The following is a 143,411-nucleotide window of genomic DNA, read 5'->3' as shown; positions in this document are numbered from 1 at the left end:
TAGGATGACTATAATAAAGAAGATGATTAAACGAGTGTTGATGAAAATGTAGAGACACTGAAGCCTTCATATGTGGCTGGAGAATGTAAAGTGGGGAGCTGTTGTGGAAAACAGTATAGCAGTTTCTCAAAAGTGAAAAGCAGCATATGGCTCGGCAATCCCCTTCCAAGAGACTTGAACATACCTCTCCACACAAAACCTTGCACACAGATGTTCCTAGCCACATTGTTTATAAAAGCCAAAATATAGAAACAGTCCGCCTGTCCATCAACATGAATGAGGAATGCACAAACAACATGTAGCTTATCTACACAATGGGATCTTATTGGGTCGTAGAAAGGAATGAAATACCAATACATGCTGCAACATGGATGAACCGTGAAGAGATTACGCCAAATGAAAGAAGCCAGTCAGAAAGGCTGCATATTGTACAGCTCTATTTATATAAAATGTCCAGAACAGGCAAATCCGCAGAGATAGAAAGTATATTAGTGATTGCCAGAGAAGGGTGGGGGAGGAGGGAATGGACAGTGACTGCTAATAGGTACAGAGTTTCTTTCTGAGGTGAGGAAAACGTTCTGAAATTAGATAATAGTAATAGTTGCACGACTCTAGGAATACAATGAATTTTGCACTTTAAAAGGGTAAATTTCATGCTGTGTGAATTATATCTCAATTTTAAAATATGCTAAGGAAGTTCCCTGGCAGTCCAGTGGTTAAGACTCTACTCTCCAATGCAGGGGGTGCAAGTTCAATCCCTGGTCAGGGAACTAAGATCCCACGTGCACAGGGTGTGGTCAAAAAGTTAAAATAAATAAATAAATATGTTAAAGAAGTATGAGGAAATAAAGTATATCCCAGGAAGGCAAGGTTGGCTTAACACTGAAAAAATCAATTAATGTAAATATTATAAAATGAAATAATGGGGACAGATCATGGAATCATACCAATAGATTAAGAAATAGAAAAATTCAAGAAACACATTCAAGATGAAGGTTCTCAACAGACTAGAAATAGAAGAGAATTTCCTCAACCAGATAAAAGAAAATCTATAAAATATAAAACCCTATAGCTTACTTTCTACTTGATGATAATACATTGAATGTTTATCTCTTTCAGATTAGAAACAAGGCAAGAATGTCAACTCTCAATACTTTTATTTTACACAAAGACACATGCAATAAGGCAAAAAAAAAAAAAAAAAGCAAATGGGTTGGAAAGGAAAATGTAAAACTGTATCACAAAAATCATAATCATCTAAGAAAAGCCTAAGAAATCTACATAAAATCTACTTGAATGAATAAGTGACTATAGCAAGGTTTCAAGTATCCTCATCTATGTAGTCACCCAAGAAAAATGAAAGTATACACCCACCATTCATAGGTATATTAATATGCAGAGACATTTTACTCATAATAGTCAAAACTTGAAGACAGCTCAAATGTTCAACAGCAGGTGAATAAATAACAAACTGCCCATGGAGGAGATATCTTTGTTCAGGGGCCAGTGGCTACGGAACCTTTGCCCTATGGATCCAGGAGAGAGTGGAGAGGAAGACAATGGGGCAAAAAGGTAAGTGATACTGACCTGGCTTGGAGATGTCTAGTCCAGGATCAAAGAACAATTGGTTGAGAGGTAGAGAGGAGAGTTGCTTAGCAAGAGAAGAGTGAAGGTCACAGAAAGTATGTGAGATTTGAGCAGAAACCTCAGAAAAGAAAGGTGAGCCTGGCACAATAGCTTTGAGGAGGGTGACTTTGGGGAGAAACTGTGTCAAGAAGACTTCAGAAAGCTGATACGTGATGTGCTTTCCTCTTCTTAATACTTCTTTTGGATGAGACTGTTCCAAAATAAGACCAGATCTACTGAGGGCTATGTAAAATGAGTATAACAACAGTAATAGCCCAAAATGCTTACGAGGCACAATCACTGTGCTAAGTTATTTAATATGTTCACTAAAATGTGAAAGTCATTCAGTCATGTCCAACTGTTTATAGGCCATGGAATTCTCTGGGCCAGAATACTGGAGAGGGTAGCTGTTTCCTTCTCCAGGGGATCTTCCCACCCAGAAAATGAGCCCTGGTCTCCTGCATTGCAGGCAGATTCTTTACTATTTAAGCCACCAGGGAAGCCCATTAAGAGGTGGGTACTGTAATTCCCATTACGTAGATGAGGAAACTGAGGCACAGAGTTTTAAGTGCTCTGCCCAAGATCGCATGGTTACTAAGCAACAGAGTCAGAGCATTTGGTTGTATATTCAAATTCAAAGCTAAGTAGCGTTTCCCTTTTCTCATCTTCTTCCAAGGAACTCTCTCCACATCCTTTCAGGATTCAGTGGATGGAGGGGGCGGTGCTGAAAACTGATTTGATAGATCTCACGTTCTCAAAGCACCTTATGTCCAACTGAACTCATATATCCAGACAGAAAGACTCAGCCAGGCCAGAGAACAAGGGATCCACCACCCGTCGTTGAAGTTACTTCCCACTGTTTGTCAGTACCACCTCTAGGGAGCCACGAACTAATAGTGTATAAGCCCCATAATTAACTGATTTTAGTGCAAACATGTTGCTTTAAAAATACAGCATTATTGGGACTTCCCTGGTGGCTAAGAGTCTGCCTTGCAGTGCATTGGGTACAGGTTTGATCCCTGCTCAGGGAACTATGGGCTTCCCTGGTGGCTCAGACAGTAAAGCATCTGCCTGCAATGCAAGAGACCTGGGTTCAATCCCTGGGTTGGGAAGATCCCCTGGAAAAGGAAATGGCAACCCACTCCAGTATTCTTGTCTGGAAAATCCCATGGACGGAGGAGCCTAGCAGGCTACAGTCCATGGGCTCACAAAGAGTCGGACACAACTGAGTGACTTCATTTTCTTTCTTTCTTTCAGGGAACTAAGATCCCACATGCCACAGAGCAACTAAGCTTGTGCACTCTGGAGTCCACGTGCCACAGCTGGAGAGTCCGTGGGTCACACTGAAAGGTTTTGCAGCCAAACAAATACTTCAAAAAAAAAAAAAGCAGCACCATTTTTGTTATCTTTTCCTGATATAGCTGTATTTTTAAATCTAGTCACCAACTGAAAAATGGAGTGGCCTCTCTCTTGATCTTGAGAGGCCATGCTCCTTTTTTACTAGTCTGCAAGGGGCAGGAAAGTGGGGAGCCTGCCTGGAGCAGCTCTGATGCTCAGCTCCCCAAGGCTCTGAAGTCAGTATGGCTACACCCACTGGCTGAAGGAGGTCCAAAACCTAGGGACTGAGAAGCTGCATGGAACAGAGCGCATCTGTCTAGAGGTTTCCTGAACTTTGAAGGGTGTGTAAGGAGGTCTTCAGGTCCAGACTGATGGGGGGAATCATTGCCACATTAAGGTGCATGGTCTTTAATTCAATGGTTCTTATCTGGGGCAGTTTTGATCCTCCTCCCAGGGGACATCTGGCAAGGTCTGGAAACTTTTTAAAAAGTTTTATTTTATTGAGGGAATTCCCTGGCACTTCAGAGATTAGGATTCTGAACTCTCACACCCAGGTTTAATCCCTGCTGGGGAACTAAAAATCCCATAAGTTAATTAGCAAGGCCAAAAAACATTGTTTTAAAATTTTATTTTATTGAAGTATAGTTGATTTACAATGTGTTAATTTCTGCTGTATAGCAAAGTGATTCAGTTATACATTTATATACATACTTTTTCATATTCTTTTCTGTTGTGGTTTTCACAAAAAATTGAATATAGTTCCCTGTGCTATTCAGTAGGATCTTGTTATATATCCATTCTGTTTATGCTGTTAATAAAGCTAGAGGATGCAATGGAATTCCAGTAGAGCTATTCAAAACCCTGAAGGATGATGCTATCAAAGTGTTGCACTCTATAGGTCAGCAAATCTGGAAGACACCAGCAGTGGCCACAGGACTAGAAAAGGTCAATCCTCATCCCAATTCCCAAGAATGGTAGTGCTAAAGAATGTTCTAACCATTAGGCAATTGCACTCATCTCCCATGCTAGTAAGAGCATGCTTAAAATCTTATATGATAGGTTTCAGCATTATACAAACCAAGAACATCCAGAAATCCAAGCTGGGTTTAGAAAGGGCAGAGGAACCAGAGATCAAATTGCCAACATTCGTTGGATTATAGAGAAGGCAAGGGAATTCCAGAAAAACATCTATCTCTGTTTCATCGGCTACGCTAAAGCCTTTGACTGTATGGATCATAACAAACTGTGGAAAGCTCTTAAAGAGACAGGAATACCAGACCATCTTACCTGTCCCCTGAGAAACCTGTAGGTGGGCCAACAAACAACAGTTAGAATAAGAACAGTTAGAACAGTATGGAACAACTGATTGATTCAGGACTGAGAAAGGAGGATGACAGAGCTGTCTGCTGTCACCCTGTTTATTTAACCTATACGCTGAGCACATCATGAAAAATGCAGGACTGGATGAGTTACAAGCTGGAATTAAGATAGGCAGGAGAAACATCAACAATCTCAGATATGTGGATGTGAAGTGAGGTGAAGTGAAAGTTGCTCAGTCGTGCCTGTACTCTTTTCTATCCCATGAACTGTATATAGTCCAAGGGATTCTCCAGGCCAGAATACTGGAGTGGGTAGCCTTTCCCTTCTCCAGGGGATCTTCCCAACCCAGGGATCGAACCCAGGTCCCCTTTATTGCAGGCAGATTCTTTACCAGCTGAGCCACAAGGGAAGCCCTAGATATGCCAATGATACCACTCTAATGGCAGAAAGTGAAGAGGAACTAAAGTCTCTTGATGAGGGTGAAAGAGGAGAGTGAAAGAGCCAGCTTAAAACTAAATATAAAAAAATCTAAGATCATGGCGTCCAGTCCCATTACTTCATGATAAATAAAAGGAGAAAAGGTGGAAGTAGTGACAGATTTCCTCTTCTTGAGCTCTGAAATCACTGCAGACGGTGACTACAGTGAAATCAGAAGATGACTGCTTCTTGGCAGGAAAGTTGTAGCAAACATAGACACTGTGTTGAAAAGCAAAGACATTACTCTGCCAACAAAGGTCCGTATAGTCAAGGCTATGGTCTTCCCAGTGGTCACATACGGTTGTGAGACCTGGACCATAATGAAGGCAGAGCACCAAAAAATTGATGCCTTCGAACTGTGCTGGAGAAGACTCCTGAGAGTCCCTTGGATAGCAAGGAGATCAAACAAGTCAATCTTTAGGGAAATCAACCCTGAATACTCATTGGAATGACTGATGCTGAAGCTCCAGTATTTTGGTTACCTGATGCAAACAGCTGACTCATTGGAAAAGTCCGTGATGCTGGGAAAGATAGAGGGCAGAAGGAGAAGAGGGTGTCAAAGGATGAGATGGCTGGATGGAATCACCAATGCAACGGACATGAACTTGGGCAAACTTCAGGAGATGGTGAGGGACAGGGAGGCCTAGCATGCTGCAGTCCATGGGGTCGCAAAGAGTCAGACATGACTGGACGACTGAACATATGATAGTTTACATCTGCTTAGCAAGATCTGCCAGCAAATTTGGAAAACTCAGCAGTAGCCACAGGACTGGAAAATATCAGTTTTCATTCCAATCCCCAAAAAAGGCAATGCCAAAGAATGCTCAAGCTACCGCACAATTGCACTCATCTCACATGCTAGTAAAGTAATGCTCAAAATTCTCCAAGCCAGCCTTCAGCAATATGTGAACCGTGAACTTCCAGATGTTCAAGCTGGTTTTAGAAAAGGCAGAGGAACCAGAGGTCAAATTGCCAACATCCGCTGGATCATCGAAAAAGCAAGAGAGTTCCAAAAAAAACATCTAGTTTTGCTTTATTGACTTTGCCAAAGCCTTTGAGTGTGTGGATCACAATAAACTGTGGAAAATTCTGAAAGAGATGGGAATACCAGACCACCTGACCTGCCTCTTGAGAAGCCTGTATGCAGGTCAGGAAGCAATAGTTAGAACTGGGCATGGAACAACAGACTGGTTCCAAATAGGAAAAGGAGTACGTCAAGGCTGTATATTGTCACCCTGCTTATTTAACTTATGTGCAGAGTATATCATGAGAAATGCTGGGCTGGAAGAAGCACAAGCTGGAATCAAGATTGTCAGGAGAAATATCAATAACCTCAGATATGCAGATGATACCACCCTTATGGCGGAAAGTGAAGAAGAACTAACGAGCCTCTTGATGAAAGTGAAAGAGGAGAGTGACAAAGTTGGCTTAAAGCTCAACATTCAGAAAACTAAGATCATAGCATCCGGTCCCATCACTGCATGGCAAATATATGGGGAAACAGTGGAAACAATGGCTGACTTTATTTTTCGGGGCTCCAAAATCACTGCAGATAGTGATTACAGCCATGAAATTAAAAGACACTTGCTCCTTGGAAGAAAAGTTATGACCAACCTAGATAGCATATTAAAAAGCAGAGACATTACTTTGCCAACAAAGGTCTGTCTAGTCAAGGCTATGGTTTTTCCAGTAGTCATTTATGGATGTGAGAGTTGGACTATAAAGAAGCTGAGTGCAGAAGAATTGATGCTTTTGAACTGTGGTGTTGGAGAAGACTTGAGAGTCCCTTGGACTGCAAGGAGATCCAACCAGTCCATCCTAAAGGAGATCAGTTCTGGGTGTTCTTTGGAGGGATTGATGTTGAAGCTGAAAATCAAATACTTTGGCCACCTGATGGGGGGAGCTGACTCATTTGAAAAGACCCTGATGCTGGGAAAGATTGAGGGCAGGAGGAGAAGGGGACGACAGAGGATGAGATGGCTGGATGGCATCACCGACTCAATGGACATGGGTTTGCGTGGACTCCGGGAGTTGATGATGGGTAGGGAGGCCTGGTGTGCTGTGGTTCATGGGGTTGCAGAGAGTCAGACATGACTGAGTGACTGAACTGAACTGAACTTAAGCAAGATCTGGAAACATTTTCGGTTTTCATAACTGGGGAATTTTATTGGCATCTAATGCATAGGGATCAGAGATGCAGCTAAACAGCCTACAATAGCCCCCTACAGAAAAGATTAATCTGTCCAAATGTCAAAATGTAAGAGTTAAGAAATTCGATTTAACCCTTTGGGGCTGACACATTCAGGGCAGCCACTGCCTCCTAAGAGGCTTCCTACAAAGCCCAGATAAGAAGAGGGTTGGACTACAGCCCCTGCCCATGCCTTCAGGGGGAATTTCCCTACCATCACCTGGCCACCCACTCTGGCCCCTTTGTTGGAGTGCTCTGCCTTCAGGTAAATATTTTCCCTGCTTGTTTGGGAAACTTTGAGAAAAATCCCCTTTAGCCATCTTGTGAGCATTGAAGGTGCACCATACTGTGCTTTGTGCTTCACCATTAAAAAAAAAATTTTTTTTAAATAAGGCAGCTAGGGGATTTTTATTATTTTTACTCAAATAGCTAACAAGCAGCCGTCAGCTCTTATGATTTCAAAGGTGGTACATCCAGCAAGGTGCTCAGAGAGAGCTCGGAAAAAAAGAGTGGGTTTTTGGTGTCAGTGTGTTCATGGTCTAGATGGGAGGGGTGATAACCCAGGAATTCCGACCTGGGTTGGGGCGGCCTGCAAGGGTGGGCAGCAGCTGACGAGAAGGCCTCCCGCCTAACTGCCACCAGTGAGGAGCCCTTGGGGACCTGGGGGACATTTGCCTGCCCTCGCAGAAGAGTCTTCTCTCCTCTTCCTGGGTTTCGTCTTTACTAACTAGACAGGGGGCTATCAGGGAACGTGAGGCAGAGAGCTCTAGGAATGTGAAACTCCTCTCAAAGGAAAAGGCACAGGGGCCTGAAAGTGCAGCCAGTAGCCCCAGGTGCTCACTGATGCCTCTTGAGCACCTGCTTTCTCCTAACCATTCCTGACTTTCATCCCCCTCTAGGGCCAATGACGCCCGCCCCCACAACCCTTCTGCCTAACCTGCTTCGGTGGACCGGACCCTGGGGCTCACACATACAGGCCCTGTGTCAGCTCAAATCAGGTGAGGAAAGTAGATTTGGAGCCGATTAACCCCAGGGCGTGGAGGCCTTTGTGTCCAGGGCAGGTGAGAGAGGATGAATAGAGATGAAAGAACTGGGCGGAGAAGCTTAACTGGACTCAGAGGCCATGATGGAACCCCTCCTGGAGAAATGGGCTCCACAATTTCCCCTGCATCCAGTGGCTTCATGTTAGAACCACCTGGGGAGCTTTTTAAAAATTACCCAAGCTCAGACCAGTTATATCAGAATAACCGAGGGGGGTCCCAAGCAAGTATTTCCTTCCTTTTTTTCGACTTTGGGAGATTTTGTACCTCCTCTCAGGTAGGGAAGCTTGATTTCTGAAATGACTATCCTGAAGGAAAAGTACCTAGTTCTTTGTTCAGCCCCCGACTCCCACCTCCAACCCCTGGGGGCACACCACCGACACTCAGGAAGTTTCTGCTTTGCTAGGTTCCGCAGTTTCAACCCATTTTCTCAACAATTTGGTCAGAGCATCTCAGCTTTCGTAAAACAGGGGTCTTGGAAATGAACTAATTCAGTAGGAGTTGAACTGAAGTCTATATTTGTGCTGGCACTGAAAACAGCAAAGGAATAGGAGAAGTAGATTGGTGTGAATATAGCAAGCTTATGGCACTTAAAAAATATCGATTTTCAGTTACCGTAAGAAGCCCATTTGCTTACAACATATCCTGCTAATTTTAAACAAGGCTCATCCGATAGGCACATGCGTTATGATTATAGTTATTTACACACTGAAATAAATACATATTGGCAAATGGCTGCTGCCCTAAATTCTCAGAGTTACCTCTTTTCTTGCTTCTCCCATCCCCTCCCTCAGCACCACCCCCTCTCCCACCTCTGTGATCCCACTACTCAAAAGTTATTTGCTTTAAAAAATTATACTACTTTATATTATCCAGTACTCTTGCCTGGAAAATCCCATGGACGGAGGAGCCCGGTGGGCTGCAGTCCATGGGTTTGCTAGGAGTCGGACACAACTGAGCGACTTCACTTTCACTTTTCACTTTCATGCATTGGAGAAGGAAACGACAACCCACTCCAGTATTCTTGCCTGGAGAGTCCCAGGGACAGGGGAGCCTGGTGGGCTGCCATCCATGGGGTCCCACAGAGTCGGACACAACTGCTGGAGAAGTGGCCAATCAGCCTATCAACATAGGTTTAAAAAAGTAACAATGTCTCTCATACTGCGTTATAAATATAACTGTAATACAGTATATCTTAAAAATTTTGTAACAATTCACTCACTCATTAGAGTATAAGCTGCTGCTATAAGCTAGGCTACCATAAAACAGTCATATTGCTTGTTTGTTCGTAATCTGTGCATGAATCATTATACCTGTAATAGATATGAATTTCTTTTTCACATGGTCTTTGCATTTTTGATGTCCAGTATTAGTTACATGTATAACATCTTTGTATCACATAAAGCAATATTGAAGTAGGTACTGACAGACGATTCATCTTATAAACAGATGATGTAAACTTACAGTATTGATAAATGAAATATAGTCCTATAAATGAATTTTCTCTTCCTTATGATTTTTTTAATAACATTTTCTTTCTTCTAGCTTACTTTATTATAAGAATACAGTATATAACACATATTACATACAAAATATGTGTTAATCATCTGTTTAGATTATCAGTAAGTTTTCCAGTCAACAGTAGGCTATTAAGTCAAAGATTTGGGAGAGTTGAAAGTTATATGTGGATTTTTGACTATGTAGGGGTCAGCAACCCTAACCCCTGACGTGTTCAAAGGTCACCTCTACTTAGCTTCTGTGTCTGTTGTGAGGATTAAATGAGTCATTTTATGTGCCCAACACATAGGAAGTGAGACACAGCAAGGGTATGGACTGTTTACTGCTCAAGAGCCCTGACAGTAAGTCAAACAGGGGTTCACCAGTCCACGCCTTTTGGCCCAGGATTGCCTACCAAGAGGTGGCACTGTTTTCTAATTTGTACCAGGACCATAAAAGAACCAGCAAAAGTTCTGACTGACAGATGTTAGTTGTCAGCATAAGGGATTTAAGTGCCTTGCAAATGCTTTGTTGCTGTTCAGTCACTAAGTCATGTCCAACTCTTTTGTGACCCCATGGACTGTAGCCTGCCAGGTCTCTCTGTCCATAGGATTTCTCAGGCAAAATACTAGAGTGGGGTGCCATTTCCTTCTTCAGTGGGTCATCCCAACCCAGGGATTGAGCCTGCGTCTCCTGCATTGCAGGCAGATTCTTTACCACTGAGCCAGCAAGAAAGCTACCTTTTAGCATTATCCTTAGGCTCTGGGCTGATGTTGACTGAGTTGATCAGTCACTTGGTGGCTTTGTAGTGTTCTCCAGAATAATCTCAGTGGGAATGCCAATATTCCAAGTCTTGCTGTGACCATTCAGATACTGTGTAATAAAAACTAGAAATTAAATGTAAAAATACTGACAATGTAAGAAGTTAAAAATAATGCATGGCAGCACTATGTATTACTTAGGTATACATATAGATATGGTTCAAATAAAGAGAAACATGTAAGAATGATAAGAACAACATTCTGGATAACCGTTACCTGGGTGGAGAGGGAACAGGATTAGGGAAGGATTTATAGGGGCCTTCAGTTCTATTCATCTTATTTATTATTAAGCTTAATGGTGGATATCAAGTGTTTCTTATTCCTTAATCTTAAATATTTAAAAATAATTAATAATCATTACTATTGAAGGAGATCATCTTTCTACATGAGAGCTAATTTTTCATTTCTGTCCTCATTAATCTCTGTTGAATATCAAAGCAGTATATTGATTTGGAACCGCAGAATAAAGCAGTCATTTATATAACAAGTGTTTACTGTTGAATGGTAGAAAATTTAAAGAGTTAAGAACTTCACCTGAACATTATTACAGTTATTACATTATTATTACACCTCTGATAGCCTTTTTGGTTATTGACTTCTTTCCCTTCTTACTGTGGGGCTGGGGGTCTCTGCCTTACTCAGACTTCCTATTTCTGCCATATAATAGGCACTGTGTGTGTGCGCTTAGTCGTTCAGTCATGTCTGACTCTGTGACCCCATGGACTGTAGTCCACCAGGCTGCTCCATCAATGGGGATTCTCCATTCAAGAATACTGCAGTGGGTTGCTGTGCCTTCTTCCAGGGCATCTTCTAAACCCAGGGATAGAACCCTGGTCTCCTGCATTGCAGGCGGAGTCTTTACCATCTGAGTCACCAGGAAAGCCCCATACGCGGCATTAATCAATGTTAAATTAAACTGAATGAAACACAAACATGACAGCTTTTATCCTTACAGAGCTTTCAGTACACTAACGGTGAGAAAAGAAACAGGACAAGGTGGTCATGATAAGAGTCAGAAGTTATAGGCAAAGTTCTCTGGGAATTTATTCAGACATTAAATTCATTGACAGCTATTTCTTAGGCATCTACTACGCCCTGGGTATGGGCTTCCCAGTTAGCACAATGGTAAAGAATCCATTTGCCAATGCAGGAGATGTGGGTTCAATCCCTGAGTCGGGAAGATCCCCTGGAGAAGGAAATGGCAACCCACTCCTGTATTCTTGCTGGGAAATCCCAAGGACAGAGGAGCCTGGTGGGCTACAGTCCGTGGGGTCACGAAAGAGTTGGACAAGACTGACCCAGTGGTACCCTGGGTATATAATTGTCAATAAGAGAGATGCAGTCCTCAGTTATTACTTGGCCCACTTCTCACCACCTTCATCACTACTTCACTGGTCACTTTACCAATATTTCTTATTTGGATTCTTGCACTAATCCAATGCTGGCATCCTACTTGGCCTCCCTACTTCCGTTTGTTCCTCTACACTAAATCTCGACTGCTTCCAGAGAAATCCTGTTAAAACTCAAATTAGGGACTTCCCTGGTGGTTCAGTGGTTAAGAATCCATCTGCTAATGCAGGGGTCACGGGTTCAATCCCTGGTCTGGGAAGATCCCACATGCTTCGGGGCAACTAATCCCGTGTGTCACAACTACTGAGCCTGCACTCTACAGCCCCTGAGCTACAACCAGAGGAAGCCCGTGCGTAGCAACGAAGACCCAATGCAGCCAGAACTAAATAAATAAATTAAAAAAAACCTAAAAACCCTAAATTAGAACTCATCACTCTACTCTAAAACCTCATCTGTGGGAGACCACAGACATGGCCACAATTCTTTAAATTCTTCCCATCAAGAGACGAAGTCTCTTTCTCAACCCAGAGCATCTGACCTGGCCTTGTAACTGTCTTTGTCCAATAGAATGTGGCAGAAGGACCATGGTGGGAAATCTGGGCCCCGGGAGGCTTTGAATGCTTTTAGCCTTCCTCTTGGAATCTGAACGGCTGTGTTAACAAGCCTGGGATAGCCTGTTGAGGGATGAGAAGCCATGTGGAGGAGAACTGTCCTGATCAGCCGATGATGAGCCAACCTACTGGGTATATGAGGGCACAGGATGTGGAACTGTCCTGGGCAAGATGGTCCTAGACCAGCCAATGATCAACCAACCTACAGGTATATGAGGACGCATGACGAGGTCCTGCTGAGACCCCCCAGCTCCCGGGGGGAATATTCCAGATGATCCTCTCACTCGAAAGCTGACTAAATGGCTGTTGTTTTAAGCCACTGAGATTTCTTTCTTTCTTTCTTTCTTTTTTTTTTTGTGGTTTATCATGCAGCAAAACAAACGGATTCATCACCTCATTCAGAGAAACAGTCAAAATACTGACTATATCCTTACTTAGAACTGGGGACAACATAGGTGCTCAGTAAACACTTGCTGAATAAAACTCACAAATAGCGCTCACCTTCCAAAGAGGGAACACCCGGAGAAACAAAGTAAATAATTACTAAGTTAGATGAGTGCTGGGAACAGACAGTGGCTGAGGTAGAGAATCACAGCATCCAAGCGGGAGGGCAGGTCCTCTGGGAACTCCCCATCTCTTTCAGAACAAAACCCAAAATCCTTACAGTGGCCTCCGAGGCTGATGTAAACGCCTGGTACCTCACTGACTTCACCTCCTGCCACTCACAGCTTTTCACTCCAGCTCCCCTGGCCTCCCTGCTGTTCCTCTCCCACCTCAGGTCCTTGCTGGAATGTTCTTCCCCTAGACACCCACACCATTCACTCCGTCCTTCCCTTCAGGGCTCTGCTTACTTGTCTCCCTTTCGGGAAGGCCTTTTCCAACCACCCTGCAAAAACAGCAACCCACTGACCCCCAGAATTCCCCACCCCTTGCCCACTTTATTTTCTTCCATGCCCCTTGTCACCTTCTGCTGTGTTAAATATTAACTCTTGATTACTGTCTGCTTCTCCCACTGAAATACAGCTTCCATGGGGGAAGGGGTTTTGTTTTGCTCAAATTACCTCTAGGACAGTATTGTCTTAGGGCAGAAGTTCAGCCAGTGGACAAAACATCCCTCAGGCGCCATACTTCCTTTCAGTGAGGACTAAGCAAGGCAAATATTTAGCTTGGAGCCAAATGGGGAATAAGACAAGACATTTCTTGAAAGCCCAAATGCCTAGGTGTGTGGGGGATTGCTTACTGAGAACTTATCAAACATGCATGTAACAGGACAAGTGGCACTACAGCTAGCGATTGTCTTCATGGCATAGTTTACAGTCTGCTGGGGCTTTGTAATCCACTTTTATTTGCTTCTTGAAACAGCCCTGAGAGGTAGGCAGAGAAGATTTTATCACCCTTCATTTACAGATAAATGAGTGAGCTATCCAAGGCCACAGACATACTAAGGGATAGAGGGAGATTTCAAATCCTGATTATTTCAACTCCAAGTACAGTGCTCATTTCTGTGTCTGTGCGTGTTCAACTGTTCCTACACTCTGGGCTCTGACCTTGGGACCTTCATGAATCATTAAGATTCCAGGCTGACCCGAATCCCCTGAAAGATCTTCAACACAGGAAGCATCTTTCCTCTAGAGAGAGCACTTGCCAAGAGGCATAGGCTAGTCCCTGTGGCTTTCAGACCTACCACCACCCCTTCTGTCTGTCTGGAAAGGTCTGAGCCCTTGGGTCCCTTCACCCTAGCCCACCCCAAGGCAGGAGAGACAGAGAAGCCCCCCCTGCAAGACAGGACAGGCAGCCGCTTTGGTGAAAAACCAGAAAGAAATCCCAGCCTGTTGCTTTCATTTCGGTTTAAAAATCAAGTCGGGTGACAATGGAAACTCTTTCCTTGCTGTCCTCTTCTTTCTGCCCGTGTTGACAGAAGATGGACTTGCTAATTCTGGCTGGGGTTTTTCCCTCCCTGGGCTGTTTTTCTCTTTTTATCTTCATCAATTGAAGTGAGCTGTTCTGCCTTTCAAACTGTCGGAAGGCCTCTGGGGTTTTGTGTATCTTTTTTTTTTTTTTTCTTTTCTTTCTTTCACATAATTCGGTGAGTCTTTTCCCAGATATGTATTTTCTCTCAATTTAACTTCTAACTTAAATTTCCGCCCATGTGACTTCCAGCGCGAGTTACCAGAAACCACAAGAGAGAGAGAGGGCGCGAGCCCCAAGGCAAGCGACATGTCCCTGTGGGGAGCAGAGCCTCTGCACCCCGGAGCGAGGAGGACGCAGGGGTCAGGGGCGGCGGCAAGGCGGGCAGAGGAGGGCCCTGCGGAGGGGGGTGGGCTGCTGGCCCAGGGGGAGCAGTCAGGAAGGGAGGCCGGCTGGTGACAGGGGAGCCCGGAGGCGCCTGGGGCTGCGTGGAGAGCCCGGAAGACCGTGGCCATGCCTCACAGCTCCGACAGCAGCGACTCCAGCTTCAGCCGCTCTCCACCCCCTGGCAAACAGGTAGGGTCCGGCCTTTCCCTCCTCCTCCCTCCTGATTCTCCGGGGCAGCAGGAAGAGGGCCAGGCTTCCTGGGCCTCTGCCCAGGGACGCTGAGGGGCCAGGAGATGGCAGGAGCATCCTGTTAGACTCAAGGGCGGCAGGGAAGCCGTGCATCTCGGGCGGAGACCCTCATCCTTCCGCCCCTCCTGCCAGAGGATGCTCTCCGCGTCCCCTGATGGTACCCATCGCCTTCACCTCACCTGGGGTCCCATCCCAGGAAGCTTTCTAGGAAGCCGAGAGGGGAATGGGCACCAAATAACTCTGGTCTCTCAGAAGAGAGAGTCTACCTCTCTCCAAGGCGGTAGCAGAGTGAGTGGGGAGGAGCGTTGATGCGGGCTGAGGGCACGCACGCCCTGAAAGCTACATGGTTGCCCAGGAGACAGCCGGCCGAAGAGGAGAGGAAAGGGGTGGGGTGGGGGGAGGCAAGTTAGAAGGAGGAGGACCCCAGTCCAGCTCGGAAGGATCTATCTTACCTCCTAGCACAGAACCTGTTGCTGGCACAGGAGGGGGCGAGGGGGGGCTGGAGGAGGAAGGAAATGAATCAGGAGATGGTTCTGGGCACTTGAAATTATTCCCTTGTAGCTCAGCTCTGGGGAAACTAGAGAGGTGAGGGTGGAGATTCTGGGTGTCTAAGATTGTAACTTCCAACTCAAAATTTTTCAGCTTGAGGGTTGCTAAAAGAAAAAAAGAAAAAAAAACAAAACACCACCAGGAGCCTACTGACTGCTTCCCATCTCCTGGGGCTTTCTCCTCATCGCATTCCTTGACAGCCCTCTCCACAGGAAGCCCTCTCCCTGCTCCTCGAGTACAATGGTGGAGGACAAAGTCTTCTCCAACTCGGGGTTTAAAAACTGCCTTCTTTCCTTCGCACGGGTGTCCGAGAGGGTCTTGAAAACGCTGCCGCCCGAATAAAAGCATACAAACATATACTACAGCTTCTGTCATCAATGCCAGACAGCAGAGGGGCAGGTAGGAAGGGGTCCTAGTGGAGGCCTCTAGAGGACAGACACTGCAGCCCTGGCTCGACCGCCTGGACGTCTGCGCTCTTCTTAGGAAGGAAATTACTCACGGCTTTTGTGCTGACCCGGCTCCCCAGCCTCCTGAGAGGAAGAGCACTTCCTTCCTATCTAACCCACTGCCCTCTGACTGCAGTGGCCTGGAAGTACTGAGCCCGTTGGTGAGACGTACGCTTGGGAGGGCAGACTCTTGTCCTGGGAACTGTGTCCCTCCAGCCTGCAGGGATGTGAGATGGCACACAGCTGGGGGTGTAGGAGGGTTTCGGTCAAGCTTCTACACTTGCCCTGTAGCGTCTGGGCAAAGCCAGAGCTAACCTAGCACACACCCATCTGTGGGAGGCACTCAGATGACACCAAAGGTCCCCAGGTCCTCCTAAGCACCCGTCTCCTACCTGCCAGGGCCAGGTCATCTCCGTCGTTAAAACTGTTCCTGGTCTCCACTTTGTGCTAGGCCTTGTGCTCAGGGTGCCCTGGGGGATGTCAGGGTCACTGAGTGTAAGGAAGGGAATGCAGGGGACAAAGAGGCAGATCTGGGATGGGGACCTCAGACTGGGGCGGGGCGGGGCGGGGGTGTAGGCAACAGAAGCCCCAAGGGGTCACACCAGGGAAGAAGTAGTTGGTAGTGGATGAGGGAGTGGCTTGGAGAGGCATCAGACTCAGCACTGGAGGATGCAACTTGCCAGAGTACTGTGAGCCCCTGGGCAAGCTCTTTGAGCCTTTGTTCCCCCATGTAAGATGCAAATACTCACATCAACTTCATCAAACCAGGGGGTTCAACAAGAGCACCTCAGGGAAAAACACTTGCACAGAAGCAAGCACATAGTGAGTGCTCAACAACATTTTAGAAAAAAAAAAAAAACACGAAGGTTCTAGGCCAGAAGTAACAGGGTAAGGGTGGAGCAGCCCTGAACAGGAGAGGTGATGAAACATACTTCATCGCCTTAACCATCTTTTTCCAAATTCAGCCCTCCTGAGGCCTCAAGCTCTTTTGCAGTCTTCCTGTATCTTCTGGCCAAAGCTACAGAGACACAAGAGAGTTTCACAGAGTGTGGAGAAGGGTTCCCTTTTGGGTTCAGCCTTTTGGTCACCAGGGCGTGGACAGGCAAATAACGATGAAGAAATGGAAGGGTGGATGGCAGGATACCAAACACCATGAGCGGCGGCTTCAGCTCAGACGAGAGGAGTAGACTCCCCTAATTCTCATCATCTCTGCTCCCCAGGACTCATCTGATGATGTGAGAAAGGTTCAGAGAAGGGAGAAAAATCGCATCGCCGCCCAGAAGAGCCGGCAGAGGCAGACACAGAAAGCCGACACCCTCCACCTGGTGAGTGTTCAGACCTCTCTTCATCCTCTTGGACCGTAGGCTTTACTCCCCACCAACCTGTGGACGCCGGGACGGAGCCTTGAGCCTGCCTGTGTGGAGATGTGTGTGGGGGGTGTCAGTGGAGGGTGAGGGATGCAGGTGGAGTGGGTGCATGGAGAAGATTCTGTCGCAGGAAATGGGCCAGGAGGCTGAAAGAGAAATGAGCCCCAGGATGGCATGTGGAGGAAAGGAGCTGAGTGTGGGCAGCCCAGAGTCTGGTGGAAGGGATCCACCTGCTCAGGGATGGGACAGCCTCAGCTCCATCCCGCGTGGACCCAAACAGCAGAAGTCACGACTGCCTTTGGGAGCAATTCAGAAGGTGTTATGTGCTTTGGGGGAGTCTGTCATCTCACAGTGCTAGGAGCACATATATATAGTCCCATCCCCTGGGAGGCCAGCGGGGCGGCCACTCCCAGCCCTGCATTTGGGACAATGAGGTCCACAGGGTGCTGCACCCCACAACTTCTTTTCTGAAGATTATTAAGGTTTGATTTCAAAATTTCTACTTTGATGATATCCCGAGATGGTCTGTGAATGATACAGTTGCAAGCGCACGTATCTGGCACAGTCATCATCCTGACTGAGTTGCCTCCAGTCTTACACTTTCCAGGGAAGCCCTGACCCCTGGCTTGAGCAAGGGTCTTGGGCGATCAGAACTGCATTTCCTCCAGCGGCGCAAGATCCTGGTCAGTGTTCACAAATCATGGCTGTGTGCTTGTTACAGAAAAGTCTTCTCCTCATCTCCCTCACCTTACCACCTTACTCTCTTCACCCTGCCCTTTAATTTGCTCCTTTTCAATCAACCCTTATTCCACTAGCTCCTTTCTCTTCTATCCCTTCAGCCCTTCCTCTTGCAACACTGTCCTTTCTCATCCTTCCCCACACTGCCCCCCACCCCGAACCATTCCCAGACCCCTAGCACCCCAGGAATTCATTCCAATGATAAAAAGGGGAATTGGCATAAAAAATGAATATACTTATGTCTACTTGAAAGATTAGCCTGGTAACTGGTCAGTTAAAGAATGACTGTGTTAATCCCATCAAGGAAAAGTAAGATGCAGTTTTAGGTAAAAAGATACCATTTTTAACTTTGTAAGGAAGCAGAGAGCAGATAGTGTGAAGATCTCTGATTGGTTGCTCATGTTTTATTTGAAATGTATTCAACATGTCTTCCAATGCACACTAATGTAGTTTCATACTCATGAATATTTGTTGAAAGAAAGAATGGATGAACACTAAGTCTGTTCTCTTTGGTAATTGTGATCAGTAGCGTAAACGTTAAGCTGGTGGTGGCCCTGCTGCTCATAAGTTTTCCATGATTTCACCATGGCTTAGGGGCTCACGACACTCCAATTTACTCTTTTAGGCTTGAAAAATCTATGATTGCTCACTTTGCCTCCATCAGCATCTGATTCTTATTCACTATCCTTTAGAACAAGCAAATAAATAAAATTAGTAAGGATAAAGTCTATCTTTTGGTATAAGTAGACAATGTTCTGAAACTAGAAATCTGCTATAGGCTTTATAAGTTTGCAATACTTTTAAAAAAGGAAATTATGTATTGCTCAGCCGTGCCACCATCATAAGGACATGGTGTGAGTCCCAGTTCTGCCATTCACTGTCTGTATGACCCACCTTAGACTGTAGAGATCTTCTTTACCTCCCTTAGTTGTAGTTCCCTTATCAGGAAAATGGGACAATAAGTACCTCATAGATAGAGTGCATATGAACAGCTCAAGCTCAGTCCTCCTAGGCATAGCATAACTATTCAAAAATTTTAAGTATAATAAGAGTAATATTAAAGATAGTTATCATTATAAGAAATAAGATGACTACAACTAAGGTTTTATGCATCTGAATTTATATTTATCTCAGGGCTGAAAGATTTCTTAAAGGCTGGAAAGTTCAGACACACTTTTGATGCTCAAGAATCTCTACAACACTCTCTGGACATGATCCCCAAAGTATGCCTATCACGCCTAGTGATGGAGAGCCCCCTGCCTCCCAGTAGGAGCAGAGGAGTCTTCCCTAACTTGAGCTGTGCCTCTGTCTCCCTGGGAACTCCACCCCCTGGTCTTTCTTCAACTCGTGGGGACATATCAGTGAGGGTGACATGCATGCTTCCTTGCTAAGGCAAGGTTTTCAACACTGACTCTGCTGCCTCTCTTTGCAAAAAAAGAGTTTGAGCCAGAAGATGTAGCCCATCTGATTATACTAGTCAAGACTATACCAAGACACGCTCTGGGGTTTGGGAGGTCCATGAGTCACTATGTCCACACTCAAACCCCTGGTCTCTAGAGTGTTCTCATCGATGCCATACCTGGACAGACTCCTCCCCACTCCTTTCTTCTGAGCACCATAGCATTCACCTTCACTTTTTGACCAGTGAGTAGAACACCTCAGAGTTTATACAGCAAGCCTGTGTGTTGCAACCAATGTGACTTATGTTTCTTGACTTTGGGTAGAAACTTTTGGTAGCAACATATAAATCTGCCACCATTAAGCAGAGGGTTTGGCTGTGATCTGAAATTTGGCAGCAACATACAAATCTGCCACCATCAAACAGAGAGCTTGATTGTGATCTGAAATGTTCATTTCCTCTCAGACAATAATCACCTATCTTCTGTATCCATTATCCTCTTAATCATGTTTGTGATTCAGGTAGAAGGCCTTCTATTTACCACCAGCATTCTTAGGGTTGGGTGCTTGGTGTGCCCCTGATTCCTTTCCATGCTTGTCTCCACATGTTGAGGCTCTGGAACCATTCTCTGGCCCAACGACACAGCCATAGGACTCACCTAATAAGATGTAAAAGACCAGGGTTTAGAAAGTACTGTGGTCCTAAATAAGGACCACCTTTGTATTAGTATGCTAGCCCCTTAGATGCTGGGGTGACAACTGATTTCTCGGTTTCAACTTTGTCACTATTATTTCTCTTAAAATAGGAAAAAAATTATTCTGTTTCTCTAGTGAGAGAGAGGAATACCTATTATTTAGCATTTTCAGTATCTATCCTATAAGTGATTTGCATCAACACTCTGTATGTAGATTGCTTTTAAAAGAGCAGAGTAGGGAAGCTGGTGCTTTCAACAAGCGGTTTAACCTCATGCCAATGTGATAACATCTCTGGCCTTGACTACCACTCACATTAACCAAATCAGGAGGAGCTCCTTTTCATAATCGTAATATCAACAGTGTCCACATTCTGTCTGTTTTGCTGCACCTCGTGGCATGTGGGATTCTAGTTCCCTGATCAGGGATCGAACCTGTGCCCCCTGCAGTGGAAGCTCAGAGTTCTAACCCCTGGACCACCAAGGAATTTCCCCACATTCTGTTTTTTAATTCTCATTTGATTGGTGTCTCACACAGCACTCAGCACACTCAGTTCATTTTCTCTCGCGGTCAAGTGTAGAGTCCGTTAGGTATAGTAAAGGTATTGATTAAAAAGGAGAAAGTCATATTTTGAGCCATTCACTTTCAAAAGGTATTAGTCACTAATAAGTGAATCCAAGATAATCAGCTAAAAACTATTAAAAATAATAAGAACCCAGTCAGCTTTCAAAGTTAACACAAAAAGTAATAACTTTTCTTATGCAAACTAGATTTAAAAATTTAATGGGAAGAAAGATTCTATTTACAATACCAAGAACAGCAAATGGAAAGAAGGAATAAATTTAACAAAAAGAATACAGGGTTTAATTGTTTTAAGCTTCAAAATTATTCTAGGTGATTTTTAAATTTTCAAATAATTGAAAAAATATGTCTTATATAAAGATAGCAATTTTCCTTAAATTAATTTAGAAATTTATCTAATTTAATGTGATCTCAATAAAATAGGATTTTCTGGGTATTGGAGGAAATTAAATTAGATATTCTAAATACCTTGTGAAAAATAACCATGTGAGAATTTCTAGGAAAATTCTAAAAAAAGAGGGTAATTAGAGACAATTCGCTGAATAAGATATTAAAGTGAATTATAAATATAGAAATCAAAGCAATGTAGAAAAGATAGAATATTGGACAGAATAGAACATAGAAGTAGACCTCCAAACAAACTCAAACAAATAGACTCAAAAACAAATAGACTCAAATTTGTGTTAGTTCCTAAGACACAAGTAAAAATGCAAAATGTCTAAGATGGCATTTGAAACAAGAAAAAAATGAAGTACTCAATAAATTGTGTTGGGAAAACTGGTTGGTCATCTAAAAAAAAAAAAAACTAGAGTCTTCACTTCTTTTACAATGCATATAGATTACATACAGAAAAAATTGAAGACATTTGAAAAATAAGCATTAAAAACATTTATCTTGGAATGAAGGCTTCCAGATAAAATGAAAAACCCTGAAGCCATAAAGGGAAAGATTGATACACATTTATCAATAAAAACTGTATTTTATACATAAGTGAAAATGTCTATACAGTTCAAAGTACCTAATATGTAAAATCAAAAGCAAGTGAAGACTGGGAAAAATACCTGCAACATATATGACCAAAAAAGGGCATATTAGCTTAATATACGAGAGCCCTTACGAATAAGAAAATGATCTACAAACAAAAGAAAAAATGAATAATAAAAGAATAGGCAATTTAAAGAAAGAGAAAAATAAATGGCAAATAGATACAGAAAAGCTGCTAGACCTCAGTTAGGAAAATGACAGTTAAAGCAACAGTTACATTCTCTGCCAGACTGACAAAGACAGAAAATGTTGCTAAAAGACCATGTTGCCAAGATGATGGTGAAGCAGGTACCACCACCTACTACTGGAAGTATAATTTGGTGCAACTCCATTAGGGAGCAATTTGACCATGTCCAAAGTTACTAGTGCGCATACACGGTAACTTGGCAATTTTACATCTAGGAATCTGTTTACAAACATATTCACAGATTACACAATTATGTATATGTAGATATAACCCTCGCTGCATTGCTTGTCATAGCAAAGACAGGAAACAAGCTCAATGGTCATCAGTAAGAGACTCATTCGATAAACTAGAGTTGGTTTATTCAGTGGAATACCACGAAGGTATTAAAATAACAAGTTAAATCTGAATGTGCTACTCTGAAAAGATTATCAAGCTTCTATACTCTTAAGTGAATAAGTATGAGTCTGGAGTATAGTTTTCTTCCATGCATATCTTTAACGAAAATAAAAACACATATGTGCATATGCATATAAGCTTAAAAAATTTCAAGTAGGTTTCCCCCCCAAATTGCTAATGATACATATTTCTGAAAGTAGGACAAAAGGTCTAATGCAGAAGAGAGATACTTTGCATTTTTGTACTTTTTAATATAGTTTGGATGCTTTTATTATGTGCTTTTATTTATATAATATAAATATTAAATTTCCAATATAGATCATTATTACATGTGCATTAGAATGACTTCTTTTCTAATTTGATCTCAAACATTGAATAGCCTTCCACTGTGATGTTTTATCCCTTGAACATCGTGCATAAATATCTCAGTCCTTTGGGACAACAGTCAGTTGGGATTTCTAATGAGTAATCTTAAGGTCTCCAGCACTAAACAAGCCACTGTAAGGGACAGCGAATCAGTTTCATTTGTGTGGTTATCTTGGTAATTGTAGGATACTCTGGTGCCTTGTAGCAGGAAGGATTTTGCATCTGTGTCCCAGGTCAGTGGGAAAGAGAACTGAGATCGATTGAGAAGCTGTGTTCATGAAAAGGCTAAAAGTGGAGGAGGCGATGGAAAGGCAGTAATATTAGCCCAGAGCTATGATGTTGACAAGTCAGATCTGGCCTTGAGGATGGAACTGGAAGCAAAGCAGAGTTACAGGGTCAGATCTGGAAGCTGGAACTTCAGATACTTAGATTGGAGGAGGGATGGCTGTTTGCCTGGGGCTGCCTCTAGTGTGAAAGATCTCATACTAATTTAAAAAAAAAGAGAGAAAGATTTAAAGGTTCAGGGTAGATCTTTAATGTCATATATAGCAAATATCAGGAGGGTAAATTATGTCTGAAATTAAGCCGATGCTGTGAGAAATAAAGTTTTTATAACTGGAGGAAAATTAAGTAATGGAAGAAGCAAAGCTCAGCAAAGATGCTCACTTCTCAGGCCTCCTTAGAAGGAGAATGTTGTTCTTGGACTTCTGGTAAGGCCTGGGCAAGAAGACTGTTTACGGTTCTTTCTCATTCTATCAGGTTTTTTTTTCCTCCCTCTCGGAGATTATACCTTAAGTTTTATTGGTATAGAGAAGTCATAGGTAAAAAAAAATAAAGCAAAATGAAAACCACAGAAAGAATGAATGTTCTTACTAGTTCCAGCCTAAAGAAGTTCAGTGCAAAATCAGTGAACTATCCATGGAAAGGACGTTTCTCTTGTGCCTCTGCTGCCCTGAACTTCTTTATATTAAAAACATTAATTGAACACACAACTATATACCAGGCACTGTGCGTGTGTGGTCTACCTGCCGTTATCTCGTTTAATCTGCACAAAAACCTTATTTTGTCATTCTTGTATTAGGTTAAGTAACTTGTCCAAGGTCACACATTTTGTAACTAGGTCTGTCTGACTTCAGAACCCATCTTCCTAACCACTAGGCAACACAGCCTCATCCTTTGGACTCTTGTGAAGACTCATCTTCCTTGAACCCCTTCCTGAATTTTTTTTCTTTTGTTCTTTAAGCAGCATCCTCCAAAGTTGACACTTTCTCTCCATTAGGCCTAGCTGAGAAAATTGAGACCATTTTTAAAGAAAGTTGTGTAGCAATAAATATTAACATCCTGCTCTTTGGTGGAGCAATTCCACCTACAGGAGTTTGAAGAAAAAATGATACACAAAGATGGCCAATTCATTATTTGTGAACAGTATACACTTTATCCTGAGAAGGCAATGGCACCCCACTCCAGCACTCTTGCCTGGAAAATCCCATGGATGGAGGAGCCTGATGGGCCGCAGTCCGTGGGGTCGCTAAGAGTCAGACATGACTGAGCGACTTCACTTTCACTTTTCACTTCCATGCATTGGAGAAGGAAATGGCAACCCACTCCAGTGTTCTTGCCTGGAGAATCCCAGGGACGGGGAAGCCTGGTGGGCTGCGTCTTGGGGTCGCACAGAGTCGGACATGACTGAAGCGACTTAGCAGTAGCAGCAGCATACACTTTATCATTACTCTAAAATTGGACATATGCCCAGCTATGGAGATAAGTATATTATGACACATTCATACACTAGAATTCTGTACTATCACAAAAAATGAGTAAGTGAGTCCGTATTTATCAACACAGAAAGATGCTAATGACATGGCATTGAGTGACACAGCAAGTGACAAAGAATATGCAGAGTATAATCCTCTTGATGTAAAATTTGTGGTTTGGGGGCATGTTTGCATGCATAAGAGATGTCTGGAAGAACAGTCTTCAGAATGCTAACTGTGGCTACTTCTATGTGGTTGAGATTTGAATAAGTCACCTTACTCCTGGTACTTTTCTGTAATTCTTTTTATTATAATAAATGTGTACCGTTTTAAAAATCAGAATAAAAATTTGACGATTCTCATTTGGGAAGGAAAAACACACAGAGGAATTCACCCCCTACCAACTGCTTGTCCTACTAATGAGGGGTCAGCATGGTTACGGTCAGCAGGCGTATTCGGCAGTATAAGGAATTTCTGTCTGAATGTGATTACATGTCCCGGTCAGAGATTGGTGGCACCCACTCAGCTGAAGTCTTCATGAAGCTGTTTTCAGTGGCTACCAGACTACTTTCTCTTGGAAAGCATGAGGGAGCCTCACCAAACCCCAAGCTGGTCTGGGGTAGACTCAGTTTCCTCTGTAGGACTCAGTCAGGCCCCCCGAGTCCTAGGGGGATTCCATAGATTGGTTCCACAGGACAAAGCCCCCTTCAGACTGCGGAGTACCTGTAGGGGACCCTGCCATGGGTCCATACGGGAGTTCGTAGAGGGACTAACCATAACTGTGGTCGTGCCCCCTTCTTGATGGAATCGCAGAATTAAAAAGAAACTCAGAGATGCTCCAGGTCACTCTGCTGTATGTATTACTGGTGAGGACGCTGCTGTCTTCCTCAAGGACACCCAAGAAATGAAACCTCTTGCCTTCCCACCACTTGCTTTTGTTTTTGTGCCCCTTTGCTGAGCAGGACTTTGCTCTGCAGATGGTGTTGCTCTCACACGTCCTTTTGCAAAGGGTGAGTTAAGTAGTAGGCCATTAACCAGGACATGTGAATAGTCCAGACACTGTTCAGCAACAGAGCCCGAGCACATAGTAAGAGACCAGAAAGGCAGAGAGTCCCAGGTTGAAAGGGGCCAAATTTAAAAGTTCCTTTATTTATTTATTTGGCTGTGCTGGGTCTTAGGGATCTAGTTCCCTGACCAGGGACTGGACACTGGTCTCCTGCATTGGGAGCTCGGAGTCTTAGCCACTCGACCACAAGGGAAGTCAAAGTTCCTTTATTTTAAAAAAGATCTTAAAGGTGTAATCCAAAATCAAAAGGACAGTGACATACTAGGGGAATATTTCTGTCAAATTAAATAAACTCAGATTTAATACAGTATAGAAAGAACAGCCTTTTTAAGAAAAACCTCAAGATGCCAATAGGTAAGTGGGCAAAGGCTATGAACAGAAAGCTTACGTAACATTTTTTTCCTACTGAAATGAATATAACCCAATTTTCTATTCTGATTGTGAAAACAATACACACCATGGGTTTCCCAGCCTCGGCAATATTGACATTTTGAGTTGGACAATTCTTTGTTGTGTGTGTGGGAGGGGGTTGGTCTCCAGCTTTGTAAAATCTAAAATCTACCCACTAGATGCCAGTAGCACCACCTCACCCCTCTGGTTATGAAAATCAGAAATATTTCTAAATCTTCCCAAATGTTCCCTGGGGGGGGGTCAAAATTGTCCTTGGTTGAGAATGCTATACTAGGGAATACATTTATAGAAATTTATTTCTTCTTAGTAATCAATAACTTGTAACATTAAAATGAAATTAAGAACTTTCCAAAAGTTTGTTAGCAAAATAAATTATTTAAAATTACAACACTTGGGACTTTCTTGGTAGTCCAGTGGTTAAGACTCTGACCTTTCACTGCCCAGGGGGCATGGGTTTGATCCCTGATTGGGGAACTAAGATCCCCAGTGCCACACAGAAAGGCCAAAAAAAAAAAAAATCACCTAAAATTATAACACCTAAATCCCAACAAGGTTGTTGTAATAATACATACATTCATGGCCGATGACACTGTATATCTTACACAACCTTTTATAAAAGTACTAACCAAGGACTGCAAGATGTTCACTATACCATTATTTATAACAGTAACCAAAATGTTCAGCATTAGAAAGCCACTTAAGGTAAACTGTGGATCATCCGTTTGTTGATATAGCCATTAAAATAATAATTATATGGTGATTTTGTAAGTATACTCTAAGTATATAAACAAATTTGTATTTTCTTTTCTGTCATAATTTTGTCACACTTACAAAAATCACCGTAATTATTATTGTAATGGTTGTATCAACAAACAGATGATCAACTGTTTGCCGTACATGGCTTTCTAATGCTGGACATTTTGGTTGCTATTATTTGTTAAAAAGGACAAGATGGCAACATGTACAAATGAAAAGGGTTGTGTTTAGAGGACTAGAATCATGGGTGGGTATACTTTTTAAAAATATATCTTTAATGTACTTATATTGTATTTTTTATTAAAAAAAATAAGAAAATGGTCAAATAGACCCTGAGTGAATTCTGGTGGACACTGAGGATGAGAACAGCGAAGGCATCCCTGAGTCAGAATTTAGGAGAAAGGCTTTGGTAGGAGATCTCATAATTTATCTTCCAAACAGGGACATTTTTGAGAGTGAAAAGAGGCGCTGGTAAAAAATTACACGAGGACCATACTATGAACTGGGAGTGTCCCAGTAAACATCTGGTCACACTAGATTGAGGGGAACCAAGGAGGATGACCTAAGGCTCTTAGGAAACTTACGAGTAAAGATTAAGTTCAGAGCCAACTAGAGGGGGCTAGATTCCTGGTGCTAGAAGGCAATTTCCTGCAAGAGATGACCCTGTCACTAAAATATTTTCCAGTTACTCAGCTGACACAGAAATATGCCTATTGCTAAGAGGGTGCGGTAGTCCAGAAAATGGCAAAAGCAAAGGCCATATTCCGAGTACCGGAGCTTATGTCGACAGAAATGATTCTTTCTGCTGTACGAGTGTACATGAAATGCCTCCTATGGGCATTTTTTTTTCCCTAGGTGCTGAGAGTTCAGCAGGGACAAGACAGACTAAGTCCCTGATTTCAGGGACATTCAATCAGAAGTCACACTGGAAGATCAACTGACCAATTGTTATTTACTAAGGAAATGGCAACCCACTCCAGTGTTCTTGCCTGGAGAATCCCAGGGACGGGGGAGCCTGGTGGGCTGCCTGCTATGGGGTCGCACAGAGTCGGACACGACTGAAGTGACTTACAGCAGCATTTCACTAATCACACAAAGTGAGGAGGGCTTTAAAGGAAACCAAATGGTGCAGTGTTAACAGTGACTTAAGGACAGGGCTGGGAATGGTGTCAAGGAGGGTCCTTCTGAGGGCCTGACATCTGAAATCAAAGAAGAGTCATGGAAAGGAGCCTGGGAAGATCCCGGGAGAGAGTGCTATCTGCAGAGCCTTCAGGCCAAACTCTGTGGGGCCTGTCAAGGGTCAGAAAGATGCCTTGTGGGGCCCAGGACTGTGAGCTCAAGAAGAGGAACTTGGGGGGAAAAAAGGCCATTGTGCCCCAGGGAGCAGGAACCAGATGGGGTGGGGGTGGGGGCCTCAGTAAAATGAATTCACATCCAGTGGGGACAGGGAGAGGGCAGATATCTAAACCTAAATTCTGACCTACGAAATGTAAAGCTATTACACCTCACTGGGCTGTTTGCGAAATAATTCGAGAGCAAACGTCAAAAGAAAACAATAAGGCATTTGTCAGTTTTGCATTGGAGAGAAGATTTTATTTGTTTAATGCAGAGAGGCCACTATTTTCCTATAAATCAATCACATGAAGATATCAGAAGTATTATCATATATGAAAATGTATGCCCTTCTTTCCAGTTGCTTATACAAACTTTAAGAACACTGTTTCCCTGGCTGGGTTTTTCACTACAGTTGGGCAGGTCTCCTTTGCTTCATTTGGTTGGGACAGGTTAAGTTGAGGCCAGGGAAATTGCATACAGGGTTCTGACAGTGCTGTAATTCAGCTGCTTCCACTCCACAGCTTCAGTCTGGGGAACAAAAATGTTGCTAAGCAGGCCTTAAAAAAAAACAACAACAAACCCTCTCACACTCGTTTGTGGGCTTCCCTGATGGCTCAGTTGATAAAGAATCCACCTCCAATGTAGCATACCAGAGTTCAATCCCTGGGTTGGGAAGATTCCCTGGAGAAGGAAATGCAATCCACTCCAGCATTCTTGCTTGGGAAATCCAATGGACAGAGGAGCCTGGCGGGCTACAGTCCATGGGTCACAAGAGTCAGAAATAACTCAGCGACTAAACCACCACCAAACACTCATTTGTAACTAACTCTTCTAGAGTTAAAAGTAGAAGCAATAAATGTACTTAAATGCTTGGTTAAACACTCCCTGGGAAATTTCATGGATATCACAAATTTAGTAGACTCTTCAAATGCAGGTCTCAGATTTTGGTAAATTATTACAGACTCCAAGTTGGCAATCAAGAAACATGATTTTACTGATCTCTTCACTGTGTGCCAGGCACAGTCCCAGGATAAAACACTCTCTTTCACTCCAGACCATGTTTTGTCCTTCACTGAGGATGAAACAGTGAAGACAAGGATGGCTCCTGTCCTCACCGAGCTTAACAATCCATAGGACAAATAATTTGATGAAGTTATCATTAATGAGATTCCGATAAGTCCTGTACCTCTTGCCTTTCTATAAGAGTGAACTATTCTGGGCCACTTGAAATTTTCACCAACTATAAGACTCTTTGCCTTAAATAGCCATTTACTTTTAGAAGAAATTTTGACTTAGAAATATCCTCTTCCTTCTTTAAAGTTCTTTATATTTATATTATTTATACTATGTTACACAATAAATATATTTAATAAAACAAAATATAAGTAAATATATAAATATGATATCATAAATTTAACAAAATCAAACTGTATATATTTATATTGTTTTATTATTTTTAAGAAGAACCTACTATGAACATACTTCTCAAGCTGGTGTTCATTAAGCTCACCTGGCAAGTACTTTTTTAATCTTGATGCCTGAACCCAGTCTGGAACAATTAAATTGGAACATTTCAGTGGTAAAATCCAGGAATCAAGTGTTTTTTTTTTTTTTTTTAAAAAAAAAAAGCTCTCCAGGAAACTGCAGTGTGCAGCTAGGGCTGAGAACTGGGGAGTTGTGACATTTAGAAGCCTGTCCGATGCATGTGGTACAATGTGTGGAGTGAATTTGGGGCAATTTTGTGAGTAGATACCCAGACACTCTGTTCCAGAGACCTGGAGCTTAAAACAAAACCAAAGAAAACAGTTCAGACCTTGATGTTGATGGAAATTATTAGTTTGTCTTTCAAAACTGGATGATATCCTTTCTAACCTGAGGTATCAGTCAGGAGTTATAGAAAAACTATCCAACAGAGGCATCAACAAGTCACCTTTTGTATTTTAGATTTTTCTCAAATAAGAAGTTCAGAAGTAGACAGACCAGGGATAGTACAAGAATGTCATCAAAGAACCAAGCTCCTTCTCTCTTTTGGGCAGTCATTCTCAGGATGGGGGTTTCATCCTCAAGGCTGCAAGATGGCTCCTGAATCTCCAGGCATCAATCTGTGTCCAGAGAGGGTAGCCTTTGTCTGGTGAGGCTTTCCCTTTTATCCCCGGGAAAGCGAAACTTCATCCTCTCCCTCCCTGTATTTCTGCTTATGTCTCATTGGTCAGAATCTGTCACATGGTCCTATCTAGCTGCAGGGGAAGCTGGGTAATTGAGGAATTCTTTTCCTAGCCTCTCTAGAGGAAAACAGGGGTAAGGAGTTCGGGATAGACTGAGTGAGCTATCTTACAGTGTTTCTCATATATGAGGTCAATGCAGTCCTGGTCCTGAAAGCCAAGGAACAGAAGAAAGGATCCCAGGCAGGGCCCTAGGGGCGTGGCCGATGCAGTTAAGTGTCAGCAGATGACCAGGTGCTGACAGTCCTGGAGCTTCAGCTTTAAGGCTCTGAAGTGTAGATTTCTCCAGAATTCAGTGCAAAGACCTGTGGTTTAGTGATTCTTCTCTCCTCCTCAGGTGAGGAACAGGAGTGGGGCTATTTCCCCAGGATTGGTGGGGGACATAGCATAGATCCCACTATGGCTTGGGACGTACCCTACCTCTTGGTTCACGGACTTCTCCGGGAATGGTGGGCTCCAGCCTCGTTCTGCCTGGGAGGGGAGGGAGGTTGGGGGGTGGGTTGCAGACTGCTGGGAATTGAACCAAGAGCTGGGTGTGAGCTTCACACACCACTCTCGTATTGAAGTGTGGGTGGGAGCTGAAAGGTCACCCTACCAATAACTGCAGATTCTGTTGAGGAGAAAAACACAGGGACTATTTTCACCCTTCTGGAAAGTGTGATTAGAAAACTCAAGGAGAAGGTCAAGGCATTAAACCAGACCTGGCAGGAAGACGCTCCAAGCCCTGCGAAGGAGGCCTGGAGAGTCCCCACTAGAGCCTTGGGTTAGAGTTTGTCCTTAGCCTCGGTCCCAACTAGCTTCCCTCTGGGGAAGGGACCTGCCTGGGGATTCCCCATCATTCAAGCGCTCTACGGTGACCCCCTGCTTGGCCCCTCCACTAGGGAATTTCCCAGAGTGTTCCCACACCCCCAAGAAACCTCCTCCTTGGCCACCCCCAAACTGCTTGTGGTTCACGGTAAGGGCGGCACCAAGTAACCTCACAGGTGAGGGTGAATTGTGAACATTAGCATCTCAATTTGCATGAGGCGGGAAGAGAGGGAAGATGAAATAGGAAAGTCAACCAGGCTGAGGCCTCAGAGGAGATAATTACCAGATATCATAAGATTTAAGCAGACTTCAAAGGCAAGAGAAAATGGTGGGCACAGGCTCTGAAGGCAGACAGTCTCAGTTCAAGTACCGGTGCTACAACTGACAAGCTGTGTGACCTTGAACAAGTTACCTAACTTCTCTCTACCTTAGATTTTCCTCTTCTCTACAATGTGGCTAGTAATATTATCTACCACATAGGGTTCTTGCAAAGATTAAATGTAATGGTAACTGTAATGTACTTGGCACATGGTATCGTCCAAGAAATGTTAGTCATTATTAATTCAAACTGGATTATTCGTTTAAATTTTTGGTTTCTACTATCTGTCTCATATACATTGAGTCTACATACCTCTGCTTCCAACACACAACTACCCTTTCCAGTTATAGGCTCTGGTTGGCTAATACATACAGGTAGTCCATTTAAAATCTGAAATATTTGAGAGTTAGAGAGGGCTTAGACTTCTAATCCTGTGGTTTTCAACATTCACTGCACATTAGACTTCCCTGGGGAGCCCTTAACAACTCAATGCCCAGGTGCACCCCAGCCTGATTAAATCAGAATCAGGCATCAGTAAAACTTTCCAGGGATCCCACTGATCCTAGTGTGTGACCAAGGTTGAGAATCAATGTGTTGGTCCAGTCTTCCTGGTTTAAAGTGAGGCAACTGCGGCTCAGAGAGGAAAAGGATGTCACCAAGGGTCACCCAGCCAGAGCCAGGACCAAGACCCCTGTCCACTGCTACCTGATGGAGCCCCCCCAGCTCCCCAGCCCCGTTGCCATGTATTCCAGACCATGCTGTGGTCTGGGGATGGTCTGGCCCCAAGTCAACCCTGTCACAGAATAGCTGCACATTAGACTCCATCCCAGCTCAGGGCAGGAGGTGATGATTAGCTCTGTTGGAAGAGTATGGCCAAGAGTAACTCATTGGAAGAGTATGACCAACTCAGGGTTTTTGCGTTGTCTTGAAGGATCACCAAACCAAGACCCAGTTTTCCCTTAGAAGGCTAGTGATCTTAGTGACTCCAGAGACCCTGAGTCATCAAATCTCTCAAGAGAAGCAGTGGGTGGGCTAAAAGGAGCACAGGACTGAAGATGGAGAAGCCGAGAGCCCAGCCCTGTTCTGTATCTACCTGGTTCTGGGCCTTTGGATCAGTCACCCGCTCAAACTTTCTGGACCTCTGAGAAAAGGCGTCTTTTTATTTGTTTTTGTTTTTGTTTTTACTTTTTAGTTTGTATTGGACTAGAGCTGATAAATAATGTTTAGTTGATAGTTTCAGGTGGACAGCAAAGGGACTCAGCCATACATATACATGTATCCATTCAACTCCCCTCCCACCCAGGCTGCCTCATAACGCTTAGCCGAGTTCCTTGTGCTATATGGTAGGGTCTTGTTGGTTATCCATTTTAAATATAGCAGTGTGTACACGTCGATGATACAAATGAACTTATGTACAAAACAGAAACAGATTCACAGACTTTGAGAACGAATTTATGGGTGTGGGGGGTCAGGGGTGGGATGGCGTAAGGGATAGTTAGAAAATAAGTGTCTCTAGGTGAATCTATAGCTCTTTGTTTCAGCACCTGCTGCCACCAGCCTGTACTCCTTTAGGGATGGGAGTGGGGGGTTTGTGCAGTAGGTTTCTCCCAGGGTCTCAGTTGGCCTCATCTGTAAAATGGAGATAATGATAAGGGCTGGCCGTACATAGCCACCTCAGAGGGTTATTGCAAGGAGCCTAAAGGATCTAAATGAATCCCCAAAAGTAAAAAGCAGGTTATGTGGAAGCCCAAGGGCAGCCCCGCCCCCGCCCCCCCCCCCCCACCTTAGGAGAAGACACATACATTAGAAGCTAAAATTTACTTTCTAAATGTTACTTTCCTTTTCCCTTGCTGAGTTCTCGGTTTCCAGGCCCTGTTGGGAATTCAGGGGGAAGTTAGGGGGGCTGTGATCATGGTACTTCTGGGTACAGAGCTGCTCCCAGGTGTCCCTAAGCCAGGTGTCCCTGTGTGAACCCTTTGTAGGGCATGCTGGGCCCCAGGGAGGGTCAGAGTGGACCTAGGCCGGGCAGGGGCAGGTTGGGATTGAGAGCCCTAGATCAGCCGCTTGCTTCTGTGAGGGAAGTCAGGCTCTTCCTCTGCGAAGCGTCTGGCTGGCTGCAGGGCCCCTGGGCTGGCAGTGCACGTTTCTCTGGGGCCCTGGCAGGAAGCAGTCTTGCTTCCCAAGGTAAAGACAAGTTTCTTGTCACAGCTGGTTGTTTTCTAGTTAGAGGCCATGGTGGTTTTGAACACTCCCCTAGAGCTCCGGGATCTCCCAGGGGCAGGGAGAAGGAGAGGACAAAGCTGGAGCTCAGCAGGGCTGGCTTAGGGAGGAAGAGCCCGCTGTCACTTCCCGAAAGCCGGCCGGCCTCTGGGCGGAGAGAAGGTCAGAGCGGTTGGTCCCTGTGGCCCGCCTACCCGCCCCTCCCTTCTGCCTCGGGGTTTGCCCAGGCTCTTCGGAGCACAGAACTTACAGTAAATGTTGTCACCAGTGGAAACTCTCAGAGGGGGCGAGGAAAAGGGCTAGAGGAAGGGGCCAGGACTCCCGGCCCCCGGTTCCCGTCTTGCCAACGCCCCCCAGTCTCATTTGTTGCTTTATCTTACCTTTTGGTAAAGAGAGGGGATGCCCTGTCTCTGGGATGTGCCCGGAAATAATCAAATGGTGAGATGAATGAGCTGGTCACACCTTGCAGAAGCAGCAGCCAGTGCCCTTGTCTCTACCATCGTGGCTCTTGGTATCCCAACTCCCCATCCTGTTTTAGAGATGGAGTTTTCCTTTGTATTGACCTGGACGCATTTTCTAGCCCCGGGCCACACACAGGAAATGCCAGGCTGAGGTTGAGCACGCTAGCGTCTGTCCTGTACCAACTGCCGGAAGCTGCCTTGATGGATAAGGCCACGTTCTCCTTACCACTTCAAAAGAACTCCCATTTGCAGGGGTTAGGGCAGTCAGCAGTGTAACTAACTCTCTCATTAACCTGAAGCTGGTTTTCTAAAGCAAATTTTAAATGTCAAGTTATCACACATATGCTCACTGCCTACTGTAATTCTGAGTCAACTTCTGATCCATCGGTTGATGTCATCAACAAGCACTTGAGTTCATACTCCATGCCAGGCACTTAATAAGTGCTTGGATAGTTAGAACACATTTATTATCACATTTAACATTACTAGCTATTGTTTTCAAACTTGTCTGGTGGTTAGAATAATCTGGGGCATTTGTTAAAAATTCAGATTCCCAGAATTCAAATCCCAAGTTCCGAACTCACTGAGTTCAAACCTCTAGATTTCAGGAAGTGCCTGGAACTATATTTTTATCAGGCCCTCAGATTAGTTCTAATGTCATGGCAAGCTTGGAAAACACTAACCTAAGTGAAACAGAACAAGAAAAATAAGACCTGGAATCCAAATAGTAGGTCACTTTTTGAACGAAAATGTAATTTATTTGCATCTCCAGTGCCATTTTTTCTTCCTCTGTGGGTACCAATGATTAGCAAAGATGGTCTAACTGAGTCAAGGAATGTGAACATTAAAATCACATTGGAAATGCAGTTCCCCTGGTTTTCTGAAGGTGGGATTGTTTTCCAGTAAATGCTAATTACCAGGGTGTAATTGTTGACTAATTAATGATGTGATCGGTAGTCAGAGCTCTTTACCCTGAGCCTTTCTTTTTAAAATCTCTTTGGCTGCGCTGAGTCTTTGTTTTGGCACATGTGCGCTCCTCTCTAGGTGCAGCGCACAGGCTTCTCCGGTTGCGGCATGCAGACTTAGGGGTTCTACAGCATCTTAGTTTTCCAACCAGGGACTGAATTCACATCCCCTGTATTGGAAGGCGGATTCTTAACCACTGGACCACCAGGGGTGTCCTGAGGTTTTCTGATTAGCATGTATCTGATGGTTCCCTGAAGCAAGGGGGTAAAGGTGTTTCTGGAAAAAAAGAAAGCACAGGTGCTGGGCCACACCCAGAGTTCTACAGGACAAGCTGCTGGGAGAGAGAACTCTGCTGGAGTTTGACCGTTTATCATTTAGAAGACCCCAAATGTTCTAGAATCTGGGTGACGTAGACAGTTAACCAAGGACTCCATTCATAAGACTAAATGCAAATGCTGGGAACATTAGGCTAACACACCAGTGTAACAGAGCAGAAAAGAGTGAAATTAGTATAAGTCAGTCTCACAAACTCTATTCCATTTTTCCAGCTCTGGCTGGTCATGCACTGGCCTGGACATGCACTTGCCACTCTCAACTCTCATATACACTTATGGAGACCTATGCATATACCTGCATGCAGAGGGGCACACTCATGCAGTTCACACATGCCTTCACACACACACACATATCTCTGTTAGTTGGGACCGAACGCAACTGCCATTTTCCGAGGTCAAAATAAATATCAGCAGTTTCATATGGTTTGATCTAAACAGCTATGCACATACGTGTACAAATATACATGTATTTATGCAAATGCACGGGCTTCCCTGGTGGCTCAGATGGTATAAAGAATCTGCCTGCAACGCGGGAGACCAGGGTTTGATCCCTGGGTTGGGAAGATCCCCTGGAGCAGGGCATGGTAACCCACTCCAGTATTCTCGCCTGGAGAATCTCCATGGGCAGAGGAGCCTGACGGGCTGCAGTCCATGGGTCGCCAAGAGTCGGGCGCGACTGAGCACAGGACAGGACTAAGCACAGCACACAGCACCGCACCCATCCACACACATGACACGTACAAATATACACGCACGCGTGCACACGCTCGCATGTGCAGAAAAAGTCACCGATGCCCTTGCCTGGCCGTGCTAGTGGAAATCTAATGCGGAACTCCCACTGCCTCCTCCACGCCCCGCAATCTTCCCCTGCGCCCTGATAGTAACCTGCAGTGTCCATCCTTTCCGCTCACAGGAGAGTGAAGACTTGGAGAAGCAGAACGCGGCGCTGCGGAAGGAGATCAAGCAGCTCACGGAAGAGATGAAGTACTTCACGTCGGTGCTGAACAGCCACGAGCCCTTGTGCTCTGTGCTGGCCCCCGGCGCGCCCTCGCCCCCCGAGGTGGTGTACAGCGCCCATGCCTTCCACCAGACTCACGTCAGCTCCCCGCGCTTCCAGCCCTGAGCTCCCCCGAGGGAGGGCGAGCAGAGAGCAGAGCCTCCGTCTCCAGCTGCTCCCAGGGCCTTGGGAGTGGCGCACAGACTGTAGCCCGGCAGCCCTCCTCCGTCAGCGCCCTCTCTCCACGCAGAGAGCCAGAGGCCGAGGCCGGACCCCAGGATCAAGAGCCCGGGGATGGGAACGCACGGCAACTGGAAATGTGTGCAGCTGCCCGCAGCGTGGCCGCCCGCCGCCAGGGGCCTGGACCTTCAACTGGGTGGGAGACCTGACCCAAAGCTAGGTCAAGCATGCTGCCCAAGTCCGGTGACCCAGAGGGAGGAGGGTAGGGCAGGGTTATTTTTCTAAATAAATGAATTAAAAGAAACCAATCTGGCAAGGGCTTGAAACCTAAAGTTCTGTGGGGTTTGGGTCATTTTTTTGGTCCTTGGGCTCAGGAGCCCTGAAAGGTCTGGCGACTCTGCTCATACGGCTCTTTCCCACGGCTTGTTCATCTACTTGGGAAGCTGGGTTTTCTCAAAGCATCTTCAGTTCTTCCTCTAGGCATCTCCATCATTTCCCTCCCCACATTGCCTCTATGTGACCTCCCACTTTCCATGCCTCATTGCGTGATGCTTTCTAGATTGTCAGCTCGAGTCGGTTCTAGGGTCATTCTCTGCAGGAGAGAAGGGCTGGTGCAGTGGAGTGGGATGGTCATTCAGGCTGGTACTCACCTCTCACAGGACTGCGCTGACTCAGCCCAGTCCAGATGGCCAGCCCTGGGCGCTGCTACATGCCTGGCCCCACGCCAGGAGCACTAGTAACTCAAGGAGCAGCTCACATGAAGGCAAGGCTTTCCTCTCTGGCGGGGCAACCCGGCTTCAGAGACAGGCACCAGTGTCCTGCTGAGGACTCCACCTCCCCTGGGAAGCCGGGATAGCGCACACACAGCTTCGCTGTCTCCTCAAGGCTCCATAGTTTGAGAGCAGCAGTGGCTCAGATCAGTTCAGTCACTCAGTCGTGTCCAACTCTTTGCGGCCCCATGGACTGCAGCACACCAGGCTTCCCTGCCCATCATCAACTCCTGGAACTCACTCAAACTCATGTCCATCGAGTTGGTGATGCCATCCAACCATCTCATCCTCTATCATCCCCTTCTCCTCCCGCCTTCGATCTTTCCTAGAATCAGGATCTTTTCCAATGAGTCGGTTCTTTGTATCAGTTGGCCAAAGTATTGGAGCTTCCGCTTCAGCATCAGTCCTGTTATGTGGCTCAGATAACATAGGATTATCTTCAGGGCTTCGAACCCACAAATTTTGGCAGAGCTGAAACCAGTGTGCTCTGGTTTTCCTGCTTGGACGTCCACCTGCTCCTCAGAAATCCCCAGGCCAAGCGCCCTCTGGCCTCACCCACACCACTACCCAAGAGCCATGGCAGGGCCTGTCTCCACCCCCTCCCCACCCCCCCCACCCCCCCCCGGACATACACATGGCCCCTGATGAGCCAGCTGGGGCCCAAAATGACAGGGACTGGCATGGAAGGTGTTGGATGCAGCCCCTTAGCAGCCTCCGCAGCCCACCCTGTGGCCCTTCAGAGCCGCTGCCTGTGGCTGCCCTGCCGGTGGCCATCTTGGGCTGCAGCAAGCATGGGGGGAAGGGAGGAACAAGCTTGCTCCCCTTTGCCAGCATCTCCTGGGCCTGCCTGCTGACGGCTCTGGTTGACTTGAGGCAAGGTTTCAGGGACCGCCTGCCCAAGTCTCTCCTACCCCCTGGGATTATGCCAGTGCTGGACTAGTGTGACTACTAAACTCTGCAGAGGCCTGGAAGTGCTGCATCCCAGCACGTGGCCACCTGACCTCCCTGTGGCCTAACTATGGGAGTTGTGCAGCCCAAGGGCCTCTGAAGGCGCATTGCCACCATAGAGCTCTCATCCCTGAAGTCGATTCCCCATGGAGGCCCAGTGTGCGGAAGGGAGCTCGGAGCTTTTTGGAGACAGGCCGGAAGACCTCTTCCAAGGATCAGCATTGCTTGCAGAATCCTGCATTTTAACCTTTGGTGTCCCAACAGAACTTGGTAAATGAGACTCCCCTTCCAGTGCACGAGCTTGCTGTAGCCTGGGATGAGGGGCTATGGCAAGAAGGAGCTCTCCTCCATTTCCTTCAGGGCCTGGTTTCTGGTAGCTGATGCTCTGGGTAGCTCCTTCCCACACCTGTGTTAACAAAGCAAAGCCGCCATGGCCCCTTGAGATATGGCCCGTGTTGACTAGAATTTGATTTTTCTCTCTCAGTCTCAGGAAACAGAACTTTCCAGCTAGCCCTTCCTGGACCAGACCTCTCTTGGGCCTCCCTCCAATCAGAGGTGTTGTCCCCACCCCTGCTCTAGCTCTGTGATTTCCCCCCAGAAACCCCCCACAGAAGGCACATGACCAGTGCCGGGCACCTTCCGAATGACACCCGGAGCCATAACCAGAAATGTAGGGCTCACGTGTGCCGCTCCTGTCTCTCGGCAAGGACTTCTCTTCCCCTTTCATTCGCTACTTTCTAATGAGCCTGGGAAGTTCCACTTCTCCTTTCTGATCAGTCCGACAGAGACTGCAGAAGGCTAGGGTGAGTGTCAAAGCTGACTTCATTGCCACACAGGGAAATTGGAGGGGCAGCTACAGACAGGCCTCAACTTCCAGTGCGCTGACTTCAGATGTCCCACCATCCAGGCTCTGTCTCAGCCTCCTGCCCATGACAGAGGTAGTCCCTCAGGTGGGTGGACCAGTCACATATAAATCCCTCCAGGGCCCAGGGAGGCACTGTAAATACAAGAAACTCACTGGATGCAGGACAATTGGCAGTGGCTGGGAATGTGGCAAACTGAACAATGAGCGCTTACCTGCTGAAAGCAAACAGCTCCCCCTCGGTCCCATTCCATGCTGCCCTGGAATTCAGGACCAGCGTGGCCAGAGCTTCCAATTTTCCAAGAAAAGCCCCCAATCAGAATTTCTATATGAATCCCTCCAGTTTTTAAAACCCTCTGCACACCAAACAAAATGTGTGTGTGGAGGAGGTTTGCCTCTCATATTTGCAGGGCTTGTAGCAAGAGTCCAGAGGCCACGTACCCTATGGCTAAATATTTACTCATATCAAACATAAAATATGTTAACTGTGTTAGACAAAGTATGCTCTTTTCTCTTGCCTTGATAAATAGACTTTCCTCACAACCTGGAAGGTGGGGTTTGAATATAAAGTGCTGTGATGCTTTAGAACTTCGTATTAGCACAAGGCACCGCAGGGAGAAACAGCCGAGACTGCGGCCTGTCCTCTTCTCGTCTCTCCTCCGGCTCCTCCAGAGGCCTCACGCAGATGTCAGTGGACATAACCAGCCTACAAGACCAGTCCACCCACACCCCTCCTCCACATAAGCCAGCCCTGGGCCACTCCCTCAGGTCTAGGGGCGCAACTACCAGGGTCTGACCTACTCTGGTGAAGAGTTATACGGGGAAGTTTCCAGCTGCTGGAAGACAGCTAGGGACACTGACAAGGGATTCCAGCGTGCTGGGAATATGGAGCATGGTCTAAAGGGACAGAGGGCTCTGGGCAGGCACATCCCTTCAGTCCCCAGGACTCAGGGCCCCATGAGAAGGGGTACAGCGGGAGGAGGGGAGTTCCCATAATGGGGGGGAGTCCAGAGCAGGGACCTCTTTTGCCCGGGTCTGAGGGTGGCCCTGCAGAGGCCTGCCAACATGTCATTCTGATCTGGGTTAGCCATGTCTCCGCAGAACACCCCAGCGAGGTGAACTCCCTGTGCAGCAAGAAACGGGCGTATCGTCATCTGTCAGTCTGACAGAGGCTCCTGTTGTCCTCAGTGTTCACCTCTCGCTTGCAGCGTTCTTCCCTGAGATAGTGTCAAAACACATTACAGGAAAGCCAGAATTTTGGTCTTCTGGCTGAGAAGCGTGGGTGGGGAGAGAGAGGGAGGTAAAGTCAGCTCAGAGGTCACAGGGTTGCCATCTGCTGGACCCAAACTTCCCAGCAGTGTTTATTCATACCTCCAGTCAATGTCCCAGCTGCAGCTGCAGCCTCGCATGCAGCTTCCCCAGCTGGCTGGGGACCCCATTTCTTTCTGGGACAGACAGGCCGGCTCTCTGTGCTGCCCTGGCCTCCTTCTGCCTCACTGGAGTCGGTGCTCCCAAGTGGCCCAGAAATTCCAAGGGGAAAAACGATGGCTACATGAACTAAGACCAACGCTAAGGTGGGACAGACGAAATTATCTTTACCTCCGTTACAGGGGATTAGCATTTTAAGAGGTACCCAAGGTTCCTGGCCTGAGGGAATGATGCCCAATGGTGCATTTTACACTTGGTGGCCAGTGTGTATGTAATGGAATCCTCACCGTGTGGATGACTGGCTACTATTGTGCGTACCAGGGGACTTGGGGGCTGGAAAGGAATAGAGACATATTCCTCTTGAAAATCTTTTTTTTTTTTTTTAATATATTTTTGATGTGGACTAAATCTTTATTGAATTTGTTCCTATATTGCTTCTGTTTTGTGTTTTGGTTTTTTTGGCTGCGAGGCTTGTGGAATCTTAGCCCCCTGACCAGGGATTGAACCCTCACTCTCTGCTTTGGAAGGCGAAGTCTTAACCAATGGACTGCCAGAGAAGTCCCTTCCTCCTGAAAATGTTGTTTCTCAACTGCTTGATATGTGATTTGAGTTAACCTACTTCCAGGAAAATGGAATAAAAAGTTGATTCTGGTTTAAAGAATCTACCAGCAGGCAAAGCTAAAGAGCCGCCTCTTGAGAGGAGAAATTTACAGAGACAGATTTCACTGATGCTTAGGAGGTTTGTCTGGCTTCTTCTGGAGGATTCCTGATGAAAGACCAAGGTTAGGAACAGTGGCAGAGACTCATGATTGGCCTCTCAAGGTCACTCTCCCCTTTCACCTAACTGCAGAACCCTCGTTCTGTCCAGGACGGCCTAACTAACCCACCCTGGAACTCGTGTCCACCTCTCGTCTCTTGGAAGCAAATCCTGTGAACTGGCCAGGCTGTTCACAGTCCTTGTTCATGTCCTTGACCACATCTCAAACTTTCCTTTCATCAAGCCTTTGCTCATCTAGCTGTTATCTCTTCAGTAAGTCTGGAAGTGGGACCCAGGAACCCTCATTTTTAATAAGATTCCCTGTCATTTCTGATTTAAGTGGCATGAGGTGAATCTGATCTAAATGGCATAGATGCCTCACTTTATTACACCACCTTAGCTTTTTAAAATTCTGTCCATTTTTCAAAGTTCCACTCAATTGCCACAGTGCCTGCCTAGAATGCAAGATGATTTTAGATGATACTCAAGTAGAACTTATTTAGTCAGTGTATATTTATTTCAATAAATTTAGTGGTTTTCCGTTTTTTGTGATGATCTACATCTTGCTTTACAAATTAATATACTTTCATAAAAAGTGAAATGATCTAAAGAAATGCGCTGAAAACTACAGTCAATTAAGAATCACAACTCATTAATGTACATGTTGTGATGTCGCTCAGTCATGTCCGACTCTTTGTGACCCCATGGACTGTAGCCCACCAGGTTCCTCTGTCCATAGGATTTTCCAGGCAAGAGTACTGGAATGGGTTGCCATTTCCTTCTCCAGGGGATCTTCCCAACCCAGGGATTGAACCCAGGTCTCCTGCATTGCAGGCAGACCCTTTACCGTCTGATCCACCAGGAAGGTTGGGATGTATTGTTATGTATGTATTATGTATTAATAAATATTTGCTCTTTTTTCTATGTTGTTGCTTTTTAATATGCATTGAACACAAGAATAAAGGGGTAAGAGAGAGACGAATAAAACTTCTATGCTGGCCAAAACTGAATATATATATTTATATAAAATCAATAGATTTAAATTTTCAAAACCAGCAAATATATAGTATAAATACTAAAGGTGAGAGGCCCAGTAGCATTTCTGAAATTTTCCCTTTCTACTTTCTCTAGAGATGCATCCAAGTCTGAAAAGTGAAAAGCGACATATCTCATTTCCCCATCTCGAGGTATATTAAGATACTGAGGCCAAACTTTCCGAACCATCTTGCTACGTGCAGTCAGCAATCAGCTTTGGAGATCGGCTGTTCATAGCTGTGCTGTTGGAACAGTGAAATTAGGTTGTCTCATCAGCAGCAGGTCCTGCCCATCCCTATTGGTGCATCTTCTCTCAGTGAAGTCAGCATTTAAATTCACATAAATTGCTTATCAACTGCCCACTGGCACAGGGCAGGATTACAGGGTAAAAGTTATTCCAGATAACTATTAAGGTGAAGACTCAAATCTTTGATGCGACCCTGGACACCTTACATCCTCTACCCCTTACGCAGTGCCTGCCTTTTAGGAGTGTATAATCCAAGACATTGAAGGCAGAAGGAGAAGGGGATGACAAAGGATGAGGTGGTTGGATGGCATCACCAACTAGATGGACATGAGTTTGAGTAAGCTCCGGGAGTTGGTGATGGACAGGGAGTCCTGGGGTGCTGCAGTTCATGGGGTCACAAAGAGCTGGACACGAGTGAGTGACTAAACTGAACTGAGTCCAAGACAATTCTTATTCTGACAATAGAATGCAAGCATCAAAAGTCCATTCAACCCACATATGGAGAGTGAGCACAAGTCAGGTCTTTAAAGAAAAGGAATCAAGAGAAGGGACTCATTCCTTTAGAATCGGTAGAAACTGGGGACAGGAGCCCCAGACGGGGCCACAGGAAGCATAGGTGAGCTGTCTCTTGAGGCACACCGCTGTCTAGCTCTCAGTCTTGTATTTAGATGTCATCCGTCAGACAGAGCCAAGGACCAAGATCAAAGCAAAAGCAAGCTGGCCTCCTGAGCAGGACTCTCTAAAAGGACATTTGCCCCTGTCGACCCTCCTCAGTTTCTGTTTTGCTCCTCAAGGTCCATGATAATATACAGTGGAAGTCGGCCTGCCTCCCTGCTCAGCTGGCTCTCCATGCCCTCAACCCCCTACACAGGCATCCACAGACACACACACACACACAGACACCCTCTCTATAAACTAGTCCTCTGACAGAAAGAAAGAGGACACATCCTTAGGCAGCATCTTCCATTGGAGCCTCAAACACGAGAGCCACGTCGGTGTCTCCCGAGAGAGAATGATAAAGACAAGCCCATATCATGGACAAGACCACCAGTGGTGACTAATGGTGGACAGGTGAATGGCTGTCTACATAGGCCATTCAGAGCCCATAAGCAAAAGCAGAGACTGTCTGTCCTAGTTTCTTCCGTGTCCCTAGTACCCAGCACAGGAGACCTTTATTATTTGTTTGATAAATGAAGGAAGGGAAAAAGGAAAGAGGGAAGGAAGGATGGAGTTGGTAAAAATTCCTTATGGCCCCCTCAGATGCTGGCCTATTGTTTATCCCCAGGGGGGTAGGAAGAACAAGGCTGTAGGAACCCAGGTTAGATCTGCCTGGATCTAACCCCTGGGAGCTGAAGACAGGGTGTCACTTGAACTGTGACATAGAATTGAGATGCAAGTGATTAGCAGGATCATTTTTCACCACCCAGAATCCATGCCTCCTTCCTTTAATTACCTTTTAAATTACCCTAATTTCCTTTTAAAGCATAGCTTCTTTCCCATGTGTAGAGCTATCAGTCAGGCGCCTTGCCTTATTTGGCCAAGGTGCAATGGTGTGACCCAGGCTGGACCAATCAGACTGTCCTGGGAATGACTTTTGAGTAGAGCAAAAGTGAAAGAAAGTGAAAGTGAAGTCGTTCAGTTGTGTCCGACTCTTTGTGACCCCGTGGACTGTAGCCCACCAGGCTCCTCCCACCAGGCTCCTCCGTCCATGGGATTCTCCAGGCAAGAATACTGGAGTGGGTTGCCGTTTCCTTCTCCAGGGGATCTTCCTGACCCAGGGATTGAACCCAGGTCTCCTGCATTGCAGGCAGATGCTTTAACCTCTGAGCCACTAGGGAAGAAGACCCAAAAGATAGTGAGTGGTTAGCTCTCCACTTCCACTGTGAACCCTGACTAGAGAATTCTGTGTTGGAGAACTGACCTGAATCCTGCTTTATTCTGAGTCTTTTCTTCAGCCTTCCTTTGGATTTTATGAGCCACACAATCTCCTTTCAACAAATTCACTTTCTCCTAAAATTCAGTTAGTGCATGCATGCTAAGTCGCTTCAGTTGTGCCTGACTCTTTTGTGACCCTATGGACTGTAGCCCACCAGGCTCCTCTGTCTATGGGATTCTCCAGGTAAGAATACAGGAGTGGGTAGCCATACCCTCCTCTAGGGAGTCTTTCCCACCCAGGAATCAAACCCAGGTCTCCTGAATTGCAGGTGAATTCTTTATCATCCAAGCCCCTAAATCAGCTAAAGTCAGCTTCTATTAAGGAACCCTAAACTCAGGAATGATGTCTCATACCTGGGTTTCCCAGGAAGGCAGCAGGTATTGGATCCTAATTCTCAGGGGCCAATAGGAATAGATTGTTTTCTGAGAGGGTTCTGGGATGCCCCGTGCTCCATGAGAAATGGGCGTTCAGCCAGCACTGCACCAGCCTCTGGTGTGCCTGACCTGAATTCAGACCCATCACTGCCTCTGGTGAGAACACCAGGCTCTGATTTTGAAACTGTCACTGGGATGGGACTTGGCAGCTCAGCCTCCAGGCTGCATTCTCCATCCTCCGAAGTTCATTCTATGTGGAGTCCAACCAACCTGCTCAGGGGCAATATTCAAAATTCAGGCCAGGCACTGGCCAATCAGCGTGGACGTTGGTGCTGGAGCAGAGTGGAGCCTTCTCTGCACTGCAGCAAGGAACATCACTAGGGCAGGGATTACTGACTTGCAACGATGTAAACATTTTAATACTTAGTTCAGCTGCGCTGGGTGCCCACCACCTAGCGATTGGTTCAGTGCCTACAGGACTGGGAACACTTCTGAAGGAGGACTGTCTTTAGTGTATATAATTCTGCTCCCATCCGGGACTGCCCTGGCGATCCAGTGGCTAGGACTCCATGCTTCCATGGCAGGGGGACATGGGTTTGATCCCCAGTCAGGGAACTAAGATCCTGCATGCTTTGAGAAGTAGTTAAAAAAAAAAAATTGTCCTCTCTGCTCCCTTTACACACCTCACCCCTACCTGTCCCACCTAGCCCAGGGCTTTACAGCTGCCCAGAGCAAGTGATTAACATACATTTGTAAGTAAAATGTAAAAATCCCAAGGTAGAAGAAAGATAATGAAGAGAAGGGGTAGAGGGAAGGAAGGGGAAAAGCTGAGTCTGTTCTAGGAAAGTCACAGTGGACCTTGCCCTGTCTTCCCCCAGCCCAATGTTTATCTACATGTAAGCACAAAATAAGAGTGATAAAAGAATTAGGGAACTATGCTGTTTAACCTTCTCACCGAGGGCAGGGACATCAGTATCTGCTACTTATCAAACATTTACCTTATTGTAGGGGCTATTAATACAGATAAAGAAACAGACTCAAAAGAGGTTAAATGGTTTGCTCAAGGTCACACAGACAAGGGCAGATATGGGACTCAAACTTGCCCTTGTTGCCTCCAAAGCTGGAGCTGTTTATCAAGCTTGAGTTTCTTAAGCTGGAATTTCTCAAGTCCCAGGTTTCGGAATGGGGGCAGCAGTCCTGTGTTGGTGCTGCCACCTAGTGACAAGACAGAGAACTGTGGCGACAACCACCCCCCGCCCTTCCCCCGCCACCCTCCCCCCAGTTCCTTCCCTTTCCTGGATCCATTCCCACTTCCCAGTTTAGGAGAGACCCAGACAGTTTGCATTCTACCTCTGGCAGCCAACCATTTCTGTGTTCCCGGGATATGCAGAAGTGACCCCTAGATGCAAGCTGGTGCCTCACTGGGCTTCAGCATAGCTCTGTGGAAACATCTGTAGAATAAATGAATGGTTAGGGATGCAAATCTCTACAGATCAGGCGACCAACCTGGTTTCCATAAGACAAGCTATGAAGACACTCCTGTGAGGAACCAGGAGGATCATAGCCTGGTCTAGGGCCAAGAATTCTGCCTCAGTGAGGTCCTGCACAATCCATCTCACTGAGCACCTTCCACTTCCTGGGAAGTTCATTCACTGTGTCTTGTGTTATCTAATTGCATCCTACAGCTAAAGAGATCAACGTGGCTAGCCCACCCAAGTTCACAGGGCAGGGGCTGGAGCCCAGATCCTTGGACTCCAAGTGTTAGGGGAAGCACACGGATTGAAACCACCCACCCTGGCCAGGCACCATAGTAACCAACTGCATGAGTTGTTTTATGACAGGAGATCCTGATAAGGAATACGGAACTAATAATCCACCACCAACCGGAAGAGTTCGGGAAAGGTCTAAAGGAGACACCGTGTGTCCGTCCATTTCCCAGAATCCCTCTCGCTAGCATCGTCTTGGCTGAGCGATGCGTGCGCCACCAGGAAAGACTCTGAATTAGAATGATTGGCCAGAGACCACCCGGAAACTAATCCCATCACCATAAAACCCGAGACTGCGAGCCACGCGGCAGAGCAGTTCTCCCGGGTTCTCTTACCCTACTGCTCTCCACCCGGGTGCCCTTTCCTAATAAAATCTCTTGCTTTGTCAGCAGATGTGTCTCCTTGGACAATTCATTTCGGAGCGTTAGACAGGAGCCCAGTTTTGGGCCCTGGAAGGGGTCCGCCTTCCTGCAACACAAGGGCAGTGCTTTCCTGCTCCATCACTCTGCCCTATCGCCCTGCTTCCCACCAATTCGACTCAGCCCCTGAAACCTTGTTTTTGTCAGCCTAGTCATCCAGACGTGATGAGTCAAGAGCTGTGGGGTAGACTGCCAGGGGGAGGAGGCCTCTGTCAGCACCGCAGCTGTCCTGACCTTTAAGGTAGAGGGGAGTTACCTCAATTTGAAACGTGTGGCTGCTGAGCGATTTCGATCTTAACCGTAGTAGGACATCTTAGCTGGGTAGGTAAGCAGGAGCAGTTCCCACTTCCTGCACTTCCCATGGCTCTTTCTGGGTCTTCTCCCAAACCCAAAGTCACCTGAAACATGGAAGCCAGAATCCACATTCTCCTTTTAGACCGGGTTCTTGGAATCTTGGTGCACAGTGGAGCGAGAATAAAAGGGTCACCTTCTAGAAGGCAGGAATGGCTTCATGAAACATGTGCTTCACCCTGCCCAGAATTAATCCAGCTTAGTCCTTCTCTGTTTAGTCCTCAAAGGTTATCTCCAAAGTGCATCATTTGTGGTAAGAAATTCACTTAATATTTGGGCTACATGATCCGGTTGCCCATAGCGACGAAAAAAATGTAACAGAAGGATGAGGCCCGAACACGGTGTATCTAGTGAGGGCAGATATTAGGTGGCATACTCAAAAGTTGACTGTTTTTGTTTTTTTACCTGAAATATCTGAGTACCCATCTAAACTGGTGATTTTGATTTCAGAGAGACAACGGTGAACGGTCCTAAAGAGAGATCTTAGTTCCTTGCCCAGGAATTGAATCTGGGTCAGTTAGTTAGTTCAGTCACTCAGTCATGCCCGACTCTTTGCAACCCCATGGACTGCAGCACACCAGGCTTCCCTGTCCTTCACCAACTCCAAGAGCTTGCTCAAACTCATGTTCGTCAAGTCGGTGATGTCATCCAACCATCTCATCCTGGATGATGGGAATGGCAAACCACTTCAGTATGCTTTGAGAACCCCATGAACAGTATGAATCTGGGTAGCTTGGATGAAAATCAGGAATCCTAGCTACTAGACCAGCAGGGGCTGGAGTCTAGAAGCAAATTTCCCATGACCCTTACCTCCACGGAAAGCAAGAATGTTTCAAGGAGGCAAACACTGTAAAAACAGATACAACGTTTACTGTTAGAGATCCAGCATAACCTGAGGGAGAGCACACAGAGAAGCAGTTTGTTTATTTAAGACAGAAGCAAAGCAGAAATACATACCCTGAGAGCAAGGGTCTGGGTGTCCCTCCCTAATAAGGAGGTGGGTAACAAAGAGGTGATTTAAATCACTTATTTTATAGGACAGCTCTTCTGGGGCTTAATTTACCTTCAGCCAGTTATCTTATTTCTTTTTTCGCTCTTGACTGTTCCTAGGACCCTCCCCAAGACGCATATTCAACTTTTTGCTAAGATGGATCCCACTGTTGAGGCCTGTGAGGGTATGTCTGCACTTATTATGCCTTGGCACCCCTCCTTATCTGACCCCCAAGGAGCCTTCCTGCACGTGTGCAGACAGGGAAGTCTTCCTTGACCTCAGGAGTGGGCACCTTATCTCTTTACTTCAACAGAGCTCAGCTTCTGCCACTAGCTTTGTCCTTGGTGGAGTGTCTGGATGAGAACAAACTTCAGTTTTACTCCACTTGACAAACACCAGCTGTCCATTCCATGGGCCCATCTGTCTGCTAATTTCTCACATTTGGTGGCCATGGGATTGCTTTGCTTCTCTTTGTATTTATGTACTCACCAAATCTAGATTATATGATTTCACAGACTCTTGAAACCTATTTGTAGACCCTCTCCAAGGTAAAAACAACTCATCAGTTGACATAGCAAGTACCCAAGCCTCAAGAAATGGCTACTGGTAGACAGGTGGTCAAGGGCAGGGACCATCCCATTGGCAGTCACAAGTTCTCATCAGTCATCACTATGTAGTGAGCCAGAACAGCCTCATACTTGCAAGTCAACCAACTTGAAGTAAAGCAGAATGTTTGACTCAAGGGCCATTTTGACCTGGCAAATCTGATACAATGGATCATAAATGGACTGAAGGAAAGAATGGGGGATGAGGATGGGAAGAGGTTCAAGGATGCAATGAAGATGCACATTAAGTTTTTAACGGGAGAATTTTAAAACAGAAGCTTAATGGGTTTTAAAGTAATATATAAAAAATATCCTTTTGGAAAAAAAAATCCCTTTGACAAAATGCCCTTGTGCTTAAACAGTCATGTCAAGTATCTTCCAACTATGGTGAATGAAAGATTAGAACAACTTTTGTGAGACAGGTGGCTGTTGATAGAATATAATCACAAAGGCAGATGAACACCAGACTTTGTTCCTGTGGCTTAAGGCATTTATTACATCCAAAGTGCAAATGTTCCCAGTATGAGCAACACTTTGTCTTATCAGTCATTTACACTGTAGACAGAATTTTTGCCTCTTCCTTCTCTGAAGGTCTTTTTTGATTGACAGGAGGGTAGGGAGGGATAAGAATACTAGAGATTGGAGGACGGGTTATGGCAGGCGCTAGAGGCATTGAAACCAAATTCAGCATGCCACGCTGCCTATCAGGATTGATTCTGGCTTCAACTGTTTCTCTGAAGATTGAGTTGATTGAATCATTTGCCTCAAGAGCAAATTGTGGCCATCTAAATATTAGTCTCTGTTTTTGCTTCAATTTAAGTAAATGTCCTGAGTGGAGATTTTATATTATCAGTGTATCTTTAGGCTTCATAACGAGAGACTCTGCTGTTACTGCTGTGTGTATGTGTGAGTATATATGTGTGTGTGTGTCTATATGTTTATGTGTGTGTATGTATCTGTGTGTGTATGTGTGTGTGTGTGTTTGTGGCTTGAGACACCCAAATAGCTGAAGACATGACTCTTCTGTGCTGAGTTACATTTTCACAGAGGGAATCCCCCATTTTGACAGTTGGTGCCATGACCCACCCAGCCCACCATCAATACCTCTTACCCCAAAGCACGTATATCTACCTGCCTCCTTCATCCCTTGCCAGCATTCCCCGCTGTTCCCTTGCTTCTACTTTTGGTCCCCTGACTACTCAGCACTGCAGCCAGAATGATCTTCTTACAGTGCAGATCAACCACATCACTCCTCCACTTAAAACCCTCTCTAGCTTCTTACCTCAACCAAAATCCTCACCAGAGCCCACAAGACCCCATGCAAGGCAGCCCCTGCCTGCATGAACATCTGTCCCCCACTCTCTCTTTTCTCTCTCTCTCTGCTTCAGCCACACGACCTCCTTGCTGTGCCTTGAATGGACCAACCCGGTTCCCACCACAGGGCCTTTGCACCCGCCAACTCCTGGGTCTGAGTTTGCTCGAGACAGATGTCGAGCCTGTGGCTTGCTTCCTCACTTCTGGTGAAACATCACCTCCTCACACAGGCCTTCCCTACCCACCACCTCACTCTGTCTTGCTGTCTTCTGTGGTGTTATACTCATTGTTTATCCACTGAATGTCTTCCCCACAGGACTGTAAGCCTCAGCAGTTTGAAGAACTTGTCAGTGTGTTCACCATCTCTTCCTCTGTGCTTGGACCAGTGCGAGTCAGGGTTCTAAATGCACTTGTTGAAGGAAGACATGAATGAGTGGGTATTACCAGCCCCAGACCACCCTCCATCCCTGCCTCCTCCCACCTCTCACTGACTTTCATGAAGGAGAGGAAAAGGTCGCTGGATCTCTAGACCCCACAGAGTCCTAGTGATGTCTCAGACTTTCCCAGGACCCTGGCTGGGTGCTGGGTTTTGATGACTGCGGAGATGCTGGGGACATGTCAGATTCCAAGGGAGTGAGTGTCTGGGAGACAGAGGGAAGCAAGCTCCATGACGGGGCTCTGAAGGGACGCTGAGTCCTGGCTCATGTACCATGAAGGCCGTGGGGGATGGAAGCAGGGTGCGTCAGTCGTTCCACGTGTGGTTACCTGATTCACAGAAGGGAGGTGTGCCAGCACGAAAACGACACGACGCGGCGCTGTCACTGTGTGCGTCCCCTGGATTCTTGCCGTCTGAGTCTCCCTCGCTATTCCCCACACTGCAGTCACCCAGGCACCATGAGCAGCACCCCATTTCTGCAGCATCCATAAACTCTCTGCACTGTGACTTCCCTTTTTAAATCCACTTGCTTTCCTTGAATCCATGGACCTGAAAAGGAAACTCGCAGACAAGGGAGACCAACAGCAAAGGTGGGAGCAGCCTGCCGAGCTGTCTGCCCAGTGGAGGCAGAGGGGCCTTGGCAGGGCAGGCAGGGAGGGGCTGGGGGGCAGGTCCCAGGGGCTGAGCAGAGTGGGGAGGAGGTGGCAGGGGAGGGGCCTGGGACCCTGGGAGGAGGGCCAGGAGAAGGGGCGGCCTGGGACTGGGAGCTGGGCTGAGGAGGCCGCCCGGGGAAGCTGAGGGGCAGGGAGGTGGGGGCTGACATTGAGGTGCTGTGCTTGTGGGGTTGGGGGGTGGGATGTGAGTGGGAGACAGGGTGGAGGCTGCGGGGGCCACTGGGCAGGGAGTTGGGGCGGGGGAGGCAGTGGGGGAGTCTGAGACAGGAGCAGGCAGAAGAAGGGGCTGCGGGGAGGGCGCGCAGTGTGGGCGGCCCTAAGAGTTAAGGGAGGAACGCAGAGGAGCAAGCTGCGGGTAAGGGGTCCCAGTGAGGCAGGCCAGAAAAGGAGCCGGAGGAAGGGCAGTGATGGGGAGAAACGGGGCTGGATGTCCCCCTTCCCGATGGGCCTGGCTGTGCTCCTGGGACTGGACAGGGAGCGTGCTGTCCTCGGCTGGGTGGCTGCCCTTGTGTTGCTCATGTCTGAAATGAGCTCACTCGCCTCTGGTATATGGCTCCTTCTTGTCCCTTCCCTGGTGGCTCAGACAGTAAAGCATCTGCCCGCAATGCGGGAGACCTGGGTTCAATCCCTGGGTTGGGAAGACCCCCTGGAGAAGGAAATGGCAACCCACTCCAGCAGTCTTGCCTGGAACATCCCATGGATGGAGGAGCCTGGTAGGCTACAGTCCATGGGGTTGCAAAGAGTCGGACAGGACTGAGCGACTCTACTTTTACTTTCATTTTAAAGGAGATCAGTCAGCAAGTTTGTGGGCCAGAAAGCCGTTTGTGCTCTTCCCCTGGGCAGATAAAGGAGATCTGGGGAGCACTGGGGACTAAGAAGCACGTTAAGGAGTGAGAAAGGAGAGGGGGAGGGACCAGGAAGGTGAGTTGTCACAGGGACATCTGTAACAGCAGAGACATGGGGCTGTGCTTGGACTCTGGAGGCATCTGCAGTATCCACAAGGTATCGTGCATGAGAAATTGACACAGGCAGCCTCCAACGTGGTTGTGGTCCTGGTCATTACTCTGGAGTTTGTATTTAGTCAGAAGATCAGGGCAGCCTTTCTCAGGCAGCTGAAGAGGTTAAGGGGTGAAACAGCACAATGCAGAAAACTAGTCTTCAGGAAGAGAGACAGAGAAAGCCCATTTGTGTTTCCCAAATGTACATGCTGAAACCTAAACCAGAATGTGATGGTGTTGGGGGCTGGGTCCTTTAGTGGGTAACTGTGACATGAGGATGGCACCCCCAGTAATGGGATTAGTGCCCTCATTTAAAAAAAAAAAAAAAAGACCCCAGAGACACAGCAAGAGAAGCCTTCTAGGAACAGGAATTAGGCCTCACCAGACATTGATTCTGCTGGCACCTAGAACCTGGGACCTCCCAGCCTGTAGAACTAACTGTGAGAAATAAGTTTCTGCCATGTGTAAGGTATTTAGGTCACAGCAGCTCCGAGGGACTGAGACACAGGGAGACGGAGAGAAGGAAAGAGTCCTGAGCGCCGTCCAGCCCTGGCTGGGGCAGTCCCCAGGGCATCAGCAGGTCTGACCTTTCTACCGCTGGCTTGGTCACCTCCTCCTTGAAGTCTGTGATCTCCCCTACTGCAGCTGAAACACGTTCTCCTTGGGCCTAAGCTGGTTCAAGTTGGGTGTTTGTCACTTGCAGTCAGTGTAACAGTAAGAGAAAAGGGTGATTGGAAAAAGTGAGGTGCAGTCAGCATTCTTGGTCTCTGCTCTTGAAACACTAGGAGGCACTTTCAAGGCTGTTCGGAGCTCAGGGCAGCTGATGGCATCCACTGCAGGGACCTCACCCAGCTATCGACTTGGGAGAACAGCGGGGAATCCATAAATCCTTGGGTTTCATCTTGGACTTGATTGTTTCTTTCTAATTATTCATTTACTCACAGAATTAAAGTGAACCTGAGCCAAGCACCCCACCCTGAAGCCTTGAGGGCATGTGACACTAAAGAGTGAAAAAGGAGAGGAGTTACTTTCCATAAAATTTGATTATTGGCTTTTCATGGGAATTATACCCTGAACTTAGAGCAGCTGCAGAAAGGGGTGGGAGGCCCAGTAGGGAAGCAGGAGAAACAGGAGGCCGGGGTGTGTGTGGGAGGGGGCAGGCGGGGTATAGTGCAGGCGCTTTTCCTGTACAACTTGTCTCTGCAAGATTTCCAGGAGGAGGCCGTTCCCCTGCCTCCAAGGGCGTCATCCTGAGTCCTCCCTGTGCCTCCCCTTCCCCATCCAATCCCGTCCAGCCCTCGCTCTCACTGCGCACTGCTCCCCACCCTCCTGCCGTGGCCTGTGCTCAGTTCACAAACTCCATTCTCACCTGCGTGACCCAGCGGCCTCATGAGCCGTCTCTCTGTCCCTTTGCTCACACCTCCCCCGCCCCCCCCACACCCCAACTGGCTTCTGCAGGAAGCAGCCAGAGCAGCCTCTCCCAGTGACGAATCTGACCCTCCTCTGCTTGAATCCTCTCGGGGGCTCCCTTCTGCTCTCAGGATAAAATGAAACGCCTGTGATGGATCCTGCAGCACTAACTGCTGCCTCTCTCTTCAGTCTTATCTTCACCCTCTCTCTGCTCCAGACACACAGACTTTGTGAAACTCCTCGAAAGGCCCTGCTCCTTCCTGCCTTAGGGCCTCTGCCTGGAATGCCTTTCCTCTCTCTTTCTCTTATTTAGCCCCCACTCTTTCTTAAGACCTGTTTTAAGATCTAGCTCATCCATTCTTTACAAATTCTTACAAATAGCCCTCATAGTACTTATCCTGGTTTTACTTACAGGCGTGACTGACTGATGGCTGGCCTCCCAACTAGACCGTCAACTCTGTGCAGGGAGGGAGGGAACACATGCGTTTTGCTCATTACTGAACCCCAACTCTGCTACAGAGTCCGGCCAAGTCCTACCTGCCCCTCGAGATTCTGTTGGAACATCTCTCCGAGAAGCCCCCTTCTGGCTCCCTGCTTTGCCAGCTGTGACCCAGCATGGATCTCCACCACATATTCACTGCATTGCCCTGCAATGATGGGTTCTCAGATTTGTCTCGTGAGTCTGTGGATTCCCTGAGGGTAACTACTACAGTCTTTTTGTTGTTGTTCATTTGTTTTGTTTTCTTTAAAGACTTTTTTTCGATGAGAACCATTTTTAAAGTCCTGTCCGACTCTTTGCAACCCCATGGACTGTATAGTCCATGGAGTTCTCCAGGCCAGAATACTGGAGTGGGTAGATTTCTCTCTTCTCCAGCAGACCTTCCCAACCCTGGAGAAGGGATAGGCTAACCGCGCCAGTATTCTTGGGCTTCCCTTGTGGCTCAGCTGGTAAAGAATCCATCTGCAACGCAGGAGACCTGGGTTTGATCCCTGGGTTGGGAAGATCCCCTGGAGAAGGGAAAGGCTATCCACTCTGGTATTCTGGCCTGGAGGGGTGCAAAGAGTCAGACACGATTGAGCGATGTAATCATCACTTTTAAAGTCTTTATTGAATTTATTACCATATTGCTTCTGCTTTAGGTTTTAGTTTCTTGGCTGTGAGGCATATGGGATCTTCACTCCCTGACCAGGGATTGAACCCGCACCCCCTGCATTGGAAGGCGAAATCTTAACCACTGGGCCCCCTGGGAAGTCCCCTAGAACCATGGTCTTTGTTGTGTCGGTTTCTCTGACACCCAGCACAGCACTGGGTCTGTGGTGATGACTGTGAAAACAAGCCAGAGAGGATCTCTATACAGCATGGGGCTGGACCAGATGATTCTATCTCTCATCTGCACTGCGGTTCCAACATCACATAACCCTGCCGGGTCAGCACCCCTCTGCTTTGTCCCCACGGGCTGGTAACGGTTGCCAGGCAGCAACAACTCTCACTGCTAATGCAGTTCCTCTATCTCATTATGCAAAGAAAGCTTCACACCTCTGGGCTTTCTATAGATTATGCAAAAAAAGAAGAAGCCATTTTAATATCTCCTTCCTCTTTGACTCGTGTTTTTTTAGTTAGGGCTTTCCATGTTTGTGGAGTAACTTTTTTTTTGGTTTTCTAATTATTAAGAAGCACTCAAGACATAAAGAGGTATGAAGAACAACAGAGTGGATGCCCATGGACACAACCCAGTTGGTACAGCTGAATATAAAATGGGCACAAGGGCCTTCCCTTAAAGAAGGGCTGATACCATTTGCAGCCCCTCTATTTGCAGGTTTGTGTTTCCAAGGAACTGAAAAATCGATTTCAAACCTTGCGCCCCGGCCAGAGCCTGCTAACTCCACATCCAGACACGAAGCTCTCATGCCCTCCTTGTCTAAGGACAAGGCATCTCCCTCCTGCCTGGGGCCTCAGCAGGCTCTGCCTACACCCCCTTGGAGGATGGACTTGGAGACTCTCTGAAAGGAAGGAAGAGGGGAAGGAATTCAGATTCCCCTTGGCGTAGGCGTGCCCCCCCCATCATCCTGACCATGGGCTCCATGAGATTTGGGGTGGGGGGTGCAGGATGGACAACACCCATGGGGGAGGCACTTTAGGAAAGAAATGAGCAAACGAAGCGAACAGAGATGGGATGATTCAGAACCCCTGGACCTGCTTTCACTCAGGCCAAGGCCTCTGGAGGGAGATTCATCAGGAACTGCCTCTCAGAAGTCACTTCAGTTATGCTGTCACGCCCCTTTTAGGTCAGGACAGCAAGCCAGAGGTTGCGGTTTGAACACGAATAGGCAAGATCTTATTGAGGGACTTGAGGGACTCACGTAAGTGGATGACTTACTGAAGAAAATAAACATTCATGCTACAGTAAGACAGGAGCTATCATAAAGGGGAACATACAGGATGTAAGGGAAGCCTCTAAATCATACTTAGGCGCTGAGGAAGGCTTCCTGGAGGAGGTGACATTTGTCCTGCAGTGAGGCAAGTCACATGCTAGGCATGATGAGTTCATAATGCTCACTGGGAGCTACAAGTGGGCCCACCCTCCTGGAGTGAAAGGTGGGAGTGGGCGGTGGTGGGCGAGGTGGCCAGAGCGACATCACAAGACCTGTGTACTAAGCCAAGGAGTGAGAACCTTCTGCAAGCTAGGGGCAGCCACTGGAGCACTCAAGGCAGACTCGAGGCAGGGCAGAGGCCTGGAGAGAGGTGGAGAGCCCTGTGGAACTGCGGGGTGGGGACTGGGAGGCATAAGAACAATGAGGAGGGCATCACAGGACCAAGGTGAGAAGCCAAGAGATCTTAACTAAGAAGGAGAGGAGGTCTGTACCCAGTGGACAGAGTGATGGTGCCTCTCAGGGCTTGGGTCTGGCTGACTGCGAGCTGGCAGAGCTCCTCATTGACACAAGGATTCAGGGGAGAAGCAGCCCTGGGTCGGGCTTTGGATGCTGGGGCAGCAGGTGAGTCACAAATATTATAGAAGGCATCAGACCCCCACAGAGGCTGCAAGCCTGAGAGCCACTAGAAGCAGATGGAAGGCAGAGAAGGGTGAAGACCTGAGTGCAGGTAACAGGGCCTCTGAACACACACCTGCTTTTCTGAGGAGACACCCAGCACAGGCTTCCCTGAGTCTCCAGGGCTGCGGCCTAGGTACTCATTTTAGCTCCAACATGATAAAGTCCAGGATGGAATTGACCTCACCCCTGGACATACCTGTGGGCCTCAGTGAAGCAGCTCAATCTCTATTTAATTTGGTTCTATTTTAAAATTCTGCATTTTTTTATATATATACATGGTTTTAAAATCAGTTATGTATCAAAAATATCACTGCTTACCCTGCTTTCCTGGTCCTCTGAGTCAACTATTTTCAGCCATTAGCAGATGATTTTTTTTGTTTGTTTGTTTGGTATTTACCTTCCCAGCTCTAAACAACATGGGTGTATAGATACTTCCTGGTTTTGTCCACATTAGGCATCATCCATTGACTTTCCGATGCGGCGCACAGGGATTCAGCTCTGCTCACCCCACCCTCGCCTCTACCACATATGTTTGCCCACTTCCCGTTCCTCCATCCTCCCAATACAGTTGTCATATTTGGTGATATCAATTTTCAGTCTTTACATTATTATGATTGTGTTCATGCTGTTCACAACTGAGTCACTTCAAGTAACCATGATTTTATTCCCCTTTCCTCCATAGCTTTTTATGTTCCACCAGAGTTCAAAATTGTGGCACTTAACTTGTGCTCATCACTACTCCAATCCCCCAGTTCTCTCCCAATTATGTAAACCCTTCTCAGTGTTTTCAGACACAGTCCTATCAATCTCATCTTTAGGACCAATCTTTCCTGGAGTCTTTGATCAGCTTCCATCAGAACAGGCTGTTTCTCTGCCTGGCTCATAGCTGTCCACCCGGGATGTTCCTTCACCACAACCTTGGTGAATTCCATCACTTGCCGTCATGTCCCAGTTTCCTGGATCTTATGTCTTACTCTCTAGGTTTCCTCTCTTGTTTTGGTGGAGCACTTCCCTTAGCAGCTTCCTGAGGAAGAAGGCTGAGCGCCAAAGAGTTGATGCTTTCGAACTGTGGTGTTGGAGAAGACTCTTGAGAGTCCCTTGGACTGCAAGGAGATCCAACCAGTCCATTCTAAAGGAGATCAGTCCTGGGTGTTCTTTGGAAGGAATGATGCTAAAGCTGAAACTCCAGTACTTTGGCCACCTCATGCAAAGAGTTGACTCGTCGGAAAAGACTCTGATGCTGGGAGGGATTGGGGGCAGGAGGAAAAGGGGATGACAGAGGATGAGATGGCTTGATGGGATCACCAACCTGATGGACATGAGTCTGAGTGAACTCCAGGAGTTGGTGATGGACGGGGAGGCCTGGTGTGCTGCGATTCATGGGGTCGCAAAGAGTCGGACAAGACTGAGTGACTGAACAGAACTGAGCTGAGAAAGAGGATATGCAACTACCTTTTAAAAAACTATCCATGCATGAAAATGTTTGATTTTTTTCCAATATTTCTTTTTTGATCGTTTTGAGTATGGGATTCTAGGCTGGAAATGATTCTCCAGAAGGCATTGTCCTACTGACCTCTAGTTTTCCAGGCTTGAGAATAACCTGATGCCATTCTATACCTGTTTTCTTTAAAGTGTTTTCAGTAATCTGTTTTTCTTGCTCTGAAAACCCCTTGGATCTCCTCTTTGTCCCAGTTTTCTGAAATTCTGTGGTGATGTGGAATTCAACTCAACTCCACACATAGATATCAAGACGGTCCTGTGCGGTGGAACTTCCCTCACTCAGGGTTTCAGGCTGAACAGAGACGTGCCCAAGAGTTTAGAGCTGGAATATACGGGAACTGAGAGAGGTAAGGCAGACAGGGTGTGGGTGAGTGTGCTGTGTTACACTCATACATTACTCATACAAGACGTGTAAGGGCAACATTTTAAAAATTCCATGTGTCAGTACTTTTTAAGGGAGACTCATCCAGGGTCGACTTTGCCCTTATGGCACAGTGGTAAAAAATCTGCCTGCACGCAGGAGGCCTGGGTTCGATTCCTGGGTTGGGAAGATCCCCTGGAGAAGGGCATGGCAACCCACTTCACTATTTTTGCCTGGAGAATCCCATGGACAGAGGATCCTGGTGGGCTACAGTCCATGGGGTTGCAAAGAGTTGGATACGACTGAAATGACTTAGCATGCACGCAGAGGGATCAGATATTGCTAATTTTCTGTAGAGAGCCAGGAAGGCTTGAGTTCCAGGTCAGTGGGTCCCAAAGCTCCCAGGGGTTTCGGCTGAAATAGAACCAGGAACCAGGCCCCTTTTCAGGAAGCAATCCCTAAAATGTACTTCTCCTTCACCCTGAAGGTGTACCTATTGATACTGATAGGTAGATATACTGATAACTAGATAGAACGTATGGTAAGCTGCTCAGTAAATGTCTCCCCAGTGGATGCACACAGAATAGTTCAATGTAAAATCTACCTGTCCCCTCCCTGGTGGGAATCAGCCAAGAGACAGCACTACCCTGGAGGCTGCCAGAACATCATTATTGAAAACCATTGATATACTATCTTAATTAAATCTCATAACAACCCTATGAGGCAAGTAGTTTTAATCCTCATTTTACACATTCAGACACTTAAGGCTAAAGAAGTAAAATAACTTGCCCAGGATCCCAAAGCTCATTGTTGTTATTCAGTCACTCAGTCGTGTCCGATTCTTTGCGACGCCAATAGCTGTGGCACGCCAGGCTTCCCTGTCCTTCACCATCTTCCAGAGCTTGTTCAAACTCATGTCCATTGAGTTGGTGATGCCATCTAGCCATCTCGTCCTCTTGCTGTCCCCAGCTCCTCCTGCCTTCAGTCTTTCCCAGCATCAGGATCTTTTCTAATGAGTAGGCTCTTTGCATGTTTCACTTCAGCATCAGTCCTTCCAATGAGTATTCAAGGTTGATTTCATTTCAGATTGACTGGTTTGATCTCCTTGCAGTCCAAGGGACTCTCAAGAGTAACTTGATAATAACAACTCTCAAGTTGTTACTCTCTAACACCACAGTTCAAAAGATTGATTCTTTGGCACTCAGACTTTCTTCTGATCCAACATTCACATCCATGTGTGACTATTGGAAATAACATAGCTTTGACTATACAGACCTTTATTGAAAAGGAATGTCTCTTCTTTTTAATATGTTGTCTAGGTTGGTCATAGCTTTTCTTCCAAGAAGCAAGCATCTTTTAAAGCTCATAGTGCAGAATAAATATTGAGTACACTGAATCCAGAGCTCACAGTAGATCTGACTTCTTCCACACAAAAAGCAACCCCAAATATCACTTGAATCCTGAGTGAGAGCCCCTGGGAATTCTCAGCAAACTTGAAGCATTGCCCCAGGGAGCATGTGGGAGAGACATGTGGAAATGAACACAGGAAACCTATCTCGTTATTACTGGTTCTGATGCTAATCAGCTATGGGACTGTGACAACACTTCCTGACTCTGGGCTTCAGTTTCCAGATCTGTTAAATGAAGTTAAGAATGTATCTGTGGAGTTTGGGGAGAGGACCATGATAACCTAGGGCAAGGAACAGAGATCTCAGAAGGCTTTCCAAGAGAACAGAAGTTCTGTGTTCCCTGGAGAAAGATGGGAAACACTATTGGAAAACTGAGAATAGTGAAAGTGAATTTAATGTATTGATACAAATTCTTAAATGGGTATGAGTTCTCCTTTCAAATACTCCATTGTAATCCAAGACTCCATGATTTCTACCCCCAAAATTGGGTGCCTCCAATGAGAACCAGTGGTTCTAAAACCACAAGGGTGCTCAAACTTGGCTGCACATTGAGATCACCTGGGCATCTCCAATCATATGGGTGCTTAGGTTTCCTTTCACAGATCCTATGGAGAAGGAAATGGGAACACACTCCAGTATTCTTGCCTAGAGAATCCTGTGGACAGAGGAGCCTGGTGGGCTGCTGTCTATAGTGTTGCACAGAGTTGGACATGACTGAAGCGACTTAGCATGCACGCATGCACTGGAGAAGGAAATGGCAACCCACTCCAGTATTTTTGCCTGGAGAATCCCAGGGACAGGGGAGCCTGGTGGGCTGCCATCATCTATGGGGTCACACAGAGTCGGACACGACTGAAGTAACTTAGCAGCAGCAGCAGCAGCACAGATCCTAACCTCAGATGTGGTTCAGGCTTTGGGAATGTGGAGAGTTCCCCATGGGATTTTAATGTGCAGACCAAGCTGAGAATCTCAGCCCCAGAACTGAATTCTTCATTTTGGGGGTGAAGATTAAAAGAGAAAACAAGGAAGCACAGGCACCCAATGACTGTTTAATGTGCAAACAAGTCACCTAGATGTCTTTTAAAATGCAGCCTCTAGTTCAGTTGGTCCAGGGTGAGCCTGGGCTTTTAACAAGCTCCCAGGTCATGCCCACACACTGTCCCCAGACTCTGCCCGAGGAGCCAGGCTGCAGCTTGCATGAATATGAGATGAGAATTATGGCACTTTAGGTCAGCTGAGTCTTTATTTCTATGAGGGTCAGTTTTCCTATCTATAAAACACAGACAAGCAGTAGCACTTACACCACAGAATTCTTGGATGCTTAAATGACAGAATGTGGTCCACTGGAGAAGGGAATGGCAAGCCACTTCAGTATTCTTGCTTTGAGAACCCCATGAACAGTATGAAAAGGCAAAATGATAGGATACTGAAAGAGGAACTCCCCAGGTCATTAGGCGCCCAATATGCTACTGGAGATCAGTGGAGAAATAACTCCAGAAAGAATGAAGGGATGAAGCCAAAGCAAAAACAATACCCAGTTGTGGATGTGACTGGTGATAGAAGCAAGGTCCGATGCTGTAAAGAGCAATATTGCATAGGAACCTGGAATGTCAGGTCCATGAATCAAGGCAAATTGGAAGTCGTCAAACAAGAGATGGCAAGGGTGAATGTCGACATTCTAGGGATCAGTGAACTAAAATGGACTGGAATGGGTGATTTTAACTCAGATGACCATTATATCTACTACTGCAGGCAGGAATCTCTCAGAAGAAATGGAGTAGCCATCATGGTCAACGAAAGAGTCCGAAATGCAGTACTTGGATGCAATCTCAAAAACAGCAGAATGATCTCTGTTCATCTCCAAGGCAAACCATTCAATATCAGGTTATCCAAGTCTATGCCCCAACCAGTAACACTGAAGAAACTGAAGTTGAATGGTTTTATGAAGACCTACAAGACCTTTTAGAACTAATACCCCTAAAAGATGTCCTTTTCATTAAAGGGGACTGGAATGCAAAAGTAGGAAGTCAAGAAACTCCTGGAGTAACAGGCAAATTTGGCCTTGGAATGTGGAATGAAGCAGGGCAAAGACTAATAGAGTTTTGCCAAGAAAACGCACTGGTCATAGCAAACACCCTCTTCCAACAACACAAGAGAAGACTCTACACATGGACATCACCAGATGGTCAACACTGAAATCAGATTGATTATATTCTTTGCAGCCAAAGATGGAGAAGCTCTATACAGTCAATAAAAAGAAGACCAGGAGCTGACTGTGGCTCAGATCATGAACTCCTCATTACCAAATTCAGACTCAAATTGAAGAAAGCAGGGAAAACCGCTAGACCATTCAAATATGACCTAAATCAAATCCCTTATGATTATACAGTGGAAGTGAGAAATAGATTTAAGGGCCTAGATCTGATAGATAGAGTGCCTGATGAACTATGGAATGAGGTTTGTGACATTGTACAGGAGACAGTGATCAAGACCATCCCCATGGAAAAGAAATGTAAAAAAGCAAAATGGCTGTCTGGGGAGGCCTTACAAATAGCTGTGAAAAGAAGAAAAGTGAAAAGCAAAGGAGAAAAGGAAAGATATAAGCATCTGAATGCAGAGTTCCAGAGAATAGCAAGAAGAGATAAGAAAGCCTTCTTCAGCGATCAGTGCAAAGAAATAGAGGAAAACAACAGAATGGGAAAGACTAGAGATCTCTTCAAGAAAATTAGAGATACCAAGGGGACATTATCTAAATGGGCTCGATAAAGGACAGAAATGGTATGGACCTAACAGAAGCAGAAGATATTAAGAAGAGGTGGCAAGAATATACAGAAGAACTGTACAAAAAAGATCTTCATGACCCAGATAATCATGATGATGTGATCACTCACATAGAGCCAGACATCCTGGAATGTGAAGTCAAGTGGGCCTTAGAAAGCATCACTACAAACAAAGCTAGTGGAGGTGATGGAATTCCAGTGGAGCTCTCTCAAATCCTGAAAGATGATGCTGTGAAAGTGCTGCACTCAATATGCCAGCAAATTTGGAAAACTCAGTAGTGGCCACAGGACTGGAAAAGGTCAGTTTTCATTCCAATCCCAAAGAAAGGCAATGCCAAAGAATGCTCAAACTACCGCACAATTGCACTCATCTCACATGCTAGTAAAGTAATGCTCAAAATTCTCCAAGCCAGGCTTCAGCAATATGTGACCCGTGAACTTCCAGATGTTCAAGCTGGTTTTAGAAAAGGCAGAGGAACCAGAGATCAAATTGCCAACATCTGCTGGATCATGGAAAAAGCAAGAGAGTTCCAGAAAAACATCAATTTCTGCTTTATTGACTATGCCAAAGCCTTTGACTGTGTGGATCACAATAAACTGTGGAAAATTCTTCAAGAGATGGGAATACCAGACCACCTGACCTGCCTCTTGAGAAATCTGTATGCAGGCCAGGAAGCAACAGTTAGAACTGGACATGGAACAACAGACTGGTTCCAAATTGGAAAAGGAGTACGTCAAGGCTGTATATTGTCATCCTGCTTATTTAAGTTATATGCAGAGTACATCATGAGAAATGCTGGACTGGAAGAAACACAAGCTGGAATCAAAATTGCCAGGAGAAATATCAATCACCTCAGATATGCAGATGACACCACCCTTATGGCAGAAAGTGAAGAGGAGCTATAAAGCCTCTTGATGAAAGTGAAAGAGGAGAGCGAAAAAGTTGGCCTAAAGCTCAACATTCAGAAAACAAAAATCATGGCATCCGGTCCCATCACTTCATGGGAAATAGATGGGGAAACAGTGGAAACAGCGTCAGACTTTATTCTTTTGGGCTCCAAAATCATGGCAGATGGTGACTGCAGCCATGAAATTAAAAGACACTTACTCCTTGGAAGAAAAGTTATGACCAACCTAGATAGTATATTCAAAAGCAGAGACATTACTTTGCTGACTAAGGTCCGTCTAGTCAAGGCTATGGTTTTTCCTGTGGTCATGTATGGATGTGAGAGTTGGACTATGAAGAAGGCTGAGCGCCGAAGAATTGATGCGTTTGAACTGTGGTGTTGGAGAAGACTCTTGAGAGTCCCTTGGACTGCAAGGAGATCCAACCAGTCCATTCTGAAGGAGTGCAACCCTGGGATTTCTTTGGAAGGAATGATGCTAAAGTTTAAACTCCAGTACTTTGGCCACCTCATGCGAAGAGTTGACTCATTGGAAAAGACTCTGATGCTGGGAGGGATTGGGGGCAGGAGAAGGGGACGACAGAGGATGAGATGGCTGGATGGCATCATGGACTCGATGGACGTGAGTCTGAGTGAACTCTGGGAGATGGTGATGGACAGGGAGGCCTGGCGTGCTGCGATTTATGGGGTCGCAAAGAGTCGGACACGACTGAGCAAGTGAACTGAACTGAACTAAAAGAGGTAACTAAGTATACATTCGTAGCACAATAGAAATGTTCAATTTTTAATTGTTAGGATATCTGACACTCCGGGAAGGCTTATCATCTGCCAGGAGTGTTTCAAGTGCTTTCAAGCCTTAACTCATCCAAGCCTCAAAACAACACTGTGAGGTAGGTACTATTATTTCATCATCCCTGTTTTACTGATTTTCCAAGCTACTGAGGCACAGAGAGGTGGGGTATCTTAATTTACTAAGCAGGCCTGGGAGCAGCTAAGTCGGTGTTTGAACCCAGGGAAGATCTGGGCCCTTGTTCCTCCCCAGGGCTGCAATCACCGCAGGCCTGACCTAGAGGCCCTGACTTGAGGGCTTCCCTGCAGAATGGGCGGTGCACCAGCAGGGGGCAGCATAGGGCTACATGAGTGCAGAGGCCACTTATCGTGCGTTGTACTGGACACCTCACCACGAAACCCGCGCTGGGTCTTCAGCGTCTTAGAACTCCCCTCTCTTTTCCGCCCTCAAGTTGTCGCCTAGGAGGCCGCCCAGGGATCCATGAAGAAAGAAGAGTCCTACCGAACAGGTTCAAATCTGAGTTCCTCAATGTAAGACCAAGTTCGCAGGGAAAGCAAAGAGGGGAAGTGAGTTTGCGCTTCTCGCCTTTACCCCAGGAGCGCAACCAGCCCGGAAAATCTACAAATCTGTCTTTATTCCGAAAGTCCAACAAGGGCTGAGGAGCTCAGCCAAGTGGGCAAAAGTCGAGAATCCCTCTTGGATAGCACAGAGCCGTTTGGAGGCGCCGGGCATCCGTGTGGGCGCGCAGGGAATGCGGCCTGACAGGGAGGAGACTCTCTTTAGAGGATTACCTTCGCAAAGGCGGAGGGCATTTTCTTGCAGAGTGCCCCGGGAGGGGGCAAATGAATTTGAGAAAGCAGTGCCAGGGTGGGGGGATTAACCGGGCGGTTTCCATGGTGCCTGGGGCGTGGGGGGGAGGAATGCACCCGCAAGCGGTGGCGAAACAACTGTACTGTCCCGCCAGCTAGAGAAGGCTGGAGGCTGTGGGGCGGGGTGGGTGGGGTGGGGTGGGAGTGGGGGTGGGGGGTTCGTGGGGGGGTGGAAGCCGCGCACGGCGGGGGCGGGGCGGTCACGTGTGCGGAGGGGCGAGGCCGCAAGCCGCCCGAGGAGCAATCCGAGTCCCAGCCGAGTGGCTGCGCCGCCGGGAGAAAACTGTGACCAGGACCGAGGGGCTGAAGGTGGGCAGGACGCCTCCGAGGCACTCAAGGCTCCAGCGGCCGGGACCTGGCTCAGGCCGGCCTGCAGCCGGTCTGGGGGACAGCTGTCAGGGACGGAGGACGCCAAGGAAAAGTGAAAGCCGAAGCTTGGGGCTGAGCGGAAGAGCCCCACTCGCTGGCTTTTACGGAGGCTGGGGACTCAGTTTATTCCTCCGGGGCAGGTTGGGCAAGTGCCACGTCAGCTCTAGCTGACCAGCCGACACCACTGTCCTTTAAGTCGACTCGAGTTGTCAGCACCTGCTTAGGGCGCCAGGAGAGGCTGCGGTCATGGTGAGTGAAGACCCTAACCAAGAGGACCACGATGGCACCCCTTCGCAAACTTCGGCGCTCCAGGAGCACCCCAGTCTCTCAGTCCACCCCAGCGTCTCGGCCCACCCCAGCGTCTCGATCCACCCCAGCGTCTCTGTATACCCTAGTAGTTCAGCCCACCCAAGTACCTTGGCTCAACCCAGTGGCTTGATCCAACCCAGTAGCTCGGGCCCTGAAGATCTTAGCGTGATCAAGGTGAGCAGGCGCCGGTGGGCGGTGGTCCTGGTGTTCAGCTGCTACTCCATGTGCAACGCCTTCCAGTGGATCCAGTACGGCGCCATCAGTAACATCTTCATGCACTTCTACGGGGTCAGTGCCTTTGCCATCGACTGGCTGTCCATGTGCTTCATGCTGGCCTACATCCCTCTGCTCCTGCCGGTGGCCTGGCTCTTGGAGAAATTTGGCCTGCGGACCATCGCCCTCACTGGCTCCGCTCTCAACTCCCTGGGGGCCTGGGTGAAGCTGGGCAGCCTGCAGCCACATCTCTTCCCAGTCACCATGCTGGGCCAGGTCGTCTGCTCCGTGGCCCAGGTCTTCATCCTGGGTATGCCCTCCCGCATTGCTTCCGTCTGGTTCGGGGCTAATGAGGTGTCAACCGCCTGCTCCATAGCTGTCTTTGGCAATCAGGTGGGTAGAGGAGTGGGTGGCGTTCACTGTGGGACTGAGGGTGTTCGTTGTACCGAACTGCTTCACTGCGTGAAGCCTAGCTTTCTGACTTCAGCAGTGTTTGTGACTCTGGCTGACCATGGCTGGGTGTGACTGAGTGAGTGGATGATTGTGACCGAGTGGGTGTGTAAGAGAAGTGGGGAAACGAAAGGAAGGGCCTTTGCTATCACCCGCAGTTTCTCTTCCTCCAGCAGAAAGCGTGCTTCTGGAACACATGTTGTCTTTATGATCTCATTCCTGAACTTCCTTCACCAGCTTGAACAGGATAGCTCTTCTTTCTCAGGGAATAGCCCCTGGCCGTCAGACTATTCTGTGTCACTGGAGGTTAAGTTAGTTAAAGTGAAGTCACTCAGTCGTGTCCGACTCTTTGTGACCCCATGGACTATATAGCCTACCAGGCCCCTCCCTCCATGGGATTCTCCAGGCAAGAGTACTGGAGTGGGTTGCCATTTCTTTCTCCAGGGGATCTTCCCGACCCAGGGATCGAACCCAGGTCTCCTGCGTTCCAGGCAGACGCTTTAACCTCTGAGCCACCAGGGAAACCCCACTGGGGGTTGGCGGGTGTTCTTTGCCTGTCCAGCCAGCTTTCCCAGAGGGCAGCATCTCCTGCGCCACGTGGAGAGGCAGAGCAGTGCTGGCGCTGCGCTCACCTTCTTTATACCCAGCTGGAGCCAGGACAGTGGGAGCAGTGCTTGGTGTCAAATGCCTACCCTGAGAGTTAGAGTCAAGTCCAGGAGGAGGGAATCAGCTCTTGCTCTGAATTTCCAAGGCCTAGAAGCCATGGGAAGGCCTGGAAAGTTCATCTCTTAATCCTGTCTTTCCTCCTTAGGGGAAGGAGAATATCAAGTTCTTTGCATCTCGGTCTGGACATGGCCCAGAAAGGTGGTCTTGTGTGAGTCTGATCACTGTGTCCGAAAGGTTGAGGCAGCTGTTTACGGGGTCCTTCTTTATCTGGACCACTGCCTGGGGTGGGGGGGTGGGTCTCACTTCTTCCAAAGCACATGCAGTTGTGGCTACACATCTAACAAATGACCAGGAGCCCTTGGTTCTTGAAGGCTTGTTTCCTCTTCCCTGTTTATTACATTTAGAACAGGGGTCCCAAGTTTTGGGCCATGGACAGGTACCTCCTGTCAGGTCAGCGGTGGCATTAGATGAGAAATAAAGTGCACAATAAATGTAATGTGCTTGAATCATCCCCAAACCATCCACCCCTTCCCAGTCTGTGCAAAAATTGTCTTTCACGAAACCTGTCCTTGGTGCCGAAAGGTTGGGAACCGCTGATTTAAAATGTTAAAGCTTTCATTTAGAAAGTTCTTATTTGGGTCAGAAATTTCCAAACTTCTCTAAAGGTAAATTGTCATTCTGCTCATCTTTACCACCAGAAAGGTAACTTGAGCTGAATTTTTTCAGGCTAGTAAGTCCTGCCACTTGGGTAATTGTGTAAGGAATCAGTGGAAGCAACAGACGGGCCTTCTCAGCACAAGCAGGAACAGAAAAGCCTCTACCCAGTTTTCTTTAACCTGTGGGTTTGACCATTCAGAAGATTGAATGGATTTGAGGGCTGGGGAAGAAACCAGTTGGATCTTTTTGTTCAGGGCAATTAAAAAATAGGTACTGAGGGTGACATTTATAACACCCTGCACTCAAAGGTGGTGTGACCACAGATTTGGACATCTCCATTGCAGCATTGTTGGTGGGGTTGACGTTACTGGAGGTTTTCTTTATCTGAGAGTGAAGCTGGAGAGTCGAGGGCAGGATCTTTCGTGTCTCCAGAGGGTTAAAGCTGTCTATTTGCAGTCCCAACGGGATTCAGACAAGGTCGCTGCAGTCCCAAACCCATTGTTTGGGGAGGGCAGGAGAGAGATGCACCCTCAGGTGGCCTGGGGCGATCAGAGAATGGAACACTTTCTTTGTTAACCATGGAGCAAAAGCTAATTGCTTTTCAGTCTTCTCCACACACACCTGTGTGGGAAAAGTTTAAGTGTTAGTCACTCAGTCGTGTCTGACTCTTTGCAACCCCATGGACTGTAGCCCACCAGGCTCCTCTGTCCATGGGATTCTCTAGGCAAGAATACTGGAGTGGGTAGCCATTCCCTTCTCCAGAGGATCATCCAGATCCAGGGATCAGACCCAAGTCTCCTGCATTGTAGGCAGATTCTTTACCATCTGAGCCACCAGGGAAGCCCAAACTTAAAGCCGAATATATCTTTAAAATTTAGTAAGAATAGTTAGCCATTTCCTACCCCTACTCCCCACCAAGGTCAGAAAATGCTAAGAATTTCACATTGAAAGACACCCTAACAGCAGATATTCTTGTCATGGTGCCATCAATTTAGCCTTAACCCACCGTGCTAAGTTAAAAAAAAATTATGAAAAGCTGAATTGCTTATGCTTCCTCACGTAGAGGTGACTTTGGCTCTTGGCATGTGTTTTAACCTTTTTTGCTAAGTAAAGCATGATGGAATGGTGGAGAAATATTAATAGAACACCTTGAGCTCTTTTTTTAGGGAAAAAAAAAAAAAAAGATTCCATGAAGCTGCCTAAACAGACTATAAGCGTCTTTTCAGAGAGTTACTCTTCGTGGCTGCAGACTTCACACTGATCAGCTAGACTCCTGTTCCCTGGAAATTCTGACCTCATTCGTTCCTTGACTCAACAGGTGTTTACCCAGAAGCTGCAGTGGCTCAGTGGTAGAGAATCTGCCTGCAATGCAGGAGACCCGCCTTTGGTCCCTGGGTGGGGAAGACCTCCTGGAAGAGGAAATGGCGACCCACTCCAGTATCATTGCCTAGGAAATCCCAAGGACAGAGGAGCCTGGCGGGCTACAGTCCCTGGGGTCGCAAGAGTTGGAATCAACTTAGCGACTAAACTGTTACCACCAGGGTTGGTGTATTAGCACAGAAATGGATGCCTTGGCAGGTGCTGTGCTGGGACTACACAGAGACTCCGTTGCCTTCAGAGTTCTCCTCCTAGGCTTTTAAACTGTGCCAGGCACCAACATCCAGATTTTTAAAAAACACACAAGCAACCAGATGAGAGTATAGAGGATTTGTTTTCAGTTCTTTGCGAGGTTTTTACTATCTTCTTGTCATTGCTAAAGGAAGATTGAAGGAGAAAGAAGCTAATATCTATCAACACCTATGATAATACAAGGCACTTTTTCATCCATATGCTTTTTTTGTTTTAGCCTCTGAGGTGGGTGGGATTGTCTCTGTTGTTACAGGTGAGAAACTTCAGATGCAGATAAATGGAGCAACCTTTTCCGGGGTCCTACAGGCCCTGAGTGATAAAAAGGAGGTTTGAAGCCAGTTCCTCTTCCACAGCCCCTGTCAGTGGGCCATTATTGGGTCTTCATGGGGACAAACCATAGATTTAGAAATTAAAAGGCAAGATTCCGAGTCTCAGGCTCTGGGCCTGCGTCTCGAGGCGTGTTGGTGGTGGCACCGTGTCTAGCAGCTTGTCTGGAGTTTGTGAGCCAGCCCCTGCCTTCTGTTCTGGCGCTCCAGGCATTAGCATTGCCTTCTCACCTGACGGATTTCCCAGGCGGCAGTGTAAAAGAATCCGCTTGCCAAAGCAGGAGACACAGGAGATGTGGGTTCAGTCCCTGGGTCAGGAAGATCCCCGGAAGAGGAAATGGCAACCCACTCCAGTATTCTTGCTTGGGGGATTCCATGGACAGAGGAGCCCCGCGGGCTGCAGTCCGTGGGGCTGCAAAGAGCTGGGCGTGACTGAGCAGGCACACATCACCTGCTGCCTGTGGAGGGGCTGTTCCTGCCTCCCTGAGCCTCAGGAAGTGGGGGCTCCAGGCTCCAGGGTGAGGAAACTAGTGGATCTGAGCTGGGGTGAGAGTGGACAGGGAGACGTGGCCCGCAGCGGAGGCACTTGCCTGTGACCCTCGCACAGGTGGTAGCAGTCCCGCAGGGTTCCCAACACCGGTTCCATTGTTTGCAGGGAGAACCGTCTGTGTGGGGTTTTGAGTGATGTGGACACATTGTTATTGAGCCAGGCAGGGAGGAGAGCCTTGTGTGAGATCTGGTGACCCCTTGGTGGCATGGGGGCGAGGGACATGTGGGAGCAGGATTAGATCTTCAAGGCGGCCCCGGCCCCGATGAGGAGCCTCCAGCGCTGAGACCAGAAGGGATTTCCTCCAGGGCCCCAGGGCAGCTCCCAGCATAGCACCACCCAGAAAAAGACTAGAGAGAATCAGTTTGCTTTTCAACGTGAAGAAAATATAGTCACCTTAGAGTTCTACAGCAGCCTTGGCTGTGGGCTATGGAGAATAGCCCTGTCCAATAGAAATATAATGAAAGCCACAAACACAAGCCACATGCATGACCAAATTTTCTAGGAGCCACTTGAAAAAAGGTAAAATGTAAATTTGTTTACGAAAGTAAACAGAGAAATTAGGTTTAGAACGATATTTTATTTAACTCGGCATATCCAACATAGTATTTTGACATGTAATCAATGTAATAAAATTACTGAGAGGCTGTTTCACATTCTTTTTCTGTGGTGAGTCTTTAGAAGTTGGCATGTATTTTAGACCTACAGACTAGCAACATTTTCCGCTATGTCTGGGATGATGATGCTAATTGTAGGGGAGGAAAAAGTTTTCCTTAACTGTCTTAGAGTCCCCAGCTAAAAATTAAATGGACAAAGTCAAGATTAATAAAAGCAAATTATGCATAATGATTTACTATAAATATTAGGTGACACGGGAGTGTTTGTGAGGAAATGAAGCAATAGTTGGACCTATGCATTTCTTTTTTTTAAGAAAAATTATTTTCCTTATTTTTGGTTGTGCTGGGTCTTTGTTGTTGCATGGACTCTTCTCTAGTTGCCGCAAGCAGGGGCTGCTCTCTATTTGTGTGCGGGCTTCTCATTGCGGAGGTTTCCCTTATTGCAGAGCACGTGCTCTAGGGTGTGTGGGCTTCAGCAGTTGTGGCGCACGGGCTTACTTGCTCTGCCATATGTGGGATCTTCCTGGATCAGGGATTGTCTCCTGCCCTGGCAGGCTAATTCTTTACCACTGAGTCACAAGGGAAGTGCAGACTTGTGCACTTCTGTGCCAGGTTTGATAAGAGTGGACACTCAGAGGAGTGTGATAGGATAGGTCTGAGATCATTGTAGATTGGGAGCACTGTCAAGGCCTGTTTGTCAGGATTCTTTTCTGCAGTGTCCCTTTATCTTCAGAGACAAGGATGCTCCCTTCCTCTGGGCGCCAGGAGGGTACCTCCCACAGGAGGGTTTTAAGGCTTGTTTGGGGGAAGAATGGGGAGGAGAGGGGAGGAGGCCACAGTGACCTTCCTGCTTTGCAGTTCTCAAACTCCTTCAGCTTAAAATATTCACTATGCCAGGGTCCCAAATTCGGGGGCATTGGGTCCTGAATCTCATCATATTTCAAGCATTTGGAAATCAGGCTCTCGTGGATAAATGTAGGCTCTAGGAAAGGCAGTCCCGTCTTGAGGAGGTGGTGTTTGCTGGACTGGCTGGTCCTCTGTTGCCCAGGGAGACTGGGTGTTCCTGAGGCTGACTCAGGAGTCAAGGTCAGGAGAGGTGGCTGGCCGGTGTTGTCTTGTTCCAGACTCCCGAGCACGTGGGTGGGTGAAAGTTCAGGCTTATCAGTCTGGCTGTTGCCATGTCAGAGAAGCTCTCAAGGTCTGAGTGATGTCTGAGGGGAGGTGAAGGCCAGCGCCCGTGTGCTTTTGCTTGTGGTCATTGTAAAGGCCCATGAAGCACCCACCCCCGTGGCTGGCTACTCGCTGACCTTCCCTTCTAGTTGGGAGAGAGGACCAGGCAGGGATTGGGAGAGCCAGGGCAAGGCTGGTGGAGACTGGCATGAGAAGGGGTGGGGCCGGCACCAACCCTCTAATGCTCATAGGGGCAGCCAGGTCGTGGAAGGAAAAGTGACACAGGAGGGGGGTCATGGCATCATGAGAGCACGCGTCCCAGCTGAACTGACAGCTGCTTCAGCCTCTGCCACCCGCTCATATACACAGCATGACCATCTCATGTTATCAGACCATCTCATTTGTTGGTGCCCTTAAAGAAGCCAGATACCAGATTTTTACTTAAAAAATTTTAAATTGTGCTAAAATTATAACTCATTCATAATTTTAACCATTCATAAGTATACAATTCAATGGCATTAAGTAGTTTCACAATATTGTTTAAGAACTACTAGTATCTATACCCCCATTTTTTTTAAATTATTCCCAACAACTCTGTACTCATTAAACAGCAACTCCTCTGTAATCTCTATTCTATCGCTACTCTATTCTACTTTCTGTCTCCATTAATTTGCCTATTCTAGGTCCTGCATATAACCAAAATCATGCAATATTTTTGTCTTTGGAGTCTGGCTTATGAAATCTGTTTTTTTTTTTTTTTTAATTCTGATAAAACTCAAAAATTATGCTGTTGTTGTTACCGTCCATGTTTTGAGATTGTGGGTCATATAAGACTTCTAGGATGAGACTTCTAGGGAGGGTAAAGAGGAACTGAATGCCAGTTCTGGTTTCTCCTTCATGCAAAGCCCTCACCAAAGATACAGGCAGGTGGGTGAGCTCAGAGGCTGGCCACTCCAGGAAGGAAACTAGACCAGTGCTCCCTCAAATGGTGCCCATTTACCTCACCTGTGGGTCCAGGACAGACTACAGATGCCTGGGCCCTCACCTGGACTTCCGAATCAGATCCTCCAGGGAAGAGGCCAGGCGCCTGTGTTTCCACCTGGCTTCCCAGGCGAGGTTTGTGATCAGACGTGAACTCACCAGGAGAGAGGAGCCTGGTGCCCTGGGGAGGTGCCCTCCTGCCTGGAGCCGGCTTCCTGTCAGGGCTGGCCTGTCTGTGCTGCTGTAGACGGGTCCAGTTCCCAGGTGGAGGAGCTGGGATCTCAGTCACTCTCCCAGAGTGAGATGGGAGGGTGGGCTTGGGTGGGGCTCATAATTCTGATTCACTTATAGTTCTGAAAATAAACAAAGCCCTGGGAGTTTGGGGGGATGGGGAGGCCCTGCAGGCCTGTGAGGTGGAACCATAGCGGAAGCTCCTAATCCTGCTTCTTTGACCTTCAGCTCAGTGCACTGCAGGGGAGGAGGCTCTGGTGGCCTGGCCTGACTCCTGACTTGGCCGTGTTGTCTTGGCAGGCAGTCTTGAGGGTCTGATGATTCTGTGGGATCAGGTCTACATCTTCAGTTTAGCATCCAGGGCCCCTCCTTCTTTGGCTTTCCTGGCTAGCCCGTCTCTTGTTCCCTCCCAGTTTTTCCCCTGCTCTGACCAGTTTGGCTTCTTAGTTCTGTCCTTGAAGATACATTGCTTAGAGATTAAGCCTAAAGCTTTGGAGAGTGACATCAGTAGATGGAGGACCAGGAAGCTCCACACACACACACTTCTCCCACAGAAACATTAAATAAATGAGAAACTGGCTAAAATAACCTTCCCTATGGGATTTCTGTACATCAAAGATCTACAGCAACCAAGGAAACACCCAACTGAAGAAGAAGTCACATTCAAAATGGTAGAAAGTTTCATGGCCATTTTGCCCAAGTTTACCTCTCTCCTCTCCCTTCTCCTGTCCCTCCCTGCAAACCTGAGAGCACAAAGCAGACGAAACGTGCAACATTTTCCATCAATTGTTTCTGTACACTAACAATGAACAATCCCCAAAGGAAAGTGAAACAATTCCAATTACTGTAGCATTGAAGAAAACACTTGAGTCATTTAACCAACAAAATGAAAGACTTCTGCTCTGAAAACTGTAAAATGTTACTGAAAAAAATTAAAGAAGTCATAAATAAATGTAAAAACATCCTGTGTTCATGGATTGGAAGACCTTAATATTGTTAAGATGCCAATACGACACAAAGCATTAGTACAAATCTATAAATTCAGCACAATCACTATCAAAATCCTGATTTTTTTTACGGAAAAAAAAAAGATGAAGGAAAAAAATCTTTTCCTTCTTCTTTTCCCCAGATGAAGGGAAAAAATGCATCCTAAAATTCATATGCAGAAGTTTAAGGGACACTGAGTAGTCAAAGCAATCTTGGAAAAGAATCAGTTGGAGATGTGACATTTCTTAATGTGTCTAATAAAACTAACACAACTAATAACAAAGCTGTAGTAATCATGACAGTGTAGGATCAGCATAAAGACAGACTTACAGACCAAAGGAGTACAGAGTCCAGAAATTAACCCCCACATCAAGTCAGTTCAGTTCAGTCACTCAGTTGTGTCCGACTCTCTGCAACCCCATGAATCGCAGCATGCCAGGCCTCCCTGTCCATCACCAACTCCATCGAATCAGTGATGCCATCCAGCCATCTCATCCTCTGTTGTCCCTTCTCCTCCTGCCCCCAATCCCTCCCAGCATCGAGTCTTTTCCAACAAGTCAACTCTTCGCATGAGGTGGCCAAAGTATTGGAGTTTCAGCTTTATCATCATTCCTTCCAATGAACACCCAGGACTGATCTCCTTTAGAATGGACTGGCTGGATCTCCTTGCAGTCCAAGGGATTCTCAAGAGTCTTCTCCAACACCACAGTTCAAAAGCATCAATTCTTCGGAGCTCAGCTTTCTCCACAGTCCAGCTCTCACATCCATGCATGACCACTTTATATGGTCAAATGATTTTCAGCAAGAGTGTCAAGACCATTTAAGAGGAAAAGGACAGCCTTTTTTTTTTTTTTAAATAGACTTTGTTTTCTTGAGCAGTTCTAGGGTCACAGCAAAGGCAAGGAGAAGGTGGAGATTTCCCAAATATTCCCCACACGTGTTTCTTGTGTAGCCTCACACTGTCAACCACCCCCACCAGAGCGGTGCATGGGTTACAGCTGATGAACCTACAAGGACACATGAGCACCACCAGTCTTTTCAACAGATGGTATTGTGCAAAGCTATAAAACTCTTAGAAGAAAATGTAGGGGGAAATCTTCATGATCCTGGATTTGGTAATGATGGCAGTGATTTCTTGGATGTGAGACTAGAAGCATCTATAGCAACAATAGCATAAATTGGACCACATCAAAGTGGAGAACTTTCATGTAAAAAGGACTCTCTCAACAGAATGAAAAGGCAAACCGTGGAATGGAAGAAAATATCTGCAAATCATGTATCTGATATGCAGTTCATAGCCAGCATGCATAAAGAACTCCTGCAGTTGAACAACATCAAACACACAACCCAATTTAAAAATGAGCCAAAGACTTGAATAGAAATTTCTCTCCCCAAAAAGATGCATGGATGGTCAATAAGTATATGAAAAAAAGCTCAGCATTAGGGAAATACAAATCAAAACTGCAATGAGATGCCACTTCATTACCCCTTAAGATGATTGTCCAAAAGAAAAAAGTAATAAACGTAGGCCAAAATGTGGAGAAATTGGAACCCTTGTGCATTGCTGATGGAAGTGTAAAATGGTGCAGTCACGTGGAAGACAGTATGGCACTTCCTCAAGAAATTAAGAATAGAATTACCATAGGATTTAGCAATTCTACTTCCGGGTATATACCCAAAAGAATTCAAAGCAGGAACTTGAACAGATATTTGTACCCATGTTTATGGCATCATTCTTCACAATCGCTAAAAGGTGGAAGCAACCCAAGTGTTCATCTATGGCTGATTGTTAAAATATGAAATATACACATGGTGAAATATTGTTCATTCTTAGAAAGATAGGAAATTCTGACATGCTACATATGGATGGACCTTAAAGACGTTGTGGCTGAGTTAAATACGGTAGTCACAGAAATAGATATTCTGGAAATCTACTTATGTGAGGTATTGAGCTGTCTTTTCTTTCTGACACCAACCAATTCTGACTTTCTCCGATACCAACTGGGTGTTCCACAATTCAGTTCAACTCGGACACTAACTACTTGGAGTTAGTGCAGACCCCAGAAGTTAAGGGCTTGGACCCACAAGACTGTCTCCATTTGCAAGTCCTAGGGACCTCCTGTATTTCTGACTGACTAGCTATAAGGTGGGGTTCCTGTGAGCCCTGCTCAGGATCTGTAATTTGCTAAAATGGCTCAGGGAACTCAGATAAACAGTTTACTTAACTGTTTTTCGCGGTTTATTATAAAGGGTACAAGTCAGGAAAAGCCAAGTGGAGGAGATTCCAGAGCCTCTGTGGGGTGCCACCCTCTTAGCACTTTGATGTCACATGTTTACCAGCCTCAGGGAACTTCCCTGGTTCAAGGGTTTTTCTAGAGCTCAATTCCCTGCTGCCCTCCTATTCTCAAGGAGGGGGAGGGGAGTTTGCTGCTGCTGCTGCTGCTGCGTCGCTTCAGTCCTGTCCGACTCTGTGCGACCCCATGAACGGCAGCCCACCAGGCTCCCCCATCCCTGGGATTCTCCAGGCAAGAACACTGGAGTGGGTTGCCATTTTCTTCTCCAGCGCTTGAAAGTGAAAAGTGAAAGTGCAGTCATTCAGTCGTGTCTGACTCTTCTTGACCCATGGACTGCAGCCTACCAGGCTCCTCCGTCCATGGGATTTCCCAGGCAAGAGTACTGGAGTGGGCTGCCATTGCCTTCTCCGGGGGTTTGCTGAAAGTTCCCAAACTCTAATCACTTGAGCTTCTGGAGACCAGCTCCATCCCAAGGCTCTAGAGAGGCCCCAGTCTGAGTCACCTCATAGCATAAGCTCCGGTGTGATGGAAACAGGATCCCTGTGAATCACAAAGGATACTCCTATCACTCATAAAAGCCCAGGATTTAGAGCTCTGTGCCAGGAACCAGAGAGAAAGACTAAATAAATTTATATTATACCACAGGTACTGTGAGTAATCAAATTCATAGAGGCAAAATGTAAAATGGTGGTTTAGGGGGGCTGGGGCAGGAGGGTGGCAGGAGCTCATGTTTAATGGATACAGAGATTCAGTTTGGAAAGCTGAAAAGTGCTGGATGGAGGCGATGGTTGCACAGTAATAGAATGCACTTAATGTCGCTGAACTGCAGTTAGAAACAATGAAAATAGTGAAGCTTAGGCCATACGTGTGCGTGCGTGCATGTGTGTGTGTGTGTGTGTGTGTGTGTGTGTGCGCGCGCGCATGTGTGCGTGTGCTCTACTACCAAAGAAACAGGACACACACTGCTTGGGAGGTGGCTCCTGTGGTTGGGGTCCCGATACCTGCTCCCCCCGCCGCCCCTCAGTCTCTGTGCCGGCAGAAGGTGATCCTTGCCCTTCTGTGTAACTGCTGAGTTTCCATGGATACTGGCCTTTGTTTCCCCATGGTTTGAGTTTCCCTGTTCCCTTCCCCCTGTCCTCTTCCCCTGTTCCTCCACCTCCTCTAAATGGGAAACTTGCCAAAGGACTGGAACCTTGACTAATACATCTCTCCCATGTCTCAGGGCTCTGGGCCTAACAGGAGCCTGTGACCGGTCAGACTTATTAGTAAACAAGTATTCCTTTCCTGAGGGGAAGTAAGGTGACCACTCAGGTAGCTGAGAGCTCAGGTGGTTGTCGAAAGGAACTCTCATGCCTGGATTGTCCTCCTGACATGACTCAATCTTATTACTTCAGTGGAAAAATCTATTCAGTCCTTACAGGGCACCTTGAACTCTGCTGGGCCCACGATGGTTAGGACACTATCTTTAGTCCTGCTGTGTACTCTTGGACCAGACCTTAACTTTTCTAACTTTTGGCATCTTCTTTTGTAAGATGGAGATAATATTGAAAGAAAGCATTAGTTACTCAGTTGTATCCGACTCTTTGTTACTCCGTGAACTATAGCCCACCAAGCTCTGTCCATGGAATTCTCCAGGCAAGAATACTGGAGTGGTTTGCCATTCTCTTCTCTGGGGATCTCCCCGACCCAGGGATCGAACCCAGGTCTCCTACATTGCAGGCAGATTCTTTACCATCTGAGCCATCTGGAAGCCCACAGGAGATAATATTAGCTAATGGACATAAACTTGGGAAAACTTGGGGAGATGATGAGGAATGGGGGAGGCCTGGAGTGCTGTGGTTTGTGGGGTCACAAAGAGTCAGACACGACTGGCAACTGAACGGCAGCTGCAAAAGGTGGATGAGAGGAGTAACGAGGGCCTTTAGTGAGCAGAGTTTTTCAGCTAAATGAAGAACAGGTGCTGTCACTACTGTATCCTCAGCACAGATAATTGGCTGCTGATCTGGAAAGAGAGACCAACACTTAAATGCTCATTATACCACTGTGTGGCAGGTTTAAGGGTCCATGCGTACAGGACATTCAGGGCTCACTCTGTGGGAGGACATGCTCCAGAGTGAATGTCCGGGGGACCCAGCCGGACAGCATCCCCAAGGAGGTGATGGTTATGAGCCGATTCTCCATGAATGAAGTGACCAGGAATTTGGGTCAACAGGGAAGAGTGGGCCTTTCTAGAAGTTTCCAGGCAGTCTCCTGATGAAGACTTGTTCCTCTTGAGAACTGCTCCGACTAAAAGCTGTCTGGTGCTGGGAGACGGTGTTACCTTCCCAGTGTGTGGTTGATGGAACCTGGCATCTGTGTTGAAGATTTCAGGGTCTTGGGGATGATACAGGTACTGGGCCAGCTCCTACACATCAGACCTCAGGCTTACAAACCTAAGACCCTACTGAAGGAGGCATGGCGCCCAGGCTTATCAGATGGACACAGCTGTTTTCCACTGCCTGATTCTTGATGTTTATCCAACAAAGCTGTTAACAGGATGTCCTTCCCTTGCCTTTACCTGCCCCCCTCACCCCACCCCCACCCCCACATCAAAGGGCCTTGTGTTAATTGGTTGGATACCTATCAGAGATCCCTATCAGGGCTTTTCCCCCAGTGGCCCAGACAGTATCTGCCTGCAAAGCAGGAGACCCGGGTTCAATCTCTGGGTTGGGAAGACCCCCCTGGAGAAGGAAATGAAAACCCACTCCAGTATTCTTGCCTGGAGAATTCCACAGAGAGGAGTCTGGTAGGCTAAACAGTCCAGGGGGTCACCAAGAGTCGGACACAACTCAGTGGCTAACACTATCAGAGATGATAAAGAGCTATAGGGTTAAGGTGCAAGTGGGTGTTTGCTCTTCTTTCTTTCTTCTCTGTCTCTTGACTTCTGTCTAGCACCATCCCAAACTTAACCCAAGGGATCATCTCCCATCTCTTGGTTCTTCAGGACTAACGGCCTTCGTCTTTGCTGAGTTATTCAGGGGTGGGAGGTCTCCTGCATGTCCTGGGGGCCCATCCGGACTCCTCTGCCTCTTCCCCCATTTGCAAGCATCTCTCCTTTTCTCTGCTGGTGAAATCTGTAGCTTGACCTCTGAGCCCCACACGGTTGGAGATGAGGCCTTGCCCCAGCGTGAGGACAGAGAGTACCAGGGCACTGTGTGTTTGCAAGAGGGTAATGGGAGGTAGGGCTGGCTTTCCCTTGCTCATCAACTTCTCAGGATTAGACAGAGTGTCCCCGAACCACAAGTGGAGTGGTATTTGCTTTGGCTCCTTCTGACTCTTTCTTTAGAGAGGAGGTGAACACAATCCCGTTTTGGAACCAGATCAGTCTTGATTGGACAACTCTGCTGACTCCAGGAAGGAAGGGGACAGGAGCTGGAGCAAGGCTGGGGGTTATTTTTCTTCCTCTTCCTCTCCCCTGGACATTCCTGATCTGTACCCCCACGTCGCTGTGTTGGCATGGCTGCGTCCGCCCAGCTGGCTCTGGATGCAGCTGTCTCTGCTCAGGGCCATTTGCTGTGCCCACCAACTCAGAAATGTAGGAAGTGGGGTGCCATGAGTCGTGGCCTTAAAGCGGGGAACATCACAAACAGCTGTTTGGGGTGACAGCTCCCCCTTGAGCAATCCTCGCCTCCTCAGACCTTTGACCTGGGCTTCCTGTTTGTGGAGCTACTCAATGAACTCAGAGGCCCGATTCTTCTCTGTCAAGGAGCTAGGCAGGAGCACACTGTGATCCCACTGTCCACCCCTGCCTGGGACTCCAAGGGAAGCAGCAGCTGAGAATTAGCTCTTGATTTCTGTCCTTGGGGGATGCTAAGTCACTTCAGTCACATCTCTGTGCACCATTATGGGCCATAGCCCATCAAGCTTCTCTGTCCATGGGATTTCCCAGGCAAAAATACAGGAGCGGGTTGCCATGCCCTTCTCCAGGAGATCTTCCCGACCCAGGTATCGAACCCTCATCTCCTATGTCTCCTGTACTGGCAGGCAGGTTCTTTACCACTAGTGCCACCTGGGCAGTCCTCGGGGCAGTAAAGGGCCATTGTTTCTAAGTGAGCTCCAGGAATCTCCAGCATCAGCACCACTTGGGGGGGGGGGATGGGGAAGGGGGGAGTGTTGTTTGTGAGATATGCAGATTGCCAGGCCTAGGGGGCCAGATCCAAGGAATTACCCTCTCCGGGGTGGGACTTTAGAATCTGTGGTTTTGATTCTCCACCAGGGACTGTGATACTGAAATTTGAGAACTCCTGATACAGGAGCCGTGGGACCCTGACCCAGCTCTGCCAGCCCCGTCTTTGGAGCCTCCGGTTGGACACCTGCCCTCTTGGGGCATCAGCTTCCTTATCTGTACCGAGAAAGCCAGCCTCACAGGTGGACACCCATGTTAAACGAGGTGTGAAAGCTCCTGAACCAGGAGGAGCCTCCACAGACATTCATTGAGTGCACATCCATCTTCTCCCTCCCCACCAAATCAGGTTCACAGCACTCTTTCAGATGTCTCTGGATCTAGGCCTTTCTTTCATCTCAGCTGCTGTCCCAGGAATACCACTCACCCATCCTCCTCCCTGACGCCATAGGTCAGGAAGGAACTTAAGCAGACCTGCCTGTCCACTCCCTCCACCAATGCGCTAGGTTGGTGTTGGCATCATCACCCTTCTAGAAATCGGTCACCTCCCATAAGACCTTGTTTATAGAAAACAGGCCAGAAGAGGCCCTGGTGGGCACACAGTGGGGACTGAGAACGTGCAGATGGAAAGATGGATGACTGGTGTTCTGGTTTTACCCTTTATCTTTGGGGTATTGTTTTCTCATTGCTGAAGGGAGATTCCAGAGCATATATTTGCCATTGAATAACATGTCACCCAGGGCCTCGGGAGCATGGGAGTGGTGGGTGCAGGAAAAATGCAGCTTGGCCCAGCCCTCCTACTAGTCTTTTCCACTTTTTATGTGTTAGTGGGCCTCCTGAAAAAAGTCCCCTCCACCTGCTTCCTAAGCAGCCTTGGAAGCTGGTCCTGGGAAGAGTGGCAGGTGGGGTAGCTCCTCCTTTGAGACTGGCTGACTTGGGGGGTGGGACCCTGGGAAAACCTGGCTGCCAGGGGACATCCTCAGCCTCTAGCCTTGGGACAGCCATCTCGATAATGCCTTGCTTTATTTGTGGAGTAAAGACAGCCCTAGGGCTTCCCTGGTGTCTCAGCGGTAAAGAATCTGCTTGCCAAGCAGGAAATGCGGGTTTGATCCCTGGGTCAGGAAGATCCCCTGGAGCAGGGAAAGGCAACCCCCTCCAGTATTCTTGCCCAGAGAATTCCAGGGACAGAGGGGCCTGGCGGGTTACAGTCTACGGGATTGCAAAAGAGGGAGCAACTGTACACCGATAATGACAGTCCTCCTTGGCAATGGCTGGTTCTCTCAAGGCTACTGTGAGGGAAAGGAAGTTGTGTTTGCAGGGATCAGACCACCACTGTAATTTTGTTCAGAGACACCACAGATATTGACATTTTCTCCAGTTACTGTACTGCCTCTGACTCACTGTTCAGAAAGAACTTTAAGAAGAAAGTTATTTATTTACTTGGCTGTTTCAGGTCTTAGTTGGGGCATGTAGCATCTAGTTCCCTGACCAGGGATCGAACCCAGGCCCCCCTACATTGGAAACATGGACTCTTAGCCACTGGATCACCAGGGACGCCCCTAGAAAGAATGTTGATAAGAGGTCCAGAGTAATTGTTAGCTATTCTTTAACGACCCAAACACATTGCTTAGTTATGTAGCAAACCCCATTGCAAACGACCCCATTGCAAACGACCCCATTGGTCCCTGGCTCTTCTTGGGTCTCAGACCACGTGTTCCTGGGCTGTGTGGCTGCTTGAAGCCTGGCTCAGCAAGGAAGACAGCAGGGCTGGGAGTGGACCAACAGAAGTCTGATGTTACCTCACTACTGATCAGCTCTGTGACTTCAGCGAGTTGAGCCAGCTCAGTTATGAAAGGGAGAGAAGGACGGGCCCCTCCCAGGGCTCCGTGTCTCATCTGTGCCATGGGCTTCCTGTGTTCACCTCACTGGATGGTTTTGATGCTGTTTGTATGCTGGATGTGCAGGTGCCTTGAAAACTGTGAAATTCTGTGCAAATGTGGGCATTTGAAAGTGAAAATGAAAGTCGCTCATTCGTGCCTGACTCTTTTTGTGATCCTGTGGACTTAGACAGTCCATGGAATTCTCCAGGCCAGAATACTGGAGGGGGTAGCCTTTCCCTTCTTCAGGGAATCTTCTCAACCTAGGGATCAAACCCAGATCTCCCACATTGTAGGCAGATTCTTTACCAACTGAGCCGCAAGGGAAGCCCCAGAATGCTGGAGTGGGTAGCCTATCCCTTCTCCAGGGTATGTTCCTGACCCAGGAATTGAACCGGCATCCCCTGCATTGTAGGTGGATTCTTTACCAACCGAGCTATCAGGGAAGCTCCTTAAGTGCCCTGAAAAAAATGTCTGTAGACTTGCCCAAGACACTCAGAAAGTAAAAGGCTTCCTGTATATAGATCAGGTCCTGGCCACCTGGTAAAGAGCCACCTTGGATTAGGGGCCACACCCTTGGTTTACAGGGCTCACCATTCTTGATTTTAGAGTCAGCTGTTGATTTCAGAAAAAGTTCCAGTCATTCTGGTTGTCAGGGCCTCTCCCAGAGCTCCTGGGTTCCAGAATATCCCTGATTTGGTCTTTTTGACTTGAGCCATGATGCAGCTCCTGAGGTCCTATGGACCTTTCTAACTCCTTTTTGATTCCAAGAAGGGCCTTTTGCCAGGGGTTGGCACAAAGCAGCTTTTCAATCTCTGTATGTCCTGGATGGCTCCTGTCTTCGATGTAGGCAGTAGCTTCGGTGGCAGAACACAGAACTGACTTAGTCCTCACTGTCAGGAGATGGGTCCTGGGAGTAAGAAGTCCTCTCCTCAGGGCCTAGTGGTCCTGGTGTTACCACATTTTCTCCCAGGCCCCTTACAGTTGAGCTTTCCTGGTGGCTCAGTTGGTAAAGAATCTGCCTGCAATGCAGAAAACCCGAGTTTGATCCCTGGGTCAGAAGATCCCCTGGAAAAGGAAATGACAACCTACTCTGGTATTCTTGCCCAGGGAATCCCATGGACAGAGCAGCCTGGTGGACTACAGTCCATGGGGTCGCAAAGAGTCGGACACGACTGAGCTACTAAACCACCACCACCAGCCACCTGAGGGTGATGCTGATCCACGGTAACAGACGGGGACTGGTGGGGCTCAGCCCATCCATGTGGCTGTGATAACTGACTTTTCTTTCTCCAGAATTCTTCTGTCTCTCCTTGGGGAAGAGAGGACCCCATTATCTGCCCCCGGAGTGCTCGCTTTGTGTTCTCATGCTGCTCCACAAAAATCTACGTCCTTCACCAGGGTGTCCCCACTGCGGCCGGATCTCTGTCCCTTGCAAGTACCCGACACGGCCCCTGGCCATCAGTCTTTGTTTCTCTTTGAATTCTGTTGGTACTGGATTGCATGCATTCCGGCCAGCCTCTGGGTGTTTCCCCAGCTGACAGACCACACGTAATGTGACAGATGAGAGTCAGTGAATGAAGGCTCTAAACCCCTTGGCTGTCTATCTCATGTGGTACAACCTTGGGTTAAGGGTTTCTTTGGCTGGTTGGTTTGTTGTTAAGTTATGTCTGACTCTTTGTGACCCTATGGACTGTAGCATGCCAGGCACCTCCATCCATGGAATTTCCCAAGCAGGAATACTGGAACGGGTTGCCATTTCCTTTTCCAGGAGATCTTCCCCACCTAGGGATTGAATCCAGCTTGGCAGGTGGATTCTTTACCCCTGAGCCACCTGGGAAGCCAGTAAGGCCTATGTGTATGTGTGCTAAGTCTCTTCGGTGGTGTCTGACTCCTTGCAACCCTGTGGATCGTAGCCCACCAGGCTCCTCTGTCTATGGGATTCTCCAGGCAAGAATACTGGAATGAATTGCCATGCCTTCCTCCAGGGAATCTTCCTGACCCAGGGATCAAACCCATATCTCTTACATCTCCTGCATTAGCAGGCCACCCAGGAAACCCATTAAGGGCTATACTTTCCATTTATAGGGCCAAGCAGTCTGACCTTTATGTCAGTTCTTGGGAGCTATGGTTTCTTTGAGACAATGCACCACAGCCTTTATTTACTGACTGAACAAATATTTCTTGACTATCTACTCTGTGCCAACCCACATTCTGAGCTCTGAGAAAAGAGTTGTTCAGTCGCTCAGTCATGTCAGACTCTTTGAGACCCTATGGACTTGAGCAATAGAAAAGAAAAGTTCCTGAATTCAAATCTAAGAGAAGAGGAATTAGACTCTAAGGCTGATGGAGTGACTAATGGTGGAAGAGTCGGGCCAAGTAGGAGGGGAGCGACCTCATGTGAGTAGGTCCTGAGTAACTCCCTAAATCCTAGGCCAGAGTTCATGGTATTACTTTCCAGGGATGGTGGTAGATATGGCTAATTTTAATAGTTTTTCTGGTGCAAGGTTTAGATTTCTTTTTCTTTCCAGATCTCTCTGGGACCAAGAGGCAGGGCTAGTTACCTTATGAAGTTGGCATCTTAGGAAAAAACTATCTAGGGCCCAGCCTGTCTCTTTTTGGAGGCTTACCCTGAAGTGGGAGGAACTGGGTCTGGCTTGTGGCAGCCTGTTAAGAAACCAGTCTTCCAGGGCCTGCCTGTGAGTAAGCCCTCTGATCTGAGTTTCACCTCTGAAAGTCAAAAGTGGGGGTCTTTCAACCAAGAAAGCCCAATCAGACTCAGATGAAAACTTGGGAGTATTAGAAACATGTGTGGTCACATGAGGGGCTTCCTGGTAGCTCAGCTGGTAAAGAATCTGTCTGCAATGCAGAAAACCCAGGTTCGATCCCTGGGTTGGGAAGATTCCCTGGAGGAGGGCATGGCAACCCACTCCAGTATTCTTGCCAGGAGAACTCCATAGACAGAGGAGCCTGGCGGGCTAATGGGGTCACAGAGTCAGACACGACTGAGCAACTAAGTGTGCACACGTGGTCACATGAACTGCTTCCAGGAATGACAGCATGTGACATGTCAGACAAAGGAAACAGTTCTTCTGCTTTGGGCTATTTCACCATCTGTCACCAGGCAGGGAGTGGTGAGGTTAAGCACGGGAACAGCACCCGAGATGTGTGAGTTCAGCTGTTGGCTGCCGTGGGCTGGCGTCTGGTTGGGAGTTGGTGGAAGTGCCAAAGCATCTCAATGGAGCTTTTTATTTTCTCCAAGAGTTGGAGAAAGTGAGGTCTGCATCCGTCCCTTTCCTGGCCTGGAGGTTAGAAAGATGTCCCTTTTCTTTCCTCTTCCCCGACTCAGTCACTGGGGAAGTTCTGGGAGCCTGTGGTCATTGGCTGTCCGCTCTGTCACGAGAGGAAACTTTGGGTGGAGAAGTCGGCCATGAGTCGGGCACTTGGGGAAAGGGGAGTGGAGGCTGGAAAGGGGGGCAAAGGCGGCTCTCACCTAGACCAGGACTGAGCCTTTGCTGATGCCACCACAAGCACAATTTCAGGAGCAACAGCCACCCTTAAAAGGAGGCATGTGTGCACCAGGAGCCTCCAAGGTGATGACTGAAAGCAGCACAAATATGAAGCTGAGCTAAAAAAAAAAAAAACACAAAAGCAAGCCTTTTGTGAAAAAAATTAATCAAAATTTCCCTGTAGAACTCAGACCCCTCCCCTAAACTTAGCACCTTCTCTGCTTAGAGCCCAGGGTACCTCTGCTGCCTGCACTCTCTCAATAGTGAGGAGGAAACCCATCCCCAAGGCTGTATGTCAAGATCAAGGCATGCTGGCTGCTTGGAAGCTTGGTAAAGCTCTTTGTCTTGCATTTATCTCCTCCCCTACCTTTTAGTGTGGTGCTTCATAACAGTGGGTGTTCAGTAAATCTTAAGTGTAGGTCTGAGGGTGGATGGTTGATCAGCCTACATTCCAGTGACCCCCGTGTCTGATCTTGGGGAGCTCCAAATTGGGGGTCTTCTCTACGTCATTCCACCTTGCATCTGCTTTCTTTTGGTGGTCAACTCTTGCAGTTCAGCAAATTGCTACTCTTCTCAGCTGCTTTGCTGTAGCAGAGACTGGCAATACTTGATTTAGGTTTGAGCTGTGGAGTTCTGAAAGTCTTCTCTGTTCAGAAGGTATTTCCTGAGCCTCATCTCTGTTCTTGGCAGAGTGCTGGTGTGGCATGGGGAGGGGTCACACAAGGAAAGGTTTGTCAGTGTCCCTGTCCTCATGGTGCTAAAATCTAGCTGGAAAGATGACAAATAGCCTACATGGAAGACAATCAGAAGTCAAGCATATAAGAACAGGAAACCCCATAGGGGCTGACTAAGTGGGAAACAGTCAGACTGTAGCTGTAACCACATCTGCTGATTGCTTCCTCCAGTAGCTAGACTCATGGGAGGCGCTTGAGTGATAGCATCGTACGTGTAAGACTGGAGATGTTATCAGGTCTCTGAGGCAGTTACTTCCATGAAATTTGCCCAGTTTGTCAAGGGACTTGGAATCAGATTGCCATGGGCTCACATCTCAGTTCTGCCATTAGAAGCTGGGTGACCTTGGGCAAGTTATAGTTTTCTCTTCTGTAAAAACCAAACCAGAGATAATCTTGTCGACTTTAGGGAGTTGTTGTAAGGCATTAAAGGAAATAGCGTGAAAAATCATTTAGCAACTGCCTAGCATACAGTGGGTGCTCATTATGTATTCATTTCATTCCTTCTGCTTTGAATAACAGCTAGGACTGGAATGTCTGGCCAAATGGTTAAGGCTACGGACTCTAGTACCCATGGCCTGAACTTGAAGCCTAGCATAGAGCACTTGCTGTTCTTTGACCTTGGACAAGCTACTTAAATGCTAGTTTTCTCAGTTTTAAAATAGAGACTTGGGGACTTCCTCGGTGGCCGAGTGGTTAAGAATCCACCTTCCAGTGCAAGGAACATGTTCGAGCCCTGGTCAGAGAACTAGGATCCCATATACCACAGGGCAACCAAGCCTACACGTCACAAGGAAAGCCCAGCACAGCCAAAACAGCATAAAAAGCAAAACAACAACAATAAATAGGGATTAAAAGAGGGTGTGCGCACATAGGTACAGCATTTAGTAGCAGAGCCTGGTGGGCTGCCATCTCTAGGGTCGCACAGAGTCAGGCACGGCTGAAGCGACTTAGCAGCAGCAGCAGCAGCAGGCCGGCAGCTGTGGCGTGGCGAGCACAGTCAGCCAGCCTTGATGGAGTTTCTGACCTTCCCTGGGAGGCAAGTCTTCCAGGCCATCCTGGTTTCCCTGGTGCTCCTCCTGCCTTCACCTCACCTCTTTTCCTCAAGTGCCTGCTAAGTTGCTTCAGTCGTGTCCAACTCTTGGCCTGCTAGGCTCCTCTGTCCATGGGATTCTCCAGACAAGAATACTGGAGGAGGTTACCATGCCCTCCTCCAGGGGATCTTCCTGACCCAGATATCAAACCCATAGCTCTTATGTGTCCTGCGTTGGCAGGCGGGTTCTTCATCACTAGCGCCACCTGAAGGACTGAGGAAATCCAAGAGCGTCGAGGTTATGTAAGCCACCAGGGCAATCACAGATTTGAGGACAAACCCTGTGATTAGGGGAGGGGGTTCTAAGGGAGTCTAGAGTCTGACCAGCTGTGACACCGCTTCTCAAGTTCTTAGGGACCTAAGCTTAGCCTTTTAAATCCATAAACCTCTTTCATGGGCGATTTGTCCCCAAATCAATGAGATTGCTTTTGTTCCTGAAGGTCTGCTCCATCCTTAATCCCGAGTTGGCTTTTTCAGAAGAAGCCAGGGGCTTGGATTTGGGAATTTAAAAAATACAGTCATTTGAGCACATTATTGCTGACTGTGATGTGTTCCTAGGAGCTGCCAGGTGGTCCTGGGTGGCCCGTCCTCATGAGTAAACTGTTGTTCGAGTTCAGTGTTGCTGTGCCCAGCAGCTGCCTCGCTCCTTTCCCGGGCATCCAAGACTCAGTCCCAGGACTGCCCTCTGAGCCTGCTGGCTCTCAAAGGGGGCTTTCCTGCAGTGCGCCACCCCGCCCTGGGGGCCCGGAGCCTTTTCTGTGCATCATTTTGCCCAGATTGTTATGCCTTGATCGCTGAGGTGTAGTGTTTTCGCTAAGGTATAAACAATGGTCTGAGTGCCCCTGGCCAAGCGGGGAGAGCGGTATTAATAGTAGCGGAATTTTGTATTGAGTGTGCCGACTTGCCTCAGCAGCACCACTTTGTGGTGTTTAAATGAGCACAGCAGTGTGTAGGGATGGGCCTTGAATGCTGAAGTCACTTCTGGGTTTTGTCCACAGGGTGTGCTGGCGGCCTCCCTGCGGGTGGCCCTGCTGTCCACGTCTGAGGTGCCAGAGTCCAGACATGCAGCCCAGGAGTGGGTGGGTTTGAGTGTATGGGAAGGAAAGTTGACATACTGCTTTTTGTAGCACCTTTTGGTGCTTCCCTGGTGGCTCAGACGGTAAAGAATCTGCTTGCAGTGTGGGAGGCCCGGGTTCGATCCTTGGGTGAGGAAGATTCCCTGGAGAAGGAAATGGCAGCCCACTCCAGTATTCTTGCCTGGAAAATTCCATGGATAGAGGAACCTGATGGGCTACAGTCCATAGGGTGGCAAAGAGCTAACGCTGTCACTTTAGTGCCCATAAACTCTGTATGGACTTACATGGCCCTTTATGAAAGAACACTTTCATATGTTTGTCTATGTTTATTCTTCTCAACTGTTGTTCTCTGTGACCTCTAGTTTCTGATTAATCTGTAATGATTAATAGATCATGAAGATCACCACTAATGTGTGCAGACGTGTGTAGATACACACCTGTTTGTGATCACCCATTGCATAAAAACAGCCTTGTGGGGGTGGCATCGGCTGTGCACTTTAAGATTGCTCGTGGGGGTTGATCAGTTTTAAGCAAACCTGGTGTATGGCAATCTAGATTGAACCCAGATTTATCTCTCATGTGGTGCTAATTTAAAAGGAACCTTCACTTCTGTTATTTTAAAAATCACACTTTCTCTAAGAGCCTTGTCTAGTCAGTTTTAAGTTTCCAACCACATCATTCCCCGGGTCTGGGTTCACAGCTAGTCTGGAAAGGAAGTGACGTTTCTTGACATGCCAGTAAACTGCAGCCCTTTCGTTTAATGCCCATTTATCGAATAACCCCCTGTCCTGTTTACCAGGCAGCAGACTAATGTCAGAAGAAGGGGTGAAATTTAAAGGATTCAAGGGGTTGGGTCAAGGAAGCCAGCCCTCTCTGAAATAATCAAGAACTCAGAGAAGGAACTGAGAGTGAGCTGGGCTCTAAAAGGTTTGAGGAGGGAGACATTTGCCAGCAAGGAATCTGCTGGGATAGAGATGATGAAGCATTGGACCTGTGAATCATCCAATCCGGGGACATCCAGAGAAGCAGATGGAGATGAGACTGGAGGTGAAGAAAGACAGGAATGTCAGGCTGAGGGGTGTGGACGTCGTCCTCCCTGGGAGAGGGCTGGCTCCTTGAGGGTCCTTGAGCTGGACCCCATGGTCAGAACAGTGCTGAGGAAGGCGCTTCTGAACACACTGTGCAAGCTGCTGGGGGAGAGGTCACATCGCCTGAAAGGGACACAGAGGCAAAGTGGGGATCCCAGGAGGCCGGGGAGGGTCCAGACAGCATGGATGTGAGAAGGCAGAGGCCAGGGCCCCCGGGAGATGAGAGAGGCAGAGAGAAGGAGCAGAGAAGGATGAAGAGGAGAACCAGGGTAGGTGGCTGAGCGGCTGCGTCGGTCAACCGAGCACGTCTTGTTTGTCCAGGTGGCCTCTCCTCCCAGGCCTGTCGCTGTGGGAGAGCGTGGCGGGTGGGAAGGGAGTGAACCCTCCTGACATAGAGCATCCTGCTGGGAAGTCCATTCAGAGGGGCCCACTAGTCCCCAGAGCAGCCCCCTGAGCTAGGGGGTATGAACTAGGCAGTACAGTACCTTCCTGTGGGCTAGGAAACAGGCGAAATGAAGGGAAATACCATGTCAACGTCAGCCTTCTAGTGACTGGCAGAGCTGGGCTGTGAGCTCAGACCTTTCTGACCCCGGAGCCTAAGCCCTTCACCGCTGTATAGAGTGGTGGCAAGTCAGAGGGACATTGGGGTAAAAGGAGGAAGGGGGAGACGTTTGCTTTGAAATGAACAACGTTCCCTCTTAAAATGAACCTCATGGGTGTGAGCTCCTTGGGGAGCAAGGTGATTCCTGGTGAAGACATAAGGAGACCAAGTTGGAAGGGAGCCGTCAAGCCCGGGGCTTCTGCTGCAGGGAAACTTCTGACCCAGTAAGGGGACATTTCTGATCCTTGGTCCCAGGGAGCTGGCTCTTGGGAGCCCTGAAATCCAAGAGATATGTTGTCCTGATCTGGTGACTGTGGCCAAAGGGGAGGAATGAGGCAGCGGGGGCCTAGCCGTGGGGCTGAGAGTGGGTCCGGCTTTCTCTGATCAGCCGGTCTGCCTGGGGGAGGAAAGGGCTAAGGAGGAATGAGGTTTGGTGGGTGAGAACCTGCTTGCTGATGTGGTTGCCTCCTACCAAGAGGAGCGGCACCCTCCTGACCTGGAGTCTGGAGGATGAGGTGCCTGCGACCCTGGCAGAGGGTTCAGATGGGGATCAGTGGTCCGTCCCAGTTCCGGTAGCACTGAGCCCTCACCATGGTGTTGACACAGAGCTCCCTGCCTTTTGCGAAAGCCCCAGGGTCTTCCTCGGATGGTCTGGGTATGTCCATGACCAGGCGGCTCTCGGGGCAGCTTTGGGCCTGGGTTCTGACTCAGTCTGACTTGGGCTTTTCTGAGTGCCCCATGTGGATGGTGATGGGGACGGTGGTTCTGTGGGTCTCAGAGCAAACGTAACACATGTGCTGTGCTGTGTAGTGGCTTAAGTGTGGACGTCTTGCCCCACATGCAGCCTCGTGGTTTCTGGATTAATTTTTGCTCTGCCAAGTGCGTGAGCCGGAATGACAAGTGATGCATGATGCAAGTATGGCTTCCTCCTGTCACCCGAAGCCCTCGGGCTGCACAGGCGTGTTTTTAACTAGGACATTTGCTCTGCAAGTGCTCAAGATCGCAGCTCTTGCCAACAGGGTTTAGATGGCACCCTTGCGTTTGCAGAAAGGGTGAAATCAAATCAAAGATAAAAATAGAGTATCTTTGCTGTCTGCATCTCCATCCCTCGTTTACCCCGTTTGGATTAAACGTCTTCCTCTGGGGCAAAGTGCACCATTGTAATTAGGCTCCTAGGCTCTGAAGGGTGGAGACTGTGACTGGGTTTGTCTGTGAGTTGTGTACTTTGCCCAGGACTATTTGAGGAGGATAAAACGAGAACAAATGCTGGGGCAAAGGGCAAGCCAGAACAAGTTAGCAGTGATTTTTTTTTTTTTAAGCAGTGATTTTTAATCCTTTACACTCATGGTGTGGGGCTTTGCTTTTTTTGTGAGCATGGAAAAGATGAGGCTCCTACCCCTTGGGAGCAGCATTCTCTCAGTTCTTCACATTTCTTGGCCTCACTAGGGCTGCAGGTCTCTGGTTTTTGCCCTGGTGGGTGTCCTGTCGAGTGGGTGACAGAACTCAAAGGAGTGAAGACACAGGCTTCTAGGCTGACTGACGCTGCAGCAGCGACAGTTCCTGGGAGGCGGGAGGTGAGCTGGGCCCAGAGTCGGACAGAGCTGGTTTGGGAGCCTGGCTCTTACACTACCAGTCGGTGTGATGCTGGCTGCGCACTGACCAGTCTCTCATTTTTGTCTTTGTTGTAAGACTTCATGGGCTAAGTGAAAAAGATAAGCTGTATTACATGCCCAGGGCCTAGTAGATGCTCAAAAGCTAGTCAGGATCCTACCCTCTTCCCGCCCACACCCCCACACCCATTTTCTTCCGTTACCACTGGAAGTACAGCATGGTTTGTAGAAAGAACATGGTCATTAGTGGGCAGACCTGTGTGATTCTACCAGCTTTGTGTAGATAAGACCTTCTACCAGTATCCATCTGTCCATCCACCCAGCCAGCCAACATGACTGACTTTCTGCTAAGGCACAGACTCTGGATCTAGGAGCTGGGTATAGGGCTCTGCACACTCACTGAGCACAGCTTTCAAAAAGCAGGGGGAAAAAAATGTTCTGAAAAGCAGAAGAGGCAGCAGCTTGCAGTGCAATCCCTGTGTCTGAATTTTCACACTGGGTATGAAAGTACCACCAAAGCCGACATCCTCCTAGAGAAAGGTCCCTGTGGGACAGCCTTGCCACCTGGCCAGGGCTGCCTCGGGCCCTTAAGCTGACTGCCCCATCCTGAGGCTGGAAAAGCACTCATTCAGGCTTAGAGTGTGGACGGAGTGTGGACAGAGGATGGAGTGGGGCCTCTGAGGGCTCAAGTGTGCAGCGGGGACCCAGCTGGGAGGACCTCCCTCTGGAGGCAGAAGATCACTGGGCAGTAGGTCCCCCTCCATCAAGGTCCTTTTGAGAATGAGAGAATCCCAGAACCTTGAGTGATGTCCCATATCTTCCCTCATTCTTGGCAAAGGGACCCTCTGGCATCCTGTTTGACTGCTAGATCTGCAACTTCAAAGTGCTTAGGAAACCAGAGAGGGCGTGCAGTGGCCCAGCTTCCCAGCTGTGAAGGGTACATTTGCCCCTCTATCCTTGGCTGTTTTTTACCCTCAACATCTTGGAGACCAGCAGTTAAGAAGCGGGACTCAACTCTGATAGATTAATGTAAGTGAGGATCAGATAAAGCTCTAAGGACATGAAATACCTTCTCTCATGGAGGAGCCTGCTCACTTGGACTTTTCTCATGACTTTTAGCCCTGAAGGGCAATCTAGGCCCCATGAAGGAGGCACGTCTTAGAGATGCCAGGAGATCTGGTTTCTCAACTCTGTGTGACCCTGAACAAGTCACTGAACCTCTATTTGGTCTGGAACGATTGTTCAATCACTTCAACCCACAAATATCTCCATTTGTGTTACCTTTTGTATCTTTCTTTTATTTCTCCCTGCCCCCACTAGATTATAAAGCTCCTTGAAGCAGTACTCTGCCATATACGTCTCTGTACTCTCTCGGAAATCTAGCAGAATACATTTCAAAAAGCAGGTGCTTAAAAGATCAGTTTGACTTGTTGATTGTGTACAGTACGCACTGGAAGAATGCTACTCTGAACCTGTTGATGATGACTTTTGAGACTATTTCAGAGCTAAGAATCATTAGTGACTACCTTGAGTGGCTATAATTGACAGGCTAGAAAACCAACTGGAATGATGAGTGCATTAGTGGTTAATGATGTTGTAATTGGCCTGAAAGCAAATTGCTACTCTCCCTGCAGTTGCTTTCAGATTCACAAAGGAGCAGTGGTACTTTAACACAAAAGAGTTAGCTTCTCTCAATTCTAGAATTTGAATCTTGCATGAGTTTTCAGGCTATTTTCCAATTTCCACCTTTGTATTTCATGTGGCAGAAGGGTTTGGGGCATTGTATCACAGCTGGTCACTCCTGAATCACGGTGTTTCTGCTGTCAGAAATACTCAACTGTTAGGTCCCTGAAGTTAGAACTGCAGTGCTGATATGAGATGTTTCAATTTGTTGGGGTATGTGAGTATGTGTGTGTATGTGTGTGTTTATAGCCAGTTTTCATATGCCTATGTCCTGTGTATATAAGTTTATGCAGTTCTGTGAATTCACACCACAGGTGCTTTCTAAATGACAAGTTACAGAGTGAACTTAAACACTTAAGTTTGTCAGTGTGGTCACAATGTTTGGCTTCCATGTCTCACTGAATGCAAGTTCTTGGAGTTGTAGTGTATAGAATTTATCCCTCAGCTGGTCTCTCAGCTACAGGTTAACTATAGGTCAATGACCCTACAGATCAATCAGTGAAATCAAGAATTTAACTGGAACCAAAGGCAAAACTAGCATTGTTTTACTTTACCATAGAGAAGGGAGTATAAAAACTGTTCTTCATTAATTTGTTGTTAGAAAAGAAAGTCACCTGCAATGAGAACCCCAACTACAATATTTTTCAGTGGTTCCCTCGTAGCTCAGTCAGTAAAGAATCTGCCTGCAATGCAGGAGACCTGGGATCGATTCCTGGGTCGGGAATATCCCTTGGAGAAGGAAAAGTCAACCTACTCCAGGATTCTTGCTTGGAGAATCCCATGGACAGAGGAGCCTGGCAGGCTACAGTCCATGTGATCACAAGAGTCGGACACAACTTAGCAACTAAACCACCATTGATAGTGGTGGTAGTCAAGGGTGTGTGTGCGTTCAGCTGTCAATCAAAAGAAAGACCTGTGGTGTCTTGAGTGGGAAGCAACCCCTGTCTGGGTTTTAAGGACTGGAAGTTGAGGATTGTTTCTTATGGGGAGTCTCTTAAACGTGTGCCTCTTGGCTATTGATACTACAATTGATTGTCTCTGTCTTCTATAGCTAGGAATTGCCATTGGGTTCTTGGTCCCTCCCGTCTTGGTACCCAACATCAAAGACCAGGACAAGCTTGCCTACCACATCAGCATCATGTTTTACATAATCGCAGGTGTGGCCACTCTGCTTTTCATCCTTGTCATCATAGGTAAGGTCACTGATAGACCCATGGGGTGCGGGGAGGCAGGGAGGTCCTACTGACTTGGGTGAGGACCTTGTGAATATTCTAGGTATCGTGTATTTTATAAAACATGTCTCTAGAAACTGGAAGCCAAGCTTCCAGCGGTCTTCAAATGTTTTAGCCAGAGGAGTTGCTGCCCATACAATACTAACTGGTCCTGTGTGCTTTGTTAGATGCTCAGTCAAGATTAGTTTAATTACCAGTTCCTCAGTATGACCTTATTAGAATTAATGGGCAGCCTTGATCCCCTTGATGCAACTCTGCTGAGCACTTATGATATCACCGGCCCTGTGCTGAGTGTACCTGTTCTCATTGACTCCTAGTTGGAGGCGGGGGGAGGGGTCCTAGTACCAGTATCTCTTAACCAAGAGAAAACAGTGACTTGAAATAAGGAAATTATTCAAGATTAGATAGTAAGTGGCAGAGATTGAATTCTAGCCTAAGATGCTAACTCCATAATCTACATTTCTGAAATAAAACAAACAGGATTCACCCACAAACACTGAAACTCTCATATATTCACCTGAGAGTGCCTGGGGCCCACATTTTTTAAATGTTTTGAAAAATGTGTATAAGGATGATGCTCATTATGAAAAAATCTAGAAGATACAAAAAAGCATACACCAAAGGATGACCATTAACTTAGCCTAGAATTAGTTAATCCCAAGCACCAGCCCCAGAGAACTACTATTACTCCATGTATACATACGTAATCACTGAGATGTTTGGTTAGTATAATTTATATCATCTTTTATTATCTGAGTAATATCAGATGCGCTGTGATAAAGAGTGTAGAAGTTTTCAGTGAGTCGATTGTCTTTAAAGGTTAACCAGCTTTCATTTAATATTTGAAAACTCCTCCATACACGTTAAAGGTCTCCTTCCTGCCTGCCGGCTTCACCTCCAGAGTCAAACACTATCATGATCATGGACCTCCCCCAACTGATCTCACTGTGTCATTCCCTCCCTGGGGTCCACACTGAGAGGAAGGGCTTTTCAGAGTTCACAGAATCTCCTGGACGGAGAACCTGGTGTTCCTGGAAAGGTGAGAAAGGTGTTCCTTTGAGGCTGTGGTTGAGAACAGGAAAGAACATCCTCAGACAGCCTTGAAGTTTCGCATTATAATGTGCTCAGCTCCAAATTCTTGTGTTTGTAGCAGGTGAGGGCCTGGTCCTTTGCAGAGATCCTGGAGTTGGGACCTTTCTTTGCTTTACATTATACTAGCAAGCGCTGACCATTGCTCACTGAGTAAAGAACTGAAAAATCTTATCCAAATTGTGGTTTGTGGTTGCCCAATCCTTGAGCAAACAGCTATGGTTGCCAAGATTTAAAAAAAAAAAAATCTCTCGCCTTGATTTCTTTCCCCAGATAGAAGGGAAGGTGAACAGGTCAGACAATAATTGAGAGGTTCCCAGTGGGTGGGGGAAGTTGGCCAGGACTATTTCCGGAAAGGAAGAAGCAAGGCTCTGAAGTCTGGACTGGAGATTTATCTGGGTGGAGCGGGAAGACCTTTGATGTTCAAGAGAGTAAACCTCATTTCCAAAGCTTCCTCTAACTGGAAACCATCTCCTGACCTTTCAGGAGCATTCACATGGAGGCTGGGGGTAAAGATGGTGCCTCATCTAGGGGACCAATTTAAGCAGACAGCTGGTTAAACTGATCTGGCCCCCAGAGAACTGAACAGCAGTCAGTGCAGTGAAATGGACTGTACCAGCTGTACTGAAACTAGAACATAAGGAGAACGGTTTTCCCACTGTCCCTCCCCGGTCCTTCCTATCAGAGGCCCAGTCCTGCAGGAGCGTGTGTTAGTCCTCTGGTTTCTCAGGAGGCAGATGTCTGATTCACACTCGGAAACTAGGGAGGGACTCGAGGTCTCTGCAATAGGAGCAGCTCCTATTCCCTTACTCAGGGAGTGTTTATGGGCAGCAGGTGCCAGGCTCTGTGCTCAGCATGGGCAGCCCAGCCCTTTCCCCGGGAGGCGCTCTGGGGCTGAGTCCTCATCTGGGCCCACTAATCCCAGAGCCTCAGCTCTCATTTCCTTTCTGTCCACTGGTTACTATGGGATTTTTCAGTGCTCTGCCCTTTGGTATTGCCATTTATTACAGGACTCCTTTATCCTTGAGCACTGCCTGGAAAGTCCAATGATCGCAGCTGTCCAAAGGTCATTAAGAAAAAGTAATCAAAGGGCCAGCCCCTCAGCCACAGGCAGTGAGATGCAGCTTCAAGAGAGGAGACTCTAGAGGATTTAATCAAATAATTAATATTTCCTTTTGGAGTCTGAGCCCCTTCTCAGATGAGGGAGTCAGCGCTTATCCATGTGGCAGCTCTGCAGGAGTAGGACCAGGGGACTTGCAATGATCTCTGTTTTTTTCCTTTCAGTGTTCAAAGAGAAGCCTAAACATCCCCCCAGCAGGGCCCAGTCCCTGAGCTACGCCTTGGCGTCTACTGATGCTTCGTACTTAAGTTCCATCATCCGATTCTTCAAAAACCTCAACTTTGTGCTGCTAGTCATCACCTATGGTATGATACACGTGTGTCTGGGGTGTACTGGAGCTGGGCATTTGAGACAAGAGACCTGAGGTTTCTGTGCATCTTCCTGTTTCCAGATCCCAAATGTATATGTAAAGTCATCGTTTAGGGTTAAGCAGAAGAGCCAGCTGTGCCTCAGAGGCTTCCCTGTTCCTTTAAGTTTACCTAGGAAACCATCCCTGTCAAGTCACTTGGAAACGTGCCTGCTGATCCTCCAAGTCTCATCCAAGTATGTCTGCTATAAAGCAGTATTAGAAAGAAAGTGAAGTTGCTCAGTTGTGTCCTACTAGGCTTAGCCTCAGTCATAGCCTACCAGGCTTCTCCGTCCATGGGATTTTCCAGGCAAGAGTGCTCGAATGGGTTGCCATTTCCTTTTCCAGGGGATCTTCCTGACCCAGGGATTGAACCCGGGTCTCCTGCATTGCAGGCAGACGCTTTACCCTCTGAGCCACCAGGGAAGACCTAAAGCAGTATCAGGTGACCGTTTATTGTGCTATTCTTAGTACATCTTTTAGTAAGTGTTAGTCGCTCAGTTGTGCCCAACTCTGCGACCCCATGGACTGCAGCTCACCAGGCTTCTCTGTCCATGAGATTTTCCAGGCAATGATACTGGAGTGGGTTGCCATTTCCTTCTCCAGGGGATCTTCCCAATCCAGGGATCGAACCCAGGTCTCCTGCACTGCAGGCAGATTCTTTACCGACTGAGCTGCAAGGGAAGCTTGTAGCTTTGTGAGCTTCCCTGGTGGCTCAGAGGGTAAAGCATCTGCCTGCAACGCGGGAGACCCAGGTTCGATCTCTGAGTTGGGAAGATCTCCTAGAGAAGGAAATGGCAACCCACTCCAGTATTCTTGCCTGGAGAATCCCATGGATGGACGAGCCTGGTAGGCTACAGTCCATGGGGTCGCAAAGAGTTGGACATGACTGAGCGACTTCATTTTCTTAGTACATCTTTGGAGAAGGAAATGGCAACCCACTCCAGTACTCTTGCCTGGAAAATCCCGTGGTCGGAGGAGCCTGGTGGGCTACAGTCCATGAGGTCGCAAAGAGTCAGACAGGATAAGTCATTTCCAGATCTCTTTTCCCACAAAGTAGGAACTCCCTGAGAGTAGAGATTGATGTTTTTTTACCTGTATAATTCATCAGCAGTAGGAGGTACTGTAGCCTGGAGTAGGTACTCCAACAGTTGTTAGATGGGTGAGTGAATGAGCGTATGGACGGATGTTTACGTGAGTCTTACTATGTGAATCACGCCCCAGCCAATCCTTCATCTTCTAACTTGGCTTCTTTTCTACCTGAATGGAAGACAACATCCACATTTCATGTAATTTTCTTGGCTTTGGTAAGATAAATGTCCATCTTTCTGCTGGCATATCGGCTCACCTTTCCAGCAAGGTGTTTGTAGTATCTTCTTTCTAATGATTAATGGTGATGTTGTCCTAGGCCTAGGCTAGGACACAACCTCAGGGCATTCCATTAAAGGTGTCTTTACAGATCCACACAACTCTACTGCTATCCACTCTGCCCATTTAACCCTCCCGTTTGATGGGATTAAAATCATGAAAGGAAATCATGCTCAATAACCAGAAGAAAAAAGATGTGAGATTGGTTTGACATGACTTACTCTTAGTGAAATCCCAGCTGGCTATTGTTCAGTCGCTCAGTCGTGTTCAACCTCACGGACTGCAGCATGCCAGGCTTCTCTGTCCTTCACTGTCTCCTGGAGCCTGCTCAAACTCATGTCCATCGAGTCGGTGATGCCATCCAACCATTTCACCCTCTGTCATCCCCTTCTCCTCCTCCTTCCCAGCATCAGGGTCTTTTCCAATGACTTGGCTATACCCTTAGGTTTTCTCTAGGCTCCGAAACCATGTGTCTTTCAACAATATAACATTTACTATGTGCCAAGATTTTTTTGTTTAACTCCCACCACACCAGTGTGTGGTAAGTGGTATCATTTTTCCCATTTTAACAGATGAGGAAACAAACTCAGAGAGGTTAGGTAATACCTCAAGAACACACAGCTTTCAAAGAGCAGAGCCAGGATTCAAACACAGATTTGTCAGACTCCAAAGCCTGATTCATGATTGCCTGTACTCCATCCTTGAATTTTGCCAGGGAATGGCAACCCACTCCAGTACTCTTGCCTGGAAAATCCCATGGACGGAGGAGCCAGGTCGGCTACAGTCCGTGGGGTCTCGAAGAGTTGGGCACGACTGAGCGACTTCACTTTCACATTGCACTCTCATGCTTTGGAAAAGGAAATGGCAACCCACTCCAGGGTTCTTGCCTGGAGAATCCCAGGGACAGGGGAGCCTGGTGGGCTGCTGTCTGTGGGGTCCCACAGGGTTGGACATGACTGAAGCAACTTAACATTTTAAGCTTATCAACACCCTTTACCTGAATTAAAGTGTTTACCTGCTGAGGCGTTAGCTAAGAGGTGGTATCATCAGTAGAGAGGCCCCCCTGGTTTCCAGGCATGTGAATCGGTTAGGTGAACAGCCCCAGGAATCCATGTCAGTCTTCAGGGTCTGTGGTCTCCAGTCCTCCTCTCTCCACCTGCTCGATTCTGAGTGTGTCTCTGCATTCATTCACAAAACAAAGTTTCTAATTCTCAGGGTGGCCAACTAAAGGTAAAAATGGTGATAAAGTGATTAAAATGGTGATAAAGTGGAGTTGCTCACCACTGAGAGATATTCAAGTGTATGTGGAACCAGCCACTTAGTGGGGATATTGTGGGGAATATCAGCCTATAGATGGGTGGTGAAACACGATAGTGAAACTTTGGCCACCTGATGTGAAGAACTGACTCATTAGAAGAGACTGATGCTGGGAGAGATTGAAGGTGGGAGAATAGGACAACAGAGGATGAGATGGTTGCATGGCATCACTAATTCAATGGACATGGGTTTGGGTGAACTCTGGGAGTTGGTGATGGACAGGGAGGCCTGGCGTGCTGCAGGCCACGGGGTCACAAAGAGTCGGACACGACTGAGCAATTGAACTGAACTGAACTGAAATGTGATGATCTTTTGGTTCCCTTCCAGACTCAGGATTCCATGCTTCTAAGAAGTTTTCCCTTTTCCCTAGAATTAAACATCTTGAGTGCATCAGCCCTTGACCACTATAAACCTTACTGTGTCTGACAACAGGGCATTTGAGACCTACCGTGGAATTCTAGGGCAGATAACCACTTAATAAGTATCTTCTGTGAGTGAGGATGGTGATGGTGGTATTAACCAGGCAGTGGCCTCATTCCAGAGGTTTCAGTCTTCAGCGCTAGAGGCTGTTGGCAGGGCCAGGTCACTGACCTGTGAAAGTAAGAAATAACAAAATGTGCGAGGAGCAGTGCTGTTTGATATGGGCTTGGCTCTGGGCCATGCTGCGGGGCAAAGCGCCTTCTTTTCCTTCCATCTTGCACAGCTGGCTGCATCTACGGTCTTCAGTCTGGCAGAATGGTGCTAATTCTGTGGTTCTGGATACTCTTCCTTATCTATCTGGTTAAATGATAACAGAGAAAAAAAATGGGTTAACACTTCTGGGATGGTGGAGTGAGGACTGTAGATCTTCTGATCCTCCATGAAAACAAAAACACTGGCAGAGATTATCAGCATCGCTTATTTCAGGGTTCTTGACTAAAGGCTTAACCCAACGAGCAGCTGTTCAAGGCAAATGGCTAAATAATGGTAAAGTAGCAAGCTTTGTGTTTAAACTTGTCCTATTCCAATCCTCCCCTCCAGACTCCGTGGTAGCCTTGAAAACCAGCTTCCCAGACATGATAGCTGTGAAAACTCGCAACCTCATAGCCGCTGGAGGGGGCCAAACAATTTTGGAGGTCCCCCCTCCCCAACAAAGTCCCATCCCTAGCTCACTGTTTATTTGACTTCCGTTTCACTGGAAAGGCTCCATTCAGAGGATTTGCCTATATTTGACTTGACTCCGAGTTTTCTCAATGGGAAAGCACTATGTCCAGGGTATTTATTAAAAGCAGTCACTATTTAACATCACATCTGTCTGAGGTTACAATACCGGTTGGGGTCATCAAGAGGCTGGCCAAAGATCTTGAAAGGAAAATCTGGAGAATGAGATAGCCAGGGGGCTTTGGAAACCTCTGACATATTCTTAGCAGTCTAGAAATCTGCATGCCCAGAGTTGTGCACATGCCCAGAAAGACCCAGGGAAGTGCTAAAGTCTCGCCTCTGGCTGCATGTGAAGCTCTGTGTAAGAGGAAAGTGAAGGCTAGGGCAGAGTTGGTACCACCTTGCTGAAGCATCACAGGCGAATCCCAATGAATACAAAGAGGTCCTCAGCAAAGCAGGGAGACTTATGGGCTTACGGTAAATCTCTGTCTAATCATTAGCCCTAAACTAAGTTAGTAGAGCAGAAACCAGTGGTTGCACATGACAAAGGACACAGATGTTACAAAATGAGTCCAAACAGCAACGGCAACATATTTGGGGGAAGGAGAAGAATCTCATTTGTAGGGATGACATTATATTAAAAAGGTACAGTTGAAAAAAAAATAGAATTTCTTAACATTTTTCTCAAAAGCCTGGGGCAATCCCAATGAGAAGGAGTTGAACTAATCTGGTGGTTTGCACACATTTCGTTATAGTCAGAAAAGTGGGTGAAGTCATTCAGTCGTGTCCGACTCTTTGCGATCTCATGGACTGTATCCTACCAGGCTCCTCCGTCCATGGAATTTTCCAGGCAAGAGTACTGGGGTGGGTTGCCATTTCCTTCTCCAGGGGATATTCCCGACCCAGGGATCGAACCCAGGTCTCCCACATTGCAGAAAAACACAAGCCTTATTTTCTTGATAGAGAGTTGGACTTGGTGACAGGGCTCTCTGCTAACTAGGAAATGATTCTTAGGCTTGATCACAGACTTTGGAAAAAATGTTATCGAGCCGTTACTGTATGTCAGGCACCGTGTAAAGTGCTTTATATGCATTATCTCATTTAATCTTCTAAAGAAATCCATGACTTAGGTGTTTTACTGCTCCATTTTATACCTAAGGAAACTGAGGCTCTGATTTAATTCCTTGCCTGTGATTAAACAGTAGTAAGCAAGAGAGCTTAGTATAAACTGTCTGTCTGAGACCAAAGCCTGTCTTCCTAACCACACCACTTTGTCTCCCCATGCAGAAGGGAGCATCTTGGAGACAGAACTGGGGGTCTGTTTTCAACCTCAGTTCCCTGAGTGGCCTCTGGATCTGTCTGACAGGGGTGGTGGTGATGGATTGCCGTTCCTCAGATTCAGTCCTCAGACCCTTTCCCTGGGGCTTGCTTTCCTTGAAGATGAGGATCTCGAGTTCTGGGGGTTAGAAGCAGGACCTGCCTTCACTGACCAGCCATCTTTGGGACATGGGGATGATGAGGTTTCAATCTTAATGTGTCTTTCTGAGGGTTACAGGTCATGTAAAGGCAGTGTTTGACACTCAGTCTGCCTGAGAATCCCTGCTTTCTTCTCCTACAATCTTTGCTCCAAATTGTAAAGGCACACACACCCAAAAAACAAAAAGACCCTCTACACATTTGATAAATGCTGTGAGACCGCCCAGAATCCCGCAGGTTAAGCTTTGAAAAGGGACATGGTTCATACTTCAATTATATGCATGTATAACCGTTTAGTGTAGGGCTTCCCAGGTGGCTCAGTGGTAAAGAATCTGCCTGCCAATACAGGAGATGCAGGAAACTCGGATTTGATTCTGGCATCGGGAAGATCCCCTGGAGTACCCTGGGGTAAGAAATGGCCATGTACTCCAGTATTTTTGTCCAGAAAATTCCATGGACAGAGGAGCCTGGTGGACTACAGTCCACGGGGTCGTAAAGAGTCGGACACAGCTGAGTGACTGAGGACACACGTCACCGTATGATACACAATGTTTATATTTTCCTCTGAATTATGAACTCTTAGGACTGTGTCATTGGGAATCAAGCAGTTGATAAGAGTTTCATGGACAAATGTGCTGGATCTGGGTGCAGGTGTCTTGGAGTAATAGCCTTGAGTGATGGGCCAGTGAATTCAGAGCTGGTACGTAAGGGATATAAGGTCTGAGTTTTTGGTGTCAGCTCTGCTAATGACTGAGTATACCACCTTCACCCATCCTGGGCTCCTCCTTTGTCTCTCTAAGAACCGCCCCTCAGGAAAGAATAACCTTTGCTTCCCATTTGAGCTCCCTGAAACTCAAGCTATGCTTGTGAAGAATTTGCAGGGTTGGGCATCTGAACTCACAGCCTCAACCTGTGTCCGAGGACACCTGTCCTTGAGGCTCTCAAGGCCTTTACATCACCCTACACGGGCCTCGGAGGAGCTGTGTCCCCTCAAGATGCTGGCAAGATGCTGGGTGGTAGCAAATCCTTCTGGGAGTCCCTGGAGCTTTGCTAAGGTCAGGCTGGCCCTTTAAACCAACAGTTTACTCCAGGTTCAGGAGGACAAAAGGGAAATGAGCACAGAGTTCCCAGAACCCAGAGATGAGATCTGGGATCAGAGTTTCCCACTCTAGCCTGATGGTAGAGTCCCCTGGGTTGTGGGTGGTGTGTGCCTGGATTCCCTGCCTCTCTTCTGGAAAGTCAGATTCAGAGAGTCTGCGAGGGCCTGGGAATCTGCCTTTGCAAGCATTCCAGGAGATTCTAGCATGCAGCAGAGTTGAGAACCTCTAATGTGGGTGTGTAAGTGGTGATTCTTGGGGTCTTAAAGCCCCTTCCCCTCCCAGCTGCCTCCATGTGAACCCCAGCCTATCAGAGCCTGGGCCTGCTCTGTGATCTTCTTGTGCCCAAGGCCATTTAGTCACCTTTTCAGGGAGTTTAAGAGATGCCTGGGGGGTTTTGTTGTTGTTAAAATGCAAATTCCTAGCTTCAATCCAGGAGAATCAGATTAAGTAGGTCCTGGGTAGAGCTCAGAAATCTGCATTTTAAAAATCTGAGGCCTTCTAATGCCAGTGATCTCTAGACTGCCATTTGAATAATTTAGTCCTGACACAAGACAGAAACTGAGTCCCTTCTGCTTTCCTACAGCCCAGCCCCTCAGGGACCCGTACTTCTCCCAGGTGGCTGATACAGGCATGACCTGGCCTTTCAGGGGCGATCACATTGCACTGACCTGGCAGGCTTACATTGTTAAGGGACAATCACACCCAAATATAACACAGTCACCTGCATTCCTGTGAGAGGTCATCATGCACAGGACAGCATGAATTTCATTCTCGCCCTTCAGTGTGGATGCCGGACACCTTGGTTCTGTCAGTGGAATGGAAAGAAAGTGAAGTCGCTCAGTCGTGTCCGACCCTTTGTGACCCCGTGGATTGTAGCCTACCAGGCTTCTCCACCCATGGGATTTTCCAGGCAAGAGTACTGGAGTGGGTTGCCATTTCCTTCTCCAGGGGATCTTCCCCTTCCAGGGGTTGCAGGCAGAAGCTTTTACCGTCTGAGCCAGCAGGGACGTCAGTGGAGTAGACTTGTGCCATTTATCTATATCTGGCAACCTTTGGCAATATGGCGAGGGCCATCGAGATTCAAATGGGACTCGAAATTTCTAATGCCTTTAAGGTTGGAGTGTAGAAAGTGAAGTTGCTCAGTCGTGTCCGACTCTTTGCGACCCCATGGACTGCAGCCTATCAGGCTCCTCCGTCCATGGGATTTTCCAAGCAAGAATACTAGAGTGAGTGGGTTGCCGTTTCCTTCTCCAGGAGATCTTCCCAACCCAGGGATCGAACCCAGGTCTCCCGCATTGTAGGCAGACGCCTTACCATCTGAGCCACCAGGGAGGTCCAAATGGAGTGTAGAAAGAATTGGAAATAATGGCAGCCTTCCAGGGGGAACCCCTGCTCCCCTCCACACCCTCCCTGCCTTAGCCCTGACCCCTTCTCCTGTCTGGCTGGGAGCCGGGGATAGTTATTGGTAGATCACACTAGTCTAGCCAAGCCAGTGGGTCTTATACTGGAGCTTTATCGGGATTACCTGGAGGACTTGTTCACACAGACCGCCCAAAGCCCCACTCCCAGTTTCTACAGCAGGAGGTCTGGGTGGGGTCAAAATTTGCATCTCTAACAAGCTCTGGGGGTTGTTGATCTGGAAGAGATTTTCCTAAACCTTTGAGCCTCACAAAGCTGCTTGCCCTCCTGGATCAGCCCCTCTGCACTGTGTGTGTATCTGTGTTTGGGTCACAAAAGTGCTGGTGTTTAGAGTTTTTTGCTCCCGGTCCTCTTGGATAACTTCTCAGTTGCCTGGGGATTCTGCCCTCCTTGTTCAGCCCAGGTGGGCCCAAGCTGAACTTGACCTGGCGTATGCCCTGCCCCCTGGCCTTGTTAAACTGAGGGGCAGGAAGGGGGCTGGTTTCATCCTCCTTGCACAACCCCACCCCACCCACCCACCCCCCTCCCGCCATTTCAGGAATGTGTCTCCTTGTAGGTTCTCTTGACCTGGGAATGGAATTTCCAAGTGGCTGGGTGTGTGGTAAGAAGGTGAGGTGTAGGTGTGCTTGTTATTTAAGAAGTTGCTGAGAGCCTGAGTTTGGCAGCTGTATTGATATTTGATGACATGTCTGGGGCGCTGACTGTGGCACTGAGCTCAGCCTTGTTGCATCCCTGATGTGACCTGCTCGGAGAGTCTGGGCATGAAACAACCAGTGAGCTGAGCTGGGGGAATCCTTGAGGATCAGTTCCGTAAGGATATAAAATCGAGTGTTTAAGATAGAAGACCTGGCACCCTACAGTCTGGGTTCGAATGCAGCCCTGCCTTTTACTGTTGCAGGAAGGGGGACCCCTTCCAGGGTCCGAACTGGGCTCCTGTCTAACACTCGGAAATGAATTGTCTGAGGAGACACATATACTGACAAAGCAAGAGATTTTATTGGGAAAGGGCACCCGGGTGGAGAGCAGCAGGGTAAGGGAACCCAGGAGAACTGCTCTGCTGCATGGCTCGCAGTCTCGGGTTTTATGGTGATGGCGTTAGTTTCCGGGTGGTCTTTGGCCAGTCATTCTAATTCAGAGTCTTTCCTGGTGGCGCACGCATTGCTCAGCCAAGATGGATTCTGGGAAGTGGACGGACACGCAGTGTCTCCTTTCGACCTTTCCTGAACTCTTCTGGTTGGTGGCTTATTAGTTCCATATTCCTTACCAGGACCTCCTGTCATAAAACAACCCATGCAATTGGTTACTATGGTGCCTGGCCAGGGTGGGCGGTTTCAATCAGTGTGCTTCCCCTGACATTACCACCCATGTGATGGTGTGGAGGGCAAACCAAACCCCTCCATTTTGCAGGAGAAAGTGACCTTTGCTTAACTTGGTATCTCATTCCTCTGGGAACATGATCAAGAAAGGAAGCCAACTGCGGTTAGGTGGCTTTACTTCTGATGAAAATAACTGCAAGTGGGCTGGGCGATCTACTCACCCTTGTTGGGAGGCCCTTCGTTGTCCTTCTCTGAGCACAGCGACTCTCTCCACTGGCCTGTCCTTTATGGGGATCCTGGCAACTATGCCTGTGCATGAGTTACAAACAATAGCGGCTCCTGGGAGGGGTTGAGGCAGGGTGGGGGCCATGCCCACGTTTCCCTGCACTGAGCCATCAGTTTGGGAGCGAAAGAGAATGGCTTCTGAGTGGCTCTGTGGCCTGGGGTCCTGTGGACCCGCTCCAGTGAAGAGGGGCGCCCGAGGCTGCCGTCCCTGGGTACCGTGTCCTGTCTTACGTCCTTCTAAATGGACCTAATGCCAGGTGTGCCAGTGGCAGTCATGTGAGCCTCAAACTTAGCTGAAGTTTAAAAGGTCCCTGGTGGGTCTTCTAGAATGACCTCTGTATTTCTTTTTTAAATGTGTGTGCATTTTCCTTATCTATAAAATGGGAATGAGGATATGTTAGCTACTTTCTGGGATTGTTATGAGGACGGTAAGTTGTTTGGAGAAGTGTCTAGCACAGAAGAGTGTGCTGTTGCCATCAGCGCCAGCAGCATCACCATCGATTCCTGAGGCTGCCCTGCCTGGGCACTGTGTCCCGTCTTACGTCCTTTTTAGTGGACCCAGTGCCAGGTGTGCCAGTGGTGGTCGTGTGAGCCTCACCAGCATCACCACCATTTCACCATCGTCACCATGCCCATCGCCATCACCACACTCCCACCATCACCACCGTCGTCGTCATAACATCACCACCATCGCCGCCACCATCATCACCGTTATTGTTATTATGAAAGGAGGGCAGGAGATCCTTCTCCTTTGGATTCATTTTTAGTCTCATATTAGCTATGAAGTCACTGTACGGCTTTGAACAAAATGACTTCATCCTCTGAAGAAATTGATTCTTACAGAATGTTCTAAGTATTCCATTTATTTGTTGGATAAATTGATGAATTAGGAGCGTCATCTAAATGTTCTTTAGGGTCCTTTCTGGTTTCAAATATAAGACTTTGTGTGGTGTTGAATCTGAGAAGAGAAGTTGGAGAGATGTGAAAACAGGTGAGAATGGGAGTGTTGTCAGGGGTCAGAGGTCTGGAGCATTCTGGAGGGGGCATAGGTCATCAGGAGGAGGTGGAAGGTGTCCAGTAGTTTCACTGAGCCCTTAGGCCAGGCCGGCGCTTAAGAGGGACGTAGATGGATCTGACCTAGGAGTAATGTGTACTTCCTGGAGACTGTGTTTTTAGGACAGGATAAAGGGATGAGAGTGCAATGGTGTGTGGCTACAAAGAGGTTAAAATGGTTACCTTGGGTTGTTCTGGAGTATTTCTTCTTCTCTGAGGTCACCACCTTCAGCGGCAACAAGGATGAGAATGTCCTTCTCTCACCACTGGAGGGAGAGCCAGCAATGGCCCCCCAGGACAGCGACCCTAATGCTCTGTTTCCCCTGCTTCCTTCAGGTCTGAACGCTGGTGCTTTTTATGCCTTGTCCACTCTGCTGACTCGCATGGTGATCTCCCACTACCCGGTAAGGGCATTCCCTAAGCTGACCAGTCCCAGAGAGGAGGAGGTTTCTAGTGTCTGGGCAGGCGCTGGGGAGGTGGTGTGGTGTGAGCTCCAGGATTTGGAGGGAGGCGGTCTTAGCCCCAGGTCTGGTGGTTCTCAGTGGTGTGAGAGCTGGTTAGCATCACTGAGCTCTCATTCTCTTTTCTGCAAAAGAAGTCTAGTTATTTATTGAAAGATTAATTTAATTTTATATTTTTAAAAGACTGATTTTAGAATTAGTAGAGCATAAGATTTATATGTGTAAATAGCATAGTGCCTGGCAACTTAGTAGGTAAACGTATATACACATAGAATCACCTATGAAATCAATTAAGTTGTGAAATGTGGGCAAGATTTAATTTTAAAGTCTTAGTTGCTCAACGGAAAACAGGTTGCAAATGTCTCCAGAACTAGGGAGGATTAAATACTGGGAACTGGACACTGAGTATCCTGGAGTTGGGATGTCAGGCCCAATCCTCTTTCGGAAGGTCAAGGGTCTCAGCTTGGGAACGGTGGGCCACCATGGGTGCGTGAGTGTTCCAGTGTTGGAGGTTGACAGGTCTGAGTTTAAATCCTTCCTCTGCACTTAATAAAGGCCTCATGACCTTCAGCTGGTAGGCTAATTTCAGTGTGCCTTGATATCTTCATCTGTAAAATGGGGAGTATTGATTCTTAACCTCCTGGTGGGCAATCAGGAGAATTAAATGAAATGATGATATAAAATCCTCAGCATGGTGTCTGGCTCTTAATAAACACACAAACATATGTAATGTCGTCTTACCTCTAAAACAGTGATAACTGGGAAAAAAAAAAGCTTAAGTATGAAATGTTTGGATATACATATTTCAGTTTTTCCATCTGTGAAATGGGAATAACGATAAAGGGTTCCTATGAGGATTATGTTTTTGAAAAATCTACCTAAAAGTGGTTTCTAAGGATAGAATTTGTTTTCCCCCAGCATCCAGTATCATGCACCCACACCCAGGGTTATATTATATTATATTAGGAGGAGCAATTATTCTAGGATTTCCTCCCCTAGAATTACTGGCAGCTTTTTACAGCTTGTCTTGTTCTGCTGCTTTCTGAAAATTGGCTGCAGTGGCACTCCAGTTACTTGCCTTTACCCCTTTGCCTCCTGGTGACTGCACCCCATCAGATGTCTTGTTCCATCCTTGAGTGATCCTTGGGGCTATGGTTTCCCCAGGGGGAAGAAGTGAATGCTGGAAGAATCGGCCTGACCATCGTCCTTGCAGGAATGCTTGGGGCTGTGATCTCAGGCATCTGGCTGGATAGGACAAAAACCTACAAGTAAGTGACTCTTCCGCTTGGACTGAATTGGAGACCCATGTTTTGAAATGACATGTTCATTAGGAACGTGGCTGCAAGGATGTGATTGCAGCAGCTGGGGTCTGAGTGGTCAAGGAGGCAGTTCAGATGTATCTTCTCTGGGGATAAGGAGGTGGTTCCATTGCCAAATTCCCATGGCTTGCTCATGGACCCCCTGGGGTTGACCAGGGTGCTCTGTGCTTCCAACAATTTTCAGTGTATTAGCTTGCAGTTGCTTCCATGTCATTGGTAAATATTGTGATATGGTTTAGTCCCGATTGCCTAGTGCATTTCTAAGAGCCACTAAGATTTTAGTGGATTGCAGGCTAATCCAGGATGCTTACTAAAAATACAGATCCCTGGGCCCCATTCCTCATGGATATCAATTCAGTAGGGGAGTCTGCATTTAGAAATCAACCCAGATGCCTTGATTCAGTCGCCAACCTTGGAGAAAGTGCTCTGAAAACAGAGGCTCAACTTGTGTCTGTCCCGGGCTCCACATCCACTGGGTGCTCAGTTAATGCTGCTCAGTGAGGCAGCTGCCTGGGCTGTCCTGCGCTGGGCAGGGGAGTATTCTGGGCTGCTTTGTCAAGGCCTCCAAAGTTCCCAGTGTCTGGAGGCGACAGACAACGGCAGACCTGTTCTCTGCACACAAACCCGCTTCTGTGAGGCTGTGGTCCGACCAGGGCTCCCTCTGGCTGCCCTCATCAAAGGCCAATTGAGGCCCTCCCTGGGGATGTGGCTGCCTGGCTGGACAAAAGGAGGAGCCCGGCTGGATCTAATTACCTCTGGTGGAGCTGGGCTACTGCCTCGTTTCTGCCATATGCCAATTGCTTGCTTCAAGTAGTAAGGACTGGACACTGCAGAGTCTAGCTGACACAGTTCCTAGTGGCATTTGATGTCTGCATCCTGCAATCAGCATGGACATTCTTCTTTCTGCTCCACTACTTGGGCATAGAAAGGGTGGGGGAGCTCTGTCTTCTGGGCATTTTGGTGCCTGTTCCTTCTCCCTGAGGATCCCAGATGTGTCCCCTTTGGTTTGGAGACAGGAAATTGGATGGTCAGGTCCATTTATGTCTGGCTGAGGCTACAGATAGTTTTGCAGACAGGCTAGTGGTTTAAGATGGAGAAGGCAATGGTGACCCACTCCAGTACTCTTGCCTGGAAAATCCCATGGGTGGAGGAGTCTGATAGGCTGCAGTCCATTCTGGTCGCTAAGAGTCGGACACGACTGAGCGACTTCCCTTTCACTCTTCACTCTCATGCATTGGAGAAGGACATGGCAACCCACTCCAGTGTTCTTGCCTGGACAATCCCAGGGACTGAGGAGCCTGGTAGGCTGCCATCTATGGGGTCGCACAGAGTCGTACATGACTGAAGCGACTTAGCAGCAGCAGCAGTGGTTTAAGAAGAAGCTGTGTGTAAAGAAATAAATGGCAAAAGGTGAGCTTGTGTGGTCAGCAAGGGAGATGGGTGTCCATGGGGCTGGGTTCTGCAGCAGGAGGGCCTGGATGCAGGGAGCAGGGCGAGAAGAGATGAAGGCCCTCTGACCTCAGCAGCTGCTCTGAAGACCCAGGAGGGAGAGGTGTCCTTCAGAGGCTGTTGCTCATTTCCGAAGAGGTTTGGCCACCTCATGCGAAGAGTTGACTCATTGGAAAAGACTCTGATGCTGGGAGGGATTGGGGGCAGGAGGAGAAGGGGATAACCGAGGATGAGATGGCTGGATGGCATAACGGACTTGATGGACATGAATCTGAGTGAACCCCAGGAGCTGGTGATGGACAGGGAGGCCTGGCGTGCTGGGATTCATGGGGTCACAAAGAGTCGGACACAACTGAGCGACTGAACTGAACTGAACTGAACTGAACTGAGCCCACATCGTGTGTTAGTATTCCTGTGTGTGGGAGCGGAGAGAGCAGGGTTTCTAATCTTGCATTTACCTAGTGGGTGACTTTGGACAAGTAACTTGACTGGTCTGAGCTCAGTTTCCACATTTGTCGTATTGGAGATATTCATATGCTTCTTTTTTCCTACCAGTTTTATTGAGATATAATGGACTTAAACTGTATCTATGTACAGCATATGGTTTAATTTACATACATCATGAAATCGACATTGCAAATAGTTTAGTGAACATCCATCATCATGTATGGATACAAAATTAAAGAAATAGAAAAAATTTCATGATGAGGACCTTTCAGTTCAGTGCAGTTCAGTCGCTCAGTCGTGTCCGACTCTTTGCGACCCCATGAATTGCAGCATGCCGGGCCTCCCTGTCCATCACCAACTCCCGGTGTTCACTCAGACTCACGTCCATTGAGTCCATGATGCCAGCCAGCCATCTCAACCTCGGTCGTCCCCTTCTCCTGCCCCCAATCCCTCCCAGCATCAGAGTCTTTTCCAATGAGTCAACTCTTCGCATGAGGTGGCCAAAGTACTGGAGTTTAAGCTTTAGCATCATTCCTTCCAAAGAACACCCAGGGCTGATCTCCTTCAGAATGGACTGGTTGGATCTCCTTGCAGTCCAAGGGACTCTCAAGAGTCTTCTCCAACACCACAGTTCAAAAGCATCAATTCTTTGGCTCTCAGCCTTCTTCACAGTCCAACTCTCACATCCATACATGACCACAGGAAAGACCATAGCCTTGACTAGACGGACCTTAGTCAGCAAAGTAATGTCTTTGCTTTTGAATATACTATCTAGGTTGGTCATAACTTTTCTTCCAAGGAGTAAGCGTCTTTTAATTTCATGGCTGCAGTCACCATCTGCAGTGATTTTGGAGCCCCCCAAAATAAAGTCTGACACTATTTAAACTGTTTCCCCATCTATTTCCCATGAAGTGATGGGACTGGATGCCATGATCTTCGTTTTCTGAATGTTGAGCTTTAGGCCAGCTTTTTCACTCTCCATCCTCACTTTCCTCAAGAGGCCTTTTAGTTCCTCTTCACTTTCTGCCATAAGGGTGGTGTCATCTGCATATCTGAGGTGATTGATATTTCTCCCAGCAATCTTGATTCCAGCTTGTTTCTTCCAGCCCAGAGTTTCTCATGATGTACTCTACATAGAAGTTAAATAAGCAGGATGACAATATACAGCCTTGACGTACTCCTTTTCCTATTTGGAACCAGTCTGCTGTTCCATGTCCAGTTCTAACTGCTGCTTCCTGACCTGCATACAGATTTCTCAAGAGGCAAGTCAGGTGGTCTGGTATTCCCATCTCTTGAAGAATTTTCCACAGTTTATTGTGATCCACACAGTCAAAGACTTTGGCATAGTCAATAAGGCAGAAATAGATGTTTTTCTGGAACTCTGTTGCTTTTTCCATGATCCAGCGGGTGTTGGCAATTTGATCTCTTGTTTCTCTGCCTTTTCTAAAACCAGCTTGAACATCTGGAAGTTTATGGTTCACGTATTGCTGAAGCCTCGCTTGGAGAACTTTGAGAATTACTTTACTAGCATGTGAGATGAGTTCAATTGTGCGGTAGTTTGAGCATTCTTTGGCATCGCCTTTCTTTAGAATTGGAATGAAAACGGACCTTTTCCAGTCCTGTGGCCACTGCTGAGTTTTCCAAATTTGCTGGCATATTGAGTGCAGTACTTTCACAGCATCATCTTTCAGGATTTGAGAGAGCTCCACTGGAATTCCATCACCTCCACTAGCTTTGTTCGTAGTGATGCTTTCTAAGGCCTACTTGACTTCACATTCCAGAATATCTCGCTCTAGATTAGTGATCATCCCATCATGATTATCTGGGTCGTGAAGATCTTTTTTTGTACAATTCTTCTGTGTATTCTTGCCACCTCTTCTTAATATCTTCTGCTTCTGTTAGGTCCATACCATTTCTGTCCTTTATCGAGCCCATCTTTACATGAACTGTTCCCTTGGTATCTCTAATTTTCTTGAAGAGATCTCTAGTCTTTCCCATTCTGTTCTTTTCTTCTATTTCTTTGCATTGATTGCTGAAGAAGGCTTTCTTATCTCTTCTTGCTATTCTCTGGAACTCAGCATTCAGATGCTTATATCTTTCCTTTTCTCCTTTGCTTTTCACCTCTCTTCTTTTCACAGCTATTTGTAAGGCCTCGCTAGACAGCCATTTTGCTTTTTTGCATTTCTTTTCCATGGGGATGGTCTTGATCCCTGTCTCCTATATGATGTCATGAACCTCCATCCATAATTCATCAGGCACTCTATCTATCAGATCTAGGCCCTTAAATCTATTTCTCACTTCCACTGTATAATCATAAGGGATTTGATTTAGGTCATACCTGAATGGTCTAACAGTTTCCCCTACTTTCTTCAATTTGAGTCTGAATTTGGTAATGAGAAGTTCATGATCTGAGCCACAGTCAGCTCCTGGTCTTATTTTTGTTGACTGTGTAGAGCTTCTCCATCTTTGGCTGCAAAGAATATAATCAATCTGAATTCGGTGTTGACCATCTGGTGATGTCCAGGTGTAGAGTCTTCTCTTGTGTTGTTGGAAGACTGTGTTTGCTATGACCAGTGCATTCTCTTGGCAAAACTCTATTAGTCTTTGCCCTGCTTCATTCCACATTTCAAGGCCAAATTTGCCTGTTACTCCAGGTGTTTCTTGACTTCCTACTTTTGCATTCCAGTCCCTTATAATGAAAAGAACATCTTTTGGGGTGTTAGTTCTAAAGGGTCTTGTAGGTCTTCATAAAACCATTCAACTTCAGTTTCTTCAGCGTTACTGGTTGGGGCATAGACTTGGATAACCTGATATTGAATGGTTTGCCTTGGAGATGAACAGAGATCATTCTGTTGTTTTTGAGATTGCATCCAAATACTGCATTTCAGACTCTTTCGTTGACCATGATGGCTACTCCATTTCTTCTGAGGGATTCCTGCCTGCAGTAGTAGATATAATGGTCATCTGAGTTAAAATCACCCAATCCAGTCCATTTTAGTTCACTGATTCCTAGAATGTTGATGTTCACCCTTGCCATCTCTTGTTTGACGACTTCCAATTTGCCTTGATTCATGGACCTGACATTCCAGGTTCCTATGCAATGTTGCTCTTTACAGCATCGGACCTTGCTTCTATCACCAGTCACATCCACAGCTGGGTATTGTTTTTGCTTTGGGTTCATCCCTTCATTCTTTCTGGAGTTATTTCTCCACTGATCTCCAGTAGCATATTGGGCACCTACTGACCTGAGGAGTTCCTCTTTCAGTATCCTATCATTTTGCCTTTTCATACTGTTCATGGGGTTCTCAAGGCAAGAATACTGAAGTGGCTTGCCATTCCCTTCTCCAGTGGACCACATTCTGTCAGACCTCTCCACCATGACCCGCCCATCTTGGGTTGCCCTGCGGGCATGGCTTGGTTTCATTGAGTTAGACAAGGCTGTGTTCCTAGTGTGATTAGATTGACTAGTTTCCCATGGAAAAGAAATGCAAAAAAGCTAAATGGCTGTCTGGGGAGGCCTTACAAATAAGGAGTTTGCATGCTTGTTTGGTTTTTGACATATTATTGACCTACTACACTAGTAGGTTAGTTCCTTAACACAACATAATGATTCAGTATTTTCTAGGAATTTCAAAATGACCCCTAAGTTGAGTCTGGTTATGGTCTGTTACCATACCAGGATTTTATTACTCATTGACTGTATTTCCCACCCTGTGCATTTCATCCCTTTGATTCATCTGTTTTCCAACTGTACGTTTGTACCTCTTAATCTCTTTCACATGTTTCTTTCGTCTCTCCTCCCTCTCCCTCTGGCAGCCATCTGTGTGCTCTCTGTATCTATGTGTCTGTTTCTGACTTAATGTCTGTTCGGTTGTTTTGTTTTTTAGACTCTGCATAGCAAAGTCATAGAAATCATATAGTGTTTGTATTTCTCTAACTTATTTCACTTAGCCTAAGATCATTTGTGTCTATGCATGTCACTGCAAACGGGAAGAGTTCATTCCTTTTTATGGCTGAAATACATATGCGTGCATACCACATCTTTTTAATCCATTTATCTATTGATGGGCACTTAGATTGCCTCTGTATCTTGGCTTTTGTATATAATATTACAATGAACATAGGGGTACATATATTGTTTTGAATTAGTGTTTTCATTTTCTTGGGATAAATGCTCAGGAGTGGAATCGCTGGGTCATCCGAGTGTTCTGGTTTTTCATATATATGCATATAATTTCATTTACTTTTGGCTGAGCTGGATCTTTGTTGTTTTGCAGTCTGTTCTCCAGTTGTGGTGCATGGGCTTGTCACTGCAGTGGTTTCTCTTGTGGTGGAGCACAGTCTCTAGAGTGCCTGGGCTTCAGTAGTTTCCGTTCTAGAGTTCAGGCTCCATCAATGTGGTGCACAGGCCTACTTTCTCTGCCCCACGTGGGATCTTCCCAGACCAGGGATCAAACTCATGTCTCCTGCATTCGCTCGTAGATTCTTTACCACTGAGCCAGCAGGGAAGCCCCGGGGTGTTCTATTTTGAATCTTATTTTTAGAAATCTCAATACTGTTTTCATCGCAGAGAAGGCAATGGCATCCCACTCCAGTATTCTTGCCTGGCAAATCCCATGGGCGGAGGAGCCTGGTGGGCTGCAGTCTATGGGGTCGCGAAGAGTCGGACACAACTGAGCGACTTCCCTTTCACTTTTCACTTTCATGCATTGGAGAAGGAAATGGCAACCCACTCCAGTGTTCTTGCCTGGAGAATCCCAGGGACAGGGGAGCCTGGTGGGCTGCCGTCTATGAGGTCCCACAGAGTCTGACACGACTGACGTGACTCAGCAGCAGCAGCAGCAGACTGTTTTCTGTAGTGGCTGCGCCAATTTGCAGTGCCCACCAGCAGTTCACATGCCTCTTTTCCGCGTGCTTCTCGGCCATCTGTGTGTCTTCTTTGGAAGAATGTCTGCACAGATCCTATGCCCACTTTTCAGTTGGTTTTTTTTTTTCCTTTTGATGTTGAGTTCTATTAAATCTTTGTATATCTTGGATATTAACTCCTTATAGATACATCTTCTCCCATGCAATAGATGGCCTTTTAATTTTGTTGGTAGTTTCCTTTCCTGTGCTAAAGCTTTCCAGTTTGATGTAGTCCTATTTGTTTTTGCTTTTGGTTCCCTTGCCTGAGGAGACATTTCCCGCCCCCCACCCCCACCCCCCAGAAATTACTAGGACTGATGTCAGTGTACTGCCTATAAATTTATTCTAGAATTTTTGTGGTTTCAATCTTAAATTTAAGTCTTTAATCCATTTTGAGTTTGTTTTTCTGCATAGCGTGAGATAGCAGCTGAGTTTGATTCTTTTGTATATAGCTGTCCAATTTTCCCAACACCACTTATTGAAGAGTCTGTCTTTTCCCCATTGTATGTTCTTGCCTCTTTCATCATAGGGTAATTGTTCACAAAAATGTGGGTTTATTTTTGAGTCACTATTCAGATCCATTGATCTATGTGTCTGTTTTGTGCCAATACCATACTGGTTTGATTACAATAGCTTTGGAGTACACTTTGAAATCTGGAAGAACTGATGCCTCTTGTTTTATACTTTCTCAAGATTGCTTTGGCTATATGGAGTCTTTTGTATTTCCATACAAATTTTAGGATTATTGGTTCTAATTCTGCAAAGGTGCCATTAGTGTTCTGACAGGAGTTGCTTTGAATATGCCGACTGCCTTGGATTACACGGTTTAAAGATTTTTCTTGTGTCCTGAGATACGCTAGTGTCACTAAAAACTTGCCTCTTGGAACTGCTTTTCTTGTACCCGGTATAGTTTGTATTGTGTTTTTGTTAATTTGTTTCCAGGTGTTCTTTTTTTTTTTTTTTTATTTCTACTTTGATTTCTTCAGTGACCTAGTGGGTGCTTGGTAGATAATTGTTTAGCCTCCATGTTTTTGTGTTTTTTGTAGTTTTTTTTCTCATTGTTGATTTTTAAAATATTTTAAAATTCCTTTTTACATTAAAAACATTTGCTTATTTTTTAATTGAAGGATAATTGCTTTATAGAATTTTGTTGTTTTCTTTCAAACATCAAGATGAATCAGCCATTCTCATAGTTAATTTCTAACCTCAGTTTTGTGATTAGAAAAGATGCTTGATATGATTTCAGTTTTCTTAAATCAGTCATACTTTTCCTGTAGGGCTTTTGTAAGGGTTAATGAAATACTAAATATATGTAAAGTGCCTAAGAGAATCTCTGGCATCCAATCACTGCAGTATCAGTCTGATGTAAGCACAGTATACACAGCCGGCCCCACCGTGTTTCTGGCTTCAGCAGAGATGAGGGAAGGCTCTGAGCTTTCGTGGTCTGAGTCCTGATGCTCGTGGCCAGAGTGCACAAGCAGGTGCCTTGTGGGTCCCTGACCTCAGTCAGGAGGACAGGGAGAGGGGCCGGTCCCAGTGCAGGAGTCAGGGCCACAGCAGTCCTGAGGGGCAACCTGGGGGAGAGGTGCGTGGAGGGGCACGAGCAGGGTGAGCCCGAAGCAGAAGCCAGCACTGATGGGCCTTCTGAGGGACCAGCAGAGGGACATGCACCCGGCAGGGGGCGCAGCTTTCTCCCTTGGGCTTTGGAGTCAAGGGCTCGTTCAGGGCTGGGGAATGTTCTCTCAGCCACACTGTCAGGAGTGGAGGAGTTCAGATTCAGCGGGGAAAGCTGTGCTGCACGTGTGCAGGTGGCAAGAGGAAGGACTTGGAGACGACGGGCCCTGCCTGGCACTGTCCTGGGGTCGGGGGGCAATGCAGACTAGCAGAATGGGCTTCTGGGGTTGTCTGTGTGCCACTGACACCTGACCACAGCTGATGTGTGCCCCCCCCTTTTTTTTTCTTCTGGAGGAAGGAGAAAAGGAAAGGGCTGTGTCCCTGCTTGTGGGTAGGATGCAGCCAGTCCAGGTGCAGTGTTTACTCACTGAGACGTTTCTGCAGGAGAACACACATGCTACAAGATGGCTTCACACTGTCCTGGTCTGACCCTTTGTAACTCTGAGCACAGTGTGATCACTGGTCCGGTGTCCATCAACCTCATGGACAGAAAATTCTATGAGAGTAAATAGCACACAGACGTGGGCTTGCTCAGCACTCAGCAATTGCCCAGTAGATAGGAAGTGGGATGGAGGACAAGAGGAAGGAAGGAAAGGAAAATATCCTGTTAAAGTCTGCAGTTTATGACTCAACTTCATTGCCTCTGCTTGTAGGGAGACAACTTTGGTGGTCTATATCATGACTCTGGTGGGCATGGTGGTTTACACATCTACCTTGAACCTGGGACACCTGTGGGTAGTGTTCATCACGGCTGGCGCAATGGGGTAAGTTGTACTTCAAACCTACTTAACTGGAAAGCACCATTCATGCTTCCAAGACCTACTGACATCCTAGGATGCAATAGGGATCTGCCACCTCTCATTGACTTCTGTAAACGTGGAAATGGCCAGAGGTCATGTTCACTTATAAGACCTCAAGAGGCTGCCTGGAGCACCCAGGCCCATCCATGCTGTTGGGATGGATTATGTCCTTCATAAATCTCTGGGAGGCTAGGAAATGTTTAGCGTCTTTGTGAGCTCTGCCTGGGACAACATGGGGTCACAGTAAGTACACAGGCCTGGGGATCAGAAAGGGTGGGTCCTGAGCTCACTGTTGCTGTTTATTAGATTGTAGGCACCGGCCTACTCACTCTGAGGCTCAGTGTCTTCATCCGTAATTGCAGATGAGTGGCCTCCCTTGTGGAGTTTTTGAAAAGAAGGAGAGGATTAACAGATGTGAAAGCACCAGGAAGTGTGGTGCAGTTGTAAGAGATCAGAGCTGGAATTTTCTAGACCTGTTGTATGAGAAAGTATAGGAAATGGTGCCGCTTCCACAGGGATCTCTGCTCAGCTTCACCTCTTGTTTATTTTCCTATGGATGGTATACGTGAGGGTGTGTGAGCGTGTGTGTATATAATGACCACCTAGGGGGTGGCCTGATTTTCAAGGGCCTGGCATGTCTTGATGGGAAGAAACAGAAAAAGGAGTTGTAGGGCAGGAGCTGGGCACCCTTTCTTCTTTGCTCCAGAATTTCTCCATCACCTTGTTTCTGTGATCTGGCCTTCAGATTCTTTATGACTGGCTACCTCCCACTGGGGTTTGAGTTTGCCGTGGAGCTGACATACCCGGAATCAGAAGGCATGTCGTCTGGCCTCCTCAACGTGTCTGCCCAGGTAGGCCTCTCGTTGGGTGGTGGCACCGGAGCCGTGGGTCTGTGTTCCCCGCCGGGCTCGGCAGGTGCAGGCGCTGCATTAGGGCAGCTCAGCTCCCCGTGGGCTGCTTGGCTGGGCCCCTGTTTCCAGTCTTCCCCATGTCTTTGCAGGTATTCGGGATCATCTTCACCATCTCCCAGGGCCAGATTATCGACAACTATGGAACCACGCCTGGGAACATCTTCTTGTGTGTCTTCCTGACCCTTGGGGCAGTGCTCACTGGTGAGTCAGCGCTTCAGGACAATGTGATGCTCTGACTGTGCCTGAGTTTATGCTGTTGGCAGTTTGGCACCCAATGTCTTCACTGATCATATAGCTAAGGGGCTCATGTGCAGCAGGGCAGACGACAGGGCTCATGAGGAGGTATCTTTGGCAGGCAGCAGCATATTTTGTTGGAATGAGCTTCAGTTTTGGTCCCCAAAGACCCTTGTTGGAACCCTGCACTGTGACAGTGACCTCCATAGCTCTTTGACCATGGGCAAGTGGACCAGCTTCTGGAGCCCCACTTTCCTAATCTGTAGAATGGAGATGGCTGTGAGGCTTGGAGCACTGTGTGCAAACTCCCTGCAAATATCAGGGGTCTATGCATGGAGGCCACTGTCATCACTGGCTTCTTCCTGTCTGGCACAGCAGTGGTTCCCAGGCTCTGTCAAGCTGGCTGGTGGAACCTCCAGATCCCTGGAAGGTCTGAAGGAGGTGGGATTCCCATGACCCTTAGGAGAGTAAGCGCTCCCTCTCATGGATGAGCTTGACCATTGCTCTGCTAGATAACTTCTTGTTGCCTTTCTTCTGTGTCCTTGAACCTCAGCATTCATCAAGGCAGATCTCCGGAGGCAGGATGCAAACAAAGAAACTCCCGAGACTGTGAGTATGTGGGGGCTGCTGGGCCGAGACGTGGGCACAGACTTTGCTGAGGCTGTGGCACTGGGGGGACGCGGGGGGAGCGCCCAGGGGACTGGGGTTTGTGAGAGCCGCTTAGCATCACACACGTGGGGACAAAGGGTTTCCTCCGTGAGGCTTAGCCCCGCTTTTCTGCTGCCCTCTCTGGTTTTTTCTGCCATTTCCTTCCCTGCTTCTGGCCTCCCTGCTCTGGTCCCCAGCGCTGGGCCCTGTGTCACAGTCTGCGGAGCAACACCCACCCCGGGGTCCTGAGACAAGTCCCGAGGCCCTGGCTCCTCTCCTTTCAGCCTGGGGTTCATGAACAGAGAGGAAACGTGGGGGGCTGGCTCCTTCATCCTGTCATAGCGGTGGTGGCCCCGGGGCAGTGGGTCTCCTGGCATGTGGCAGGCCCTCAGGAGGTGCCAGGGAGGGACCAGAGCCAATGGGTTACCAGCAGGGCTCTAAAAGTACAAGTCAGAAAGCAGGAGTGGGTCATGGTGGAAGGGGAGAGGACCAGGAATTAGATCGAGAACAGAAGAGCATTTCCCTTCTTTCCTAATTGGGAAAGACGGGAACTCTTTTAACCATCGTGCTGTGCTGTGCTTAGTCACAAAGTGTCCAACTTTGTGACTAAGCATTTTGTGACTAAGTCACTTCAAAGTGTCCGACTCTTTGCGACCCTATGGACTGTAGCCTGCCAGGCTCCTCTGTCCATTGGGAGTCTCCAGGCAAGGATACTGGAGTGGGTTACCACGCCCTCCAGGGGATCTTCCCAACGAAGGGATCGAATCCAGGTCTCCTGCATTGGGGGAGGATTCTTTGCTATCTGAGCCAACAGGGAAGCCCAAGAATACTGGAGTGGGTAGCCTATCCCTTCTCCAGGGGATCTTCCCGACCCAGGCCTCAAACTGGGGTCTCCTGCATTGCAGGTGGAGCTACCAGGAAATCCTTTAACCAATGTGTTAGATATCAAATCTGAATCAGGATGAAAGGAATTTCAGCTCTCAGGAGTCAGTGCGATATTGCTTAAAAAAACAAAACACCCAAAACCTGTTACAGAGGTAATACACATACTTTGTAGAAAAAATTTAAAATATAGCAAAGTGTACACATTTTTTTATTTTTTGTTTGTTTTAAAGTGTACAAAATTTGAAAGTCATCCTGTAATAGCATCACCTAGAGATGAGGTTCTGTATGTTTGCTTTTACTCCCACGTCTGTGTGCACATATAATGTATATGTGTAGATATATGTATGTATTTTTTAAACAAAAGTAGAATCTTGCACTTTTGTTGTTCGGCAGGCTTTCTTGTTCTGTGTGCTTCTGTACTTTCTGCAAGCGCTTTGTCAGGTCATTAGTCTGTTACAACGTACTTGACGTCACAGTGTCCTAATAACTGCACATGGATAGACATGATTTGATTGACAACTTTCCTGTCCAGGAACACCAAGAGTCTTTCTGATTGTTGTTAGAAATGATATTGTGTTTACTGTTCTGGAGCTGACTCTTTGGGCATATTCTTAAGCACTGTATTGTCCTGAGAAATGGATCAGTGGTTGTGCCTGTTGTCAAGACTTTGATATGTGTTCCCAGACTGTCGTGTAGAAAGAAGGCACTATCGATACTCCTAATGTGCATTGCTCTAGCAGTGTATGAGGCCAACCCTGAGAATTTCTCATTTTGAAAATCTTTGCCAGTTATCGAAGGCAAAAATGGTACCTGAAAGAGGTACGTTTAGTGCTTTACGGATGTGTGCTGAGAGATGGCTGCTCATCTCTGCTTGCTTGTTTGTCCTCTGATCTCACACTCTGGAGTTGGCAGGTGGCAGCAGGTAGCAGGGGAAGGGGGAGATGCCTGGGACAGGACATTCAGTGGGGACACAGGGAACGCCTGAGACAGGAGCAGTCTCCTCAGGAGCCTGTGAGAAGCGTGGCATCAGCCCTCCAGAGATGGGCTTGTCTCTGAGGCATAGACGAGGAAACGTGATTTGGGACACTTTGGTGACTATATTGTGAGCCTATGAAAAGGTGCCTATGATAACAGGATGGATTACTGGTGAAAAGCTTTCAATTTGAAATGTGATGCATTGTGTCAAGCGCTATGAGACTCTGCTGTGTTTACTCTGTAATCAGTGTTTCCCTGGGCAAAGCAAACAGAGGAAAGTAAAGGTTGCCTGTAGGCCTAGTGCCCAGAGATAACCTAGTAACACTTGAGTCATTTCCCAACGTTTTCTGTGGATGCAGAAATGTGCTTGTGCACGCTGGATTTTCTACCCTGCTTGTTTCCGTAGGAGAGTCTGACAGCCTTTCTACACCACTGCCCCCCGACCCCACGTCTCCATGTACACACGTCCGTTTCCTCCTGTTTGCTACTTAGGTTGTCCCACATTTCCCTGTCTCCCAGGCAGATCCCTGTCCCTGTGGGCCAGGCTTGTTACCCAGCAGGCGGTGAGGGCTCAGTCCTGTGCGTGTGGACTGCGGGAAGCAGCGCGAGTCAGGCCAGGAGGCCAGTGGGTGCAGGCTCACGGTGCTGTCCTGGATACACCCGGGGGGCTGGTGGGACGGGAGTCAGAGTCACGTGGGGCTGGGCCCAGGGGAGTCAGGGCTGTCAGAGGGCATCGTGAAGGAGCCATCATTTCCCCACTGAGGTGGCGGGTGTGGGTGGGACCTGCAAACCGTCCCAGGACTTCAGCCTCAGCGCCAGGGGACAACAGAGCAGGGAGCGCATCGGGCCAGAGCTGCGCTTTCTGATCAGTGAGGTGTGTCATTGGCAGAAAGAGCCAGAACTTCTGGTTGGGGGCTCATGAGTCATCTTGAGGAAGACAGTGTGCATCTTCTTCCAGTTGGTGATTCTCCACCATAAGAGACATAAGCCTTGTTTGGTTGTGACTTCAAGGTGGTCGTGCTGAAGGAGGCGGGTGTGTGTGCATGAGTGTGTCAGAGACAGGAGGTGGTGTGAGTGGTTGAAGGCGGCTGCTGGCTCCTGAGTGAGGGCTTCTCAGGGCTGAGGCCGAGCTGGTGCCGACAAGTTAGCAAGATGGAGAACCGGACACTTGATCTCCCGCTTTGCCTCTGCCATGGGCTGCCCTGGGGGTCATGGCGGGTGAAGTGCCGTTTGTCCAGCTGACGTGGCCTGCGTGTGCTCCGCCAGCCTCGATGGTCAGAGCTGTGCGGGGCTCGGCCCGTGCTCAAGGCCTTGTTGGGAGCGAGATGAGCCCCTGAGGGAAGAAGCAAAGTGTTCCTGAAACAGCAGACAAACGCCCAAGTTGGCAGTTAGTACTTAGAGGCCTCAGAGCATAATCTTCAGGGCATATTAATCCCATCCAGGTAACAAGTGTGACCCTGAATACCTTCTAATTCTGAGCCATCGTCCCCAAGAACTCTGATGGCAAACAGCCCAAGCCTCCTCTTCTCTGGGGAGCTATATTAGTATGTACATACTGTGAGCCATACCGCATCCTGTCTTTGTAACACTTCCCTGTGCGTCTGTTCCACACACGTGGTAACTGTATTCCTCCCCTGGGGGCTGCCCCCGACTGGGGGTAGTCAGCACTCCTGAGAAGGGGGCAGACCTGGCCCTTCCACAGGCACGTGCGGGTCCATCCAGGTGGGGCAAGGCTGTCAGAAGGGGAGGAGGGTGACCGGAGCTCAGTGGCACTCACAGTGAGATGGTCCCTGGAGGCTGTGGTGTCCTGGAAGGCTGACCTTTTCGCTCCTCCTTTGCTCCTGTCGTGATGGTGTGTGTGTCTGGGGAGCACTATGTGTGACCGGAGCCCCTGTCCTCGTCCTTGTTCAGTTGGGGATGCTGAGTGCCTGGGACTCTGGTCTTCCCCCCAGATTCCAGACGCACGGGCAGGAAGATGCTCCAGCAAGGAGTCCCTGCCTCTTCACCCCAAGGGCTGTCCCCTTGTCTGTCTTGTAGAAACCCCAGGAGGGGGAAGAGGAGGAGGACAGCAAGAGCAACAAAGCCCCCACCACTGTCCAGGAGGAGCATTTCTGAGAGAGAGCGGAGGAGCAACTCAGGGGACTCGGACCGGCCCCACCTCTCCAGCCAGCACAGCTCTGCCTGCCAGCCCCACGGCCTTCACCCGAGCAGCTTCTGGGGGAACTGGGAGGAACATCTGTGTCTTGTAGGACAGCGCTCTGCCTCCTGGAAGCCACTCCAGAGCTTGCCCTGTCTCTGTCTCCGTTGGGGAGATGCCCTTTCCACCACACAGGTTGGGGCCCTGCCCTCCCCCTCCAGGTTCTGGGAGCTGGGGGGCCAGAGAGAATCCTGGAGTCAGTCCTGGCTGCTGCCTCACCTTGCTGCTCCAGCCCATCCCTTGGGATAAAGCCTGCACATTATCCCAAAAGAAATCTTATTCAGGAGAGTAACTTTTTTAGTGTCTAAAGACCCTTAGGAGCCCAGTTCTCAGGAGCAGCAGCTGCTCTGGATGAGGGTCTTTCTTGGGCCCCCAGACTGACCACTGACATTCTGTGGGAGAGCAAACACCCTCAGGACAAACCCCTCAGGACTTCAGGACCAGGTTCTTCTGGCTCATGTTGCAAATGTCTGCAAACCCTCTGTCCTCAGAGCTGATCAAACCAAACATCAATAAACTTGATAAAAACATTGCTGTCACCTAGAAGACTAAGCCAGTTTCAGAGAGTTGACCTCCCTGGGATGTGATGGTGCTAAGAATCTGGGGAGTCTGGTAGCTTGATTCGGGAACAGAAAGGCTCTTTTCTGCAGAAGACGTCCTGGCCCAGGGCCTTGTGTGCGTCACTGCCACCTCCGTGCCATCCTCCAGACGTCACTCAGGGGCTCGTGTTCTCTTGCCTGTGACCCTCACTGCAAACTCACCTGTGTCCTTTCCCCTGAGAGCTCCAAAGGTCCCTGAGAGATGAGGGGAAGGGGCAGAAGGAGAGGTGGCCCTTGAATGGGACTCGGGTCTGCTGGGTTAGGTAAGTGCATCCACCTCTGGTGGGGACAGTGTTTGCAGCCCTAGCCCCTCTTGCCACCCCCTTCTATGATAGTAATAATTCTTTCTCAGATATTCTGAATTTAAAGGGACCCTCTTTCAACCAGGGGCCCTCAGGTATTGCCAGTGGTAAAGAATCTGCCTGCCAATGCAGGAGACTCAAGAGACACAGGTCCGATCCCTGGGTCGGGAAGATCTCCTGGAGCAGGAAATGGCACCTCACTCCGGTATTCTTGCCTGGGGAACCCCATGGACAGAGGCACCTGGCAGGCTGTAGGCTATGAGAGTCAGACATGACTGAGCGTGCACACACGCACATGTCCTTTCAACCAGCCCAAGCTGCCCTCTCCTGCCTTACCTGCTGTCTGGCTCTACTCATGGGCTTGGGGAGAATCTCCTCAAAATAAGGCATTTTGGTTGTTTCTCAAGTGCTTTGAGCTCCGTGATCACAAACCCTGTGCTCTTTTGTTGTGGCCACTGCCCCGGGCTCAGCATATGGGAGCTGCCTGCATGGAAGTGGTGCTGGGTGCTTGGGCCACTGCCTGAGGGCAGCTGGTGTGTGTGTGTGTGTGTGTGTGTGTCTGTGTGTGTGTGTGTGTGTGTGTGTACAGTACTCTGTACATAAAAGAAGAAGTTCACACTTCTGATGCAAGGACTGAGTTAGGGATGGAAAGGAGGTGGAAAATGAAGGTGCCTTACTTTTTCATAAAGAGAAAGTGTTTACTCTTGAGACTCTTAATTTTATAAACAAAATGTTTACTGAAACCATCGTTTTATTTGAAATCATAATTAGTATTTTCTATTTGTAACACCAGATATATTAAAGCAATAAAATATCCTCCATGTGGTCTGCCTTGTCACTTGTTGGGGCAGAGATGGCTTTGGCATGGGAACAGGCTGGAGGGGTGGGGGCTTGGGGTAGAGGAGGCGCTCCTCCACACTGTGGAAGGTCGTCCTCTGTAGACATCGATATTACCATGCCAGTGGGTTACTTTTTAATGATGAGGCTGCAGATGTTACTGTCTGTCCATGTGGAGACTGCAACTGAAGGCCGAATCCGTGGCTCCAGCAACTTTCTGTTTAGAGTGATCCTTTTACAGTGCATGTCAACCGCATCAGTCCTCCACTTTAAACCCTCTTCTAGCTTCTTACCTCAACCACAGCCCAGAGCTCACCAGAGCCCACAAGACCCCATGCACTGTGGCCCCCGCCTTCCTATCTGACCGTCTGACCTCCACTGTTCTGCTCAGTCTCTGCTCCAGCCACACGACCTCCCTGCTGTGCCTTGAATGTACCAAGCATGTTCCCACCACAGGGCCATTGCACCTGCCAGTCCCTGTGTCTGGGGTTCACTGGCTGCAGATGTCCATATGACTTGTTTCCTCACTTCAGCTCAAACATCCCCTCTCCAGAGAGGCCTCCCCTGCCTGCCACCTCCCTCCATCTTGCTGTCTTGCATGATGCTGTGACTGTTATCTGCCGACTCTCTTCCCCACAGGACTGTAAACTTCACTTTGGGGACCTTGTCACTGTGTTCACTGTTCTTCCTCTGTGCTTGGACCAGAGCCAGGCATGTAGTCAGGGCTCCAGATGCACTGTTGAAGGAAGCCCTGAAAGAGTGGGTACCACCCCCCTGAGACTGTCTCCAGCCCTGCCTCCCCCCACCTCTCAGTGACCTTCGCAGAAGAGAGGAAGGGATTGCGCACTATGAACCAGAGCAGCTTCTGTGGACTCTGGACCTTGCAGTGGCGAGGCGGCTGCAGGAAAGGGTGGGAGGCCCAGTAGGGAAGCAGGAGAGAGGACCAAGAGGCAGGGAGATAATTCAGGCACTTTTCCTTCACAACTTATCTCTGCAAGATTTCCAGGAGGAGGCTGAATTTAAAAAATAGATACACAAAAAGCAGCAAAGCTTTACTGTATAGCAGTGGGAACTATAGTCAATATCATGTAATAACCTATAATGGGAAATAATCTGAAAATAATATAGGTACTATCTGTGTATGTATATATGTAACTGAATCATCCTGATATGTGCCTGAAACATTGCAAGTCAACGATACGTCAATAAAATAAATATATTAAGAAAAAAATTCCATGGACAGAGGAACCTGGTGGGTTAACTTCCATAGCATTACAAAGAATTGGACAAAACAGTGAGTGAACTTCATCATCAACCTACAATGGACCATCCAGTGACCTCTCAAAACTGCTTGATTCGTACTAAAAATAACCCAAAGACTGCTGTCAGGTCTCCTTGGACAGGGACCCAACACAGAGGCACCTGCGCCACTGAGGAGTGGCAAATAGACTTGACTTCAATGCCTTGAGCTGCAGGGAATTTCAGATTCCTGCTAGTATTGGTGGTCTTTTTCAGGACTGGTGGAGGCACCAGGACTGAAAAAGCCTCCAAAGTGGTGAAAGCCATGCTTAAGGAAAATTTCCCCCAATTTGGATAGTCTGCTGCTGCTGCTTCTAAGTCGCTTCAATCACGTCTGACTCTGTGCGACCCCGTAGATGGCAGCCCACCAGGCTCCACTGTCCCTGGGATTCTCCAGGCAAGAACACTGGAGTGGGTTGCCATTGCCTTCTCCAATGCATGAAAGAGAAAAGTGAAAGTGAAGTTGGTCAGTCATGTCTGACTCTTGGAGACCCCATGGACTGCAGCCCACCAGGCTCCTCCATCCATGGGGTTTTCCAGGCGAGAGCACTGAAGTGGGTGCCATTGCCTTCTCCGTGGATAGTCTAGCACCCTTCAAAGTGATGACGGGCCTGCTTTTTTCTCTAGCATGACCTAATAGATGTCTAAACCACTGCAGATTAATGGAAAGCTATATTTATTCTGGAGTGCACATTCAATAGGAATAACAGAGAAAATGAATTCTACATTAAATAGCATTGCTAATATATGTTGAGTCTAATTTAACTTGGGGTTAGGGCTTGACAGTTGCCCTACTATGGATCAGAGTGGCTTCCAGAAGGAGGCTTAAAATTAGCCTCTTTGAAATATTGTATGGTAGGCCATTCCATGTGTCTTCCCAAGAGGGAGAATGTATAAATACTTTGAAAGATTTAGCGGTTGCCAATTATGTTCAAACTCTAGGCACAATACAAACCTCTGTTCATGAATTTGCTCTAGCAAGTCTTCCTTGCATCCTTTCCAGCCTGGACATTGCATCCTCTTAAAACATGTGGAGAACAAGAGCCTGAGCACCAGCTGACTGCAAAGTGGACAGAACCACCTGTGGTATTACTTATCACACACTCATATCTGTCAGGTTAGCTGGAGTAACTGGAGTAAAGCCACGGATACATCACAGTCAGGTCAAAGCAGCCTCACCGTCATCAGAAAATGACCCAACTCCTGAGAGTCCTAGAGAGCAATGTGTTTGTGAACCCTTAGAAGACTTAAGGTTGCTCTTCAGAAAGGATAAGTATTGAGAATAGAATTTCCTTGCAGAAGGAACTTCATCAGGTTCAAATAGTTGCAGAGAATTTTTTTACTTACTAAAATTATGAAGGAATATTCCTGACCCAAAGCTGATCAATTCCATTTCCTGATCACCCCCTCATTGCCTCTGTTCAGCAGGAAGTAGCCAGAACAATCATTACCCCTTATTCCCACAAGATTTTGGAATGGACATTGATAGATAGGAATTGCCATAGGGTCCGGGCAAGCACATGGCTGTCAGTGAGTGACTGTTAGAGGTCCCTCCCAGCCATTGGTTAGAGTTTCAAAGGAGCTGAATTCAGACTGAGGGAAGTTGGGTTTTGTTTTTTTTAATGAAACAAAGATAACTATTTTTAATGATAAAAGGTACAATTCACTAAGAAGATAGACATCATAAACAAAGACACAAAAAGCAAAAATCGGAAGAAATATAAGAGAAAAGAAAAAATATAATCATAGTGAGACATATAAACATTTCTCTGAGAATATTTTATCAAGTGCATAAAAAAGAATCAGAGCATCTTAAATGATGTCATTAATAATTTAAATAGAATAGATCTGTTTATATTCACTTATATTAACCTTATATACTATACAAATATATTTTAAAATATTTTTAATTTTAATTTTTACTTTATTTTGCTTTACAATACTGTATTGTTTTTGCCATACATTGACATGAATCAGCCACGGGTGTACATGAGTTCCCAATCCTCAAACCCTCTCCCACCTCCCACCCCATATCATCTCTCTGGATCATCCCCGTGCACCAGCCCCAAGCCTCCTGTATCCTGTATTGAACATAGACTGGCGATTCATTTCTTACATGATAGTATACATGTTTCGATGCCATTCTCCCAAATCATCCCACCCCCTCCCCCTCCTACAGAGTCCAAAAGTCCGTTCTATACATCTGTGTCTCTTTTGCTGTCTCGCATACAGGGTTATCATTACCATCTTTCTAAATTCCATATATATGTATTAGTATACTGTATTGGTGTTTTTCTTTCTGGCTTACTTCACTCTGTATAATAGGCTCCAGTTTCATCCACCTCATTAGAACTGATTCAAATGTATTCTTTTTTAATGGCTGAGTAATACTTCATTGTGTATATGTACCACAGCTTTCTTATCCATTCATCTGCTGATGGACATCTAGGTTGCTTCCATGTCCTGGCTATTATAAACAGTGCTGCGATGAATATTGGGATACATGTGTCTCTTTCAGTTCTGGTTTCCTTGGTGTGTATGCCCAGCAGTGGGATTGCTGGGTCATAAGGCAGTTCTATTTGCAATTTTTTAAGGAATCTCCACACTGTTCTCCATAGTGGCTGTACTAGTTTGCATTCCCACCAACAGTGTAAGAGGGTTCCCTTTTCTCCACACCCTCTCCAGCATTTATTTCTTGTAGACTTTTGAATCACAGACATTCTGACTGGTGTGAAATGGTACCTCATTGTGGTTTTGATTTGCATTTCTCTGATAATGAGTGATGTTGAGCATCTTTTCATGTGTTTGTTAGCCATCTATATGTCTTCTTTGGAGAAATGTCTATTTAGTTCTTTGGCCCATTTTTTGATTGGGTTGTTTATTTTTTCTGGAATTGAGCTGCAGGAGTTGCTTGTATATTTTTGAGGTTAGTTGTTAGTTGCTTCATTTGCTATTATTTTCTCCCATTTAGAAGGCTGTCTTTTCACCTTGCTTATAGTTTCCTTTGTTGTGCAGAAGCTTTTAATTTTAATTAGGTCCCATTTGTTTATTTTTGCTTTTATTTCCAGTATTCTGGGAGGTGGATCATAGAGGATCCTGCTGTGATTTATGTCAGAGAGTGTTTTGCCTATGTTCTCCTCTAGGAGTTTTATAGTTTCTGGTCTATGTTTAGATCTTTAATCCATTTTGAGTTTATTTTTGTGTATGGTGTTAGAAAGTGTTCTAGTTTCATTCTTTTACAAGTGGTTGACCAGTTTTCCTAGCACCACTTGTTAAAGAGATTGTCTTTTCTCCGTTGTATATTCTTGCCTCCTTTGTCAAAGATAAGGTGTCCATAGGTGTGTGGATTTATCTCTGGGCTTTCTATTTTGTTCCAGTGATCTATATTTCTGTCTTTGTGCCAGTACCATACTGTCTTGATGACTGTGGCTTTGTAGTAGAGCCTGAAGTCAGGCAGGTTGATTCCTCCAGTTCCATTCTTCTTTCTCAAGATTGCTTTGGCTATTCGAGGTTTTTTGTATTTCCATACAAATTGTGAAATTATTTGTTCTAGCTCTGTGAAAAATACTGTTGGTAGCTTGATAGGGATTGCATTGAATCTGGAGATTGCTTTGGGTAGTATACTCATTTTCACTATATTGATTCTTCCGATCCATGAGCATGGTATATTTCTCCATCTATTCGTGTCCTCTTTGATTTCTTTCATCAGTGTTTTATAGTTTTCTATATATAGGTCTTTAGTTTCTTTAGGTAGATATATTCCTAGTATTTTATTTCTTTTCGTTGCAATGGTGAATGGAATTGTTTCCTTAACTTCTTTTTCTACTTTCTCATTATTAGTGTATAGGAATGCAGGGGATTTCTGTGTGTTGATTTTATATCCTGCAACTTTACTATATTCATTGATTAGCTCTAGTAGTTTTCTGGTGGAGTCTTTAGGGTTTTCTATGTAGAGGATCATGTCATCTGCAAACAGCGAGAGTTTTACTTCTTCTTTTCCAATTTGGATTCCTTTTATTTCTTTTTCTGCTCTGATTGCTATGGCAAAAACTTCCAGAACTATGTTGAATAGTAGCGGTGAAAGTGGGCACCCTTGTCTTGTTCCTGACTTTAGGGGAAATGCTTTCAATTTTTCACCATTGAGGATAATGTTTGCTGTGGGTTTGTCATATATAGCTTTTATTATGTTGAGGTATGTTCCTTCTATTCCTGCTTTCTGGAGAGTTTTTATCATAAATGGATGTTGAATTTTGTCAAAGACCTTCTCTGCATCTATTGAGATAATCATATGGCTTTTATTTTTCAATTTGTTAATTGTGGTGAATTACATTGATTGATTTGCGGATATTGAAGAATCCTTGCATCCCTGGGATAAAGCCTGCTTGGTCATGGTGTATGATCTTTTTAATGTGTTGTTGGATTCTGATTGCTAGAATTTTGTTAAGGATTTTTGCATCTATGTTCATCAGTGATATTGGCCTGTAATTTTCTTTTTTTGTGGCATCTTTGTCAGGTTTTGGTATTAGGGTGATGGTGGCCTCATAGAATGAGTTTGGAAGTTTACCTTCCTCTGCAATTTTCTGGAAGAGTTTGAGTAGGATAGGTGTTAGCTCTTCCCTAAATTTATGGTAGAATTCAGCTGTGAAGCTATCTGGACCTGGGCTTTTGTTTGCTGGAAGATTTCTGATTACAGTTTCAATTTCCGTGCTTGTGATGGGTCTGTTAAGATTTTCTATTTCTTGCTGGTTCAGTTTTGGAAAGTTGTACTTTTCTAAGAATTTGTCCATTTCTTCCACATTGTCCATTTTATTGGCATATAATTGCTGATAGTCGTCTCTTATGATCGTTTGTATTTCTGTGTTGTCTGTTGTGATCTCTCCATTTCCATTTCTAATTTTATTGATTTGATTTTTCTCCCTTTGTTTCTTGATGAGTCTGGTTAATGGTTTGTCAATTTTATTTATCCTTTCAAAGAACCAGCTTTTGGCTTTGTTGATTTTTGCTATGGTCTCTTTTGTTTCTTTTGCATTTATTTCTGCCCTAATTTTTAAGATTTCTTTCCTTCTACTAACTCTGGTGTTCTCCATTTCTTCCTTTTCTATTTGCTTTAGGTGTAGAGTTAGGTTATTTATTTGACGTTTTTCTTGTTTCTTGAGGTATGCCTGTATTGTTATGAACTTTCCTCTTAGCACTGCTTTTATAGTGTCCCACAGGTTTTGGGTTGTTGTGTTTTCATTTTCATTCATTTCTATGCATATTTTGATTTATTTTTTGATTTATTCTGTGATTTGTTGGTTACTCAGAAGCGTGTTGTTCAGCCTCCATATGTTGGAATTTTTAATAGTTTTTCTCTTGGAATTGAGATCTAATCTTAATGCATTATGGTCAGAAAAGATGCTTGGAATGATTTCAATTTTTTTGAATTTATCAAGGTTAGGTTTATGGCCCAGGATGTGATCTATCCTGGAGAAGGTTCCATGAGCACTTGAGAAAAAGGTAAAATTCATTGTTTTGGGGTGAAATGTCCTATAGATATCAATTAGGTCTAACTGGTCTATTGTATCGTTTAAAGTTTGCATTTCTTTGTTAATTTTCTGTTTCGTTGATCTGTCCATAGGTGTGAATGGGGTATTAAAGTCTCCCACTATTATTGTGTTATTGTTAATTTCCCCTTCATACTTGTTAGCATTTGTCTTACATATTGCGGTGCTCCTATGTTGGGTGCATATATATTTATAATTGTTATATCTTCTTCTTGGATTGATCCTTTGATCATTATGTAGTGGCCTTCTTTGTCTCTTTCAACAGCCTTTGTTTTAAAGTCTATTTTATCAGATATGAGTATTGCTACTCCTGCTTTCTTTTGGTCTCTATTAGCGTGGAATATCTTTTTCCAGCCCTTCACTTTCAGTCTGTGTGTGTCCCTTGTTTTGAGGTGGGTCTCTTGTAGACAGCATATATAGGGATCTTGTTTTTGTATCCATTCAGCCAGTCTTTGCCTTTTGGTTGGGGCATTCAACCCATTTACGAAGTATTATCCCATTGCCATTTACTTTATTGGTTTGGGTTCAGATTTATACATGCTTTTTGTGTTTGCTGTCTAGAGAAGATCCTTTAGCATTTGTTGGAGAGCTGGTTTGGTGGTGCTGAATTCTCTCAGCTTTTGCTTGTCTGTAAAGCTTTTGATTTCTCCTTCATATTTGAATGAGATCCTTGCTGGGTAGAGTAATCTGGGCTGTAGGTTATTTTCTTTCATCACTTTAAGTATGTCTTGCCATTCCCTCCTGGCCTGAAGCGTTTCTATTGAAAGATCTGCAGTTATCCTTAAGGGAATCCCCTTGTGTGTTATTTGTTGTTTTTCCCTTGCTGCTTTTAATATTTGTTCTTTGTGTTTGATCTTTGTTAATTTAATTAATATGTGTCTTGGGGTGTTTCACCTTGGGTTTATCCTGTTTGGAACTCTCTGGGTTTCTTGGACTTGGGTGATTATTTCCTTCCCCATTTTAGGGAAGTTTTCAACTATTATCTCCTCAAGTATTTTCTCATGGTCTTTCTTTTTGTCTTCTTCTTCTGGGATTCCTATAATTTGAATGTTGGAGGGTTTCATATTGTCCTGGAGGTCTCTGAGATTGTCCTCATTTCTTTTAATTCGTTTTTCTTTTTTCCTCTCTGATTCATTTATTTCTACCATTCTATCTTCTATTTCACTAATCCTAGCTTCTGCCTCTGTTATTCTACTATTTGTTGCCTCCAGAGTGTTTCTGATCTCATTTATTGCATTATTCATTATATATTGACTCTTTTTTATTTCTTCTAGGTCCTTGTTAAACCTTTCTTGCATCTTCTCAATCCTTGTCTCCAGGCTATTTATCTGTAACTCCATTTTGATTTCAAGATTTTGGATCATTTTCACTATCATTATTCGGAATTCTTTCTCAGGTAGATTCCTTATCTCTTCCTCTTTTGTTTGGTTTGGTGGGCATTTCTCCTGTTCCTTTACCTGCTGGGTATTCCTCTGTCTCTTCATCTTGGTTATATTGCTGCATTTAAAATTTTATATCTATAAGTTATTAGATGTCCACAGGACATTTAGAAAAACTGACAAAAGATAGACATTCCTAAATTTCAAAAAGTAGAATTCTTTTTATGGTGATTGTTATGCAAATAGATATATATTATTTTTGAAATTATTTTCCATCATACATTATTATAAGATATTGATTATTGTTCCGTATGATATACAATAAACCTTTGTTGCCGTTGCATGTCTATTTTTTTAAATTAGAAATCTAGCATTCTATTCATGCTAAGTCAAACAAGTAGAATCAAAATGTCATAAATTTTTTCAGTTAGGCAAAAATTCATAAGGTTTCTAAAATATATATATTATACATACTGTTTACATATGTATAGAAGAGCTTTTCTACTACATTTGATAAAGAAGATCAAAAGGAAAAAAAAAAAGGAAGAGATGGAGAAACACCAGAAAACATAAACTAAATGAAATAGGAGCACTGAGTATGAAATAGAAAAAGTGAAACAAACTAAATAAAAGTAAAAGATTATCACAGAGTCCAGTTATTTTTAAACAGGGCTGCTCATTAGAAACATATCTGGAGCTCTAGTGGAAAAAGCAATAACTAGGCATTTGTATTTTTCAAAAAGCTCCAAGATAATTCTGATATGCATCTGGATTTAAAAAGTGATTACAGGTTTGTCAATTAAATGATAATATAGAATTCTGTTATTTTTCTGAAAACCAATCCTGATAAAATGATATTAAGTGAGTAACAGTTATAATTGAAATGTTGCAGCTCCAAGCCATGTGCTATGCTGGGATTCATGACCTCCAGCAGAGAGGATTTTGATCCAGGGACATTTTGTGTAGCAAAAGTTTTGTTGTAGGAAGGGGGGGCCCCTCCAGTGCCCCAAGAGAGGTCTCTTATCTAACAGTCAGAAAAGAATCATCTGAGGAGACACGTGCTGACAAAGCAAGAGAATTTATTGGGAAAGGAGCACCCGGGTGGAGAGCAGCAGGGTAAGGGAACCCAGGAGAACTGCTCTGCCACGTGGCTCGCAGTCTCAGGTTTTGTGGTGATGGGATTAGTTTCCGCACTGTCTTTGGCCAATCATTCTGACTCAGAGTCTTTCCTGGTGGCGCACGCACAGCTCAGCCAATATGAATGCCAGTGAGAGAGATTCTGGGAAGTGGACGGACAGGCAGTGTCCCCTTTTGACCTTTCCCGAAGTCTTCTGGTCGGTGGTGGCTTATTAGTTCTCTATTCCTTACCAGGACCTCCTGGCCTAAAACAACTCATGTAAATGGTTACTAGAGAGCCTGGCCAGGGTGGGTGGCTTCAGTCGGTGTGCTTCCCCTAACAGCTTTATTCAGGTTTAAAAGGGATAAAGAAAGCTTCTGACGTAAACATCAGAAGGGGACAGAAAGAGTGTCCCCTTGCTAGTGTTTAGCAAGGAGTTATATATCTGTTAGCAAGTTGCTAATCAGATGAAAGAAACATGTCAAAACTGAGAGAGTTGCACCAGGACCCTCTCCTACCAGATGCATTTTTGATAGCACTGGCACAAGGTGGGTCATCCGGGCCATAAAACAATTGACATGAATCTTGAAAAAAGGCACATTTCCAAGCAAATACATAGTTTCTACTAGCATAGCTTAAGAAAACATTTCCATAGGAAAAACGCATTGGTTAGCTTAAGGTTTGAGAAAAGCTAAGTTCAGGCAGAACCAGGTGTTGTCATGACAACACAGGATTAGAAAAGGTAGCCTTCCTAACTGTTACCCTTTCATAATCACAATAGTGAAAGATGTTTATCAATTTTCACAATCAATAGCCAGACAAAAACTAAAAGATAATTACAATGGCAAGCCATAATGGGAACATGATAACCTAATTCAGAGCAACCTTGGGCTGGTTAACAGCCAGGTATGCTTTCACGTTGACACCTCTCAAGGGGGATACATCAGGAATTGCCTCTCAGAAGTCACTTCAGTCACACTTCGCTGTCCCTTCTGGGGCCAGTTAGCAAGCTGAGAGTTCGGGGGTTTAATATGAAAGAAATGATTCATAACCTTGAAAAAAACCATGGTGAATGGAGGACTTAAAGAAGCAAATAAACACTCATGCTACAGTGAGAAAGGAGCTACCAGGCAGGTGGACAGGCAGGATGTGAGGGGAGCCCCTGAGTCACACTTGGGCTCTAAGGAAGGCTGCCTGGAGGAGGTGATGCTTGTCCTGCAGGGAGACAGGACACGAGGCATGGTGAGCTTACAGTGCTGGTTGGAGCTGCAGGCGGGCCCAGCAGGTGGAGGGAAAGCTGGGAGTGGGCAGGGATGGGAGAAGTGGCCAGAGCAGCATCACGACCTCCTGTGTGCTAAGCCAGGGAGCAAGAACATTCTGGAAGGTAGGGGCCGCCACTGAAGGACTCCAGGCAGGACAGAGGCCTGGACAGAAGTGAAGACCCCTGCAGAGAGTGTGATGGGGAATGAGAGGCGTAAGCACAATGCAGGTGGCAGCGCGTGATCAAGGTAAGGAGCCATGAGAATCTGAACTGGAGTGGTGCCCAGGGGGAAGGTGGTGAGGAGGTCAGCACCCAGTGGACACAGTGATGGTGCCTCTCAAGGCTTGGGTTTGGCTGACTGTGAGCTGGCAGAGCTCCTCTTTGACACACAGGATTCAGGGGAGAAGCAGCCCTGGGCTTGGCCTTTGGATGCTGGGGCAACAGGTGAGTCATAAATGTTATAGAAGGCATCAGACCCCTACAGAGGCTACAAGCCTGAAAGCTACTAGAAGCAGGTGGAAGGTCAGAAAGGGTGCAGACAGAGGTAACAGAGCCTCTGGCCACACACCTGCTTTTCTGAGAAGACACCCAGCACGGTTTTGGAGGACAGCTCAACTGAAGGGGCTTCCCTGCAGCTCCAGGGCTGGAGGTTTGTTGTTCACTTTAGCTCCAACATTATAATCAGTCCAGGATGGAACTGACCTCACCCCTGGACATCACCTGTGGGCCTCAGAGAAGCAGCACAATCTTCATTCAACTTGTTCCATTTTTTAATTTTATAGTTTTTTTTTAAACCAAAGCTTTCTATAGTTTAAAAAATCAAATAGTCTTGTATCAAAAATGTCATTGCTTACCCTGCTTTCCTGGTCCTCTGAGGTAACTACTTTCAGTTATTAGTAGGTGATTTTTTGGCATTTATCTCCAAAGCTCTAAATAACATGGGTATATAGATACTTTCAGGCTTCCCTTGTGGCTCAGGTGGTAAAGAATCCACCTGCAATGCAGGAGACCCTGGTTCAATTCCTGGGTTGGGAAGATCTGCTGGAGAAGGGATAGGCTACTCACTCCAGTATTCTGGCCTGGAGAATTCCATGGACAGTCCATGGGGTTGCAAAGTCATGGGGAAACGACTGAGCAACTTTCACTTTCCCTACAGATACTTTCTGATTTTGTCCACATTAGGCATTGTCTGTTGATTTTCCAATATGGTAGACAAGGTTTTAGCTCTGCTCACCCTACCCTCATCTCCACCTCATACATGTGCCCACTTTCCATTCCTCCATCCTCACAATATAGTTATGCCATATTGGATTATATCAACATTGTTTTCACAGTATTATGGTTGTGTTCACATTATTCACAACTGAAGTCACTTAAAGTCACCATGGCTTTGTTCCCCTTTCCTCCATAGCTTTTTATCTTCCACTGAAGTTTTAAATTGACTCCCTTCCCCATTGACTTGTTTGTGCTTTTTATCACAAGTCCAGCCTCTAATTCTCTCCAAGTTCTATTTACCCCACTCTATAATTTCAAATAGAACCCCCTCAGTGTCATCTTACTGATAGAATCTTTCCTGGAGTCTCTGATCAGTGTCCATTCAAACAGGCTGTTTTCCTGCCTGACTCATAGCTGTCCACCTGGGGATTTCCTTTTCCACAGTCTCAGTGATTCCCATCCCCTGCCCTCCTGACCCAGTTTCCTGAATCTCATCTCTCACTCTCTCTAGGTTGCCTCCCTTGTTTCGGTGGAGCACATCTTTTAGCAGCTTCTGACCATAGAGGGACAGTTCATTTTCAGAAGTTTGGAAGTGTGAAGATGTGTGACTCGCACTTTTCTTCGGTAGTTTGAGTGTAGGATTCTCGGCAGGAAAGGGTTCTCCTTCAGAATGCGCTGTTGTACTCAGCTCCAGCTTCCCAGCTTGAAGACAGCCTGCTGACATTCTGTGCCTTTAAAGTGTTTTATGAACCTGTTCTTATCTCGCTGAAAACTCATTGGATCTCCTCTTTGTCCCAGTTTTCTGAAATTTTGTGGTGATGTGGAATTCAACTCAACTCTGTGGACAGGTGTCCAGATAGGCATGTGCAGTGACACTTCTCTTGTTCAGGATTCAGGGCTGTACGGAGATGTTCCCAAGAACTTGGAGCTAAAGTATTAGGGAAATGAGGGAGGTGAGGCAGTCAGGGCATGGGCGAGTGTGCAGTATTACACATGTAAAGGACGAATACAAGATGTCCAAGGGCACTGTGTTTACAAATTCCAAGTGTCAATACTTCCTAAGAGGGACTCATCCAGGGTCTCACCCTGATGTGTTAGCCATTTAGCCTTCCCATTCCCTCCCCAGGCTCCATACTTCCACATCTACAGCCCCAGTGGAGGTGATGGTAAACCAGTGCATGCCACTTGGACTTCAAGTTGAATTCCTATAGCCTTGAGTAGTTGTTGGCCTCTAGGGGGCAGACTGTGCTAGCTTTCTGTAGAAAACCCGGAGCTGGTTCTCTCCACAGAAATGCTCAAACCTGGCTGCAAGTTGACATCACCAGGGGAGTTATAAACAGGCAGATTCTGAGGCTACTCCCAGAGATCTTGACCTGAGATGTGGTTCAGGTTTGGGAAATGTGAAGAGTTCCCTCATGGCATTTTAATGGGCAGCTCAAGTTTAGAACCCTAGCCCCAGAGCTTTGAATTCTTCATTTTGGGGGTGAAGATTAACAAAGAAAGAAAGCAAGGAAGCACAGGCACCCAATGACTGTTTAATGTGCAAACCAACCAATCACCTAGATGTCTTTTAAAATGCAGACTCTAGTTCAGTAGGTCCAGGGTGAGCCTGGGCTTTTAACAAGCTCCCAGGGCTTGCCCACACCCTGTCCCCAGACCCTGCCTGAGAAGCCAGGCTGCAGCCTGGATGAATATGAGATGAGACTGATGGCTCTTTAGGTCAGCTGAGACTTTATCTTAAAGTCGATCTTGTTCCCACTTGGAGGAACAGGCTTACATTTCTAAAGGTTTGGAAGTTTGCAGGTCTTAAATCATCTAGGATGTTGACTTACTCCCAAGATGTCTCTCCGTGGACATCTGCTAGATCCGCTCAGATCCCCGGGCTGTATTAAAGTATTCATGCTTTGCAATCCTGGACATTAGAGCTAGAAACTGTCCAGGCATCCTTGTTTTGCATGACATTCTTTGCAATAGTAAATGTAAAGGGGCTCTTTTTCTATATTTTCCTTGGGGATCCCAAATTAGAAATGTATACATATAGACACGGAAATGTGCGCTTGGTGTATAGGTTCTTAAGTCCTTACAAAGTGTTTAATTCTCATTGTAAAAGCTGGCTTTATATCGATTAAAAAGATCAACAAATGATTATACAGCAACTGCTACAGTTCAGAGAAATACAACTCTGTGGGCTGCAGGAGCTGGGGAAGGCTCCAGGGAGGTGGTGAGATGAGCTGGGCTGTAGAAAGTGGGATTAGGTGAACAGAGAAAGTGGGGAAGGCATTTCCAGCACAGACATTGGGATGAACGAGGCTTAGAGGCTTTGAGTTATGTAGGCTGCATCCCAAGAGTGAATAATATCTAGTCCTTGTGAAATAACTGTTTAAAAACCAAAATGTTCTTAGGCTTTCAATAAAGTAAGACCTAAAACTAGTCTACTTTGGTTACTAATCTAACTTGTTATGCCCAAGTCGCGAAATCTCCCAATGACCACCAGGGAGCCGATGTCCAATGCAAAAGCAAGAGAGTTTTTATTACCAAGCTCGAGCTGGGGCTCCCACCGTTACCAACGCAGAGGCTAAGGAGAGGAGCCCCGAACTCTGGGTTGCATTGCTTATATAGGGTATTCTCTTGCAAAAAAATTGAAAAACGTGAGTTTCCGGGTTGGGAGACGTCTAATTGGTTACCTTCTGTGGAAGGGTTAGGTGTTGGGTTCTGATTGGTTTTCATTTCCCAGCTGGCCATGGGTTCTGATTGGTTCCCATTTCCTGGGCTTAATTTGAATTTCCCGGGCAGGTCATAAGTCCTGAACATAAAGTCAGGAGATCCTGATCTGGGATCTGATTGGCTCGCAAGTGGTGGGGTGAGGTCAGGGGATTTCCAAAGACTCTTTCCTCAGAACTCTAAAATGGAGACTCTCTCTCTCTCTCTTTTTTTTTTTTTTTTTGGCAAAATGGAGTGGCTTAGGCTCTTCATTCCCCCCTTCTCAAGGACCCAGGACAGACTCAATCATGGGTCTGTAACCAGCTCTATATTTTCTTCTGCTAAAGGGGCCGCTGACAGAGCTGTATATTGGGACCTGAGCACCATAAGCTGCACCGTGTTGATGCGGCTCTTGATGAAGGTCATTAACTTGTTCAATAAACACGGCCCGAAGGTGAGTAGCAAAAGTAAGATAATCAGAGGCCCTGTATACCCCAGACGAGTCCTGATGTCCATCTTATGTCCCTCTGTCCTTCAGAAGTGAAAGAGACCTTGATGAGGTCGCAGTCAGGGCAATTACCAGTAAATCGCTTGTTCCACATGTCTGAGGTGATAGGATTTACGAAAGTCATCGTGACCAGGTCCGACGGCCTGGCCACACTTCATTTCCACCAGCCATCATTTGAAGTCACACATTCCCATGCCTTACAGTGACGACTCTGCACGCTGCCACAAGTCTTTATCCGGTCTCTCTTGTGCCCCGGACACGCATAGAAACCCACTTTCCGCAGATAAGCGTGTGCCCAGGAAGTCTCCATCAATTCTTTCAGGTGGAAGTATAAGTCGGGCCACCATGTGTTTACAGGGTGCGTGGCAGTTGTCTGGTTCAGCACCTCGTATGTCTCTCCATTTCATAGTTTCCAGGTTACTTTAAAAGGTTGGTGTGGATTTTGGTCCTGGGCCACACCTAAAGCCTTCCAGCCCAGGAAGGAGAGCACCAGGAGTAGCCGGGTAGCCATTTTACCATTTTACCTACTTTTGTTGTCTTTGCAGTTTTAGCTTGAGAGGGTTAGTTTTGTCCAATTCGGCCTTCCACTGGGGGAGGAACTCTTCTCGTAAGGTGAACAGGTCTGCAGGCCATGTGTGGGTGTGGTGGACCCAAGCAGAGATGCTGTCAACTTTGAGAGAGCAGTTGGTGTCATCAAGACGACAAGGAAGGGTCCCTTCCACCTAGGCTCTAGGGTCTCTTGGCGATGAAGGCGCATGTACACCCAGTCTCCTGGCTGGTAGTGGTGAGGTTCAAGGGGAGGGCCCGATTCATATAGCACTTTGAGCCTCTTCCATGTGTCCCTGTGGGAGTATTGTAAGGACCAGAGACAAATAAGCAACTTCTGATCATCTATTTCTTTTAACACTTCTGCCTTTAGGTTAGCGATTATTGGAGGAGGTATCCCGTACATGATTTCAAAAGGGGTGAGTCCCAGTTGGTAGGGTGAGTTCCGCACCCGGTACAGGGCAAAGGGGAGGAGAGCCACCCAGTCCCCGCCAGTCTCAGCAACTAGTTTTGTTAATGTCTCTTTAAGCATCCTATTCATCCTTTCCACTTGCCCTGAGCTCTGGGGCCTATAGGCACAGTGCAGCTTCCATCTAGCCCCCAAAGCCCGGGCTACCCCCTGGCTTACCTGAGACACGAAGGCTGGCCCATTATCTGACCCCACCTGTGC

At 46.9% G+C, this 143,411-nt stretch overlaps 2 protein-coding genes across 2 annotated transcripts; both read left to right on the top strand.

The window, feature by feature from the left end:
• The first annotated feature begins 14,647 nt into the window (after positions 1-14,647).
• BATF (basic leucine zipper ATF-like transcription factor) lies at positions 14,648-36,564 on the top strand. The gene is made up of 3 exons (XM_068966530.1): positions 14,648-14,752; positions 17,028-17,132; positions 36,144-36,564. Exons 1-3 carry the CDS (start codon positions 14,690-14,692, stop codon positions 36,351-36,353), a joined length of 378 nt encoding a protein of 125 aa, XP_068822631.1. The 5' UTR covers positions 14,648-14,689; the 3' UTR covers positions 36,354-36,564.
• Positions 36,565-66,008: 29,444 nt separating this feature from the next.
• Positions 66,009-125,928, top strand: LOC138072929 (heme transporter FLVCR2). The gene is made up of 10 exons (XM_068964261.1): positions 66,009-66,677; positions 95,321-95,462; positions 97,875-98,015; positions 108,867-108,934; positions 110,156-110,259; positions 119,439-119,549; positions 120,331-120,436; positions 120,586-120,697; positions 121,284-121,339; positions 125,276-125,928. The coding sequence occupies exons 1-10, from the start codon at positions 66,009-66,011 to the stop codon at positions 125,351-125,353; spliced, it is 1,587 nt and encodes a 528-aa protein (XP_068820362.1). The 3' UTR covers positions 125,354-125,928.
• The last annotated feature ends 17,483 nt before the right edge of the window (positions 125,929-143,411 follow it).

This window comes from Capricornis sumatraensis, chromosome 2 (assembly GCF_032405125.1).
Source record: "Capricornis sumatraensis isolate serow.1 chromosome 2, serow.2, whole genome shotgun sequence".
Taxonomy (NCBI): domain Eukaryota; kingdom Metazoa; phylum Chordata; class Mammalia; order Artiodactyla; family Bovidae; genus Capricornis; species Capricornis sumatraensis.
The sequence above is the reverse complement of the archived record's forward strand: the minus strand, read 5'-3'. Positions and strand labels throughout refer to the sequence as shown.

Bases quoted from the DNA above. Each gene is read 5' to 3' on its own strand.
- BATF (XM_068966530.1), top strand. From the start codon at position 14,690: ATGCCTCACAGCTCCGACAGCAGCGACTCCAGCTTCAGCCGCTCTCCA. The intron at 14,753-17,027 runs GTAGGGTCCGGC...TCTGCTCCCCAG, and splicing joins CTCCACCCCCTGGCAAACAG to GACTCATCTGATGATGTGAG. The intron at 17,133-36,143 runs GTGAGTGTTCAG...TTCCGCTCACAG, and splicing joins AAGCCGACACCCTCCACCTG to GAGAGTGAAGACTTGGAGAA.
- LOC138072929 (XM_068964261.1), top strand. From the start codon at position 66,009: ATGGTGAGTGAAGACCCTAACCAAGAGGACCACGATGGCACCCCTTCG. The intron at 108,935-110,155 runs GTAAGGGCATTC...TGGTTTCCCCAG, and splicing joins TGGTGATCTCCCACTACCCG to GGGGAAGAAGTGAATGCTGG. The intron at 120,698-121,283 runs GTGAGTCAGCGC...CTTGAACCTCAG, and splicing joins CCTTGGGGCAGTGCTCACTG to CATTCATCAAGGCAGATCTC.